This window comes from Zingiber officinale, chromosome 4B (genome assembly GCF_018446385.1).
Source record: "Zingiber officinale cultivar Zhangliang chromosome 4B, Zo_v1.1, whole genome shotgun sequence".
Taxonomy (NCBI): Eukaryota; Viridiplantae; Streptophyta; class Magnoliopsida; order Zingiberales; family Zingiberaceae; genus Zingiber; species Zingiber officinale.
In genome coordinates this window covers 99,117,844-99,236,013 of record NC_055993.1, presented here as the reverse complement: position 1 = coordinate 99,236,013, position 118,170 = coordinate 99,117,844, and the positions used below count along the sequence as shown (strand labels likewise).

General features: G+C 39.4%; 5 protein-coding genes across 7 annotated transcripts; all 5 read left to right on the top strand.

The window, feature by feature from the left end:
* Window positions 1–27,568: 27,568 nt before the first annotated feature.
* On the top strand, window positions 27,569–36,342 carry LOC121975672 (nucleolar MIF4G domain-containing protein 1-like). Of its 3 annotated transcripts, none has more exons than XM_042527456.1 (14): window positions 27,569–27,786; window positions 29,959–30,017; window positions 30,116–30,195; window positions 30,293–31,148; window positions 31,248–31,315; window positions 31,404–31,474; window positions 32,492–32,591; window positions 33,032–33,117; window positions 33,546–33,628; window positions 33,740–33,870; window positions 33,953–34,054; window positions 35,048–35,341; window positions 35,463–35,585; window positions 35,706–36,342. In XM_042527456.1, the coding sequence occupies exons 2-14, from the start codon at window positions 30,014–30,016 to the stop codon at window positions 36,093–36,095; spliced, it is 2,388 nt and encodes a 795-aa protein (XP_042383390.1). In that variant the 5' UTR covers window positions 27,569–27,786; window positions 29,959–30,013; the 3' UTR covers window positions 36,096–36,342. The 3 variants fall into 3 exon arrangements, with proteins under 3 accessions (XP_042383390.1, XP_042383389.1, XP_042383391.1); XM_042527455.1 differs by lacking the exon at window positions 27,569–27,786 and adding an exon at window positions 29,557–29,861; XM_042527457.1 differs by lacking the exon at window positions 27,569–27,786 and adding an exon at window positions 29,557–29,885.
* A 109-nt stretch (window positions 36,343–36,451) lies between these two features.
* On the top strand, window positions 36,452–41,043 carry LOC121975671. Its single transcript, XM_042527453.1, has 10 exons — window positions 36,452–36,642; window positions 37,269–37,497; window positions 37,627–37,734; window positions 37,825–37,973; window positions 38,629–38,762; window positions 38,878–39,055; window positions 39,152–39,698; window positions 39,844–39,956; window positions 40,166–40,409; window positions 40,488–41,043. The coding sequence occupies exons 1-10, from the start codon at window positions 36,584–36,586 to the stop codon at window positions 40,701–40,703; spliced, it is 1,977 nt and encodes a 658-aa protein (XP_042383387.1). The 5' UTR covers window positions 36,452–36,583; the 3' UTR covers window positions 40,704–41,043.
* Window positions 41,044–44,582: 3,539 nt separating this feature from the next.
* Window positions 44,583–46,963, top strand: LOC121975670 (terpene synthase 10-like). The gene is made up of 7 exons (XM_042527452.1): window positions 44,583–44,846; window positions 44,924–45,197; window positions 45,273–45,657; window positions 45,723–45,941; window positions 46,018–46,156; window positions 46,243–46,488; window positions 46,579–46,963. The coding sequence occupies exons 1-7, from the start codon at window positions 44,613–44,615 to the stop codon at window positions 46,873–46,875; spliced, it is 1,794 nt and encodes a 597-aa protein (XP_042383386.1). The 5' UTR covers window positions 44,583–44,612; the 3' UTR covers window positions 46,876–46,963.
* A 10,304-nt stretch (window positions 46,964–57,267) lies between these two features.
* LOC121978447 lies at window positions 57,268–81,745 on the top strand. Its single transcript, XM_042530790.1, has 5 exons — window positions 57,268–57,447; window positions 62,547–62,695; window positions 80,991–81,124; window positions 81,240–81,417; window positions 81,514–81,745. Exons 1-5 carry the CDS (start codon window positions 57,268–57,270, stop codon window positions 81,743–81,745), a joined length of 873 nt encoding a protein of 290 aa, XP_042386724.1.
* A 2,505-nt stretch (window positions 81,746–84,250) lies between these two features.
* On the top strand, window positions 84,251–86,306 carry LOC121977769 ((-)-alpha-terpineol synthase-like). Its single transcript, XM_042530193.1, has 6 exons — window positions 84,251–84,520; window positions 84,596–84,980; window positions 85,049–85,267; window positions 85,351–85,489; window positions 85,582–85,827; window positions 85,918–86,306. The coding sequence occupies exons 2-6, from the start codon at window positions 84,727–84,729 to the stop codon at window positions 86,212–86,214; spliced, it is 1,155 nt and encodes a 384-aa protein (XP_042386127.1). The 5' UTR covers window positions 84,251–84,520; window positions 84,596–84,726; the 3' UTR covers window positions 86,215–86,306.
* The last annotated feature ends 31,864 nt before the right edge of the window (window positions 86,307–118,170 follow it).

Sequence of the window (118,170 nt, the reverse complement as noted above, 5' to 3'; positions counted from 1 at the left end):
TAGCTTCACTCACTAGGGCTTTCACCTGGCTTCACTCACCAGGATTTTCCATCTGCCTAGCTTCACTTACTAGGACTTTTCTTCTGCCTGGCTTCACTCACCAGGACTTCCATTCTACCTAATATCCCAGTTAGGACTTCCCAGTCAAGTATCCGGTCAACCTTGACCTACTTGACTCTTCTTCAATCAATTTCTTATTGTCAAACATCTAAACTCAAACCAAGACTCAGCTTGGTTAACCAGGTCAACCTTGACCTGAGGGATGTTGCACCAACAATCTCCCCCTTTTTGATGTTTGACAATACCACAATAACACTTACAATACCACATGTAAGTTAGGCTAATCCTATAGCCTCAATCTTCATGCCACTAGGTGATGAACACATAAATTAAGCTCTTCATTCTCCCCCTAAGAGGGCACACTCCCTCTAGGTAATGAAAGTCTAACTTACACTCATTCACAGGTCCTTTCATTCTCCCCCTATTGGCACACATCAACCCATCTTTGGGCACACATCAACCTTTGCCCCAATTTTGGATACACATCAACAAATCCATTTGTTGACGACTCTCCCCCTGAAGAGTTGCTCCTCGTTGTTCACAACATCGCTCGTTGTGATCAACACGATAATGAAGGTCCCATACCCTTCATTTATCCTTAACTTCTCCCTCAATGTAGACAAATACCCAACCTTGAGTATTTTCTAACCACTTGAGTTCCCATTTGAAATAATGAGGATATCCACTCCCCATTTCAAGTTCAAAAGCTCATACATGAGCATTTTCTTTAAAGAAGGTTAACCACCTTCCAAGGTTCATGAAAAATAAATTTTTCATGTCTTTAAAGAGTCCCTCCCCCTAAAGACATGGTGGTAAACTTCTGTCATTGCACCAACAATGACTTGGAATCCCTAAGCCTTTAGGAAACCCAGATTTAGAAGTTTTGAGGTTCAAATACTCAAAATTTGAAGCAAACCTCAACCTAAACTTCAATGAAGCCTTCCTTAACCAATCCATCCTTGTTTTCACATGAAAACACCCTTTGTATGTATACAAATGTATTTTGGGGGTTTGGAATGGTTACCTAGACTCAAAGAGGTTCAAAGATGCTGAAATCAGGCCTTCCCAGCCAAAATCAGCAACTTGGATCGATTGGAGTTGGGTTCCAATCGATTGAACCTTTCTGAATTGATCCACTGATCGATTCAGACTACCTGGATCGATCGGCTGATCGATCCAGCGAGCTTCTGCTCACTTGCCTTCTGAATCGATCCACGGATCGATTCAGGCACTCCAATCGATCCATGGATCGATCGAAGCTCTGATAGTCGCTGAAATTCCATTTCAGTCAACTTCAGAAACCCCTAGAAAATTCTACAAAAATCCAAAAATCATAAAATTTCGTGTAGACATTATTTAGGGCATACTTAATCATGGAAAAATAGTTTTCTATGAAAATACATCATATTTTCAAAGATTGACACAAGCTTGAAAACTTGCTAAAACTTTAGCGTTTTCTTCAAGTTTGTGTCTAACTATTCAATGGTGATTACTATCAAAAGATAGACTTCACCATGGTTTTCCAAAAGCATTTTAAAAACATTTTCAAAACCAATATCCCATCATGTTCCTTGGACATAATGCACATGACTTGTACATTAGCTTTCCCAATGATGGGAAAACACATAACTATGTGTTTTGATGAACCTAAAACTCAAAAGAATGCACTAAATCAACATCTTGAGCTTTATTCATCATCCTAACATCTCACTTGTATCTAATGTGTACTAAAAAGACATACAAGTCATCTTATAGGTCTTTGTGAGATGTAGATTTTGATTTTGCCCTTAATCTAGGGATCATGCATATCTATCTAGGCATTTTGGAGATATTAGACACCCACCTAGGATGTCACTTGTTAATAAGTGTTGTTAAATGCCTTTTATCCTTAATTACAAGGAATTAAACTTAATGCATGATAATGTTATGGCATACATCAAAAAGAAATAATTTTCAAAGCATGAGTAAAACATGCTTAAAACATGAATGTATGAGTGTCATGACATGGTATTTTTGGATTTTTCATAATAAAACATGAATGCAAAAATAGACATGATGTCATGGCATATGATGGGCAAACAATCATGGCAAGATTTAGCATAAATAAAATATACCTAGATTAACTATCTAAGTATCCTTAAAACCTTAGCTAAACTTACAATTTAAACCTAGATTGCCCTAAAGTGCTTCAAGAAAATGTCAAAGCCTAAATTGACATTTCTAATTCCCTTGATTAATTTATGCCAGTCGAAATTAAGCATATCCTCAAATGTTGGCATATTTCATTTTTCACAAAAGTAGCACTTTTAAATTAAGGCCCGGATTGCCTTAAATTTCCTAAGAACATACCAAAATCCCAACTTGGTAGTTCTTATGAATTTCCCAATATGTGCCATTTAAGATTAAAATCAATTCTTCCACCATTAGGCACATTTTACTCTTTCAAGGAGTAAATAATAATTCCATTTCATTTTCAAAGGTTAACAAAACCTTGAAAATGCTCCTTGAGTGTCAATTTCCTCAAAGTTGGGTTAACTACCCTTCTAATCGGAGTTGACACTCTCTAACCCATTTATGGGGTAGAGAAAATGCTCCTAGGAACCCAACACCTATTGGTGCTCCTTGGATGCTCTAGGTACTCACTAGGGATAACTTCCCTAGATACCTTCCTAGTGACCTTGTTGGGCTTCTTAGAAGCCTTGGTCACATTTTCTAGGTCAACTCTAGGGATAGCCTCCCTTGTGACCTTGTTAGTGACTTTCTTAGACTTCTTAGAAGTCTTAGTTTGGTTGCAAAGATACTTCTAGGGATATCTTCCCTTGTATCTTTGACTTGACCTCTAGACTTAGGGTTTGTTCCATAGCTATATGGAACCCTATGATAACTAGGCACATCCTTTTTTGCTTTGGGTTTGTATCCCAAACCTCTATGGCCATTTGATGGCTTTTGTATCCCTAAAACTAGGTTATGCTCATTTTGCCCTTTTAGGATATTTTCCATCCTTTTTAGGGTCTTTTCCATTTTATCAAGTCTTGATCTCAAGACTTGATTTTCTATCATTAAATCCTTAGATTTTGATTTTTCATTACACCCATGAGCATTTTTATTTTTGGGCTTGTATCTATTATCCTTAGTGTTCTTTCCCAAGTGTCCATCTACCTTCCTAACCTTAGGTTGGGTAGTTTTGGCATGTAGGGCCACATGCTTTTCCTTAAAGCCCTCATGCTTCCTATTCTTATGGTAAATCGCATTAAAATGATAAAAATTAGAACTATCATGCTTTTTACCATAATGTAAAGGGGTAGGCTCAATAAAAGATACCTTCTTCTTTACCTTGGAGGCTCCCCCTTGACTAGTGCCTCCTTGAGCCTTGACCACCTTCTTCCCCTTGGGGCATTGACTTCGGTAATGCCCCTTTTGATTGCAAGAGAAGCATATAATATGCTCCTTGCTCTTCTTTGTGTTGGGGATGATCTCCTTGGGCTTCACCTTGCCCTTTTGTGCCACTTGGCCCTTCTTCTTGGCCAATTTAGGGCACTTGCTCTTGTAGTGCCCATGTTCCCTACACTCAAAGCATATAATATGATTTTTATTATTAATTGAAATATTTATACCTTTGCTTGTAGGGGTGGCATCTTTTCCTTTTGATCCAGAGGTAGAAGCTTCCTCTTGATCGGACCTTGATTCTCCTCCATTTGATTTTTCTTGACTTGTGGAGGTAGAATCTTCTTCCTCCTCTTCGTCTCTTGACCCGGATGTAGAAGCTTCTCCTTCTTCTTGATCCGGTGTCACCAAGGATTGCTCCCCCTCAATCCTAGAAGTGGAGGCTTCATCATCTTGAATATGAAACAAGGAGTATGCTCCCTCCTTGTTCCCTTCGTTGCATTCCCTTGAGGATGAAGCTTCTTGGATTTCCTCTTCTTCGGAGGTTGAGCATCTCTCAACCTCGGAGTCCTCCTCTTGGTCTTGCTCCAAAGAGTCACCCTCTCTGAATACTTCTTGCTCTTGTACAGTGGAGGGGATCTCTTCATGAAGCTTGGCCAATTTGCTCCATAATTCCTTTGCATCTTCAAATTCTCCAATTTTGCAAAGGATGGTGCTTGGCAATAAATTGACCAAAAGCTTGGTCACTTTGTCATTTGCCTCGCACCTTTGGACTTGCTCCGGACTCCATTTGCTTTTCTTTAGAACTGTGCCCTTTGAATTTCTTGGAGCCTTGAAGCCTTCCATTAGAGCAAACCATTGCTCTATTTCCATCATAAGAAAATTTTCGATTCTTGATTTCCAAGAATCGAAACTTGTGGAAGTGTACGGTGGAGCCACCCTTGTGTCAAATCCAAGTCCATCTTGGAATTGCATCTTGAAGTTGAGCTTGATAAAGTCTTGAACTTGAAGAATTTGCTCCAACTTCTTCACCCTCTAGCTTTTCTTGATATGCTTGACCCTTCCGGCGATGATTCCGGTGAAGAGCGGCCTCGCTCTGATACCACTTGTTAGGACCAAAAGTAGCTAGAGGGGGGGGGTGAATAGCTCGTCGCGTTCGCTCGGTGCTCGGCGTTGCTTGTTTCTTCAAAGATATGGCAGCGGAAAATACACAAACAATCACACAACGCTAACACGGTTGGTTTACTTGGTATCCACCTCACAAGAGGTGACTAATCCAAGGATCCACACCAACACACACACCCTCCACTAATAAAACTCTCCTTTATGGTAACTACCAAGGGCGGAGAAGCCCTACAAGACTCAATACAAGAAGAGAGGGAAAGGATACAAGAAATACAAGCTTACAAGCTTACAATGAGTATAAACCCTAACCCTAGCTTCTCTTCTTGGCTTTGATCCGCCTCTTGACTTGGAGAACTTCCAAGATCCTTCAAGAACTGGCGATCTGAGCTTTGTGAGTGCTGTGGAGGAGCTGGCGAGAGATCTGGAGTGAATCGGTGAAGAGGTGCCGAAGACAACGTTCGCCTGCGGCTATAAACCCGACGCAACGGTCGGATCCCGATCGATTCGAATGTTCCCAATCGATCGGGGAGGCTTTGGATCGATCCACGGATCGATCCAGAGCGCCTCTGTGCTCTGGGAAAAACGCCTGGATCGATCCAGCGCTTATCGCGCGAAGCAGCCGCGTCCCAATCGATCCACTGATCGATTGGGACATCTGGATCGATCCACGGATCGATCCAGAGGCTCTCTGTTCGCTTAGGAAAGGCCTGGATCGATCCACTGATCGATCCAGCACTTGGTTTTTGCCCAAAACCAAGTCCCAAGCCTCTCAAACCAACATCCGGTCAACCTTGACCTGTTGGTACATCATGCCTAGCATCTGGTCACTCCTTTGACCTGCTAGGACTTCCCACCAAGTGTCTGGTCAATCCCTTTGACCCACTTGGACTTTTCTATTCATGCCAAGTATCTGGTCACTCCCTTGACCTACTTGGACTTCCATCAGATGTCTGGTCAATCCCTTTGAACATATTGAAACATACCTACATTCCACCTTGACCCAAAACACAAGTGTGAGATTTGTGTTGAAGTGAAAATGACAAGGTCATCCTTTCAACATATTGAAAGAAGTAACGAACCACTTGACCTAATCCACACTGATGTATGCGACCTAAAAGGTACGCCAACACATGGTGGTAATAAATACTTCATCACTTTTGTTGATGATAACACAAAATAATGTTATATGTATATTTTCAAAAGTAAGGATGAAGCTATAGAGAAATTTGCTCTCTATAAGAATGAGGTTGAAAATCAGCTTAATAGAAAGATTAAGGTGGTTCGAAGTGACCGAGGCGGTGAATATGTGTCACCGTTCGCTGAGTTGTGTGATGAACATGGGATCAGACATGAAACAACAACTCCTTATACTCCTCAGCAAAATGGAGTTGCTGAGCGAAATAATCGAACTCAAAAGGGATGATGAATGCTCTTCAATTGAGCTCTGGATTGCCAGATTCCATATGGGGGGAAGTTGTGTTAACAGCTAATTACCTTTTAAATAAGGTGCCCCGGAATAAAATAGATAAGATCCTTTATGAGTTGTGGAATGGAAGACAACCGTCCTACAAATATTTACGAATGTGGGAGTGTCTTGCCAAAGTGTTGGTGCTTGATCTGAAAAGGATTAAGATAGGACCAAAGACTGTTGATTGCATATTTATTGGATATGCACATAACAACAGTATTAGAGTGTATACTAAAAGTCTAGTTTTTTGTATAAACATATATTTAGAAATAAGAATCACATTAGTCAAATATCTACATTTGTTAAGTGTAGTTGTTCAATTAATTTATATTGTAAATAACATGGTGTGTGGTGTCACACACAGAAGATCATGTTATCAGTTTTTTGTAAATTATAAACAGTTGCTCACGACTAAGATAGAAAGGAACAAACCGTCGGAATAGTCGTAGTGTAATTAGGTATTAGTTTATCTTAACTAATAAATTACACTAGTACACTCTAAGTGTATTGAGTAGGACCATTTAAGGTAAGTTCTTTTTATACTGACTTAATAAAAGAACAAGACCTTAGTTATTATGGAAGTGTGTGCTCTTAATCCTAATATAATAACAAGCACATATATTTAGTATTTATTTATTTGACTTATCAAAGGGTGAGATTTAGTTCGATAAATCAATAGGTCCGATAAGTTGGGAAATTATATTACTTATAGTGTGTGTTGTTGATTATAGAAGAAAACTGTATCCTAATAATCTAAGTTGAGAATGTCCCCAAGAGGAGCTCATAAGGATTGTCATGTTAAACCCTGCAGGTGGACTTAGTCCGACATGACGATGAGGTTGAGTGGTACTACTCTTGGACTAAGATATTAATTAAGTGAGTTGTCAGTAACTCATTTAATTAGCGGACATTCGACATTTTAAACACAGGGAGACTAACACACTCATAATAAGAAGGAGCCCAAAACGTAATTTTGGATTGGTGCGGTAGTTCAATAATAATTCTTTAGTGGTATAAATTATTATTGATGAAATTAAATTGAGTGTTCGGAGCGAACACGGGAAGCTTAATTTTATCGGGAGACTAAAACCAATTCCTCCTCTCGGTCCCTATCGTAGCCTCTTATATATAGAGATTTATACCCACCCATACCCACCTTCTTACCCACCTTAAGGTGGTTGGCCAAGCCTACCTTGGAGCCCAAGCTAGGGCCGGCCAAACTAAAGTGTGAGGTGGCCGGCCCTAGCTTGAGTCCAAGCTTGGTGTGGCTAACCATAATTAATTAAAAGGATTTTATTTTTTTTAAATTTTCTTATGTGGATTCCATGGTTTTAAAATAGAGTTTAAAATTTAAATCTTTCCTTTTATAGCTTTCTACAAAGGATTAAGAAAAGATTTGATATATTTCCTTATTTGTAGATTAATAGGAAGATTTTAATTTTGATAAAACTTTCCTTTTTTGTAACCATGTTCATGATTTTAAAAGAGAGTTTTAAAATTAAATATTTCCTTTTATAAGTTTCTACAAAAGATTAAAAAAAGATTTGATATCTTTCTTTATTTATAGATTGAAAGGAGATTTTAATTTTAGAGAAAACTTTCCTTCTTGGAAATCATCCACATGTTTAAAAGAAAGATTTTAATTTATAAAATTTTCTTTTATAACCCACCATGAAGGGAAAAATTATTGGAGAAATTTTTTATAAATTTCTGGAAACAAATTAGGAAGTTTTAATTCTTGTGTTAATTAAAACTTTCCTTGTTTGGAGCTTATAGGTGACCGGCCATGTTAATAATGAAAAGGAAATTGTTTTTTTAATTAAATAAATTTTCCTTTTCATGGCAAAGGAATTAAGGAAGTTTTTATTTAAATTTTCTTATTTGCCAAGACCAAGGATTATAAAAGAGGGGGTAGAGGTGCCTTCATGGGTAACGACTCTATTATATTTCTTCCTCTATTTTCCTCCTTGGTGTGGCCGGCCCTAGAGGTTCTCCCTCTCCTCTTCTCTTCTTCTTTAGTGGACGGTTTCATCCTTCTCTTGGAGCTTTTGATAGTGGCCGGTTCTAGCTAGGAGAAAAAGGAGAGAAAGGAGGCTTTGTTTCTTGCATCCCTTGGAGCTTGATGGTGGTGGCCGAAATTCTACATCCTTGGAGGATTCTTGGTTTGGCCAAAACTTGCAAGGAGGAAGGAGAAGGGCTTGGGTGGTTCTCATCTCGGTAGATCGTTGCCCACACAACGTCCGGGATAAGAAGAGAAATACGGTAGAAGATCAAGAGGTCGTTGTATACAAAGGAAGGTATAACTAGTAATTATTTTCCGCAACATACTAGTTTTTCTTTTGTATGAATTCCAAACACAAGAGGCATTAGATTCTAGTTTTTCGAATTGTAATTCAAGTTTGTGTTTTTCTTTGTTTTTCAAATTTGTGATTCGATTGTTCTTTTTGGTTAAACCTAGAGTTATATAAGGAAATTAAATATTAGTTTTCCTTAAAAGGCTTTGTCTAGGCGGTGGTGGTTGCTCCCATACCCAAGAAGGTCATGTGCCTCGCCATACAGTCCTGGAAGCCAATTTTAGAAATTAATATTTAATTGAATTTATAACATAGGTTGATTTGGATCAATAGTGTTAAGTTCCACTTGCGATTCAAGTCTAAACCATTAAGAACAGATAAGTTAAATTTAGAATCAATAATGTTAAGTTCCGTTTGAGATTCCTAATTTAACTTTTAAAGAACACAATAGGTTGTTTAGGAAAAGGTTCGACACTTGTATAAAATTTTTGTGCAGTGGAACCGGTACGATCCTCCTAGGACCAACCAACAATTGGTATCAGAGCTAGGGCTTGCCTCTATGTGTTTGGTTTTCAAATAGATTATGCACATGCCATACATAATTTAGGCAGGATAATAGTAGGATGTGCTAACTTTGTGGTTGCAGGCTCCAACTATTATGACATATAGATATTGTGTGTGATTGGACCCTTGGACATGTTAAGGGCATTTTATTGTGTGTGCATAATTGTAATATTAAATACAGCAGGAGCTGTATTAGCTATTAGGATTTTACATTTTTGTTTCAATCTAGATTACATGTATATTCCTTTGTGGAATATAGGATCGATATATGTAAAATTCTATTTTTGTTACAGATCGTATCCTTGTGAAGCGTGGTGCTATTGGAGGACCAGAGGCGCAGCAGAAAAGGAAGCTCGATGGACCCGACGACATGGACCCGATGGCGGTGGCTAAAGGTGGCAGCAGACAGGGTTGGAACACACGAAGAACAGTAATGGAAAAAGCCATAATAGTTGGAAAATTAATTTCCATATTTAATGCTTTTATTTACTATGATGTGCATGTGATGTATGCTAGCATTAGTTAAAATTTCTCACCTTAAATAACCAAGTGGGAGAGGGATTTTTAAATAAATTTCACGGTCTCCATTACAAGTTTGTAAGTGATGCAACAAGCTTGCGTGTTAGCTCTGAGTGCCTCCCTCCACAACGGATGGGTTTGTTGCGGATCACTAGATCAAACTTCCTTTATGAATGGTTATAGGAAATTATTTAAGAGCGTGTGATTTTCTCCAACTGAAGGGGCACAATCCTATTTAATGGACTAAGTATCAAGTAATGGTATACACTTAGACACATTCAATAGTATCCTACCCAACGGAGTCACTGCTATTGTTTTACGTGACTAAAGGAAAACCAACTATTAATTTTATTTGTCATAAAGTTAGGATGACAAGATAATAAAATTAATGGGTAAGACCCTCCTCTTACAAATGTTGAATTTGTATACGTCCACACTAACGTGACATGCATAATTCCCGGTGTTTGAGGTGTTGGTGAATTTAAATAATATTGTTTGAGGAATCAATGTTATTTTAAATTCAAAGTTTTGACCACATAATTGACTAAAGACAAGACCAACTATTAATTTTATTCGTCATAAAATAAGGTTGACGAGATAATAAAATTAATGAATAAAATCTTCTTTTTGAATTTGTATACGTCCACACTAACGTGGCATACAAAATTCTTAGGGATTTTTAAGGAGTTGGTCTTGACCAAATATTTTTGTGATTCTTAGGATTTAAAATGTTGGTCAATCCCCTAGCTGTTATACTATAGGATAGACTTAGTGGTTCCAATTATAATGATCGAAAATAAGACTTGGACATTAAGGTGGATTGTCTTCTTAGAACTAAGAATGATAAAGGTGTATTTTATTCATTAGCTATTACATGTCTAGTGGAGTTATCTACCGGTACCTGGTGTGTAGATACGGGAACCACTGATCATATCTGCAATTTATTGCAGGGGTTCCAGAAAACCCGATAACTATATGAAAGGAAAATCACTGTCTACATGGACACTGCCGCAAAAGTAGCAGTTGTTGCAGTGAGAGATGTTTATCCTTTGAAAGGAATAAAACATTGATTGTCTTGACGTACTAAGTTTTAGAAAGAACTTGATTTCAGTTTCTAAAACTATTTAAATATTGATATACTGTCTCTTTTGATAGCAAAGTTATTATCAAGATAAAGAGAGAAGTTATCTGTTCTGGTATGTTGGTTGACAATTTATAATCCAATAACTCCCACGATACAATAAATGGAAATTAATGACACATTTTCTAACTTTAATAAGAGAAAGCAACCTTCGGAAATAAACCAATCATATCTTTGGCATCTAAGGCTAGGTTATATTAACTTGAGTAGGATTCAAAGGATAATAATCAATGAACTCTTGAGTTCATTGGTAGTGGAAATTTTTCCAACCTGCGAGTCTTATTTGGAAGGAAAAATAACCAAGAAGTTTTTAAGTATAAGGGGTATAGAACCAAAGATATGTTGAAATTGGTTCATTCAGATTTGTGTGGTCCTATGACTATCCAGACAAGAGGTGGTTTTGAATATTTCATCTCTTTTATAGACGACTATTCGAGATAAGGATACATTTACTTGATGCGCCGCAAGTCTAAGTACTTTGATTAGTTCAAAAAGTATGAGGCTGATGCAGTGAAACGTCAAAAGTAAAAGTATCAAGACACTACGGTGAGATCGTAGTAACGAGTACCTCTTAGAAGAGTTTAGGAGTCACTTATCAGAAATCGGGATTCAATCCCAACTAACTGCACCTGGTACACCCCCAACAGAATGGTGTAGTAGAAAGAAGGTATAGGGCTCTTATGGAAATGATTATATTGATGATGAGTTATTCAGAAAATTACCAAATTCGTTTTAAGGATATACTCTGGAAACGGAAGTGAACATAGTATCTTCTAAGTTAGAACTCTCTATTCACATAGAATTGCAGAATAGGCGTAAGCCTATTTTGAAGCATATTCGGATTTGGGTAGTTCAGCACATGTGCTAAAGAGAGACACTGATAAGTTGGACAAGAGTTTACTTGTTTGTGGGTTATCCTAGAGAAACTAAAGTAGGTTTATAGTCCTAAAAAAAAAAGAAGGTCATTGTAAGCACCAATGCTCGTTTTTAGAAGAGGACTATGTAATGAACCACAAGCCATAAGTAAATTTGTTCTTAAGGAAATAATAAAGGACACGTCTAATCTAGTACCAACTGTACAAGATGAAATATCACAAGAAACTACAACATGTATCACAAATGATACACAATTACAAAAAGTGTCTCATCGTAGTGGGAGGGTTGTTAGGCAACCTGAAAGATTCATGTTTTTGGACTTGATCCCTGGTGAACATGAACCTGATCACAGGAGATATGATGAAGCGCTCCAAGATAAAGATATAACATCTTGGCCAAAAGCAATAAATAAAGAATTAGAATATATGTATTCTAATAAAGTCTGGGAGCTTGAAAAATCACCAAATGGTGTAAAAGCAATTAGGTCTACAATAGGAAAAGAAGGATAAACGGGAAGGTGGAAACTTTCAAAGCAAGACTTGTTGAAAAAAGAAATTTTTTTACTGGTAGTCATGCTTAAGTCTATTTGGATTTTTTACTATTCATATGGACTATAAGATTTGGCAAGTGAATGTCAAGACAACTTTCTTTTATGGAAGTCTTGAAGAAAACATCCATATAAAGCAACCAGAATGGTTCATTGCAAAGAGCAAAGAGCATATTGTGTGCAAGCTCAATCAGTCTATGGACTGAAGCAAAGCTTCAAGGTCTTGGAACATCCGGTTTAATGAATTAATTCAGTTGTATGGATTTATTCAGTGTTCGAATGAGTCTTGTGTATATAAGAAGTGTGATGGAAACGTGGTGGTATTTCTTGTACTATACATAGATAACATTTTTTGATAGTTGGAAACAATATCAAAGTGTTGTCGGAAGTAAGGGTATGGAGATAGATGGAAACATTTTTTGACATGGAGTAGCTTTATCTAAAGAGATGTCTCTGAAGACATCAAAGGAGATAGAGGATATGAAGGCAGTTCCTTATACTTCGACTGTCAGAAGCCTAATGTATGCTATGAACGAGATCGGATATCTATTTTACCGTGGGCATGGTTAGCAGATATCAAAGTAACTTAGGACCGGGACACTAGACTGTCGTAAAGCATATATTAAAATACCTTAGAGGAACTAGAGATTATATGCTTGGCAGATAATCTGATCCCTGTGGGTTACACGGATATTTGACTTCCAATCAGATAGGGACAATAGTAAGTCAACCTCGGGGTTTTGTGTTTACTTTAGGAGGTAAAGCCATAACTATGGAGGAGTGTTAAGCATAGGTGCTTTTCCGGACTCCACCATAGAAGCTGAGTATGTGACAGCCTCTGAGGTAGCTATAAAAGTTATATGGCTCAGAAACTTCATAATGGACTTAGATGTGATTCCCGGTTTGCCCAAAATTATTACAATAAATTATGATAATAAGTGGTGCAGTAGCAAACTCGAAGGAACCATGAACCCATAAGGCAAGTAAACACAATAGAGCACAAGTACCACCCAATACGAGACATCGTATAACGGGGAGAAGTTGTTGCCGCCCAGATTGTATCAGATGATAACCCGAGAGATCCTTTTACAAGGTCTTTAAGGCAAGAGCTTTTGATGGACATGTTAAAGGGTTGGGAATCAAATGTATGGCAAGATATATGGCAACATAGTCTTTTAGTATAAGTGGGAGATTGTTAGAGTGTATACTAAAAGCTTAACTTTTTGTATAAACATATATTTAGAAATAAGAATCACATTAGTCAAATGTCTACATTTGTTAAGTGTAGTTGTTCAATTAATTTATATTGTAAATAACATGGTGTATGGTGTCACACACAGAAGATCATGTTATCAGTTCTTTATAAATTATAAACAGTTGCTCACGACTAAGATAGAAAGGAACAAACCGTCGGAATAGTCGTAGTGTAATTAGGTATTAGTTTATCTTGACTAATAAGTTACACTAGTACACTCTAAGTGTATTGAGTAGGACCATTTAAGGTAAGTTCTTTTTATACCGACTTAATAAAAAAACAAGACCTTAGTTATTATAGAAGTGTGTGCTCTTAATCCTAATATAATAACAAGCACATATATTTAGTATTTATTTCTTTGACTTATCAAAGGGTGAGATTTAGTTCGATAAATCAATAGGCCCGATAAGTTGAGAAATGATATTACTTATAGTGTGTGTTGTTGATTATAGAAGAAAACTGTGTCCTAGTAATCTAGGTTGAGAATGTCCCCAAGAGGAGCTCATAAGGATTGTCATGTTAAACCCTGCAGATGGACTTGTCTGACATGACGATGAGGTTGAGTGGTACTACTCTTGGACTAAGATATTAATTAAGTGAGTTGTCAGTAACTCATTTAATTAGTGGACATTCGACATTTTAAACACAGGGAGACTAACACACTCATAATAAGAAGGAGCCCAAAATGTAATTTGGGATTGGTACGGTAGTTCAATAATAATTCTTTAGTGGTATGAATTATTATTGATGAAATTAAATTGAGTGTTCGGGGCGAACACGGGAACCTTAATTTCATCGGGAGACCAAAACCAATTCCTCCTCTCGGTCCCTATCGTAGCCTCTTATATATAGAGATTTATACCCACCCATACCCACCTTCTTACCCACCTTAAGGTGGCTGGCCAAGCCTAGCTTGGAGCCCAAGCTAGGGCCGACCAAACCAAAGTGTGAGGTGGCCGACCCTAGCTTGAGTCCAAGCTTGGTGTGGCCGACCATAATTAATTAAAAGGATTTTATTTTTTAAAATTTTTCTTATGTGGATTCCATAGTTTTAAAATAGAGTTTAAAATTTAAATCTTTCCTTTTATAGCTTTCTACAAAGGATTAAGAAAAGATTTGATATATTTCCTTATTTGTAGATTGATAGGAAGATTTTAATTTTGATAAAACTTTCCTTTTTTGTAACCATGTTCATGATTTTAAAAGAGAGTTTTAAAATTAAATATTTCCTTTTATAAGTTTTTACAAAAGATTTAGAAAAGATTTGATATCTTTCCTTATTTATAGATTGAAAGAAGATTTTAATTTTAGAGAAAACTTCCTTTTTGGAAATCATCCACATGTTTAAAAGAAAGATTTTAATTTATAAAATTTTCTTTTATAACCCACCATGAAGGAAAAAATTATTGGAGAAATTTTTTATAAATTTTCGGAAATAAATTAGGAAGTTTTAATTCTTGTGTTAATTAAAACTTTCCTTGTTTGGAGCTTATAGGTGGCCGACCATGTTAATAATAAAAAGGAAATTGTTTTTTTAATTAAATAAATTTTCCTTTTCATGGCAAAGGAATTAAGGAAGTTTTTATTTAAATTTCCTTATTTGCCAAGACCAAGGATTATAAAAGGGATAACAAGAGTACCGAGGTACTTGAGGTATACTCGTGAATATGGACTGCACTATACAAGATATCCTATTGTGATCGAAGGATACAATGATGCAAGTTAGATATCTGATATAAAAGACTCTAAGTCTACGAGTGGATATGTCTTCACTCTAACAGGTGCAGTCATTTCTTGGAAATCTTCTAAGCAAACCGTAATAACCATATCCACGATGGAATCTGAGTTTGTAGCTCTTGACAAATATGGTGAAGAGGCTGAATAGCTACGACAATTCTTAGAAAATATTCCACGATGGTCGAAACCTGTGCCGATAATTTACATACATTGCGATAGTCAATCAGCAATCAGTCGGGCACAGAGCTATCTGTATAATGGTAAGTCTAGACATATACACCATAGATTAGGGGTGTCAATTCGGGTGGGTCGGGTCGGGTTGGGTCGGGTTGAGTTTTTTTTTTTTTAACCCAACCCGAACCCGACCCGAACCCGAGTTCAACCCAAAACACCTCAACCCGAACCCGAACCCGACCAACCCGATCAACCCGAACCCGACCCATATAACCCGAAAATCCGATTCAAAATGACTTTTTTGGGTTATTTTCCCTATAATTCTTCACTTTTATCTCAATACTCCATCATTATCATACAAATATGATATTAATGTACATAAAAACATCTAAATTTTTAAAATAAAATTTGATTTAACCCCAAAAAGACCCACAAAACCCTATATTTAAGCCAACCCGGGTCAACCCGGGTCAACCCGAACCCAACCCGACCCAACCCGAAATTTTTTTACTCTTCAACCCTCCAACCCGAACCCGACCCGAACCCGAAAATGCCCAACCCGAACCTAATTTTTTTCGGGTCGACTCGGGTTGGGTCGTCGGGTCGGGTTCATTTTTGACACCCCTACCATAGATATAATACCATTAGACAACTACTCTCAATGGGAGTTATCACTGTTGACTATGTGAAGTCAAAGGATAACCTAGCGGATTCGCTAACCAAAGGGTTAAATCAAGAGTTAGTTCCAAGCTCCTCACGAGGAATGAGCTTGATGCCATTGTCAGCAATCAGGTTAGAGGACATCCAACCTATGCTGACTGGAGATCCTAAGAACTAGGTTCAAAGGGACAACTAATCTGCACTGACTAGACACACTGTGGGGAATAGCCCAATGAAACAATGACTAGACCAGGGTAAGGCGATGGGCTTTTAATGATCAAGAAGAGTAGATGACAACTCTTGAGGGATCACCTATGCAAGAAAGAAGTGGGGCCGCTTCGAAGAGAATTGAAGGCACAATTCTTAGAGTTTCTCACAGAATCAGGCGTGTTCATGGCCAAGAACGAACATACTCATAAGAACTGAGTTGTATGAGGGAAAGTCATGGGTGAGATTTGTCACTGCTTACACAGACGACAGTATAGTTCAAGGACATTGTGTCTACTATCAGCCAGTAAGCAACCAAATCTTCACAAGGGAAGGTTCGAAGGGTAAAACATGCTTATCCTATACTTGACTCAACTGCTGAATGCTATCATTTACCTTATCTCCATTCATGTGGAGGATTGTTGAATAAGTGAATGGATAAGAAATGGAAGAGGAAAGAGGCTCCATTGTGAATGGGACTTTAGTCCCACATTGGAAGTTTCAAGGTATTTTTGAACCAAGGTGCAAATCCAGGGCCCGGATTGCACTGAACCAAGTTGACTCGTGTGCGAGCGCGACCTACGCACACGAATGTCGGACCGATCGGGATAAAATTTATCGAAGTGGAACAACCAACATTTTGCTAAGTAAATCTTTTGCTGCTGTGAAACGGATGCATTAAATTCGAGATTAATGCATAATAAAATCGGCCGAGTAACAATGAGTGAAACAGGGGTCGTTTCACTGCTCGACTAATAATGACCATTAAGATCATTAACTCTAGCCATTGATCCGAGCTTCTATATAAGGAGGCTCCGACCATAGGCAGAGAACACACAGCAAGCAAAGCAAAGACTCTCTATTTTTCTTCCTCCTCCTCTGTCGTGCATCTCCTACTCGGCGGAGTGCCCATGGTAGCATTCGGGTACCACTCAGCTCGCCGTGACCGCCAGTGCTTGGTCAGATTCACGGTCGGTCGTTGTATCCTGGGAAACAGACGACCCTTGTAAGCCTTGAAGCACAGCCGGAGGTGGGCAAATCTGTTTCAAGGAAACCGCGACTCGCAGACCTCAGTCAGCTCGCCCGGTCAGTCTCTTTGTCAGGCAGACAGACTTCTTTGTCCGCTCGAGATCTTCTCTCGGCCTATCAGCTTGCCCGGTCGGCCAGTCTCTTTGACAGCCCGACCTGTCTACTTTGACCGGTCTATCTGCTCGACCCGACCGACCTCTCTGACAACTCGACTTGTCTGCTTCGACCGGTCTGCCTGCTTGACTCAGCCAACCTCTCTGACAACCTGACCTGTCTACTGACCGACCTCTTTGCTCAGACACTCTGCTCACTCAGTCACTCTGAGATTGACACTTGGATAAAAACCAGCCTCTGTTGACAGCCTGAGATCATCTGCTCAGGTCAACTCAACTGTAAGTTGAATTTAAATTCTGTGTAATTTTTAAATTCAACTAAGTCCCCTAAAAAATCTCCGGCAACAGATTGTTTGTATTCCAATACGTTATACTTAAAATGAAGTAAAAATATTAATAGAGAGAGTAAAATAATCAGGTCCCCAAACTGCCTTGAAATGACTTTGAAGATGATTGGGGATTGAAGTGTTGGCCTAACCCACTTGATGTGGGATAACCACCAAAACTTATCAGGGTGGGTGTGAATGAAGATGAGCCAGCTTGCATTGACAGATCTCTTCAGACTGGCGGTTTAGAAATAGTATCACATCTCATATGAGGATTGACATACCTTTTCCTTGGTTGACGGGTTCTTGGACCTCTACTTGATGGTGCATTAGTGGTAGGAGTGAATCTATAATCAGAAATATGTATATCGTCCTGAATGATATATTAACTTGGGTAGTATCTTCGCTGCTCTCCGAAAGTACCAAGAATAGCCCTAGCCATACAGTTATGTCGTCGTCCGATCAGAGCATTATTTGAGCATGAAGAGATCCATGCTCTCTTGTGAGTATCAATCTAGTAGAAGAAGAAAAAAGAAATATAATGGTTGTTAAAGTGTAATTGAATATTAATTTGTGAAATAATTAGAAAGTTTGGTGATATCTTACACTTCTTACATGAGTGGCCCCCTCGACTATCATAAATCTTCGTGTTACTCGCCTGTACCAGTCTTCATACTGACTATGATAGCGTTGGATCAATAAACTGGTGTTACTGTGAACCATAAATTATTGGTGGTTATTGTAGATGTTAATCTCCTTTGCCCATTCAACCCTCCAATTAGTCTTGTGCTTTCCCTTTTGACTGGTTGAATGATAACCACAATGATGAAAAGGAGGAATAGGGATAAACTGGAGCCAGTCAAATTATCGTCATACCCTATCTAGATAATACCATTCGACAACATTGAAGCATATAAAAGGTACCCGAACTAAACCCAAATATCCTGCCCTGGTAGATAAATCGGATCTAACTGGTGGATAAATTATGCATATGACTCCCAAGAGATCTACATAAGGTCATAACAATTAGTCTTTTCATTAATATAGCTAATGTTGTAAATGACAAAGGTTAAAATAACAATGATCTTACTTGTTGGTGTGTTTGAACATCGAATTCAAAACTCCATCTCTGCAAAGTGAATCACGGTGATTGTCGCACTTCTTTCTTACCTGCCCACTTGAAATGATAATTTTACCAAGTCAATGAGTATATAATACTTTAATCTGAAATGATATGAATAAATAATCATTGTACCTAGTCCCGAGCGGAAGTAGGGGCGTATGTTCTATCCCACCCCTAATAATAGGACAACATTGAGTGAATCGCTCTCATGCCCAAACCTATATAAACAATAAGGGACCCAATATCTGACTAATATATATTAGGATCGATGCAGCCTGCAAGAGGGGGTTAATCTGACAATAAAAACAAATAAACTTTTCTCGATCTTTTGAAATAGTAGGATACTTGTATAAAAGGAATTGATAAACTAAAAAAAAAGAGGCTACCGATTTTTTACTTGGTTACAACCGGGAAGGTTGTTAATCCAAGACTCTGAAGCACTACTCAAATTCTCCTTTCGTCGTAGACAGAGAAGCCTCTTACAAGCGTTGGAAGCACACAAAGTTGTAGAACACTTAAAGAAACTCGTATACAAGTTGTTAGACTACTGGGATCAGGGCTATATTTATAGCCCTGTTTGAGGCGCCTGGAAGAGTTTCAGGCGCCTAGAGGGGGATAAAATTATATCCCTATCGTGATGGTTCGCGCCATGTTGAGTTTAGATAAAAGTCCTGGTCCGGACGCCCGGAAGGATTCTAGGCACCCGGAGTCCAGGTGCTCGGACCAAGAAAGTCAACATCCTATTGACTTTTGATCCCAGTTTTCTGCTCCGGTTCCGCTTGCCTTGGTTCGGGTCTTCCGTTCCAGCTCCGCTTGCTTGGATGATCTCGGCCATCCAGAATAGGGCTCACCCGAACCCAACTTCAGGCCTCGAGCAATCTTCTGCCCCGACTTCTCGTCCCTCGGAAATGTGGCACGCCTCCTTCTCGTCCGCCCGTGTACTCTTCCGCAGCATCTCGTCTCTCAGACGCACCGAGCCCGTCAGCTCTATTTCGTGCCATCCTTCTTGCTAGCTACATCTTTCGCTCGATTTCCTGTGCTCCTAAGTTCCTGTACACTTAGACACAAGAGTTAAATACCATCAAGACCTAACCTGACTTGGTTGATCACATCAAAACCACCTTGGAGTATTTACAATCTCCTCATTTTTGATGTAAGCAAACCCAAATTAAGTTAGGGTAAACCATAAACAAATAACAGTTATAAAAAAAATTAATTTGTGTTAACTACCCTCCCTCTAGACTTAATCTTTAGTACTTCCCCCTTTTGGTCATATTAAAAATGGGGTACTTTTAAAATGACTTTGGAAAAATTAACTTTAAAGTTTAAGGGAAAAAATAAAAAAATATGAAAGGTTAAGTTTAAAAACTTTGATTAAAATTTTTTTTCAACAGATTGTTTAAATTAAAATTTAACAAAAAGTTAAATTTAGGCAAAAATAAAAAGTTTACTGATACGGTGCATAATGGTAGGGCCTGATTGTCAGAAGTTAAGGGGATGAGGCAGTCAGAAGTTAAGGGGATGTGGTCGTTAGAAGTCTAGGGGACGTGGCAGTCAGAAGTCAAGAGGACGTGGCAGTTAACATATGGGGTGGGACCACCTGGGGGTCATTCGGTGTAAAAGGCCAGGGTGGGATCTAACGGCCAGGAAACCAGGTCGACGGCAGGACGCGTGATCAGGGCAAAGCCCAACCTGGCTTTACTGGTCGGGGTTTTCTCAAGCTAACTTGCGTAAATAGACCTGTCACTCTCGATCGGTCCTGAATCACAAAAGTTGGCAGAGAGGGACTCCGATTACATCCCCTCCCATCCACCTACCCGGTTCATCAGCATGTAGCGAATCGGCCAGAGCGTCCTCGAATACACTCGGGCAGGATAATAAGCACTGCGTGACAACAGGTTAGGGAATCGTAACTACCTGTCAGAGAATACCTGCTGCATGTCAGGGAATATTCTAACGGTTAGAGTCACATAGAAGTAGAACCTTCCTCCAGTGTTCAGGAGAAGGCCACGTGTCCTCCACCACCCGACAAGTCCTGATACCCGACACCCTCCGATAGAGGTCAGTCTCCAGAAGGTACGCACTATCAGATAAAAAGGGGCGTCCTCTCCCTTGCGCAGGTACGCTCACTCGCACACTTGTCTACTTTTCTTCTTCCTTCGTACACTGTTCTTCTGGGGGAAAAGTACCTGACTTGAGTATCGGAGGGCCTGCTCCGGGGACTTTTTTTCCTAGTTCTTGATCTCTAACATTTCGGGTGCTTGTCTAAGTGTGCGCAGGGTTCTTGTACCCCCGGCTAAGGTCCAGTAGTCCTAGAAGACCATGTGGGAGTCCGTTCGCCGAAGCCCGCATGACCGTAACATCATAGCCTCTCCCCCGTCAACACCAACAACACCTCATCCGACCTTCATCTTACTCAGATTCTGGACAGGATTAATTTAGCGCCGTCTATAGGAACTTTCTTCACCTGTTCTAGAGCATGAAGATGGAGGATACTAGAAAAATCAACGTAACTATGAAGACAGGAGAGTACAAACTGTTTAGGGAAGCCAAGAGGCGGGCGACCTCCGAAAAATAGACTATTGCTTCTCAAGCATACAAGATGTCGACAGTTTCTAAAGATTTAACTCACGCCTCTGACAGAGGGTCCAAAAGAAAACAACCCGAGGAGTTTCCCTCGGCCTTCTATCGGGAGCCGGGCCTCGATTACCATCATAAGGGCCCGGGTGACTATAACAAGAAAGAGTAGCCGCAAGCTTCTATGGCAGAAAGCTCCCCGCCCAGGGATCCGAAGAAGGGTAAAGCTATAGTCCTCAGGGAGGAGCCTATAGTGGAACCTGAGGAGCAAGTGCCCTTCTCTGCAAGGGTACTCGATGAAAAGTTACCCAAGGGGTACAAGCCTCCTGCTATAGGAGAATATGATGGTAGGAAGGACCCAGAAGATCATCTCCGTAAGTTTAGGAATGTTGCCCTGTTGCATCAGTACAACGATGCTATTAAGTGCCAAGTGTTCTTGAACACTTTATCATGCTCGGCACAAAAATGATTTGACGGATTGCCGAACGGGTCCATCACTTGTTTCCACGATTTCAAAACTACCTTCCTGCGTCATTTTGTTGGTTGTTACTCGGAATATCGTACTGGTTCCCCTATACAAAAATTTTGTACAAGTCCCGAACCTTTCCTAACAACTTATTGTGTTCTTTAGAAATTAAATTTGGAATCACAAACAGAACTTAACATTATTGATTCCAAATTCAGCTTATCTGTTCTTAGAGGTTTAGATTTGGATTGCAAACGATGCTTAACATTATTAATCCAAATCCACCCATGTTACAAATTTGATTAAATATTTATTTCAGAGATCGACTTCCAGGTTAAAAATGGCGAGGCACTAGACCTTCTTGGGTATGAGATCATCCACCACTTCCTAGACAAAACTTTTCAATGAAATTCAATATTTAATCTCCTTACAGTAACCCTAGGTTTAACAATTAAAAATAATCGAATCACAAGATTGAAAACCAAAAGAAACACAAAATCGAATCATAAATCCGAAACCCAGAATCGTTAGCCTCTTGTGTTTGGTATTTCAAAATCCATACAAAAGATGAACTAGTTATGATGCGGAAACAAAGCTAGTTATACCTTTTGTAGCTTATAGACCTCACAATCTTCTGTCGTATTTCTCTTCTTATCTTGGACGTCGTGTGGGCGATGATCTATCAAGATGAGAATCCACCCAAGCCTCCTTCTTCTCCTTGCATGTTTCGGCCACCAACTATTCTTCAAGGGAAGCTTTCTTTCTCTTCTGCTTCTCCACAAGCAACCGACCACCAAGATGAAACAAGACCTCCAAGTGTCGCTGGCCTTAACAAAAGGAGAAGAGAGAAAGAAGATAGGAGAGGGCCGGCCACTAAGGAATTAGAAGAGAGAAATAATAGAGTGTGTTGTGAGGTGAGACACCTCTACCCTCTCTTTTATATTCCTTGGTCTTGGCAAATAAGGAAAGTTGTAAACATAATTAAAACTTCCTTATTTTCCATGCCAATGTCTAAAAGGAAAATTTAATTAAAACTTCTTTTTAATCTTTCAATGGCCGGCCACCCCTTTAATTCCAAACAAGGAAAGTTTTAAACATGAAAATAAAACTTCCTTATTTGTTTCTGGTAAAAAATTTTAATTAAAAAATTTCTTCCTTTAAATCCCTTCATGGTTGGTTATAAAAGGAAACTTTTATAAATTAAAATATCTCTTTTTAAACATGTGGATGGTTACAAAAAAGGAAAGTTTTCTCCAAAATTAAAATCTTCCTTTTCAACTACAAATAAGTAAAGATATCAAATCTTTCTTTTAATCTTTTGTAGAAAGTTATAAGAGGAAAGATTTAAATTTTAAACTCTCTTTTAAAACCATGGCTTCCACATAAGGAAAAATTTTAAAAATTAAAATCCCCTTTTAATTTATTGTGGTCGACCACCTAAGCTTGGGCTCCAAGCTAGGGCCGGCCACCACTTGAACCTATCTAGCCTTGGTTTGGCCGGCCCTAGCTTGGGCTCCAAGCTAGGCTTGGCCGACCACCTTAAGGTGGGTAAGAAGTTGGGTTTGGGTGGGTATAAGACTTTATAAATAAGAGACTACGATAGGGACCGAGAGGAGGAATTGGTTTTGGTCTCCCGCTGAACTTGAGCTTCCTGTGTTCACCCCGAACAACCATCTCGAGTTCATCAATAATAACTCATACCACTAAAGAGTTATTATTGAACTAACGCACCAATCTCATATTACTATATGAGCTCCTTTTTATCATGAGTGTGTTAATCTCCCTGTGTTTAAGATATCGAATGTCCACTAATTAAATGAGTTACTGACAACTCACTTAATTAATATCTAACTCTAAGAGTAATACCACTCAACCTTATTGTCATGTCGAACTAAGTCCACCTACAGGGTTTGCATAACAATCCTTATGAGCTTCTCTTGGGGACATTATCAACCTAGATTGCTAAAACATAGTTTCCTTCTATAATCAACAACACACACTATAAATAAAATTATTTCTCAACTTATCGGGTCTATTGATTTATCGAACTAAATCTCACCCACTGATAAATTAAAGAAATAGATAATAAATATATGTGATTGTTATTATATTGGGATTAAGAGCACACACTTCCATAATAACAGATGTCTTGTTCTTTTATGCAGTCAGTATAAAAAGAAACTGGCTCAAATAGTCCTGCTCAATACACTCAGAGTGTACTAGTGTAATTTTATAGTCAAGATAAACTAATATCAAATTACACTATGACTATTTCAATGGTTTGTTCCTATCCATCTTAGTCGTGAGCTACTATTTATAACTTATAAGGAACCGATAACATGATCTTCTGTGTGTGACACCACACACTATGTTATCTACAATATAAATTAATTGAACAACTACACTTAGCACATAAATGTAGACATTTCACTAATGTGATTCTTTATTTCAAAATAAATGTTTACAAAAAGCTAGGCTTTTAGTATACACTATAACAATTTTACCAATAGCAGGAAGTACCAGAAAACTGACCATTACCTCTTCGCTCTTAAGCAAGGGCCAGCCAAGCCCTTGCGAAGTTATATCAAGCGTTTCAATTAGGTAGCTCAGGACGTTCCCTCGGCCACTCCTGAAATACTGATAAGCGTCTTCTCTCATGGACTAGTAGAGGGGGAGTTCTTCCGAGACCTCATTCGGGATCCCGTGAAGAACTTCGACGAGATGCTGGAGAAGGCCGTCAGTTATATCAATGTGGAAGAGGCTCAGGCTGCTCGATGCAAAGCAGACAAGGCGCCTGCTTCCACCAACAAACTAGAAAAGAGGCCACCTCAATCGCCAACCCAACCTCTCCTGTGTACTCGGGACGCCCGACCACCCTTCGATCCCAATCTGGATACCCACAGAGGGTAGTTGACTGATGGTTTTATCAATCGACTAGTAGGCGGAGCTTTCCAACCCGCGACCTATATAACCAAGACTTGGGAGCTTGGTTATAGTTGATGAAATTGGGCTTGGTTAAAGTCTAATTAGTAGTCTACTAGTTCTCAAGTGCTTGTGAGTGTTGTGGTGAGGTTTCTTCACCCAGAAGGAGGTTTGAGATAATCGGAGTTTGCTGGAGGCTAATCCACCGACGGATAAGAATCGCCCACCTTATGAACAACCGTGGAGTAGGAGCTCTAATCTCTGAACCATGTTAAACAACATGTTAGTGGTTTGCATTTCCTTTCTTAGTCTTAGTCTTTAGCTTTCATATTTTTATTTGTATTGTTTGTATTCCACTATGTTAACAAATATGTAGGAAGTAAGTATTTGGGGGCGCAGTCTATCCAACCCCCCTTCTAGCCGGCCACCGATCCCCTACAGTTTCTTCCTCCTCGCTACAACTTTCTTCTGAGGAGCCTCCCCCTTCATCTATGCTCTCCTCCTGGTGGCTTGCCATTAGTGCAAGTCTAGCGTACTCCTCTAGATATGATTCTGATGACGACTCGTCCCACGTCACCTTCAGGGTTTTGTGCTTTGTTGTGGTTGGTCCCTTTTTGTTTCCTTCTTCTTCAGCTTTGGGCAATCATCCTTGATGTGCCCATCTTCATTGTAGTTATAGCATCTTACCTTCCTTGCTCTTCTTTTCTTTGCCTGCACTTGATTAAGCTTATTAGTTTTAAAAAATTTCTTGAATTTCCTTACCATGTATATGCTGTCTCATCATCGTCGAAGGAGTTGTCGGCGTCTGATTCATCCTTCTTGGCTTTTAGAGCAATATTATTTGATTTTTCTATCTCTTGAGAATCTATACAGCGAGACTTGTGAAGTTCAAAAGTTGAAAATAAGCTTTCAAGAGTGCATACCTCAAGGTCCTAATTAGAGATGTAGTAAGCATCTACTAAAGCTAACCACTCTTGAGTTCTCTGAAAAGAGTTAAGTGCGTACCTTAAGGAGTTACGATTTATTACCTTTTCTTTGAGGTTGTTGAGCTGGGTGATCATGCTTTTGATTCTTGCATGGAGTTGAGCTACCTTCTCTCCTTTGTTCATTCGGAGGTTCGTCAGTTGACTTCAAAGGATGTCCTGATTTGTCAGTTCAGCTTCCGCAGTACCTTCGTGGAGCTCCAGGAATTTCTCCTAAAGATCTTTGGCGGAGTCGTAGCTTCCGATCCGACTAACCTTCTGGGGTGGAAAAATGCTGAGTAGATGGAACTATATTCTTCCATTAGCTACGAAGTCAGCTTGCTCCTTCTTCATCTATGTGTACTCTTCTTTCTCGGCTCTGTGTTGATCCATAGGTGGTACAAAATCATATTTTATAATTAAGAGAATTTCGAAGTCAGTTTTGAAGAATACCTCCATGAGTTTTTTCCACGTTGCGAAATCTCCCTCAAATTTTGGTGGGTAGATGCTAGATCCGACCATTTCTTTTACTTCAGATGATTATTAGTCCTTTTGAAGCGGGTCTGGCTCTGATACCACTTATTAGGATCCGTGTGACCGACAAGAAGGGGTGAATTACCCTTCAAAAAGAAAACAAAATCTTTCTCAATCTTTTGAAATAATAAGACACTTGTATAAAAAGAATTGATAAACTAATAAAAAGAAAGAGACTATCGATTTTTACTTGGTTATAACTGGGAAGATTGTTAATCTAAGACTTTGAAGCAATACTCAAATTCTCCTTTCGTTGTACGCAAAGAAACCTCTTACAAGCGTTGGAAGCACACAAAGTAGTAAAACACTTAAAGAAACTCGTATACAAGTGATTCTAGACTACTAGGATCATGGCTATATTTATAGCCTTGATCGGAGCGCTTGGAAGAGTTCTAGGTGCCTGGAGGGGGATAAAATTTTATCCCTATCGTGACGGCTCGCGCCACATCGCGTTTGGCTAAGTTTTCAACTCCAACCGCCTAGAGGGGTTCCGGGCGCTAGGAACTAAAAAGTCAGCATCTTGTTGAGTTTTTGGTCCTGGTCTTCCGCTCCAGTTCTGCTTGCTTAGGTTTGAGTCTTCCACTCCGGTTCCGTTCACTTGGGTGATTTCGGCCATCCGAAATAGGACTCACCCGAACCCATCTTTCGGCCTTCTCGAGCAACCTTCCGCTTTGACTTTTTGTCCCTCGGAAACGCCGCACGCCTCCTTCTCGTCCTCCAGCGTACTCTTCCGCAGTATCTTGTCCCTTGGATGCACCGAGCCCATCGACTCTCTCCCATGTTGTCCTTCTTACTAGCTACGTCTTTCGCTCGACTTTCTGTGCTCCTAATTCCTGCACACTTAGACACACAACATCAAAACACAACAGAACCTAATTTGACTTGGTTTAATCACATCAAAACTTACAATTACAGTATTGTTTATCTGTTTTATATACTTTGTCAAATACTGACTTGAGCATTGGAGTGGAAGACCGGGGCAGTCTGGTCTCCGTCTAACACTCCATCTATAGTTTCCTGTCTTCTAACAGCCTTATAGGCACCATTGTTGACGAGAGACTTTTTGACACATCGGTCTCCTCTTCTTGGTCTTTTTTAGGATCCAACGACTCAGTCAACCTAGAAGATAACTCATTGCCCTCCTCCCCCTCCGGATTATGGTTCCTCAATCCTATTCCAACCACATCATTAGTTATTTATCTACTTAGTTTTCGGACGAGATTAGTTGATAATTAGGATAAAAAAAAATAGATGACTAAGTTTAATATTAAATAATTTGATAAGATTTCGAAGAGAATATATATATATATATATATATATATATATATATATATATATTCTAATTTTTAAAAATTTATTTTTTAAAAAATTAAATTTTAGGATATTTTACTTTTTTGTTTTTTGCTAAAATTTTGGAAGCATGTAGTTGTAATATGTTAAGCATAGTGGATGTTTTCAAAAAAGCGCGATTAAAACGGGCACGGCCAAACTTTGAGAAAAAAATCCCTAAAATCCGCCGTCGTTTCTCCTCACGCTGCCGTCTCCAGTGTTGCTGCCGGCGCCGTTTCACGCCGGCGCCACTTCCGCTGCTCCCACTGCCGTCGCCTCTGCCGCTGCTGCCGCTTCCAGCGCAACTGCCTCCCACTGCCGACGCCGCTGGTTGCAGTTGAGATCGTCGCTGTCGTCGCTCCGTCGACAATCACAGCAAAACCCTTCGATTTAGGTGGAGTTTTCTTGCTTAATCTTTTGATTATCTTGTGCATGATTAAACATGTATCATAATTAATATAAAAAAGGGGAAAAATGATTTAGATTGCTTGATTACGAAGTGATTAAAGTTATATTTCATAAGCTCGACTATTGCTAAAAATCATCTTGGTGATAATAAATAAATAATAATTTCATTGAGAATCAATTAGATTTTTATTAGGGGAACATTAGAGGTAAATTCTTTAGGGTTTATACTACGTCTCGTTGAAGAAAAATTAATTGCATAGTCCTATTTACGTCATTTACCTCTATTGCTTGATCACCGGGTTCTAAAAGGCGCCGCTTAGGTGGTGGGTGGCCTCCCGCCTTTTGCAAAGGCATGGCCGCCTAGAGCCGCTCAGGTCGATTAATTTTCATAAAAAACAAGAGAAGAAAAGAAAAGGAAAAAAACAGTTGATATACTACTTGATAGTGAAATAACTATGACACAGGATAGAAGAGAACTTGATTACGAAGGAGAGACGATGCTATCAATTTTGAGTTCGAATCCTTCAGAAAAAGTAGCAGTGATATGGATATAAAATTATGAGTTATTTGGTATACTTTTACTATTTATATTGTATGGTGTACTAATTTTATGTATATATTTATTAATTTTAAATATTATAAAATGTTTTATATATTTTTATAATTATTTTAAATATTTAAAAAATTCTGACCACATTAATTAGCTTATTCATCTCTCTTATTTTTTTAATCCTGTTATTTTTTTAATCCTGTAGTCCGTAATCCTTAATTTTTTCTTGATCTTTTCCGTAATTTATAATCATGATCATAATTTGATTAACCTTAATTGTGATCTTTTTGTTTACGTTTCTATTTAGATTATAGTTTGAATTGAATTAGGTTGTCGAAAACCACTAACAAATTGGATGGACTATATGACATCGATAAATGAGTAGTTTTCCGTTTATCGTTGATAATTTTTAACCGTCTGACTTAAATTATAAGTTAGGTGGAAAGATAAATTAAAAAAATCACAACTAATTGAACTTTGTCCCTATCCCAGGCTCCCAGCTCACTCATGGCTAGCTTCCCACTGATGGTAGATAAAGAGTCTTCTTTATTTTTCATTTTAGCTAGATAAACAAACAATAATTTTTAAAACTATAATCTTCTTCTATTTCATTTTCTCTTTTCCACCATAAATGAACAATAAATACAAGATTATATGAATGAAAGATAATTAGGATAAAAAATTGAGCAGGGATCTCCTGATCCGCAAATTGCAGACCAGGAGATGGTCCACTGATCTGGACCTTTGATTTGAATAGACCCCATCTTTAAATAAATGGGGTTCATTTAAATCAAAGGTCCACATGTAGTGGACCATCCCCTGGTCCACAAATTGCGGACCAGGAGATCTGCTCCCTAAAAAATTAGGAGACTAAACTTAGGATTAAATAATATATTAAGGTTTTAAAGAATATACATTTGATAATTTTTAAAGTTTTAGATATTTTTTAAAATAAAAAATTTAGAACATTTTAGTCTTTTTAATTGATATGTAAATGACTCTTTTAATTGACATATAAACTTATATTAATAGTTTGAAATTCTTAAAATTTTAAATAGTGTTTTTAATATTAATATTTTAGATTTTAGGGCATTGTGATGATTGTTTCTTGTTTTCGACCGAACGTTCTTCTGAACCGAGTTGGTCGCTGACCCCTTAATTCTATTCCTTGGAATCGAACCGAGCCCAGTTCCTTCGCAAGCGGGTTGGTTTAATGGTTCCATGGCAGTAGCCTCTTATTTCCCGAGAGCGGCGCAGCCTTTCACCATCTCCCCTTCTCGATCGCTCTGTTCTTCTCTCCTCGTCGTTCTAGCGCCCGGATAAAGCCTTCGGTGGCCGTCTGCTGCGTTCTACTGATTCGCTTGGAAGACAGAGAACTCCCACGTTGGTATTTTTTGTTACTGTCATCTTGGAGCAGCAAAGTTCTTCCGTCTTCTGGTTTTTTGTGGTGACGACAACGGCAAGGTCTCAAATCGAGGCCGATCCCTAGTTTCACGATTGAAGTAAAAGAGGTTTCTGATTGCATCTGCTATTAGGTTTGAGAAGATAGCTTGATACTAAAGCCGGAATCTATCTTTCTCTTACGTGCATAAGTTTATTATTTCGTAGGTTTGTGGTCAGCTCTACGTATTCATCTTGGAAGAATAGCGGAAGAAAATCTACAATGGGTATATGATAATCATTGGACCTTATTGATTGTTTTTCTGCATGATTCGCTCACAAAAGCTCTTTTTTAACATCGTTTCGCGTCTGTTTCACATTGCAGATAAATCTCGGCGTGAGAAGAGGAAAGAAGCCCGATTGGCGAAGCGACAGAGCCGACACATTTCCTGGATTGAGCATCAGGTTATTTATCCTTTTTCGCTAACATATTTCCTTTGTTTTCTTTTTTCTATTTGGTAATCCCTCTGATATATATGTTCCTTTATGTGTTCGTGTTTAGAGGGGTAAGAAGGATCAGAACAAGAAGAATGCCCTAACAGATTCAAAACAGAATTCGGAACTGGCCAAGATGAAGATTAAGGAAAAGAAGTCGGACTCTTTGAAGAAGCCTGATTTTTTGGTTAAGGGCAAATCCAAGTCTAAGTTCCAGGAGTTCCTTGAATTGGACATGGGAATGAATGTATTAGCTGGTGAGGAGGATCTGGGGTTGGAGAAGAAACTTGCAAAGAAGCTCAAAGTGAAAGAGGGAAAATTGAGAGGCCCTGATGATGGTATAAACTTTCTATTAGGTGGGAGCTCATTGGAGTCAGATGATGACATTGTTGGAGAAGATGACATCAATGCGGACAGTGGGAAGATAGAGGAGAGTGAATTGCTAACAAAGAAAAAGCACAAGAAGAACAAGTCATCTAATGCTTCAAAGGAATCATTCAATCATGAAGTTTATGACACTCATAGTGAGACTCTTGAAAAGGTTGATACCATGAATGCAGATGGGGGTCGGAAGAAGCATAAGAAGCGGAAGAACTTATCTGATGCTTCAACAGAGCAATTAGATAATGAAATAACTACAACTGAGGGTGGGAGGCACGAGAAGGTTGATACCATTAATTCAGATGGTGGTCAAAAGAGGCGCAAGATGAAGAGTTTGTCTACCACTTCAGAGGAGCATCTGGAGGAGGAACCAACTGAAGGAAAGATTTCTAATGCTGAGGAGCTTGATACGTTATCCACAAAAGAACCTCATACAGTTGAACCTGCTGCAGCTTCAAGTATGAAATACATGCCTCCTCAGGTGCGGGCTCGTTTGGGTATTGAGTTTGATGAGCTCCTTGAGGTTCGTCGAAGAGTTAAAAGTATGAACTTTTGTTAGTTACTGAAAATCTGACTGCAGTTCTATGTGAGGTTATGTTTAATAATGACAATAGTTTTGCTTGATATCTTGTTTATTTCAGGACTTCTGAACCAGCTTAATGAATCCAATGTAGAGTCAATTACAAAAGAAGTGGCTACAATTTATAAAGTACTACCCTACACCATGAACAATTTTTTGTTTCATATTTGTGAACATGTTTATGTTTGCAATTTACTAGAGACCACACCTTTCGCAGTCTCTCACTCGCAGTGATGGCTGTCAAATAGTTTCTCAAGCATTTCTGGAAGCATCTACCAAGAATGAAAGGTTTATCTCCTTTCTTGTTTTTGTTTATGCAAGTATAGTCATATCATGTATTAAGATGTTTGTTATGTTAGTGTGAAACAATTTAACTTCACTGATGTATGTAGGACCTAGAAGGATAGAATTGAACATTGTATTTGATTCTGCAAACTCAGTCCATCTTAGAGTCACGTTCACAATTTTTCTCTTGGTTATCAGTTCCTGTAGTGGTTATCATTTGTTCTTCAGAAAATAATCAAAATGACATATATTGGTGCATGAAAATGTTATGTTGTTTTGAATATCAAACTATAAGAATAGTGCCAGTTAATAAAGAACCCAAATCAACTCCTATCTTTGTTATTTTCTTAAGGAAACACCTTGGTGTACACATCTGCATCCTAGCATTTTAGTGAATATGAGCAGAGGTCCAATTATGATAACTAAGTTAAATTCTAGATATTGATTAATTTTTTAATTATGCCATGGCTCATAAATGGACATTAGTGGTCCTCAAATGACTTAGGATGCCCTTTGTTGTTGTTGTTGCAAGATTTCTGCCATCTACAACAATATGAATGAAGCAACCCTGATCATCATTCATTAATTGTTGTTGATATTTCCTTGGTATTGAGGGTTGCCATATATGTATATCCTTATTCACTTATAAGATATGGATGCACTATGTAGATGTGCAAACAGTTTTGACTAAAACAATTTAGTCTCTTGCATTTAGAGGACAAATTGATTATCTACAGTTGTGGTTGTTTTTATTTTCTGTTTCTTTACTTCTTTATTTATTTCATCTATTTTCTCTTTGTTTAGTTGCTTCTGAATTTTATTAACATCCTAAATTGGCATAAGAAAGAACATTACTCTTCTTTCTCTGTTTTTTCCTGGAAAGTTGATTTTTGTTGAAAATCATGCCACCGGGTTAGAGTTCATCATTATGTTTCTTTTTTCCTTGTATCTTGGATCTTACATCAAATTGTAAAAAACTTTTCAGTAAGGTCCTAATTCTGTTTGCCTGTTCTTTTTCAGCTTTTCTGCTGCTTTTGCAGCCTTTGTTGCTGGCATGGCTTGCATGGTCGGTATCGACTTCAGCGCAAAGCTAATTTCTTCCCTCGCTGAATCATTTGAGGTATGATGAACAATCAGAGCTACTTGATCATTATGATAATTATAAAATGGGAGCAGCAAAGGTTAAGAGAGAAGATCTATAGATTTTATATTGTACAGGTTGAATCAGTAGGATTATTTGTCTAAGATAGGGCATATTAAATTAGAATTTACAAGGAATTTAAATGGAACTGATGTTAATGAAAACAGCTTTTACACAGACAATGCTAGTAGAATAAAAAACCAATCAATTACTCACGACTAAATGCTTGTAGGTGTTCTTACCACTGTTCTAGACTACATTGATAAATAATTACACTGATCATTGTGGAAATGTCACTCTTCTTTATCTTTAGTGCCTTGAATGAATTAGTTTAACATTTTTTTCGGATAACTTATGCCATTTCCTTTGTTAGGCTTGTTGCTTCAATATTGTACTTAACTATTTTATTTTCATTTTAGGATGAGTATTCAAAGGAGAATGCAATGTTTTTGAAGAATTTTTCCAAGATTCTTTGCAACATGTGCATTTTTGGTGTCTGTTCCAGGTTTGTGGACTGAAATAATGGACATAAATTGATAAGAATTCATCATTTTTTATGCTGGAAATGCCATTTTTTTTAATTGTCTTTACAAATAAGTTTCTTTTGGTGGAAATTTGTTGGTTAATTCCACCTATGTTTTACAATACTCGAGATTTTTAATGTCGCTGTTAGTTACAAATTGCATTGGTAAATAGAAAGTTAAAGAATATTACTTGATACTAAGCTAGTTATACATTATTGTTGGTGAGAAGTTTTGTTTTTCTCATTGTTTTTGTTGTTTCTTTTCCGTTGTTCACTTTGTGTTTAATCAACTCCAATTTTGGAGCATATCCTACACATAGAAAATCCCACTATATCCTGTTGCTTTTATGTGAATTCAAGCAAAATATTTTCTTGGCATTTATAATAAATTCCTCTAATCCAATTCACAGCGATCTCATATACGACTTGCTTTCAGTGCTGAGCAACCGGTTGATAGAGTTGGATATGTCCGCCATTGATACAATTCTTGATAGTATGTTCTTTCCTAATCCATGTTCAACACTTTTCATTAATTTCCTAACAAGACTCTATATTGGTTCTGCATATTTATATGATGGTATATGCTGATATGATGATTGAGCAGATTGTGGAATGAAGCTCAGGGGTGATGATCCCGTTGCTATGAAGGATTTCATTTTTAATATTCAGAAGAAAGTAACTGAATTTAGATCTCTATCTGATGATAGTCAAGAAGAGAAGCGAAGTATTAGTAGAGTAAATTCTTGTCAATGTGCTCCTTTTACCATCTATATACCAATCTGTACACTATCTTACTTTTTTTGTTCTTCATTTGCAGATGGACTTCATGCTCGAGAAGATATGTAATATAAAGAACAACAAGATGAGAGTGAAAGAAGTCCCTGCGTATCATACACGGATTAGAAAATGGCTACAGAAGGTATTGTCCTGTAGCTTCAATTTATTTCATGATTTTTTGTGCAAAGTTTGTGATGAGTCTGTGATCAAACATCCAAACCTTTATCCATGCCAAGACTTGTCAGGTTATGTCCTTGTGTTTGTCTAAAGTAACCAAAAAGTCAAAGTTTCCAGTTATAATTTAAGTCCTGTCAAAGTAGTCGATGCACAAGCAGTTATGCTCTGCACATGTTGTGTTAAACTAGGTTTCTAACAATAAAGATGTATAGACATTCAATTGAAGGGGAGCCTTGACGCAACGGTAAAGTTATTGTTATGTGACCAAAAGGTCACGGGTTCGAATCCTGGAAAGTGGAAACAGCCTCTTGCAAAAAGCGGGGTAAGACTGCGTACAATGGATCCTTCTCCGGGACCCCGCATGGTGGAAGTTTCGTGCACCGGACTGTCCTTTTGTTTTTTAGACATTCAATTGGAATCGAAGATTGTGAGGGTAGAAAAATCACAACAAAGCAATTATAATCAAAGGTGTTTTGAAAGATATGGATATTGCCATTGATATAGCAAACATGGAGATCAATGGTGGATTCATGTCAGCATGTTGCAGACCCCAAATAGTTGGGACTGCCTAATTCTTTTGAGTCTATAAGATGCGAGTGAGCTTTTGTACTTTTGCATTGTGATCGTGTTTTTCTTTTTAGGATTTTAAGATTGTAGTGCATTCAACTGTAGTTTAAATCAGTCCAGTTCAACTACCCACATGGGAACAGGGCATTAAGAATATAAACACATCAACGAGTTCAATTCTTAACAGGCTGAATTTTTGGTATAAATGATCATTCAGTCATATTTATCATATTCAAGAGAAGCGGAATATCATTCATACATGAAGGTTTGCTCCGCACAATCTTTGTTTAGGCTGTGGTCAAACCTAGAGTAGATTATTTCTGCATCTTTGCTTTTGCCTTCTACTATTGTGGGTAACATTTGCTCAGGCGTTGGGTTCAATATTCTACAGCTAAGAGTGGACGATATACTTCTCCGAGGGATCAAGTGGAGCAAGTTGCTAGATCCTGAAAAGAAAGGCCAATGGTGGATTTCTGGGGATGGTATCTTGAATACTAACGATTTCGAGGATGTGGCCGCCACAATAAACAAGGAGGTTGTAGATGCACAAAAGCTAATGCAGCTTGCTGCTGCACAGCGAATGAACACCGACATTCGTAGAGCTATCTTTTGCATCATTATGAGCAGCGAAGACTACCTTGATGCTTTTGAAAAGCTTCTGAGACTTGATCTAACAGGAAAACAGGTTTGTGGTATTCTCAGAATCTCGTCTATTTTTTTCCCAGCCTTATACGTTTCTTAATAATTACCCAAATTACAGGTTTTCACCTTCATTAAATTTCCTTTTTGTCGATTATAATCCTCAGGACAGGGAGATTATGAGGGTCCTTGTTGATTGCTGTTTGCAAGAGAAGGTGTTTAACAAGTACTATACGGTCTTAGCTTCCAAGTTATGTAACTATGACAAAAATAACAAATTCAGCTTGCAGGTACATATATATTATCATCTCTAAAATTTTATTTTATTTTTTGTTTCATCTTTTTTACTTTTTGCTTCTTGCTTTCCCATGGTTTTGTAACCTTCATTTTGTTCTTCTTTGTATCGACAGTACTGCTTGTGGGATCATTTCAAGGAACTCGAATCCATGGAGCTGAACCGCGCAATGAACCTCGCAAGATTCGCCGCCGAGATGTTATGCAACTTCTCCCTCTCCCTCTCTGCTTTAAAGGCGGTTGATCTGGCGAGCCCCAGCAAGCTCACTCCCAAGAGGGTTATGCATTTCAGGATGCTCTTCGAGTTGGTTTTCAACTACAGCGATGCAGAAGTATGGAACATCTTCACCCGCATCGCTGGCATCTCTGAGTTAGAGATGCTGAGGAACAGCCTCATCTTCTTCATCAAGCAGTATGTGGTTGCGGCAAACAATCAACAAGCTCTTGCCGCCAAGTTCAAGATCGCGAAGAAAGCTCTCAGTAATGCAGCTGGTGTGCTTATGTAGGGCCACTCAACTTTCGGTCCCAAACAAGTTTTGTAATACTTATTTTCGTTGAAGAGGTAGATTATGTGCGATTCGGATGATTCGACTGGCACTAATTCTTATACTGCGTCATGTTACTGGAGTGCACTGTGTTACTTTGTAAGTAAAGCAATCGTGTTTCTGGTTAGAGATTGCCTTACTAGTTGGACAAAGAAATGATAAGAATTGGAAACTCTCTCATTACAGAGAAGATTTTAACGATTTTAAATTGATAGTTTTCTTTAAAAAACACAAACAATTTCAAGGTGCAATCACTTATTTGATGTACCCATCATTTCGAGTTGGTAAATGAAGCCTACTCATGCGCCTCTCTGATCGGGAACAGGCGACAGGTGTATTCCATACGCTACGTGGCATGCAGGTGCAATGTCATCGCGCGGGGTATTAATGGTCGCCGTTCCCGTTCTCGCCCTCGACGGGCGCTTCATTTGCCGCTGCGGAGGAGGGAGATGAGGTCGAGGAAGCATCTGTCCACCGTTGCGAACGATCTGATCGATCGATGCGCGGAGTAACTTTCTCTCACTCTTGTTTAGATCTAGTTTCATAGTTTTTGGTGGATTTTTCTCTTTACGATCACATTGATCTGCATTTTGCTATGTGGTTATTCGGATGAGAAAGGAGCGATTGCTGTCTGTCTGGTGTGGCTTGGACAATACTTTTAGGGTATCAGCGATGGCTTCTCTGTAGGAGTAGCAATTAGTTGATTTTGGTAGTGATCTAGGAATGGGGAAGAATCTTGTTAGAAGCTTTAATTGTGTTTTTGAAGCAGTTGCGTAGATAATGGAGAAGGGTGAGTGCATTTTTGTTGGTTGCTTCTTGTGAAATTTAAATTTTTGAGTGAACCTTCGCATTGTGGCTCGATGAGATTGAATTTAACAAAACAGTGTGAGTTGCCAGTCGGTAAACTAAACTCTATGTTAAGTCTAGGCAAGACTCGAGGAGTGACATCTCTCGTGTTCACATCCCAGAAGTCAATTCTTCACCACATGCTGTAATATGGAATTCAAGTACACAAATTGTCAAAGATAAATGTAACAATAACTACGAAAGCATGCATTCAAGTTCGTTTCTCCCTTTGAACATTTCCGTACTTCTAAAATAAATAATTGTTCAATTTGGTCTGAAATCTTTCAGGATATTGAAAACATCAGTTGAGTCCCTTGTGGAAGATTTTGAACGAGGCTTGAAGCTTGCAGTAGATAACTTCTCAAGGGGATTGGTAGAGTTCTGTTGTTCAAAGGCTATAACAGCTATTTGTCCGGAGATAGGGCAGAGAATTAGTGATGGATCAATTAGCCGACTCACTTATGATATGATGCTTGCATGGGAGAGCCCTAGCTCAACTGATTTAGATCCTTCATTGGTTTGGTCTCATTCCATCTGACATTCTAATAATTTCAGTCAGATTTTTTTTTTTAAGCTGTACAAAATCAAAATTGTTGCTTTCTATTAAAATATAGGTGCAACTTATTTTATCCCTCCTTGACTTTAGGAGAGCATTGCGAAGGGAAATCAGGACAAACGGATGCCTTCTGAAGGAGATGATGGGCAGATGCATGACGATATCCCCTTGTTTTATTCAGACATCATGCCTCTCCTTGTAAGCAGTCTTCTACTGTTATATTTCTCTTCTATTGAATAAACTGTATGTTTATTCTGGAATTGCTTGAAAATTATTTTGTTACATCAGGTTAATGAAGAGCCGAGTATTGGAGAAGATGCATTTGTGTGGGTTTCCTCCCTAATCCCTCTGGCTGCTGATGTTGTTAATGCACAATTCACTTTTGAAACTCTTACCGCACCTACTGCTAATGATAGATTCCTCAAGGAAATGAACAAGTATGCCATTCATCTTATCTCAGCATTTGCTTACTTCTTTGTGAGTAAATACTGTGGAGCAACTTTGATTGAGTGACTTGAGATTCGTTTCTGTTAAGAGTAGATTCACCTTCTTTGCTGATTTGTATTTCTGGAAAAAGACTGACATGTATAGTGAATTAAGCCATATTTCATTTGAGTATTCATATCATGTCTTTGATGGTTCTTCATGTTCCTCCTTGTGTTGCTACTAATCTGCTGAGACTTGTTCAGAGATTCGGTGTTAAGCAAGCATCAAAAAGTAATTTCTGTCACTAGCATGCTGATACTCTTTAGATTCCTCCGGAGTTTTGACACAGAAAATATTGAGAATGATGGCTTGCATCTGATATCTTGTAGTTCATAAGCTAAGCTATTCAGCAGCACATGATACTTCTGAGTTAGTGAAGACTAGTATTCTTTTCCTCTCCTCATAATTTCCTGCTACTTCCTTTCAAAAGAAACAATAAATACTATTGTTTTTTAAGCTAGAATGACTTGCTGATGGGTACGACAAGGACTGAAATTTTGCTCACCAATGCTCTATCATGTTTGCTCACATATACCTCCTTTCCTTGTGTGAACAAACTGATGAGATGTATTAATGATAATGTTTACGTTTTTCTTTAATTTTTAGTTCTATCGAGTATTTGGAGAAGCAGGAAACACCAACAGGAGTTGAGTTTTCTAAGAATGAATTCATTCTTCATGTTGAGGGCACTTCATGGACACACAGAGTGGTGAGGCACATCAGAACAACTAGTTGGCCAGGTAATTTTTTATGGTTTCTCATTAATCTTCTGATCTATTGACACTATTTAAGGTGTTATCTCTTAATCGTGATTATAAAATTTGTCATTTCTATTAATTTGATATTGTGTGCTAGGAAGACTTACCCTTACCAATCAGGCTCTCTACTTTGAGGCATCCGGAGTAATGTCATATGAAACTGCTGTAAAAATCGATCTTTCAAGAGCAGATGCTGATCAAGTTAAACCAACCTCAACTGGGCCATGGGGTGCTCCCTTGTTTGACAAAGCAATAGCATACGAGACGTCTGAATTGTAATTCATTTACTAATCTTCATTATGAACATCATCAGCTTGAATGCTATGACATATCTCTAGGACAATCGATGTAATCTTTCTATAACTTTGCAGATCAGAACCCTTGGTGATAGAGTTCCCTGAGATGACTAGTTCCACTAGACGTGACCACTGGCTTACTCTAATAAAAGAAGTCATCTTGCTCCACCGCTTCATATTGAAATTTGATATTCAAAACCCTATACAGGCATGGGAGATCCATGCTAGAAGCATTTTGGGGATCTTCAGGCTTCATGCAGCTCGGGAATTACTGAGAATATCATCACCATCTCCTGCAAACTTTTTGATTTTTTTGCTCTACGAGGAACTACCAAAGGGGGACTACGTTTTGACAGAATTAGCCAATACTATAAAGCAGAAAACTAGCCTAAGGCCATGTAGTGCAAATTCCATATTAAAGGGCTTAAACATCTACCATGTCGATTCCTTTTCCATGGAAAGAAGTCCTGAAGAAAACATGAACAATCAAACAGATTCTCTAATGTCTCTTGGGCCAACCATCAATCAAGTAAGGGAGGAAGCGAAGGAGGTTAGCGTAGCAAAAGCTACTGTCGAACAGATGAAAGGAGGAGGAATTGCAGATAGTCTTCTTGTTCTAGTTGTAAGATGTTTGAGCTCTCATTTACTTGAAATTTTTTTCTTTCAAATTTGTTTCTTGTAGCAAAACTCATGCATGACTTGCTCCAAATGTTGGTGTTATCTTGAACTGGATTGCTATGGATGTTTTTTTCCTGTTCTTTTTTCAGGTGCTTATGAGTTCAGTCAAAAATGTGCTTCCTCGGTTACAAGCGGTTCTGTCATTGGAAAGACCGATGGTCACACTATTCATACGCTCCGTGATTTTGATTGTCATATACAAGTAAGTTGTAGCCTGAAATGATACATTTGTTACCTTTGGTTATATAACCTTTTAAGCTCAAACTATTTAGTCCTCGGGTCAAAATTTAAAACAAAATCACACTATTTTATTTGGGAACAGCTACATTGAACTTATTTCAAATTACAATCTCACACTGTATTCCTCCATTGCTATCATGCTAGGGCAATAATCACTTTTTCATTCAACAGGGAAATGGTTGGATTTGCAATTGCACTGATTGCACTATTAATAGTTGCAGCGATACTTTGGGCCAGAGTGAATAGAATGGGAGAAAGATGCCGAGAGATTGTTGTGAACACCACCTCTGATCAAACAATGGTGGAAAGCTTCGTTGCAGCAGAACACAGTCTGAATAACTTGCATGAGCTCGTTAAGAAAACTAATATCATGATTTTGAGAATATTCTCGATAATAATCGGAAAGGCTCCAAAGGTACTGTTTCAAAACATCCAATTCTTCCAGGACCCTCGCCCAACACTTAACATTGCCATTGTCATATCATATCTGCAGCAAGCCAATGATGTGATGTGGGTGATGATTGCAGTAGCAGTTCTGTTGGTGGTAATCCAGTTCAAGTATATTGTTATGGGGCTAACTTTGTACTCGTTCATAGCTGATTCAAGGATCGCAAAGCACATGCTGAACGAACAGGGAAATCGTAGGTTGAAAGAGTGGTGGGAGTCGATCCCTGTCATTCCGGTTCGAACAGTGAGCAGTCGTCCTTGATAGAAGTGGTAAGACTGATTTAGGAAAAGATGAAACCGTAGTCTGTTTATGAAACTTACTGCCTCTCATCAGCTTTTGTTTTCACAGTGAAGTTTGCTTCATCATGCTTTTCTGTTCCTTCAATTCTAAGTTCTCTGTAGTGTTTTTTTTTTCTGTGCGCTCATGTAAATCGTCTCATACGTGCAAGTTACAAGTATCCTTGCATTTTGGGTCACCCTTCCAAGTAAAACTTATCTAAATCATTATGTAACTTGTTGTACTTTTAGAGTGGCCTTTTTTTTTTTTCATAATTTTAAGTAAGACTGTTCAATTCGAATCAAATGATGTACTGTAATAATACTTCACCCAACAAGCTCAAATCCACCCGATAACTCGGGGTGTTTTTGTAATTTTGTGGTTGTGGTGGTCCAATTGGACCTCATCGGGTACGATTATGACTTATGAAGGACAAGGCTTCAAAGTAGTGATTATGTATATTTATTGCAAAATGAAGGAAGAAGATTCAAGGTCGGACTTCAATTGCTGGCAAAATGGTAATTTCTCTTTACTTCTTTACTTCTCTTTCTGCATGCTCAGTCAATCACTGCAGTAAGGAAATTTATAGCTTTTGGTTACCAATGTGCTCAGTGATTGAAGTGAAACTGCAGTCATGACCCTGATTTTAATGAATGTTTAGGTATATCGAGTCAGTGGTTTGACAGTTTTCTCCTCTTCATTGATTTTACTCATGGGTGGAAGGTGTGAAATGTTTCCTTTTTTTATAAGGATTTTAATGTGTATTGGTGGCTGGGCATAAACTGTGATCGCTTGTTCCATGTATGCTGCAGATGTCTTATGCAAATAGTGCTTGTTGTGCTACCTATACGAAATCCTACCTGTAGGATTTGATGACAATGTGAGCTCTTATTTGGATTGGATGAGTACAAGAGGTTTGAGTTCATTCGAGACAGACAGTAATGTTGACATGTTTAGTTTGCCTAAATCGAGTCGAGGTGCCTTATGAGTCTGCTGAGTTTGGTTGAGGGGCGTTGCACTTTGGCCGAGTTAGGATTGGGTTAGTGCGAGATGGATGATGTTGAAGCTGACATTCAATCGATGCCGACTCGTCTAAACTTACAAAAACTGACAAAAGTCCCTGACAGTAGTAGTACTATTAACATCGACCCCTCTAGTGTCATCGTGTACTAGCGAATGCCCTTGCCTCTTGTTGGTTCCATCATTTTACTATGAATGAACTACTGTGAGGACAAAGTTTGGTATGTACATTGTCGACCATCCAGAGCAGCAAGCTAATATTAATAGGGGATATTTCCTGTTAAATATTATTATTTTTCCTACAAAGGAGATGTTAAGTCCTTGATAAAACAATATTTGTTGAAGAAGCTTGTTGTTGTTAATTATCATAGTTATTTGTTGTTATGTAGTATTTATGGAGGCTTGGTTTACTTCTTGTAATAAATAAAAGCAATTCCAATCTTCTTGTCGTTTACTTCTGGTTTATTATTAACCTGACTTATGTCTGCTTGTAACATGTAGAAGAAAATACCAGAGACAACTAGTGATTATGCTGCTAAACATGTTGATTTCCTTTTCTTCTATGCATATTTGCTATTTTTGCTAATCGAGACGATTGGAAAGAGCCATTTCAGATCCAATGCATATTTGATATCATTAAACCTTGGTATTTAAATTACTTTGAGTCATTTCACTGTATAGTATACGAGAAGCAGCCAATCGCAATCTAAAAGCACTTTTATCTTAGCTTCTCAGGAAACTTGACTTATCAGGAGGACTGCCACAAACACCGATCGGACCAATTCCTAATATACAATATCCTCACATTGCAAGGTAACATTCCGAACGGTCCAAATGGCGAGGGAGATTTTGACCCCAATGTTTTCGACGCTATCCTCACTTGAAGTTATTGCCAGTCATACATGAAGGTTATTTCCCTAGAAATCTATTTATCTATGCTACTTACTATTCAAGAGTTACTGGACTAGACAAACTCAATAATTATAGACAATACGGAATAACTTAAGAATCATATCTAATTTTTTAAGCTCATTTTTTTTTTATTTTTCATATATCGATCATCATGGAATAAATTTGATTAAACACCTCAAAGTTTGCCTTTTTAAATTGTTTGCTAGAGTTTTAGAATTGCCAAACATACCTTTAGGATATGTTTCGTTGAGAGTTATCTTTGATAATCTTGATTATCCATCTAAGGTTATCAACGAAAATCCTATTTGATTTGATAATTGATGATTTCTGAGTAATATTCTATGTCCGACACGTCAGTAAAGGGACATGCAACATGGAATCAGAAAATTTCAAAAAATTGAAATTTTTCTTAATTTCGGGATTAACGAATTTTTTTTATCCAAAATACATTCGGATAAGAGAAAAATGTGATAAAAAAGAAAAGCGTAAAAAAAATAAAAAATATAAAAAAAAAATTTAAAAAACTTAAAAAAAGAAAAAGTAAAAAAATAATAAAAAACATAAAAAATAAAAAAATAGAGAAAACGTAAAAACTAATAAAAAATAATAAAAAATTAAAAATTAAAAATAGAGAAAACAAAAAAAAATAATAATCATATAATCAATATTATATATAATAACTTGAACGAAACATATCTTAGTTAATGTATTCTCTCAAAATATCGTGGGCATTTTTTAAAAAAAATAAAATTCCCCTAAAATTTATGATCTTCATTGGTTTTTACAGTGTTGCCTTACTGTTTGTTTGTTTTCATATCTAATTTCATCTCCAGGAATCAAATGCATTAAGTACAATGGTCAATTTCTATTCCCCATTGCCTACGATGACATAAGGAAGTCAAAGCCATCAATTTGTGGTTGACCAAGTCGATTCGCACCTGGTTGGTATGTTAATTTTTTATACTTTTATTGTCCTTTTTAAAAAAAAGGTCGTGTTATTGTTTTTATTAAAAAATCACTCGTCAACAGTGAGTTTGAAAATATACATATATTTTTGCATCAGTAGCTAGGTTATGTAATAAATCAATATTGCCGTGCTATGGAACATTTTTTTTTTTGGTAAAATTTCTCTCTTTACTTAATTTACCCTCGATTTTATATTAAGAAACATAATCAAAGTTTACATTTTTAGATTTGAAGTTCTTTTATTTTTACCTTACCGTAAATCCGTAATGAAACTATTTAAAATTTACAAAGAACTAAAATTGATGAATTATACTCGAGTGCCTAGCTTAACTTTAGAGAGAGAACCTGTTAGGTTTGGAGCGAAGTGAAAGACATATACTAAATTATAAATCTTTTCGTGGTACATATAGTTTTACAAAATAATATGAAAACTTACCTTGAATCTTCGATATGCTTGAATGATGTCATAGATAGATAAGAACCCCACGTATGACTCTTCTAGTAATATTCACGTGTATTAGATCACGAACTCGATACGATCCGTTAGGTGCTAGCCTCTTAGATCGACAAAATCTTGGAAGCACTACCGATCTCTTTCGATAGAAGAAAACGAAGAAGAAATTGATGATGTAGAAATCGAGAGAAGAAATTCATCATTTGAATTTTTCCGAGAATGACTACTTAATTATAACCTCTAAAAAATACAAAGAGTTAAATTCTCAATTAATTCATCATTTATGGTATTTATTATGATAACTCTTCAAATTCTTCACAAATTATATGTTTGTACTTTTACGTCATCAATTGTTCATTTGATCTCTTAAACCGGCATTATTAATTAACTTCGACATGTTAAACAATTTATATTTTTAATGAATTTTGTACTCGACGTGAGGCACAATTGTGCGCTGCTATATAGATGCTGCACTTGTTCTTCTCCTTTCACCAAATTATTTATGATTGCAAACAAGTTTGGAAATAGCTAATAATCAAACAATGTCTATCTACTATACCAGCACTACTGTCTCTGCTCCCATGATATCCGTCCTCCCTCGTCGCCCGATGATCGTTGCTGCTGTCGAGCATCGAGGCCTACAGATGTTCCGGCGAACTCTCCAGGTCCGATCATGCAGTGGCACTAGTCATGTAGCTCCCTTGCGGCGGTCAGCGAATTATCATCCAAACATATGGACGGACGAGCATGTGCAATCCCTCTCGGGCACCTCCACGGTATGTGAGTGTGGTTGTTGGTCGACCGTCGAAATTTTTATGTGTAACCTTTGTTTTAATTTGTTTTCTGTACGTAGGCGCAACAAGAAGAGAATCGTGAGAGAATAAACGTACTGAAGGAGCAGACCAGGAATCTGATACGCGAGAAGCAGCAAGTAGCAGAGCAGCTTCAACTGATCGACCAACTGCAACAGCTCGGCGTGGCGTATCACTTCAAAGACGAGATTGCTGACGTTTTAAGTCATCTTCATGCTTCTTTAGACCATGTGAGCTCGCAGCTCAAGGACGATCTCCATGCCACATCGCTGCTCTTCAGGCTCCTCCGAGCAAATGGCTTCTCTGTTTCACAAGGTAATTAATCAATGATCACTAAGTAATCAATTGCTTCACAATTCTGACTGTTGCTGTTTGCAAAATTACACTTAGGTTTGTTCGAGACATTTAGAGACGAGAAGGGAAACTTCGAAGTTCGCTGTGAGAACCAGATCAGAGGGCTTCTGAGTCTGTACGAAGCTTCCTACCTCGAGAAGGAAGGAGAGACTTTGCTGAAGGAAGCCATGGATTTTGCAACAGAGCAGCTGAAAGGATTCATGGAGGAGGGATCTGTTCCTGAGACTGGAGGTCTCAGAGAGCAGGTGGCCCATGCGCTGCAGCTTCCACTGAATTGGCGGCTGGAGAGAGTGCAGCACAGGTGGTTCATTGAAGCATGCCGTGGCGACGACACCATCAACCCTCTCCTGCTGGAGTTTGCTAGGCTCGACTACAATCTGGTTCAGGACATGTACAAGAGTGAACTCAGAGAGCTCTCCAGGTATATCAATTGCAACCAAGCATATATACTTTCGAAGTTTTTATAAATAACAATTTCAAATGCAGATGGTGGTCGGGGCTCGGGCTTGCAGAGAAGCTGTCATTTTTCAGAGACAGATTACCTGAAAACTATCTGTGGGCACTTGGTTTCACTTATGAACCAGAAAGTTGGAGATGCAGAATGATCCAAACAAAGATCATCTGCTTTCTTACATTGATTGATGATATTTACGACGTCTATGGAACCTTGGATGAACTCCAACTCTTCACTGATGCCGTCGACAGGTGACAAGCATTCACCATCATCGACATCAAGTCATGTTTATCTCAACTATCTAAGATCGAGTGAGTTTTGTTGCAGATGGGACTTAACTGCCATGGACAAGCTTCCAGAATACATGAAATTATGTTTCTTTGCAATCTTCAACCTGGTGCACGAAGAAGGCTATCGGGTGATGAAGGAGAAGGGCTTGGACATTGTGCCTGATTTAAAGAAAGCAGTAAATTATAAACACTAATTCAATTTTCTTCATTTTCTTCTTCTTCTTTGTTATTGAATGAGTTGCTGTGGGTATTAAATTTTCAGTGGGGAGATCAATGCAAATCATACTTTGAGGAAGCAAAATGGTTCCACCATGGCCGAACCCCCAAGCTCGAGGAGTACATGGAGAATGGACTGGTATCAATAGCTGGTCCAATCATTCTATCTCACGCTTACTGTGTGGCCAAAGACTTAACTGGAGAGGCCTTGAAAATTTTTCCCAATTACCATGAGATCACACGCTCCTCTAGCATACTTTTTCGTCTTTACGATGATATGGGCACTTCCACGGTAATTTTATATACGCACACACGTTAATTGTATCTAGTTGAAGTAATCAAACTCATTGGAATCAAACAACATTTACTTTACTTACTACAGGATGAGTTAGAAAGGGGCGACGTGCCAAAATATGTTCAATGCTACATGCACGAGAAAGGTGTCTCTGAGGAAGTGGCGAGAAGGGAGATAAGAGAATTGATGAGGAAATATTGGAGAGAATTGAATGCATCTCTTAGTTGGGATTCTCCATTAGAGGAGTACTTCATGAATATACAAGTTAACATCCCTCGGACGGCGCAGTTCTTTTATGATCACGAAGGAGATGGATATGGCAAGGCATATGGAGAAACTAAGTCTCAGATCATATTGCTATTATTCGAACCTATCCAAATTTAAAATGAATTCATATAAATTGTACCCTCTAGCCAGAGGGATCTATAAAGTATTATCGAATTAAATAAATGGAAAGTTTATTCTATTGTTATATATCAACTTTAACAAATTTGGTAAACACTTATTAAAGCTGCATTCTGAAAACTCCATTGAGAACGACATTACTTTCATTACAAGCTATTCAAGTGACGGATTCGAACATTAACCTCGAGTATTAACAGCGCATTGTGAGGTTTTACAGGTTCCTCCTTAACTTTCAGATGCTATGAAAAAATAAAAGATAATCTCAGTTAGTCTCATTAATTATCTCTGGAATGATCGGTTCGGCTCACGGAAGTTTTCTATCGATCACCAAGATAAATCAGAAAGCTCACGCGAAGGCCAGCCCAGAAGTCTAGCATATTTTGATTACGCCTTCTATTTGAAATTTTTTTTTCTATAAATACACTATAACTGAGATTTGAACCACAAATATCTAGATGATAATTTAAATATTCTACCACAACACCATAATCTCAAAACAAAGTAAGTAAAGACAAGAACAAGTTGATGAGGTCCAAGTACATTCTTCCCAAGTGGAATATCACCGGCAGAAAAAAGAATTCTCATCGAAGAATGTCAAAACTGATTTGGGAAACCACCAAATTGTACGTACAAACCACCATCGCACCTCGACTAGCCTGTGGGGGCAGACTGATTTGGGAAAAGATGATATGGTAAGCTGTTTATGAAACATTTTGCCTCTCATGAGTTTTTCTTTTCACAGTTGAATTTTGCTATATCATGCTTTTCTTTTCCTTCAATTCTATGTTATATGTAGTTTTTTTTTTCTTTCTGTGTGTGCTCATGTACAATCGTCTCATACGTGCAAGTTACAGGTATCCTTGCGTTTATGGCCACTGATATAGTGCGTGATCGTGGGATCAGATAGATGATGTGGTTGGAAGTCAAGCTCACAGGCGGTCAGAGGTCAAACCCCTGTGGCGGTCCGAAGTCAAGTCCGCGTGTCGGTCAACAATCAGGCCTACGTAATAGTCAAAAGTCCACCTATGCGGCGATCAAAAGTATGGGCTATGTGGTGGTCAAAGGTTCGGATTACAGGATGTACAGGGGGAGATAGGCGGCTTCAGACTCGCCGGACAGGAGACACAGGTCAGGACATACAGGTCGGATATACAGACCGGGATGTACATATTAAGATAGGCGACTTCAGGCTCGACGGACAAAAGACACAGGTCAGGACGTACAGGTCGAGATATACGAATCAAGACGTACAGGTCGAGATATATGAATCATGACGTACATGTCCGGATATATGAATCGGAACATACAAAGTAAGAAGTACAGGTCAGTACGTACAGGTCAGGATATACGAATTGGAACGTACAAAGAAGTACAGGTCAAGACGTACAGGTCGGGATAGATGGACCGGGATGTACAGGGGGAGAGGCGGCTTCAAGCTCACGAGACAGGAGGCGCGGATCAGTACATATAGGTCAGGATATACGAATCGGAGCGTACAAAGAAATACATGTCAGGACGTACAGATCAGGAAATACGGAGCAGGACGCACATGTTAGGAAATACGGATCGGGATGCATAGGGCGGGGCAGATAGAATTGGACTAAGGTGAACAGGTCAGGACAGGTAGAAGTGGACTAAAGCTCACAGGTCAGGAATTATGGGACAGGATAGGCAGATTAGGGAAAATAGGTCGGGAATCACAGATCGAGATATGCAAGACAAAATATGTGAACCAGAACGTATGAGGCAGGCTAAGGCGTACATGTCAGGATATAAGGAATCAGGCTAAGATGTACAAGTCAGGAATTACAGGACAGGATTGGCAGATTAGGGAAAACAGGTCGGGAATCACAGGTCGAGATATGTAAGACAAAATACGTGGACCAAAACGTATGAGGCAAGATAAGGCGTACAAGTCGGGATATACTGAATCAGGCTAAGACGTAAAGGTCAAAATAAGTGGGCACGAACTAAGGCACACAGGTTAGGATATGTGAACCAGGATGTACAGTACAGGATAGGCGGACTAAGGCAAGACATACAGAGCATGACTTGCAGAGTAAGCGAAGGCCAACTAAGACAGGACAAGATTGGATGTACAGATCTGGATTTACGAAGCAGCAAATACAGGTTAGGAACTACAGGTCTATATCCCCAGATCGGGGTCGGCAGGTAGGAAGACCAAGCTTAGGGTTAAGGAACTTAAGAGGGCGCACACTACACGACAATCAAGCAAGGGAATCGTAACCACCCATTAGAGAATAATCAGGGCGTGTCAGGGAATATGCTAATGGTCCAAGGCTCGTTGCCCCTCGATCCCTCCTCCGACCTATAGGAGGATGCCACGTGTCACTCACCACCAGATAAAGTCTGGCACCCGACATTCCCTGACACTCGTCAGACTCCAGAAACACCCACAGCTGTATAAAAAGGGAGGCTTTGTCCTTACGCAGGTACGCTCACTCGTCTTCACACACTCATCCTTTACTTTTTGTCATTTTTACTATATTTCTGGAGAAAAAGTACTTGCCTTGAACGTCGAAGGGCCTGACCCGGGGACTTTTTCCCTAGTTTATAGTCTCTAACGACCTGGGTGCTTGTCTAAGTGTGTGCAGAGCCTTCGCTTGATCGTCCCCGTCATCACCCCTCGTCATCCCCCCGTGGGAACCTTTCCCGCAGGTACCAGATCGACCAGGCATCTCCGCGACTTTCCGTCAACCTCGAGGACAGCGCAGCCCGCCTCTGTCCGACTCAACTTTCGGACGGGAACAACCACCCTTCAAATAAAACTTATATAAATCATTATGTAGCTTGTTGTACTTCATAGAGTGGCCTTTTTTTTTTATAATTTAAAAGAAGACTCTGTTCAATTTGAATCAAATGTTGTACTGTAATCATACTAACACCCAGCAAGCCCATTTCCACCTGATAACTCTAGGTTTTATTGTAAGTTTTTTGGTTGTGGTGGTCCGGTTGGACCTCATTGGGAATGATTGTGAACTATGAAGGATGATGCGACATCTTCCTTCAGTCCCCACATGTCCCATATAGGTTAAAAGTCACATTGATTTATCAATCAAAGTCAATATGAAGTGGAGATATGCAAAGAGTCAGACTCATCCCAAGAGAAGCTTGCGACTAACCCACTTAGCCGCATATGTTTATCTCCAAAGACTCAAGTTTGATTAAGTAGAAGTCCAATGCACTCATCCTCAGTTCGGTTCCCGACTCCGACATACTATATGGCTCGATCTCAGTCGCCGACACCCTTCGTGGTTCTGTCTCAATCTAAGATTCTATTATCCTATCTTGGCCTCAATAACCAATATCCTTCCAACTCAGTCTCAGGTCTCGCCCTCGATATCTACACTGACTCAATCTCAGTTCCCGACCTCAATGTCTACTTGCCTCAGCTCTAGGTCCATGCACCATCTCTTAAGGCTTAGCTCCTCTTCTGACACCCCTTTTGAATCAGCTCCAGGTCCTAGCACCATCTCTCAACTTCGGATTCAATCACCAACATCATTTCTCTCTTGACCATAGTCACCAGCACACCCTCTCTCAATATCAAATCCTGACATCTTCTCGGTCTTGGTCTCAGATTGACTTTATATATTCTCAAGGTCACTCCACATCTACGTCATCTCTTTCACCCACAAGACAAGTCTATGCTCTACACAAGCTTGCTGACAATGGCTGTGGATATTCCAAGACGCATGTCATCCAAAGAATAGGGGAGCAGTTACAAGATTGGTAGATATATATGGTCACCTAGATACCCCCTACTCACTTGTGGTGTTGGCTGAATGAGAAGGCAACTAACGACTATCGGATCCTATCCCCTCACTGGTTCCCACAATGATGATATTCTGACCAATGTGGAGATTCTCTCTAGATGACTACATAGACACTTACAGAGGTAACAACAAGGAGATTCCACACTTTCTTGAACTCCACCGTGTTCTACTCTCCTTCTCCACCTTCTTCGTTTTGTATTTTCCCTTAAGTAAATCCTAACTTGAGCATCGGAGTGACCTCGGGATCCATCCCCTGACCAGTCTAACCCTCTTATGGAGTGCATTTCAAGTCCTTTCACTACAACAAAAATGTTAAAAGATAACACCACAAAGACAACGATTTTAGAAGAAACTATTGTGAATTTGATAAAAGATAACGATTTTTGATAAAATCATTGTCTTTAAGCTCCTGTAAAATACAAAAGACAACAGTTTTGTAAAAACAATTATCGCTGAGTGTTTTTTTTTAAAAAATTAACAACGCATTTTATAACGATTTTCTAAAATTGTTGTCTTTAAGCTCCTTTTTAGATGGTACAACAACAGTTTTATAAACTGTTGTGTTTTTATATTATTTTATATAGTCAAAGACATTAGTTTTAATAAATTGTTGTCTTTCTTTGATTTTATTTTTTCACCATTTTTTCCCTTCGTAGTTTTTGTTGCAGCCGTGTTTTCCTTTCCCTCTCTTAGAAAAATTTTTGGTGCTGTGTTTCCCCCCTTAGCCTTCCAAACCCTAAGCCATTTTTCTTTCCCTCTCCTCATACGATTTGTTCATGCTATCGCTGTCAAACCCTAAGCATCTTCATCCAACCCCTTTTCGACAAACCCCTCTCCATGAACCTCTCCTCCGAACTTCTCTCAGCTTAACCCTCTTCCGCTGAACATCTCCACCGAACCACCCATCTCTGCTGAACCCCTCTCTAAATGAATCCACAGTTACACTGATATACCTCAGGTATGGTTGGCAAAAGTGCTTCTAGCTAGTTCCATGTGAACATTATAAAATTTTAAAATCTCTTTATATTTGATCTAGTTGACACTTATGAATATAGCAATGTTTGTGTGTTAAAAGCTCATTTCAAATTTGTTTTAGAATGGAGACATACATTCTTTTTGTTTCATCATCTTAGAATGGTTTATAGGCTTTAGATAAATGAATTATGAAACAATAGTTTAATTGTGACAACATAATCAACCAGAATAATTGGGCTATAATATTTTATAATTACTTGTTGAGAGTTAATTAATGTTTATTTTTGTGTGCTAAGAAATGATTACATATTTATACAGGCATGAACAACAAATGTACTTTACCAAAAGTTTGCTTGTCATTGTGTTTTTCATTAACTTGACAATCCATACAAGCATGCTATGCAACTGGAAGTTTTTTTTCCTGATTAATGTTATCCTAGTCTTTTATTTTAAGATGCTTCCATCTTGTCGCTATTCAAAGTATAATCCTCTTATCTCTACGTCTATGCTAAATGTTTAAAACTATTGCAGTCATCACAATTAATATTAATTTAGCTACTTTTACCATAATAATTTAATAAAATTTAACAAATGTATTCCAACATAATTCATCAGAATAATTTTGTGTTGTTGGTAGCACTGCTAATTTAATGTGTCCTATTTATATAATTGTTTTGAAGGATTTAAGTCATTGTTGATTGCTTAGTTGTACGAGCAATGGACAAAGATTGGATGTCAAAGAATAGATTATTACATGAATATGAGATTGGAATAGAGTTTTTCTTGTATTTTGCAATGTGAAACGCTAAAGATTCGAATGCAATACCTTACCCATGTGCAAGATGTGGTAATCTAAAGAAGAAAGATGTTCACACTATTATTACTGCAAGGAGTACCAGATGATCAAACCTGAGTTTTGATAATGACAAAGGGTTCTAAGTTAAGGATTATTGTTGTTCTAATAAGTTGAACTGAATGTGCTGAAAAGTCCTATGTGATCTCAGGTAAAGGGAAAGTCCTAGCTACAGTTAGGCAATGAAGTCATAGTCTGGGGGACTGGGTAAAGTCTTGGCGGATCGAGAACATTGGGTGAAACTCTAGAGTCGAGGACTCTAGGTGAAACCCTGGGGGTCGCGGACACCAGGTAGAAGATTGGACAGGTTAGGATCGGACGTCAGCATGAAGTCTTGATGTCTCGAACGTTGAGCAAAAGTTCAAACGGTCTGGAGGACCGGTCGGGCAAATGGTAATTTCTCCTGAAAGGAGTAGGTGAGGACGTGTTCCCTAAAGAGAGAATAGTAGACATCGGTTTGACGTAAGGGTTCTGGGAAATTCAAAATCCAAAATTAGACACTTCGAAGACTATTAAGTAGTTTTATTAACCATATTTTATTGCACTAATTTTGTCTTGCAAGGTATGTTTGATATTTTGGATTAACATGTCTTACAGGAAGTGAAATGTACAAAATAAGCTCGGATGAACAGTGTTCAACGTGCCTCTAGGGCAGTTGGAGGCGCTTCGAGTGTCTTGGCGGAGGGCCCGCACAGAGAGGCACAGAGGTTCCTTCCATGCGTCTGAAGGCATCCTAGAGACTGGATGGAAGGCACCTTCCATGAGCTTGAAGGTGCCTTCAAAGAGATAAACTTCGCAGAAAGCGGACATTATCGAGACTAAAACTGTGGGGACAAGATGCACTGTTGGAAGCGCCTTCCATGGTGTTGAAGACGCCTTCAACATCCCATAAAAGGAGTGCTCGAGTAGATGCTTGAATGAGTTCATTTTTTGCAATCTTTATCCTGTGCACTGCTCCATAGACGATCTGATGAAATTGTAACGCTGCTCCGATGAAGCCATAACACTACTCTGACGACTGAAAGCACGACTCTCTGAATTCCAAAGTTGTTGGTATAATTTTGATTAGAGTACTTTAATTGTATTTTTTTTGTACTTCATCTTTGTACTTGAATTTCTGAATTGATAGTGAATTACCCAAAGTAAACACTCAATGAGTGTGGACCTTTAATTAGAAGTCATCATAGATTTTAAACCAAGTAAATGTATGATCGAGACGTACTAGGGGGGGGGTTGGGTGAATAGCACTTGTGACTTTTTTACACTTTTTGGAAAATAGTCGATCAGAATCACGCAGTGAAAATAGCCTGTGACGACTCCTATTTCAAGGCCCGCGATCGTTATCACTTTCGTTAGGAAATTCACTATCAATTTAGAAATTCTAATTACAAGGATGAGTACAATAAAAGTATAACTCAAATGCTTTACAATAATTATACAGATGACTCTTAGAATTCAGAGAGTCTTGCTTTCGATTATCAAAGTCACATCTCGGAGTCACAGGGTCGTCCTTGATGCAGCGCGCAAGAGAAGCATCATAAGAATGAGTTGTTCTCAAGCTCTTGCCCAAAGCCTTCTTTTATAGTTGTTGAAGGCGCCTTCAACCCCATTGAAGGCACCTCCAGCTCTGATCCTTATCCCCACAACTTCGGAGATGATAACTTCTGCAATCTACGAAAGTTATCCCTTCAAAGGCGCCTTCAAGCGCATGGAAGGTGCCTTCCATCCCTGCTCTAAGGTGCCTTCATGCGCCTAGAAGGCGCCTTGGCTCCTCTTCATACGAAGCTTTAGTCAAAGCAGCCGAGGCACCTCCAACAGCCCTGGAGGCACCTCAGACACTGTTCATTCAAAATTTTCTTTGTGCATTTAATTTTCTGCAAGACATATAAGTCCAAATACAAAGTATATCCTACAAGACAAAGTTAGCACAATAAAATATAAATTATAAATTATTTGATAGTATCCGGACTGTCTGATTTTGACTTTCAAATATCTCAGAAATTCTAGGTTGAACTGACGTCTACTGTTCCTTCAACAGGGAATGCATCCTCACATACTCTTCTCAAGAGAAATTACCTTTTTCTAGATCGGTCATCCAGACTGACTGAACTTTTGCTCAACGTCCGAGACGTCAGGATTTCATGCTAAACGTTTGATCCCCGACCCATCCAGTCTATTGGTGCAGGGAGCACCAGGCGATCAAACCTATGTTTTGATAATGACAAAGAATTCAAAAGTTAAGATGTCTTGTTGTTTAACAAATGTGATTGAGCTTGTAGGAAAGTCCTAGTGGATTCTAGACAGATGAAAAATCCTAGGGAGAGGTAACCCTAGGTCCTAGGGAGTGGTAACCCTAGGTTATAAAAAACCTTAGGAGAAGATAATCCTAGGTCCTAAGGGTGGTAACCCTAGGTGGAAAGTCTTGACGGGTCGAGCGCTTTAGGAGAAATCCTAGAGTCGGAAACTCTAGGTGAAAATTCTGGTGGTCGCGGACTAGGTGAAAGACTGGATGGGTCATGGAGCAGACGTCCAACATGAAGATATGAAGTCTCGGGTGCTAAGCAAAAGTTCAGTCAATTTGGAGGACCAGACTTGCAAAAGGTAATTCTCCTGAGAGGAGTAGGTGAGTACGCGTTCCCCGAAAAGGGAATAGTAGGCGTCGATTCGACCCAGAGTTTCAGCGAAACTCGAAATCAGAATCGGACAGTCTAGAGTTTGTCAAAATAATTTATTATTTTATATTTTATTGTGATAACTATATTTTGTAGGATATGTGTGGTATTTTGGACTAACATATCTTGCAGGGAGAGAAAATGACTTAAAAGGCTCGGATGAACAGCGTTCGAGGTGCCTCCGGGGCTGTTGGAGGCGCCTCGGGTGCCTTAGTCGAAGTCTCCGTATGCAGCAAGGCACGAAGACACCTTCAAGGAGCTTGAAGGCGCCTTGGATGCTGGATGGAAGGCGCCATCCATGGAGCTTGAAGGCACCTTTGGATGGATAAACAGCGTAGGCCACAGAAGTTATCGTCTTCGACGCGGAAGGGATAAGAATCCATGCTGGAGGCGCCTTCCATGGAGGCTGAAGGTGCCTTCAACAGGATATTTAAGGTGATCTCAAGAAGGTGTTGAATAACACTTGATATTTGCAATTTTTCTACTGTGTGCTGCTCAAAAGATGATCCGACGAAACCGTAACGTGACTCCAACAACCGGAAGCCCGAAATTCCTTCTTCTTAGTTGTCGGTATATTTTCAATTGTACTTTAATTATTGTATTTGTAATTTCTGAATTGATTAGTGGATTGTCCATCCAAAACACTCTCACGTACGGGGCTTGGAGTAGGATCGCCACATGCTCCGAACTAAGTAAAAGAAAAGTGTTAGCACTTGTGTTGTTTTGCTTCCGCTATATTTCTATCTTCGGCTTCGTTACTCTGTGCTTTCTGAAAAATGTGAAAAAGCCACGAGTGCTATTCACCCCCTCTAGCGCATCTTGATCCTACAAATGGTATCAGAGTGGGGCTGCTGTGAATCCGTACAACTACCGTTCGAGCTTTTTTTCGTAGCTTTTTCATTTTTTTCCCTCCAAATTTTTTGAAAAATCCATTCTCAAAGTTTCACCATTAGTTAGAATTGGTAAAATATCGCATTTAACAAAATTTGTCACAATATTTTTTTTTATTATTTTATTATTTATTATTATTTTATTATTTTTTTCTCAAAATTCATGAAACATCCTTATTTTATCTTCTCCAGCACTACTAATCCAAGATTAAATCTTGGAACAAGTTTTATCGTTTTTGTCTTTTCAAGAGACTTTTCCTAAATGGCTCGCCAAGAAGGTATAACACTACACGCCCTCCCCTCTTCTCCGGTAAAGACGTCGGCTACTGGAAGGGTCGAATGGAGTACTATCTGAAGACCGAGGTAGAAATGTGGATAATCATCCAAATCAGCCTCGCGCTTCCACTCGACGGCGCTAGCAAACTAGTATCATGTGTAAACTGGGACACAAGTCTAATGAGGAAAATCGAGGTTGATGCCAAGGCGGCTCGAGCCTTATAATGCGGCCTCACAAAAGAAGAGCCGAACTGAGTCAACCCATTTTCAAGCGCAAAGGAGTTGTGGGAGAAGCTAATTGAATTGCATGAAGGGACTTCCGATACCAAGGTAAGTAAGCATGATTTAATATTAAATAAATTATATAATATAAAAATATAGGAAGGTGAATTGGCAAGCCAACTTCACGCTCGCATCCAAGACCTCCTCAACGGTCTTCACACAATAGGACAAAAGGTGAAAAATTGCGATGTCATCAGGTATGCACTCAATGTATTTCCAAGGAACACTTTGTGGGCATCCATGGTAAATGCTTATAAAGTATCCAAGGATCTTTCAATTATTAGATTAGATGAATTATTCTCAGAATTTGAATTACACGAATAGACTAATATACCTTTGGTCGAGAAAATATTGCCTTTGTTACAGGTATAAATAGAAGGAAGGAACCAAAAGTCAAGCGCTGGACAGAACCCGAGTCCAAAAATGAATCAGACTCAAAAGAAGATGATGATGAAATCACCACCGAACTAGTCAAACTAGTTTGGAAAGCACTTAAGAAAAAGAAAGTGACTCAATCAAACACAAAAGCCAAATCTGGAGTTTCCTGTTACGACTGCAATAAGAAGGGACACTACAAATCGAAGTGTCCAAACTAGACGCAAAGAGGAAGGAAGGCCTTGAAAGTAATGTGGTCTGAATCCTCAGAAGATTCTGATGACGAAGACGAGCAAACAAACTTTCTTGCCCTACCGGTACAAGCTTACGTTGCTGAAACCAAGTCCGAGTCTGGAACTAGAGCTGAATCAGAAATAGAGTCCGAAAGAAGTCATGGATCTTTATCCATTTCTGAAGGGCCTAATAACATTGTAAATTCCCTAATCTCTGGTACTCAGATAGATGACTTACAAAATTTAGTTTCATATTTATTAAGAAAGCTGGTCAAATCCAATATCTGGGTCAAGTCACTCCAAAAGGAGGTGACAACACTTAAGGAAACAACTAACTCGAGTTCTTTGACTGAGCAAGTTCAGGAAGAGAATTACAAATTAAAAACTCAAGTCAAAGAACTCAAGAACTCATTGGAATAGTTCACTTTGGGTTCCAAGAACCTTAACATAATTCTTGGAAAACAAAGGGTCGTATACAACCGATCTGGACTTGAATATAAGGCTAAACATAAATTCAGATCTTATTTGTCTCTGGTAAAACACTCAAATAGAAACTTACTCCAAGCATGGGTCCCCAAATCTAATTTAACTAATCAATTGTTGGGCTTAGTCAATATTGAGTCCACAAGAATAAAATCCATTACCTTGATAGATCCTATCGAAGCTATGATCCAGAGGGAGCTAATAGAAAGACCATATCTATTATTAAATAAATTTGTTTGATGCTTGCTTTACCATTTTGTATTATCCATGCTTAGATTAGGATAGATAAGGACCTATGCTTGATTCACACTTGACTAGTTAAACCTACAATTTTCAGAAAGAAAATTAAATATTCAATTTTTTTAAAAGGCTTTGTCTAGAAGTGGTTGATGATCCAATACCAAAAAGGCCTAGTGCCCTCGCCACAGCCGGGAAGCCGATTATTGAAATAAATATTTAATTGATTAACTGTTAAACCTTAGTCTAATTCAAATGTAAATCAATCATTAGATTTAAATTTAAATTAAAAATTAAAATTAACCATCTCACAAAACCATTAAGGTTCTCTAATTGAAAATCTAGAAAAGGACCTTAAATATTTTTTTTGAAAAGCAAGTTCAAATATTTTTATCTGAAAAATAAGTTTTTATATACTTAACTAAGTTTTCTTTTTTACTTAACTAGCTTTTGATAAAGTTAAGTGTTTGATAAAGTTTTGATAAAAATAAAAAGGCTAAAGTCTAGATTAAAAGAAAAAAAGGCTAAGGTAAAAGCTATAAATTTTTGAAAAACTAAGTTTCAAAAACTATGTTTTTATCCTTCTAAACTTAAGTATTTTTCAAAAGATTTTCCACATCTTTTAGATTTGTTAAACCCTTACTTTGAATTTGTTCTTTTTAGGGCAAAAGTATATTTTAAAGTATTTAAAAAAAACTAAACGTACCCTTCCTCCCTAAATTATTTTTGATATATGATAAAAGGGGAGAGAATGGTCAAAAGTTAAGAGGAGTGATACTTAGTTTTATTTAAATGTTTTTTCTATAAACTACTATATATCTACTTAACTTTTGAACATGGTTACTATAATAAAAAAGGGAAAGATTGTTGGTGCAGGAAATACCAGATGATCAAACTTGTGTTTTGATAATGACAAAGGATTCAAAAGTTAAGATGTTCTGTTGACTAACAAGTGTGATTGAGCTTGTAGAAGAATCCTAGTGGATTCTAGGCAGGTGGAAAACCCTAGGGGGAGATAACCCTAGGTCCTAGAGGGTGGTAATCCTAAGTTATGGAAAACCCTAGGGAGAGGTAATCCTAAGTCCTAAGGGGTGGTAACCCTATGTGGAAAGTCTTGGCGGGTCGAGCGCTTTGGGTGAAATCCTAGAGTTAGAGACTCTAGATGAAAATCCTGATGGTCGCAGACCAGGTGAAAGACTGGACGGATCATGAAGTAGACGTCCAGCATAAAGACCTGAAGTCTCGAGCGCTGAGCAAAATTCTAGTCGGTCTGAAGGACCAGACTGGTAAAAGGTAATTTCTCCTGAAAGAAGTAGGTGAGGACGCGTTACTCGAAGAGGGAACAGTAGGCGTCGGTTCGACTTAGAGTTTCAGCGAAACACGAAGTTTGAACCGGACAATCCGGAGACTGTCAAAATAATTTATTGTTTCATATTTTATTGTGCTAAATCTATTTTACAAGGGATGTGTGGTATTTTGGACTAAAGTATCTTGTAGGGAGCGAAAAAGACTTAAATAGCTCGGATGAACAGTGCCCGAGGTGCCTTTAGGGCTGTTGGAGGCGCTTAGTCGAAGTCTCCACACAGCAAGGCATGAAGGGACCTTCTAGGAGCTTGAAGACGCCTTGGATGATGGATGGAAGGTGCCTTCCATAGAGCTTAAAGGCGCCTTCGGATGGATAAATAGTGTAGGCCATGGAAGCTATCGTCTCTAACGCGAAAGGGATAAGAATCCCTGCTGGAGGCGCCTTCCATCGAGGCTGAAGGCGCCTTCAGCAAGCTATTTAAGGCGATCTCGACTAGGTGTTGAATAACACTTGATTTTTGCAATCTTTCTACTGCGCGCTGCTCAAAAGACGATCCGACGAAGTCGTAACGTGACTCCGACAACTAGAAGCCCGAAATTCCTTGTTCTTAGTTGTCGGTATACTTTCAATTGTACTTTAATTATTATACTTGTAATTTTTGGATTGATTAGTGGATTGCCCATCGAAAGTACTCTCATGTGTGGGCTTTAGAGTAGGAGTCACAACAGGCTCCGAACCAAGTAAAAGAAAAGTGTTAGCGCTTGTGTTGTTTTGCTTCTGCTTTATTTCTATCTTTCACTTCGTTACTCTATGCTCCCCGAAAAGCATGAAAAAGCCACGAGCGCTATTCACCCCCCTCTAGCGCATCTCGATCCTACACAGTCTTCTATCCGGTGTCTGTGACCCCCGAGATTTTCACCTAGAGTCTTCGACTCTAGGATTTCACCCAACGTACCAAGACTTCGCCCAGTCCCCCGGACCATGACTTTGTTGCCTAATCGCAGCTAGGACTTTCCTTAACCTAGGGTTACCACCCCTTAGGACCTAGGATTACCTCCCCCTAAGATTTTCCACCTGCCTAAAATTCACTAAGACTTTTACCTAAGAACACATAAGACTTTCCTGTAAACTTAGTCACACTTGTTAGACCACAAGACATCTTAACTTTTAAACACCTAGGTAGTTGTTAAAAGGCAAATGAAAGGACTAAAAAAGTCTCATTCGTTAAAGGCGGAGAAACCTCTTTTATTTTTAGTTGTTCAATTTCTTTTGTTATAATTCTGATACTAATCTAAATTGGAAGATCAAGAAAAGTTAATTTTTGTTATATAGGCAATTCATCCCACTCTTGCTAGCGCCGCTGTGCTAGTTAGTGGTATCAGAGGAAAATTTTTTACAGAAAGATATTATGTAATTTAAGAGAAATGATTAATTTCTGTAATGCAACTAATTTTTGATAATAATTCTTTAAGAAATATTTTTCTACTATGAAAATTTTAATAATTTTCTAAGATGTGGAAAACACAGTTTAATGGCAGAAAAATAAAAGTTTTCAAATTTCTATTTACTTTGAATTTTTAATTTAAAAATATAATTTTCACAAAGTAATTCGTAATAATTTAGATAATATTTAAAAAAATTATAAGGATAGAGAATATCATGTTTCATCACATAAAAATAAATTTTTTTAAATTTTAAATCTAGAAAATAATTTTAATTTCAAAGTATGCTTGTCATTAATAAAAAAATTACTCAACAATCCAAAAAAAAATTTTGAAAAAAAATTTTGTTTATAGATTAATCATCAGATAGTATAGAAAAAAATTTTAATTCAAAATATGAATAGAAAAAAATATTTTTCTAATTGAAATAGTTTCTATTAAAAAATTAAAATTTATTCTAAAAAAAAATTTGGAACCCAATACAGGTTCCTATCTACTGGATTTATTAAAAATTTTAGAGATACACAATTTCTAGGGATTTTCTTGATCTATCCCTGATGATTTTTAATGTACTAATTGATTCTACCATAATTTTTAAATTTTGATTTTCGACATCTATTTGAATTCAAACATACATAATCATTTTCTAGTTTTTCTATTTATGCTTTCAATTTATCATTTTCTATTCTTAAATTATCATACATTATTATGGGGCATGAATTAACTAAGGTTAGTTTTATTTTGGTATTTTTTCTTTTTAGTTTTACTAAATCTTTGGAGAGTACCTTAATAAATTGAAATGACTTTTCAGGAAGTAAGGTACATACCTTACTTATCTTATGTTCTGATGCTCCCCCTTCATCGCAGCTTTCTTATGATGATCCTCCCACTTCATCAATGCTCATTTATGAACTGCTTTCATCTGTTGGTGCAGGGGAGCACCAGACAATCGAACCTGAGTTTTGATTATGTCAAAGGATCCAAAGTTAAGCTGTCTTGTGATCTAACAAGGTTGATTGAGTTTGCAAGAAAAGTCCTAAGTGTTTTTAGATAAAAGTCCTAGTGGATTTTAGGCAAGTGGAAAACCCTAGAGGATGGTAACCCTAGGTCCTAGGGACTGGTAACCTTAGGTGATGAAAAATCTTAGTTGCGGTTAGGTAGGTGAAAAACCCTAGGGAGCAGTAACCCTAGGTCCTAGGGGGAGGTAACCTTAAGTGGAAAGTCTTGGCGAGTAGAGCACTTTGGGCAAAATCCTAGAGTCGGGGACTCTAGGTTGAAATCCTGGTGGTCGCAGACTGGGTGGAAGTCTGGACGGGTCGTGGAGCAAACGTCCAGCATGAAGACCAAAAGCCTCGGGGGCTGAGCAAAAGTCCAGTCAGTTTGGAAGACCGATCTGGCTACAGGTAACTTCTCCTGAGAGGAGTAGGTGAGGACGCGTTCCACGTAGAGGGAACAGTAGGCGTTGGTTCGACCTAGAGTTTCGACGAAACTCAAAGTCAGAACCGGATAGTTAGAGACAATCAAATCTCATACTATATATATTGGTTTATGTCTGGACTAACTTTATTTTACATAAAATAAGGGGTAGGAAAAATTTGGTCCGGGCACCTGGAATCGGTCCAGGCATCCGGAACCCAAAAACTATCTACAAATTGATGTGGAGCGCGTTGATTGGCCAAGTCACGCGGTCCAGCGTCCGGAGGGGTTCCATGCACCCGGAACAACCTATAAAAGCTGACATAAGCAGTCTTCTACCGTTATATTTCTCTTCTATTGAATAAACTGTATGTTTATTCTGGAATTGCTTGAAAATTATTTTGTTACATCAGGTTAATGAAGAGCTGAGTATTGGAGAAGATGCATTTGTGTGGTTTTCCTCCCTAAAACCTCTGGCTGCTGATGTTGTTAATGCACAATTCACTTTTGAAACTCTTACTGCACCTACTGCTAAGGATAGATTCCTCAAGGAAATGAACAAGTATGCCATTCATCTTATCTCAGCATTTGCTTACTTCTTTGTCAGTAAATACTGTGGAGCAACTTTGATTGAGTGACTTGAGATTCGTTTCTGTTAAGAGTAGATTCACCTCCTTTGCTGATTTGTATTTCTGGAAAAAGACTGACATGTATAGTGAATTAAACCAGATTTCATTTGAGTATTCATATGTAAAATCAATCATGACTTTGATGGTTCTTCATGTTCCTCCTTGTGTTGCTACTAATCTGCTGAGACTTGTTCAGAGATTCGGTGTTAAGCAAGCATCAAAAAGTAATTTCTGTCACTAGCATGCTGATACTCTTTAGATTCCTCCGGAGTTTTGACACAGAAAATATTGAGAATGATGGCTTGCATCTGATATCTTGTAGTTCATAAACTAAGCTATTCAGCAGCACATGATACTTCTGAGTTAGTGAAGACTAGTATTCTTTTCCTCTCCTCATAATTTCCTGCTACTTCCTGTCAAAAGAAACAATAAAATACTATTGTTTTTTAAGCTAGAATGACTTGCTGATGGGTACGACAAGGACTGAAAGTTTGCTCACCAATGCTCTATCATGTTTGCTCACATTGTCATGCTCCAGAAGAGTCCCTGTCCGAGAAAACTTCTGCAGCATCTCCCCTGTACGGTGGACAATCTGAAACTTTTCTACATCTCACAAATACCTCAGCCACAGGCGGCTGGAATAACAACAGTAAATAAAATCAATCTCCACGCAGTTTATATATGTATTCAGCCTCTGGCTGTCAAAAATAAACAACATAGTAATACTCTGACTCGAAATCAACCCTACTCAACTACACTCGTAAAGCCCAAATCCGATTTTTCTTACCTCTTCTGCCGTCCAGGCAGGTATGTAGTAGAGTAAATCCAAATCATACTAAAAGTCCATCCAACGGAAAGATTCCATACAATATCCATATGTAAGTCCAAAACAAAACTAACACAAAGTCTGATAGCGAAAAGCTAGAATGAAACAACAACTCAAAAAAAAACCAGCAGAGGAGTAGCACTACGTGCAGTGGGGACTAGCGACTGGAACTCCCTCCTGACAGCATCAACCTGAAAATAACAACAATGGAGGCGGGGTGAGTCCAACACTCAGCAGGTACAATTGATATGTAAAGTAAAGAAATAACACCTAGCACTAATCATGCGTACAGTCTCCTGATAAAAGAAAGATAAAAATATGCATCTGAAGTAAACAGGAGAGAAACTGTACTAACCAGGATCTGAGTATAAGGACAAACAGTCCGAGTGGTATAAGAATCCTGTATGCATGTCAAACATAGGTATCCAAACAATATGCAGCATATAAATGCAGCAACCACAAACACAAGCAATACATGCATCATGCATATGATGCCAATGATGCGTCCTGGTCACCCCTGACGCCAGTCGATCATCTCATACAAAAGTGAGGCCGAGTGGGTAGGGCTGTGACAACCGTGCACTCTGTCGTTACTACTCCTGATGAGTGACCGAGTGGACGGGATGCTGTCGGAGTACACCTATCCTCCTACCCCAAATCATAGATGGGGGAGCACAATGCTCTCAACTCCCGGTACACGATGACGGGGAGGAATCCCTGCCGGATAACACGTTGTGTCACACTACCCATGAGCGGACCAACGGTGCCTAACAGAGTCCCTGCTGCAACACACTCTGCCTGAATCGACCACTAACCCATGAGTGGTGGTGTGTGCAGATCCATGTAACTGGCGATGTGCTCAACAATAATGGAGCGGACTATCGCACAGCATGCAATCATGCAAATGATGCATGGCAATAACCATATAAACATCCTGACCTAATCCATATATATAGAAATGTGCACCCTAGGTCAAAGAATCATATCGAATCAAAGGTACACAGAAGGTATAAAAACCTAGGTCCTGAACATGGTGAAGCATGGTATATCACTACCCCCTATAAGCATGTATAAACAAATAAAGTATACATGGGATGCAAATCAAGCAATCAATCAATCATGTATCAGATATTGGGTAGTGACTAACCGAAACAAATAAAGGACATAATTAATGCAATATGTTAATTTCATTACTAAGCATATCAAAGACAAAAAGTCAAAAGTACCCGCCTCCGATAAAATGGTCCAAATTTGACTCCGAGATACTCGTCTCGCGTCAAGGTCCTGTATACTAAACATAAGGTCTAGTTTAGCTAATTCTATCATACCACAATTAGCCAAATTAAATTCTAATCCAATTTAAGAAGTTCTAAATTGGATCCAACTAATTCATCCAACAAAATTAATGAACCCTAATTAAATAAAATCAGTGGGTCCACCAGGGTTAGTTCCTAAACCCTAATCATAACATGAGATTAAAAAAAATCTAAAGCTAATCCAAACTACCAATCTCCAACATATACCTAATCAATATACACGAAGCTCAAAAACCCTAAACCTTACCTCAAATTTTTCGATGCCTCAGTGTTGCTCAAATCCGGAAGAACTTACTGTCGAGACTGGGAAAATCCGCTGTGAGAAATCAGTGACAAATACCACTGTACATCAGCCAACAATCCAACATAAGATCCCAAATCAACAATCATACATATTACCTCTTCCCTCCTACTGCCTGTGATGACCTAGGATCCGTCAAAGTTGCTGCTAGCACTTGACGGCTGGCCGACCGATGCTAGGGAACAAGGACAGTGGCGAAAGTGCACTGCTGTGCTGATTTCGTGCGAGAGGAAGACTCGGCTGTTCCAGGAGATGTCGGACGCTAGGGCACAGAGCTAAGGTAGAAGCAAGAGACCTGCTCTGCTCGGCGATCGGAGATAGGGCTCGGCCAGCGGCACCGCAGGTGGTGACGCCGTCGGGTGGGTGTCGCGGCTGAGGCTAGAGCCCGGTGGACCTGGTGGCCGTCGCTCGAAGAAAAGGAGAAGGAAAGGCCGGCTGCTGGTGCTAGGCTGAGGAGGAGCGACGTCGGCGGGGCACTAGGGCAGAAAAAGAGAAGAGAAGGGATTTGCCACAAACCTTATGCCACGACTGAGGAGAGGGAAGAAACCTTCTCTTGGTCCCGGCCTTGTGCACGAGAGAAGAAAGGGGAACTGTCGCGGCCGGCGGTTGTTGCTCCGGCGGTTAGGGCTCGGAGGCGTCGGGCGCAAGGGGAAGAAGGTCGCGCGGGAGAGAAAGGGAACAGTGAAGAATTCGGCGAAAACAAAATAAAAAGAAAAAGAAAAGAATATAAATAAATTCAACTTTTCCTCGTTAAAACGGGGTAACCTAAACAGGCTTTTCCGGAACCTCGTTTTATCCCCGAAAACTCGTCCATACAAGCTCCGAAAAATTCCAGAAAAATTACCAAAAATTCTGGAAAAATCCCTTATTAATATTCGCCTATTTTTTTGATATTTTACATTCTCCCCCACTAATAAAAATTTGGTCCCCCAAATTTCGTTATCTACCATCAGCAAGTACTACGACAGATATAGAAAGTATAAATGCTGAACGGTATACTAAATCACATACCTCAAGTGAAAAGATGGGGATATCGAGCTCGGATCGTATCCTCAAGCTCCCAAGTAGCCTCCTCGTCCAAATGTTGCTGCCATCCGACTTTAACCAGCCGGATAGTCTTGTTCCGCAACTGACGCTCTTTCCGATCGAGAATCCGTACCGGAACCTCCTCATATGTAATGTCAGGCTGAACTGGAACTGGAATATCTGCCAGCACATGTGTCGGATCAGGCACGTATCTCCTCAGCATCGATACGTGAAATACATCGTGAACGCCTGACAGGGACGGTGGTAGTGCCAATCGGTAAGCTACCGCTCCGATCCTCTCCAAGATCTCGAAAGGACCAATGTACCGCGGAGCTAGCTTACCTCTGAGGCCAAATCTCTTCACCCCTTTCGTGGGTGAAACTCGCAGAAATACATGGTCGCCAACAGAGAACTCTAATGGTCTGCGTCTCCGATCATCGTAACTCTTCTGACGGACCTGCGCCTCTGACATCCTTCGTCTGATAGTACGGACCAACTCTGCATCCTGCTGAACTCTCTGAGGTCCCAACAACTGGGTCTCTCGGATTCTCGTCCTGATCGACGATTGAGCAACTATGGTATCAAGAATACTCTGCTCTGTCTGTCCCTGCTCCTCAATGTCTAACTCAGAGAAATCCTGAATCAAATCTGTGACCACAACTCGGTGGCAAGCTAAAGTCCCTCTGGACCTCTAGCTAAGTGCATCGGTAACCACATTAGCTTTTCCCAGGTGATAGCTAATGGTACAATCATAATACTTCAGGAACTCCATCTATCTCCTCGGTCGAAGATTAAGTTCCTTCTGAGTGAACAGATATTTGAGACTCCGATTGTCAGTGAGAATCTCAATGTAATATCATACAGGTACTGCCGCCAAATCTTCAGGGCAAAAATAACAGCGGCCAACTCCAGATCACGAACTGAGTATTTTCTTCTCAAGCTCCCTCAACTATCGAGAAGCATATAAGAATACTCTACCGTGCTGCACCAGAACAACACCCATACCCTGTAGAGACGCGTCGGTGTAGAGGACAAATTCGTCCTCTTCCGAAGGTAAAAACCAAAAATCAAAGCCGACACTAGTCTCCGCTTCAGCTCCTAGAAGCTGGTCTTGCAATCCTCAGTCCAAGTAAACTTCACGCCTTTCATTGTCACGCGTGAAAGTAGCATAGCTATGCGGAAGAAACCCTCGACGAAAGGTCTGTAATATCCTGCGAGTCACAAAAGACTGCGGATCTCCTACACTGATTTCGGCTGCTCCCAACGGTAACAACCTCTATCTCCTGTGGAACCACGGTACACTCCTACTGGTGACCGTGTGTTCCAAACATCATAACAAAAGACAATCCAAACCAGCACTACTGATAATCACATATAGATGTTCTCGTCGAATCATCTCTAGATCTATGCAAAGGTAGTGTACGTGACTCACCTCGGATCCGTAATAAATCATAACATCGTCCACAAAGATAATGGACACCTATCCAAACATCCTCGACATACCAGGATCATCGAGTCCCTGAAAACATCTAAGGCACTGTAAGCCTATATGACAAAAACCAATACACATAATGTCCGTATCACAGACATTCCTATTCATAAGATCTCCAATAATAAATCGAAAAATCTGATCATCAATAACATAAATCACAAAAAAAAAAAAAATCCTCCAGGGTGAGAGCAACACTCCATCACAGGAAACACCACATATGTGGGAGCAACGCTCTACCACAAGAAATCCTCAATATGTGGGAGCAACACTCCACCACAAATAATCTGAAATATGTATCTGCAATAAATATAGGAGCAATGCTCCGCTACCAGCAATCCGTGATATGTGGGAGCAACGCTCCACCACAAAACAATACCTAAGTACCCCAAGGCACCTAACTATCCAGCTAGAGACTGTACAAGATCTCTCTACCACAATTCGTTGTGGTTAGCCTAGGATATAACAACCTAGTAACTAATCAAATCCATCATCAACTCTATCAGCATCCTAGTGGGTCATCCACTGATAGGAAAATTAGTTGATGGGTTAATTCAACAAATGACATAATGCAGTCACTCCACATTCTGCATTCAGCATAAGTAGAATCATCATGCTGCTACCAATATATACTTGGCACACGTGCTCACACAACATATGTATGATCGACTAAATCCTCCAATTATTATACACCAAACATACTCACAACTCAGGTATATTTAGTATGATACCTCCAACAATACATACCGAACACGTGTGCAAAATCAATGTAGGTAAAATCAACAATACACCACAAACGACACTCACATGACATATCTTCACCTATGCCAAGAGTATATCCAACATATACTTCCAATAATGCATACTAAACCCAGGTGCACTCACAAATCAAACATAATCAAAAAGATACCTCAGATACCACACCAAACACATATGTACATATCACAACTTAGATTAAATCGACAAAATGCCTCCATCAAAACACCACCGATGTACTTATACTACATCTCGGATTTAATTGACAAGATATCTTCAATAACACATCCAGATACATACACCGAACTACATATCTATGATCCACAAGGAACCTTCAAACCATATCAGAACATGGATACATATACTACTTGCAAATGGACAGTCTACCATAGGACTCCCACAACACATACAAATCATAATATACATGCAACATAGTCATGCAAAATCAGCATACCAGCTCAACCAAAAAGACCAACCTTATGCTACCAACACTCATGGTTACAGGTATATCTAAACAAAATTCATGCATATGTATCAAGCATGAATACATTGTTGGTGCAACCTTAGGTCAAGGTTGACCTGGTTGACCCGACTCGAGGTGACTTGACTCGAGTTGTATTTTGATGTTTGACTTGGGAAGATTGTCGGTGCAACCTTAGGTTAAGGTTGACCTAGTTGAGTTGCATGTTGATGTTTGACACTCGTAAGAGAGTTGTATTCTTGATGTTTGACAAGAATAGGTGTTTGGGAGATTGTAGGTCCAACCCTAGGTCAAGGATTGACCTGGTTGACCTGAAAAGTCCAAGTATGGAGACTTGGCACTGGGAAAGTCCAAGAAGGGAGCTTGGCACGCAAAAAGTCCAAGTATGGAGACTTGGCACTGGAAAAGTCCAAGCAGGGAGCTTGGCACGGGAAAAGTCCAAGCAGGGACCTTGGCAAGTGGGAAAGTCCTAACTGGGATGTTAGGCAGTGTGGAAAGTCCTGGTGAGTGAAGCCAGGTGAAAATCCTAGTGAGTGAAGCTAGGTGAAAGTGGAAGTCCTGGTGAGTGAAGCCAGGCAGTGGGAAAGTCCTGGTGAGTGAAGCCAGGCAGTTAGAAAGTCCTGATGAGTGAAGCCAGGCAGTTGGAAAGTCCTGGTGAGTGAAGCCGGGCAGATTGGAAATCCTGGTGAGTGAAGCCAGGTAAAAACCCTAGTGAGTGAAGCTAGGTGAAAGTCCTGGTGAGTGAAGCCGGGCAAGGGAAAATTCAGATGGATCAAGGGTGATCGGACATCTGGTGTTGAGAAGGTCAAGTAGGTCAAGGGAGTGACCGGATACTTGACACGAAAAGAAAAGTCTAAGTGGGTCAAAGGGATTGACCGGACACTTGGTAGGGAGTCTTAGCAGGTCAAGAGAGTGACCAGATGCTAAGCATGAGATACCAATAGGTCAAGGTTGACCGGATATTGGTTTGGAAGACTTGGAACTTGGTTTGGGCAAAACCCAAGCTCTGGATCCATCAGTGGATCGATCCGCTGGGTATCTGATCGGTCTGGTGACCGATCAGATAACGATCAGTGGCTTACTGAGGTTCTTCTGATCGGTCGGCATACCGATCAGAAAGCGAACAGAAGGCAAAGAGAAAAGGAGGGGATCGGTCTGTGGATCGATCCACATGCACCCTGATCGGTCCACAGACCGATCAGGAGACGATCAGAGAACTTGGGCGAGTTCTCTGTGAAGAGTGCTGATCGGTCTGGGGACCGATCAGCACAGGTCCTGATCGGTCCCCAAGACCGATCAAAGAGGATCTGGACCGATCAGGCTGAAGCAACGGCTAGTTCTCTGCTCTTCTTCTTCGCAGGTATAAAAGAGGGCTACAGGACTTCGGTGAGACTCTCTCTGAAGCTACTTCTTCTTCCTTCTGGAAGTTCTCTCCTGCCTGAAGCTTCTGCTTCTTCTTCCTGCTGAGCTTTGTTGAGCTCGTTGGGTGCTCAAGCTTCACGTGAGCTTCTTCCTGTTGCTGGTTTTCTAGCTAGGCTTGGATCCGAGAAGCTGCTGCTTCACCAGGGTTCCTGCTGACTTCAAGAAGGCAAGCAAGTGTTGTTTACATTTCTGTTCTTGTTTTCTTGTTCCTATTTGTACTCCTATTGTTGTTGCAAAGATTGTGGTGAGGTTTCTCCACCCACAAGGAGTATCTATTAGCCGGGTTTCCGGGGACTCATCCACCGACGGATTGGTAGGCTTCGTCCACCTTACGGACACGCCGAGGAGTAGGAGTTCATCTCCGAACCTCGTTATATGGTTTGTCTTTCTTCTCCTGTTTTCTTTCTACGTTGTATTTCCGTTGCACTAACCTAATCGTAGTAAGAAACGAGAAAGATTGGGGTCGGCTATTCACACCCCCCTCTCTAGCCGTACGAAGGATCCTAACAAGTGGTATCAGAGCGAGGCCGCTCTTCGACGGATCAACACCCGGGGGAGCACGGGCTAGAGATGGATCAACTCGGAGAAGACATCATCATTCCACCCTTCTACGATCGCGACGACTTCGCATATTGGAAGGTAAGGATGAAGTATTTCCTTATGACTAACATTGAAAATTGGACTTGTGTACAATTAGGTTTCACTCTTCCGATGGATAAAGAAGGAAAACCTCTTGAGAAGAAGAAGTGGACGAAGGAGCAAATCCACCAATCCACAATCAACGACGAGGTAATGAAAATATTTGAATTCTCATTACCTAACGATATATTGTGTAGGATAGATGGATACAACAATGCCAAGGAGTTGTGGAACAACTTGGCTAAGTTCCATGAGGGGAACTCCACTTCAAGCCATGAAGAGGAGTCAAGTGAGCCAAGTAGCTCACATCATGGAGAAGAGGAATTAGAAGTTGAGGGCTACTCAACATATAAGGAAGAAGAGGAGGAGAGTTCTTCTTCAAGAATGGAGCAAGAGGAAGAAGCTTCTATCTCGGAAGGGATGAAGAAGAAAGCATACATCCCACCTCAACCCTAGGTAACTCAAGCATTTCAATTTCAAATAAATTACACATAATGTGCTTTGAGTGTAGGGAGTATGGACATTACAAGAGTAAATGTCCAAAGAGGGTTAGAAAGACTCCACCGGCACCAAAGGTCAAGGAAGCCGGAGTCCCAACACGCAAGGGCAAGGAGCACGTGGTGTGCTTCCAATGCAAGCGAAGGGGACATTATCGGAGCCAATGTCCGAGAGGGAGGCAATCTCACAAGGACAAGAGATCGAGCACATGTATAGGGGGAGCTAGGGTAAACCCTAAGGTAATCTCTAAGGCACATTCTTGCAATTCTAGTAGGATGCATGCTAGTAGCCTTATTGCTATTGTCAAGAATGATAAGCATGTTAATTATAGAAATCGATACACATGCTTAGGTGCCAAACATGTGAGCCTAGATAAGGATAACACTAGGAAAGCCAACCCTAGAATTAACTCATCTAAGGCTAAGGAAAATCTAGGTAGAAATCCCAAATCATCTAGACATATGCCTAGGAATACCTCAAAGAAAAATGACAAATTAACACTTGAGGTATTAGAGAGGGAAAATCAAGTCTTGAGGTCAAGACTTGATAATTTAGAAAAGGCTCTTAAAAACATGGAGAAGTCATCTCTAGGGTTTAAGAGTCAAAAACCCAAGTCCAAGGACAAGAAAGGTTTGAGTCACAAACCTAAGTCCCAAGTGGTCAAGCCCACTTATCATAGTGTTCCATTCGATTATGGAACAAAACCTAGGGCTAGGAAGACCACCACCAAGGTCACAAGGGGAGTCACCCCTAGAGTTGATCTTGATGAGTCCCAAATGACCAAGGCTTCAAAGCCTAGGAGGGTCATTAGGAGGGTTGCTAGGGAAGTCATCCCTAGTGAATATTTAGTGAACCCAATGAGCTCACATAGATATTGGGTTCCTAGAAGTATCTTCTCTATCCCATAAATGGGTTAGAGAGTGTCAACTCCAATTAGAAGGGTAGTTAACCCAACTTTGAGGATATTGACACTCAAGGAGCATTTTCAAGGTTTTGATAACCTTTGAAAATGAAAAAGAATTATTATTTACTCCTTGAAGAGTAAATTGTGCCATATTTGAAAAATATCGATTTTAATCTTATTTGGCACAATTTAAGAAAACCTAGAGAAATACCATAATTGGGATTTTGGTTTTCTCTTAGGGATATATGGGCAATCTAGGGTTAGATTTTAAGTTAGCTAAGGCTAAGGATATTTAGATAGGGAATTTAGGTATTTTATTTGTGCTAACTTGCCATGATTGGTTGCCATATGCCATGCCATGACATCATATTCATTTTATTATCATTTGAAATGTCATGATAATGCTTAGGCTAGTTTATATGTCATGCTTTATTTAAGTTTTCAAACTTTATGCCATGACATCATGACATTGGCACATATTTTTACTTATGATATCATTATATGCCATGTCATCATCTCTTGCATTATAATCAATGAAATTGATTTAAGGACAAACATATAATTTGATATTGAGATCAAATTGGTGTTTAGAAAATGCATGAGAACTTAGCCTAAGTTGACCTTAACCCATATCTCACATCAAATTGACTTGAATGTGGTTTGATACACCTTAGATGTGTGTGAGATATTAGGATCAAGGTGCATTGTCCTTGTACCTAGATGACCCTAATTCAAGAAATTAAGGATCATAGGGAAAGCTTGTGTACAAGTCATGTACATCTAGCCCTAAGATTATGGTCCTAAATTCAAATGGTTTTAAAAGCATTTTAAAATTGATTTGAAAAACCTTGATGAAGCTTTCCTAGTGATAGCATTCATCATTGAACATTGTGATACAAAGTTGAGTTAAACTTGAACTATTTCAAAGTTTTTGAACTTTGTATCAAGATTGAAAAATGGAAACTATATTCATAGAAAACTATTTTTCCTTGATAGTGTATGATATGAGGAATGTATCCTCAAAGTTTCGTAATTTTTGGAATTTTCTGTAATTTTCTGTGAGTTTCTGAACTTCCCGGAGAGAAAATCAGAAATCTCTGATTTCAGTGGTTGGATCGGTCCGGGACCGATCCGGAAGATCTGATCGGTCTGCGGACCGATCCAGATTGTGGATCGGTGCGCACCGATCCGATGAGTTCGATGCACGAGTGCGATCGGTGAAGGGCCGATCGGTGTGGGGACCGATCGGGCGTGTCAATTTCGATTTTTCATGTTGTCGAAATTTCAGTTATGGAAGTGGTGTTTTGGATTTCTAAAGGTTTGGAACTCTCAAAGACATTGTTGGTGCAATGGTCAAAGGGGGAGTTGACCTTTAGGGGGAGTTTTACCTAATTGTCAAGGGGGAGTTGACTTTTAGGGGGAGTTTTTACTCCTTAAGACTTTTGAGGATTAGTGATATGGGATTATCACTAAGTTGATTGTTGAGTTTAGTATCAAGGGGGAAATTAAGAGTTTCAATGAAAGGTATGGGATTTTCATTAGGAAGAAACTTTTGACCTTGATACCCTCCTTTTTCTTTTTGATGTGTGTCAAAAAGGGGAGAGTGTTCGTTGGAGAGTTATTGGAGAACCCAAGTTAGGTTATCGGGTTAACCTAAGCTAGGGGAAGAATGTCAAGGAATGTTCGAGGAAGAACATTGGAATTCTTTTTGATGTGTGTCAAAAAGGGAGAGAATTATTGGAGAACCTAAGTTAGGTTATCGGGTTAACCTAAGGGGAGAATGTCCAGAGAATGTTCAAGGAAAGAACATTGGACATTGGAAGATGAGTGGAAAACCTAAGTTAGGTTATCGGGTTAACCTAACTTGATTATGAGTTTTGTCAAACATCAAAAAGGGGGAGATTGTTGGTGCAACCTTAGGTCAAGGTTGACCTGGTTGACCCGACTCGAGGTGACTTGACTCGAGTTGTATTTTGATGTTTGACTTGGGAAGATTGTCGGTGCAACCTTAGGTCAAGGTTGACCTAGTTGAGTTACATGTTGATGTTTGACACTCGTGAGAGAGTTGTATTCTTGATGTTTGACAAGAATAGGTGTTTGGGAGATTGTAGGTCCAACCCTAGGTCAAGGATTGACCTGGTTGACCTGAAAAGTCCAAGTATGGAGACTTGGCACTGGGAAAGTCCAAGAAGGGAGCTTGGCACGCAAAAAGTCCAAGTATGGAGACTTGGGACGAAGTCAAGCAGGGAGCTTGGCACGGAAAAGTCCAAGCAGGACCTTGGCAAGTGGGAAAGTCCTAACTGGATGTTAGGCGGTGTGGAAAGTCCCAGTGAGTGAAGCGGTGAAAATCCTAGTGAGTGAAGCTAGGTGAAAGTGGAAGTCCTGGTGAGTGAAGCCGAGAAGTCCTGGTGAGTGAAGCCAGGCGGTTAGAAAGTCCCGATGAGTGAAGCCGAGCAGTTGGAAAGTCCCCGTGAGTGAAGCCGGATTGGAAAATCCGTGAGTGAAGCGGTAAAACCCTAGTGAGTGAAGCTAGGTGAAAGTCCCAGTGAGTGAAGCAAGGAAAAATCCAGATAGATCAAGGGTGATCGGACATCGGTGTTGAGAAGGTCAAGTAGGTCGAGGAGTGACCGGATACTTGACACGAAGAGAAAAGTCCAAGTGGGTCAAAGGATTGACCGGACACTTGGTAGGGAGTCTTAGCAGGTCAAGAGAGTGACCAGATGCTAAGCATGAGATACCAATAGGTCAAGGTTGACCGGATATTGGTTTGGAAGACTTGGAACTTGGTTTGGGCAAAACCCAAGCTCTAGATCGATCAGTGGATCGATCCAGCGATACGCTGGGTATCTGATCGGTCTGGTGACCGATCAGATAACGATCAGTGGCTTACTGAGGTTCTTCTGATCGGTCGGCAGACCGATCAGAAAGCGAACAGAAGGCAAAGAGAAAAGGAGGGGATCGGTCTGTGGACCGATCCACATGCACCCTGATCGGTCCACAGACCGATCAGGAGACGATCAGAGAACTTGGGCGAGTTCTCTGTGAAGAGTGCTGATCGGTCTGGGGACCGATCAGCACAGGTCCTGATCGGTCCCCAAGACCGATCAGAGAGGATCTGGACCTATCAGGCTGAAGCAACGGCTAGTTCTCTGCTCTTCTTCTTCGCAGGTATAAAAGAGGGCTACAGGACTTCGGTGAGACTCTCTCTGAAGCTACTTCTTCTTCCTTCTGGAAGTTCTCTCCTGCCTGAAGCTTCTGCTTCTTCTTCCTGCTGAGCTTTGTTGAGCTCGTTGGGTGCTCAAGCTTCGCGTGAGCTTCTTCCTGTTGCTGGTTTTCTAGCTAGGCTTGGATCCGAGAAGCTGCTGCTTCACCAGGGTTCCTGCTGACTTCAAGAAGGCAAGCAAATGTTGTTTACATTTCTGTTCTTGTTTTCTTGTTCCTATTTGTACTCCTATTGCTGTTGCAAAGATTGTGGTGAGGTTTCTCCACCCACAAGGAGTATCTATTAGCCGGGTTTCCGGGGACTCATCCACCGACGGATTGGTAGGCTTCGTCCACCTTACGGACACGCCGAGGAGTAGGAGTTCATCTCCGAACCTCGTTATATGGTTTGTCTTTCTTCTCCTATTTTCTTTCTACGTTGTATTTCCGCTGCACTAACCTAATCGTAGGAAGAAACGAGAAAGATTGGGGTCGGCTATTCACACCCCCCTCTCTAGCCATACGAAGGATCCTAACATACATCAATCAAAAGCAACCCAAAATAAAGCAGTCTAATCATCCAGTAACAACCCTGCTCTAGGTTCAAAGGAACTGGTATCGGACAAGAAAAATATACACACCGTGGTATAACATTGCCAGTCAATGTCATACACTACCAAGACTATATCCAATGGGAAAAATTTTTATCATCATAAATCCAAATGTACTCTCCCAGTTTACACTAGTAACGATTGTATCCCATAAGTGTTAAGCAATTAGCTCTACACTTTCTTACATCAGCGGGGTCTCATATTCCAATGCACCCTCTAAGTTATCCCACCAGGTATATATACAGTTCACGATCAAAGTCTTCATGGAATAGGATACATCGATCCTTTATAAACTATCCAAGCTGAAAATGATTTCTGACTAAATCAGTCCTTCCCACGTCAGTACAAAACATGTACTCAAAGGTGCTCTAGATACATAACTAAGCACAAATAAGCTAAAGGTTCGAACCTCTAAAAATAGAGTATGACAATCCTCTACTGATCAACCAACAAAACTAAATCATTCATCTACTAACTAATCAAGAATACCTTAATCCTCCACAAGCAACTAAGGTATATCCAATCACATAATATCATATGTATAAATGTGTACGACCCAAAAGAAAAAGTCAGAATTTAAGAACATCAAGACACTCTCATCTTCATCCTCAAAAACATCAGCCCACACTATATCAGATGAATAAATCTCTACTCCCCATGAGAGCAAGTTAGCATTCAAAACATCAATCATTATTTATCCACACAGTCCAATATCAGAGGAAGCATATATCAATTTTTATCATCCTGTTAACTAACCACAACTAACCAGATTCATTAAAATTTCATGGGCACACTCAACCGTAAACTCTCTAGCACCCAATTTATAATCTGAGCACCAACTATAATCATCAAAACTGTAAATATCATACATGACACTCATTATGTCACCATCAACGACATCCCAAATATAAATCATCAAAATAGTTATCCACTAATAGATCATCAAAACAAATATCTAGTAATTGGTCATCAGACAACCACATAACATTTATTCTCATATATCATTAGAAATCAACACATCACAATATCTGATCTCCCAATATCCCTCAACCTCAAATCATTCTCAACAATGATCAAACATGGTAACTCCCAATGAAACAATTTTCATCGTATCAGGTACCCTAATATCCAAAAGATATGAGTATAAAAACCCTACTGGTTAAGTCAACAGGAATATATAGGTATCATCCACTACCCATCAAATAACATCAGAGGTTGGTATGTGTCTCCATCTCCTACTAGTAGTAATAGAAGCTAAAACTACTACTGGTATGATATGAAAAATCACCAGAGACTATAATCCTTGATCTCTATTAGGGTCGACCAAGATCAGTGGCTAACCCATCACATGTAATATGGCTACAACAACCAGACAGGTAATAAAGATAAAGTGCTAATAGATGTTCTAACAGTTATAAAATAAACATTATACCTATTTGCCGTCTGGAGATGTTCCATCGCTGTCCAGTCCCCAACTTCTGACCTCAAAATTCCGAACGAGAAAATCGTCGGAAATCCATATAAATCCGAAACGGAAGTCCGAAACATAACCATATCGAAAATCCGAAAATGCCCAGTTTGACTTGCAAACCTGGCTAACCAAATATCCAGAATACCAACAACAGGTATCCAATAAATCTCCAGAACACCAAAAGCAGGTATCATAACCCGCTCTGATACCAATAAATTGGTATCAGATAAATCTCGAAAATCCATAATACAAAAATCCAACAAGTATCGCCAAACTTGGCGCTCTGATACCAAGTAAATAAATTGGTATCAGGTTATCCCAAACATCCAAAATACGAAAACAAAAGATCGTATAACTGTGCTCTGATACCACTAAATTGTCACGCCCCAGAGGAGTCCCTGTCCGAGAAAATTTCGGCAGCATCTCCCCTGTACGGTGGACAATCTGAAACTTTTCTACATCTCACAAATACCTCAGCCACAGGCGGCTGGAATAACAACAGTAAATAAAATCAATCTCCACGCAGTTTATATATGTATTCAGCCTCTGGCTGTCACAACCACGCAGTTAATAAAAATAAACAACATAGTAATACTCTGACTCGAAATCAACCCTACTCAACTACACTCGTAAAGCCCAAATCCGATTTTTCTTACCTCTTCTGCCGTCCAGGCAGGCATGTAGTAGAGTAAATCCAAATCATACTAAAAGTCCATCCAACGGAAAGATTCCATACAATATCCATATGTAAGTCCAAAACAAAACTAACACAAAGTCTGATAGCGAAAAGCTAGAATGAAACAACAACTAAAAAAAAAACCAGCAGAGGAGTAGCACTACGTGCAGTGGGGACTAGCGACTGGAACTCCCTCCTGACAGCATCAAGCTGAAAATAACAACAATGGAGGCGGGGTGAGTCCAACACTCAGCAGGTACAATTGATATGCAAAGTAAAGAAATAACACCTAGCACTAATCATGCGTACAGTCTCCTGATAAAAGAAAGATAAAAATATGCATCTGAAGTAAACAGGAGAGAAACTGTACTAACCAGGATCTGAGTATAAGGATAAACAGTCCGAGTGGTATAGGAATCTTGTATGCATGTCAAACATAGGTATCCAAACAATATGCAACATATAAATGCAGCAACCACAAACACAAGCAATACATGCATCATGCATATGATGCCAATGATGCGTCCTGGTCACCCCTGACGCCAGTCGATCATCTCATACAAAAGTGAGGCCGAGTGGGTAGGGCTGTGACAACCGTGCACTCTGTCGTCACTACTCCTGATGAGTGACCGAGTGGACGGGATGCTGTCGGAGTACACCTATCCTCCTACCCCAAATCATAGATGGGGGAGCACAATGCTCTCAACTCCCGGTACACGATGACGGGGAGGAATCCCTGCCGGATAACACGTTGTGTCACACTACCCATGAGCGGACCAACGGTGCCTAACAGAGTCCCTGCAACACTCTGCCTGAATCGACCACTAACCCATGAGTGGTGGTGTGTGCAGATCCATGTAACTGGCGATGTGCTCAACAATAATGGAGCGGACTATCGCACAGCATGCAATCATGCAAATGATTCATGGCAATAACCATATAAACATCCTGACCTAATCCATATATATAGAAATGTGCACCCTAGGTCAAAGAATCATATCGAATCAAAGGTACACAGAAGGTATAAAAACCTAGGTCCTGAACATGGTGAAGCATGGTATATCACTACCCCCTATAAGCATGTATAAACAAATAAAGTATACACGGGATGCAAATCAAGCAATCAATCAATCATGTATCAGATATTGGGTAGTGACTAGCCGAAACAAATAAAGGACATAATTAATGCAATATGTTAATTTCATTACTAAGCATATCAAAGACAAAAAGTCAAAAGTACCCGCCTCCGATAAAATGGTCCAAATTTGACTCCGAGATACTCGTCTCACGTCAAGGTCCTGTATATTAAACATAAGGTCTAGTTTAGCTAATTCTATCATACCACAATTAGCCAAATTAAATTCTAATCCAATTTAAGAAGTTCTAAATTGGATCCAACTAATTCATCCAACAAAATTAATGAACCCTAATTAAATAAAATCAGTGGGTCCACCAGGGTTAGTTCCTAAACCCTAATCATAACATGAGATTAAAAAAAATCTAAAGCTAATCCAAACTACCAATCTCCAACATATACCTAATCAATATACACGAAGCTCAAAAACCCTAAACCTTACCTCAAATTTTTCGATGCCTCAGTGTTGCTCAAATCCGGAAGAACTTACTGTCGAGACTGGGAAAATCCGCTATGAGAAATTAGTGACAAATACCACTGTACATCAGCCAACAATCCAACATAAGATCCCAAATCAACAATCATACATATTACCTCTTCCCTCCTACTGCCTGTGATGACCTAGGATCCGTCAAAGTTGCTGCTAGCACTTGACGGCTGGCCGACCGATGCTAGGGCACAAGGACAGTGGCGAAAGGGCACTGCTGTGCTGATTTCGTGCGAGAGGAAGACTCGGCTGTTCCAGGAGATGTCGGACGCTAGGGCACAGAGCTAAGGTAGAAGCAAGAGACCTGCTCTGCTCGGCGATCGGAGATAGGGCTCGGCCAACGGCACCGCAGGTGGTGACGCCGTCGGGTGGGTGTCGCGGCTGAGGCTAGAGCCCGGTGGACCTGGTGGCCGGCGCTCGAAGAAAAGGAGAAGGAAAGGCCGGCTGCTGGTGCTAGGCTGAGGAGGAGCGGCGTCGGCGGGGCACTAGGGCAGAAAAAGAGAAGAGAAGGGATTTGCCACAAACCTTATGCCACGGCTGAGGAGAGGGAAGAAACCTTCTCTTGGTCCCGGCCTTGTGCACGAGATAAGAAAGGGGAACCGTCGCGGCCGGCGGTTGTTGCTCCGGCGGTTAGGGCTCGGAGGCGTCGGGCGCAAGGGGAAGAAGGTCGCGCGGGAGAGAAAGGGAACAGTGAAGAATTCGGCGAAAACAAAATAAAAAGAAAAAGAAAAGAATATAAATAAATTCAACTTTTCCTCGTTAAAACGGGGTAACCTAAACAGGCTTTTCCGGAACCTCGTTTTATCCCCGAAAACTCGTCCATACAAGCTCCGAAAAATTCCAGAAAAATTACCAAAAATTCTGGAAAAATCCCTTATTAATATTCGCCTATTTTTTCGGTATTTTACACACATATACCTCCTTTCCTTGTGTGAACAAACTGATGAGATGTATTAATGATAATGTTTACGTTTTTCTTTAATTTTTAGTTCTATCGAGTACTTGGAGAAGCAGGAAACACCAACAGGAGTTGAGTTTTCTAAGAATGAATTCATTCTTCATGTTGAGGGCACTTCATGGACATACAGAGTGGTGAGGCACATCAGAACAACTAGTTGGCCAGGTAATTTTTTATGGTTTCTCATTAATCTTCTGATCTATTGACACTATTTAAGGTGTTATCTCTTAATCGTGATTATAAAATTTGTCATTTCTATTAATTTGATATTGTGTGCTAGGAAGACTTACCCTTACCAATCAGGCTCTCTACTTTGAGGCATCCGGAGTAATGTCATATGAAACTGCTGTAAAAATCGATCTTTCAAGAGCAGATGCTGATCAAGTTAAACCAACCTCAACTGGGCCATGGGGTGCTCCCTTGTTTGACAAAGCAATAGCATACGAGACGTCTGAATTGTAATTCATTTACTAATCTTCATTATGAACATCATCAGCTTGAATGCTATGACATATCTCTAGGACAATCGATGTAATCTTTCTATAACTTTGCAGATCAGAACCCTTGGTGATAGAGTTCCCTGAGATGACTAGTTCCACTAGACGTGACCACTGGCTTACTCTAATAAAAGAAGTCATCTTGCTCCACCGCTTCATATTGAAATTTGATATTCAAAACCCTATACAGGCATGGGAGATCCATGCTAGAAGCATTTTGGGGATCTTCAGGCTTCATGCAGCTCGGGAATTGCTGAGAATATCATCACCGTCTCCTCAAACTTTTTGATTTTTTTGCTCTACGAGGAACTACCAAAGGGGGACTACGTTTTGACAGAATTAGCCAATACTATAAAGCAGAAAACTAGCCTAAGGCCATGTAGTGCAAATTCCATATTAAAGGGCTGAAACATCTACCATGTCGATTCCTTTTCCATGGAAAGAAGTCCTGAAGAAAACATGAACAATCAAACAGATTCTCTAATGTCTCTTGGGCCAACCATCAATCAAGTAAGGGAGGAAGCGAAGGAGGTTAGCGTAGCAAAAGCTACTGTCGAACAGCTGAAAGGAGGAGGAATTGCGGATAGTCTTCTTGTTCTAGTTGTAAGATGTTTGAGCTCTCATTTACTTGAAATTTTTTCTTTCAAATTTATTTCTTGTAGCAAAACTCATGCATGACTTGCTCCAAATGCTGGTGTTATCTTGAACTGGATTGCAATGGATGTTTTTTTCCTGTTCTTTTTTCAGGTGCTTATGAGTTCAGTCAAAAATGTGCTTCCTCAGTTACAGGCGGTTCTGTCATTGGAAAGACCGATGGTCACACTATTCATACGCACCGTGATTTTGATTGTCATATACAAGTAAGTTGTACCCTGAAATGATACATTTGTTACCTTTGGTTATATAACCTTTTATGCTCAAACTATTTAGTACTCGGGTCAAAATTTAAAACAAAATCACACTATTTTATTTGGGAACAGCTACATTGAACTTATTTCAAATTACAATCACACTGTATTCCTCCATTGCTATAATGCTAGGGCAATAATCACTTTTTCATTCAACAGGGAAATGGTTGGATTTGCAATTGCACTGATTGAACTATTAATAGTTGCAGCGATACTTTGGGCCAGAGTGAATAGAATTGGAGAAAGATGCCGAGAGATTGTTGTGAACACCACCTCTGATCAAACAATGATGGAAAGCATCGTTGCAGCAGAACACAGTCTGAATAACTTGCATGAGCTCGTTAAGAAAACTAATATCATGATTTTGAGAATATTCTCAATAATAATCGGAAAGGCTCCAAAGGTACTGTTTCAAAACATCCAATTCTTCAGGACCCTCTCCCAACACTTAACATTGCCATTGTCATATCATATCTGCAGCAAGCCAATGATGTGATGTGGGCGATGATTGCAGTAGCAGTTCTGTTGGTGGTAATCCAGTTCAAGTATATTGTTATGGGGCTAACTTTGTACTCGTTCATAGCTGATTCAAGGATCGCAAAGCACATGCTGAACGAACAGGGAAATTGTAGGTTGAAAGAGTGGTGGGAGTCGATCCCTGTCATTCCGGTTCGAACAGTGAGCAGTCGTCCTTGATAGAAGTGGTAAGACTGATTTAGGAAAAGATGAAACGGTAGTCTGTTTATGAAACTTACTGCCTCTCATCAGCTTTTGTTTTCACAGTGAGCAGTCGTCCTTGATAGTCGTCCGTATGAAACTATTTAAAAATTACAAAGAACTAAAATTGATGAATCATCCTCAAGTGCCTAGCTTAACTTTAGAGAGAGAACCTATAGGTTTGGAGCAAAACGAAAAGACATATACTAAATTATAAATTTTTTGATGGTACATATAATTTTACAAAATAATATAAAAATTTATCTCGAATCCTCGATAGGTTTGAATGATATCACAGACAGATAAGAACCTCATGTGTGACTCCTCTAGCGATATCCACGTGTACTAGATCACGAACTCGATACGATCCGTTAGATGCTAGCCTCTTAGATCGACAAAACCTTGGAAATACTACCGATCTCTTTCGATGAAAGAAAACGAAGAAGAAATTGACGAGGGAGAAATCGAGAGAAGAAATTCGTCATTTGAATCTTTTCAAAAATGACTATTTATAATCTTTGAAAAATACAAAGAATTAAATTCTCAATTAATTCATCATTTATGATATTTATTATGATAATATTTTAAATTCTTCATTAATCATTATTATGATGATTTTTGAAATTACAAACTATATGTTTGTACTTTTGCGTCATCAATTGTTGTTCATTTGATCTCTTAAACCGGCATTATTAATTAACTTCGACATGTTGAACAATTTATATTTTTAATGAATTTTTGTATTCGACGTGAGGCACAATTGTGCGCTGCTATATATATGCTGCACTTGTTCTTCTCCTTTCACCAAATTATTTTTGATTGCAATCAAGTTTGGAAATAGCTAATAATCAAACAATGTCTATCTACTATACCAGCACTACTGTCTCTGCTCCCATGATATCCGTCCTCCCTCGTCGCCCAATGATCGTTGCTGCTGTCGAGCATCGAGGCCTACAGATGTTCCGGCGAACACTGCAGGTCCGATCATGCAGTGGCACTAGTCATGTAGCTCCCTTGCGGCGGTCGGCGAATTATCATCAAAACATATGGACGGACGAGCATGTGCAATCCCTCTCGAGCACCTCCACGGTATGTGAGTGTGGTTGTTGGTCGATCGTCGAAATTTTTGTGTGTAACCTTTGTTTTAATTGTTTTCAGTACGTAGGCGCAACAAGAAGAGAATCGTGAGAGAATAAACGTACTGAAGGAGCAGACCAGGAATCTGATACGCGAGAAGCAGCAAGTAGCAGAGCAGCTTCAACTGATCGACCAACTGCAACAGCTCGGCGTGGCGTATCACTTCAAAGACGAGATTGCTGACGTTTTAAGTCATCTTCATGCTTCTTTAGACCATGTGAGCTAGCAGCTCAAGGACGATCTCCATGCCACATCGCTGCTCTTCAGGCTCCTCAGAGCAAATGGCTTCTCTGTTTCACAAGGTTATTAATCAATGATCACTAATTAATCAATTGCTTCACAATTCTGACTGTTGCTGTTTGCAAAATTACACTTAGGTTTGTTCGAGACATTTAGAGACGAGAAGGGAAACTTCGAAGTTCGCTGTGAGAACCAGATCAGAGGGCTTCTGAGTCTGTACGAAGCTTCCTACCTCGAGAAGGAAGGAGAGACTTTGCTGAAGGAAGCCATGGATTTTGCAACAGAGCAGCTGAAAGGATTCATGGAGGAGGGATCTGTTCCTGAGGCTGGCGGTCTCAGAGAACAGGTGGCCCATGCGCTGCAGCTTCCACTGAATTGGCAGTTGGAGAGAGCGCAACACAGGTGGTTCATTGAAGCATGCCGTGGCGACGACACCATCAACCCTCTCCTGCTGGAGTTTGCTAAGCTCGACTACAATCTGGTTCAGGACATGTACAAGAGTGAACTCAGAGAGCTCTCCAGGTATATCAATTACAACGACCAAGCATATATACTTTCGAAGTTTTTATAAATAACAATTTCAAATGCAGATGGTGGTCGGGGCTCGGGCTTGCAGAGAAGCTGCCATTTTTCAGAGACCGATTACTTGAAAACTATCTGTGGGCACTTGGTTTCACTTATGAACCAGAAAGTTGGAGATGCAGAATGATCCAAGCAAAGTCCATCTGCTTGATTACATTGATTGATGATATTTACGATGTCTATGGAACCTTGGATGAACTCCAACTCTTCACTGATGCCATCGACAGGTGACAGGCATTTACCATCATCGACATCAAGTCATGTTTATCTCAACTATCTAAAATCTAAAATCGAGTGAGTTTTGTTGCAGATGGGACTTAACTGCCATGGACAAGCTTCCAGAATACATGAAATTATGTTTCTTTGCAATTTTCAACCTGGTGCACGAAGAAGGCTATCGGGTGATGAAGGAGAAGGGCTTGGACATTGTGCCTGACTTAAAGAAAGCAGTAAATTATAAACACTAATTCAATTTTCTTCATTTTCTTCTTCTTCTTCTTCTTTGTTCTTGAATGAGTTGCTGTGGGTATTACATTTTCAGTGGGGAGATCAAAGCAAATCATACTTTGAGGAAGCAAAATGGTTCCACCATGGCCAAACCCCCAAGCTCAAGGAGTACATGGAGAATGGATTGGTATCAATAGCTGGTCCAATCATTCTGTCTCATGCTTACTGCGTTGCCAAAGATTTAACTGGAGAGGCCTTGAAATTTTTTCCCAGTTACTATGAGATCACACGCTCTTCCAGCATACTTTTTCGTCTTTACGATGATATGGGCACTTCCACGGTAATTATATATACACACACTCGTTAATTGTATCTAGTTGAAGTAATCTAACTCATTGGAATCAAACAACATTTACTTTACTTACTACAGGACGAGCTAGAAAGAGGCGACGTGCCAAAATCTGTTCAATGCTACATGCACGAGAAAGGTGTCTCAGAGGAAGTGGCGAGAAGGGAGATAAGAGAATTGATGAGGAAATATTGGAGAGAATTGAATGCATCTCTTAGTTGGGATTCTCCATTAGAGGAGTACTTCATGAATATACAAGTTAACATCCCTCGGACGGCTGATCAGTTCTTTTATCAGGATGGGGATGGATATGGCAAGGCGTATGGAGAAACTAAGTCTCAAATCATTTTGCTGCTCCTCAAACCTATCCAAATTTAGAATGAATTCATATAAAATTGTACCCTCTATAAGGATCTATAACGTATCATCGAATTAAATAAATGAAAAGTTTTCTATTGTTCTATTGTTTCTTATATCAACTTCAACAAATTTGGCAAATACTTAAAGCTCCATTTTGAAAACTCCATCGAGAACAACATTTTCATTACAAGCTATTCATGTTATAGATTTGAACATTAACCTCGAGTATTAACAGCGCATTTGATGCAGAGGATTTGAATTTAAATACTTGTTTGGTTAATGTTCGGAGAAGTTTTTGTATTAATAATATTTTTTGCAGTGTCGTCGTCTATTTTCATGTTTTCTGGTATTCTTCTAAAACAATAGGTTTTAGAGGATAATCACTATCCTCCTTGAGGTCAATTGGTATTACTGTAAAAAGAAAAAATAGGGAGAGAACAAGAAATAATATAAGAACAATAAAATCTATTATTGATTGATATTTGCCCTAAGGACAATACAATATATAATGTTCAAAAAATACTTGGTCATTTGACCAATTAATAAATAACAGAATTATAATTATTCTAATGATTATAACAAAATTATTAGAATAATTCAAATACTAATTTGATTTGATTTGATGATTTAACCCGGTCAATTCTGGTGATTCTCTTTTATCTCTTTTACTCCCGACAAACTTAACGGGATATCTTTGACATTGAGTTTGCTTGCTAACTTGTTGAAACGTTGTCTGGATAATGGCTTAGTAAAGATATAAGTGATTTGATCTTCAGCAGAAATATAAGAGACAAATAACTGCTGAGTTGCCACACGTTCATGAACAAAATGAAAATCAATTTCCATATGTTTTGTACGAGCATGAAAGATTGGATTTGCTGTGAGATATGTCGGTCCAATATTGTCGCACCAAATTTTTGGTGCAATATTTGATGCAAGATGAAGTTCAGAGAGAAGTGATTGAAGCCAAATAATTTCTGACGTTGTATTTGCTATAGCTTTATATTCTGCCTTAGTGTTTGAACGAGATATTGTAAGTTGCTTTTTTGAATTCCATGAGATAAGATTTCGTCCAAAAAATATTGCATATCCACTAGTAGAGCATCTATCTTCAGAAGAACTTCCCCAATCCGCATCACTATATGCATACAAATCTCGAGATGATTAGCGATATAAAAGAAGATAATATAGAATAGTACCTTTGAGATATCGAAGTATTGTTTTTTACATTATCCCAATTTTGTTCAGTTGGAGCATGAATGAATTGACAAGCACAATTTACCGCAAAAGTAATATTAGGGCGTGTGATAGTGACATATTATAAGACTCCAACAATACTTCGATAAATCTGTGGATTAAACAGAGCAGGAGAGGATGAAGTTGGAGAGTTGTTTATAGCAATTGGTGTAGAGACCGGATGTGCTCCATCCATTTTGGCTCTTTGAAGAAGTCCAATAATGTATTTGCTCCGAGAAAGACGATAGCCATCCTCATATGGAATAACCTCAATACTAAGAAAAAAATGAGCAATACCCAAATATCGAGTAGTAAATTCTTGATTGAGAAGACTTAATAAAATTTTGATACCCTTGTGAATGTCGTCCACATAAATAAGAAAAAAATATCATAGATCCATCATTATATTTTTGAAATAGAGACGAGTGAGTTTTTGATCCAGAAAATCCTTGAGTTTGTAACCAATTAGATAGTCGATGAAACCATGCACGAGGAGCTTGTCGAAGACCATATAAGGATTTCTTAAGTTGGCAAACATGAGATGGAAATTATGGATGAATGAACCCAGGTGGTTGCTCCATAAATACAGTTTTCTCAAGATGACCATGGAGAAATGCATTTGAAATGTCCAATTATCGTACAGGCCAATTAGAACTAACAGCTATTAATAATAATAGTCTGACAGATATCATTTTGATGACTGGGCTAAAAGTGTCATTAAAGTCAATACCTGGTTATTAACTAAATCCTTTAGCTACAAGTCGAGCTTTATGTCATTCAAGAGAACCATCAGCTCGATGCTTAAGACGGAATATCCATTTAGAGCCCACAACATTTATTAAGGGAGTGCACGGAACTAGACTCCATATTCCATTTCAAAGAAGTGCATCAAATTCTGTAGCCATTGTACTATGCCAATTTGGATCCTTGCTTGCTTGTGTAAAACAAGTTGGTTCAATAAATTTTGAAGAGACCACTAGAGCTCGTGGAAGGGGATATCGAGTTGCATTTGGTAGGCAACGCTTATAAATGTTGGTTGGTCCTAGGAATATCGTACCGGTTCTCCTGTACAAAATTTTATACAAGTCCTGAACCTTTCCTAACAATCTATTGTATTCTTTAGAAATTAAATATAGAATCGCAAATAGAACTTAACATTATTGATTCCAAATTTAACTTATCTGTTCTTAGAGGTTTAGACTTGGATCGCAAACGATACTTAACATTATAGATCCAAATCCATCTATGTTACAAATTTAATTAAATATTTATTTCAAAAATCAACTCCCAGGTCAAACATGGTGAGACACTTGACCTTCTTGGGTATGGGAACATCCACCACTGCCTCGACAAAGCCTCTTAACGAAATTCAATATTTAATTTCCTTATATAACTCTAGGTTTAACCAAAAAGAACAATCGAATCACAAGATCGAAAAAGAAAAGAAACGCAAATTCGAAACCTAGAATCTCTAGCCTCTTGTGTTTGGTATTTCAAATCTATACAAAGAAAACTAGTATGATGCGGAATAAAATTACTAGTTATACCTTTCTTTGTAAGCAACAACCTCTTGGTCTTCTATCGTATTACTCTTCTTATCTCGGACGTCGTGTGGGCGACGATCTACCAAGATGAGAACCACCCAAGCCCTTCTTCTTCCTTCTTCCAAGTTCCGGCCAAGCAAATTTCTCCAAGAGATAGCAAGTCTCGACCACCACCACCAAGCTCCAAGGGATGCTAGAAATAAAGCCTCCTTTTCCTCCTTCTTCTCCTAGCAAGATCCGACCACCTTCCAAGCTCCAAGAGATGATGAGGTTCGGCCAAGGAGAAGAAAGAAAAAGGAAAAGAGAGAATAAGAGGACCGGCCACACCAAGGAAGAGAGGAGAGAAATAGAATAGAGTTCTCTCTCATGAAGGCACCCCTCCCTCTCTTTTATAATCCTTGGTCTTGGGAAATAAGGAAAGTTTAATAAAAACTTCCTTATTTTCTTGCCATGGAAAGGAAAAATTTAAAAAATAATTTCCTTTTCTCTTATTAAAGTGGTCGACCACCTCTAATTCTCCAAGCAAGGAAAGTTTTAATCACAAGAATTAAAACTTCCTAATTTGTTTCCGAAAATTTTTAAAATAAAAATTTCTCTATTAATTTTCCCTTCATGGTTGGTTATAAAAGGAATCTTTTAAAAATTCAAATCTCTTTTATTAAAACATGTGGATGATTTCCAAAAAGGAAAGTTATCTTTAAAATTAAAATCTTTCTCTCAATCTATAAATAAGGAAAGATATCAAATCTTTTCTTAATCTTTTGTAGAATTTATAAAAGGAAAGATTTAAATTTTAAAACTCTCTTTTAAAATCATGAACATGGTTTCATAAAAGGAAAGTTTTATCAAAAATAAAATCTTCCTTTGAATCTACAAATAAGGAAAGATATTAAATCTTTTCTTAATCTTTTGTAGAAACTATAAATGGAAAGATTTAAATTTTAAATTCTCTTTTAAAACCATGACTTCCATATAAGAAAGATTAAAAAATAAAATCCTTTTTAATTTAATGTGGCCGGCCACACCAAGCTTGGATTCAAGCTAGGGCCGCCCACACAACTTGGCTCATCCTATTTGCTTGGCCGGCCACCTTATGATGGGTATAAAGGTGGGTATAGGTGGGTATAATACTTTATAAATAAGAGGCTACGATAGAGACCAAGAGGAGGAATTGGTTTTGGTCTCCGGATGAAATTAAGCTTCCTGTGTTCACCTGAACACCCAACTTAATTTCATCAATAATAATTCATTCCACTAAAGAATTATTATTGAACTACCGCATGAATCCCAAATTATATTTTGGGCTCCTTCTTATTATGAGTGTGTTAATCTCTCTGTGTTTAAGATGTCGGATGCCCACTAATTAATTGAGTTACTAACAACTCATTTTAATTAATATCTTAGTCCAAGAGTAGTACCACTCAACCTTATTGTCGTGTTGGACTAAGTCCACCTGCGGGGTTTAACATGACAATCCTTATGAGCTCCTTTTGGGACATTATCAACCTAGATTACTAAGACACAGTTTTCTTCTATAATCAATAATCCTGTCTCAGAAGCTGGACAAAACGGAGAGCCGGGAGAAAAAACCCACCGTTGATGGAGAATAATACCTGTAGAACAACGACCCGAGAAACCCAAAGCGGATCGGAAAAAATGGAGTCACCGAATGCCCTCCTTGCACGAAGACCCGATGATGAGAGAGCGATCCAATCACAAAGAAAACCGAATCCGGAGCTTCCGAGACCTCCTGCGCACAAGAGACCAGCCAACACTATTGTCAGTGACCTAAGACCGGGGTGGGAATCCCTAGCTAGGCCCTCCGACGCTCAAGTTAGTGATCTCTCTTAGTGTGGAAGGAGGAAGAAGATGAACAGTAGTTGAAAATTAGGGTTACAAATGTGCGTGATGATGTGAACTTACCTAGCCAACGGAGAGGATTCCCCTTTTTATACCACTTCATATAACCTCCGTAGTCATGAAGTGGACCCCGATTTGTTAGAGTTTGTTATGAGATGACGTCAGCTATGTACTTGTGGTGAATGACTTTTAAGGAATTTTTCTTGTACCCTAGATGTACCTTCTTTGTGTTTAGCACCTGTAAAACAATCTAAAAACACATTTTCCGCCAAAATGTATAATACCTGTCATAGAGTCACATATTGCAGATATCTTTATTAATTATCTTATTCGAAATATTTACCTCTATCCTATCTCATGAGTTCCTTTAAAGTGTTTCTAGCGTTTCTTCCCGCCCCTCCTGCTTCTATTATATCATGGATAGCTCAATGTACCAATGTTCCTTGTATCGGTCGAAGTTAATCATGACTAGGTTTAGTTAAATGATTATTATTCCTCATGAGACTTCTATCGGCAACCTTCTATGTTATTTATCTTAACTAGCTCTAGGCTATATTTTATCAAGTATCTTTCCAAGGTATTGATCAACCGACTGGTCTTGGCTTTCCTCCTGGGAAACATATTTCAGTCGATACAAACCTACCTCCTTTGGAGGTATATCCCGGCCGATATTAGCCTACCTCCTTTGAGGCATATGCCAATGGATATGGGTCTCCCTCCTGGGAAGTATATTTCGGTCGATACAAACCTACCTCCTTTGGAGGTATATCCCGGCCGATATTAGCCTACCTCCTTTGAGGTATATGCCAATGGATATGGGTCTCCCTCCTGAGAAACATATTTCGGTCGATACAAACCTACCTCCTTTGAGGGTATATCCCGGCCGATATTAGCCTACCTCCTTTGAGGTATATGCCAATGGATATGGGTCTCCCTTCTGGGAAGCATATTTCGGTCGATACAAATCTACCTCCTTTGGAGGTATATCCCGGCCGATATTAGCCTACCTCCTTTGAGGTATATGCCAATGGATATGGGTCTCCCTCCTGGGAAGCATATTTCGGTTGATACAAACCTACCTCCTTTGGAGGTATATCCCGGTCGATATTAGCCTACCTCCTTTGAGGTATATGCCAATGGATGTGGGTCTCCCTCCTGGGAAGTATATTTCGGTCGATACAAACCTACCTCCTTTGGAGGTATATCCCGGCCGATATTAGCCTACCTCCTTTGAGGTATATGCCAATGGATATGGGTCTCCCTCCTGGGAAGTATATTTCGGTCGATACAAACCTACCTCCTTTGGAGGTATATCCTGACCGATATTAGCCTACCTCCTTTGAGGTATATGCCAATGGATGTGGGTCTCCCTCCTAGGAAGCATATTTCGGTCGATACAAACCTACATCCTTTGGAGGTATATCCCGACCGATATTAGCCTACTTCCTTTGATTATCTCCTTTCCCTTCCTTATCGGGGACCCATGAAACCTAACCCATATCACTAGCCTTCCCTTCAAGTTTAGTCGAAGGAGGTGTAGACGACTGACTAGACACAAGTCTGGTTTTGTCTTTTCCTACCCATGACTCTGCCCCAGATATTGAAATGACCTCATAGATTTTGCGTACAACTATCTGACGAAACCAAGTATAGTGATCCCATGAGCCTTAGTACAGTGATTCCTTGAGTCTTTTGATCCTTTAAATAGGGTTACAACCTTCTCTTCGTTCACCACCCATCTTAGTTCTTTTCCTTCCTTGCTAACTCTCATCGCTAAGGTTATGGTCTTGGATCCTCCCCTTTAGAGGCGACTTTTGTCGGACAAGGCGAGATCTATATATGAGTTTATTCAAATTTTTCCTCCGGCTAACTCTAGGGTTCAAGGGATTATCTTAAGAGATGAAGCTTCACAGTCCAGACTTTTCATCCAAAGATGCCAATGCTCTGAAGGACTCAAGAAACTTTAGAGAGATTTTCACTACTCATGGAGGGGCAACCCAATAGCCCATGGATGTTGTGAGAAGGGCACAACACATCTAGCTGACGGGCTAAGCTGGGTGGCTCTAGTTGCAGAACTCCAAGGCTTGAGGGGGGAAGTGACTTTTTCATTTACTTTTCCATTATGGTCTGAATAGATCCTTCCCCTTCCCCTTGCCCTTGAGTCTTTCTGCTTTGTTGCTTTCTTCGTCCCAGACAAAATATTGCCACTTATGCGCCTTGACAAGCCTGGGCGAAGTAAAATATTTCCATCTCTGCTCCATGGTAAGTTTGAATCCAGTGGGACTGAAATTTTTCAAGAGCTTATGTTTGTAATTTTTGTTATCTATCTGAGGTTTACTGTTCTGAGGGGAAATGTAATGTTATGTACTTGATCAGATTCTAAGTGTAAAAATAAACTTTTGTATTGAATTAAGTGATTCTATTGAATCCTTCTTTAATTTATAAGAATAAATGTGATGTTGTATTCATTACCCCTTCATATATCCTATGTGTAATTTATCATGGCTGAGGCTATCTTAATTGTTGGAATACTTCTATATTATAGCTAATGTTGTACCAACCAATATTGTTTCGTTGATTATAAACAATGTTATTTAAATCAATATTATACTTATCTAGCATAACCAAAGTTATATCGGCCAATATAAAATTATTTTGATCAATACTAGTTTGCATCTTATAAGGATGTTAATTTAAAATCTGTTATTCGCTTAAATCTCCATCCGTAAATATTTTTGTCCTTAGCTTGGTCTTAGTCAAAATTCAGTCCTTTTCACTTTATTATGTCCAGTTAATTACGTCTCCTTTCGAAACTTCCTGTTTGGTGATTGGCTTTTCTTCGGGTAAGAGAATGTTATAAGCGTACAACGAGGCGTTACCAACCCCAGCGTGATCCGATCTATCACATCCAGTATAAATGTTTTTTATGATGATAGGACACATATTTTCTCTGGCCGCCACGTCACGTAAGCCTTTGCCTTTTTCCTGTGATCCTCAGTGTTTGCTGAGATAAAAATGTTTTGATCTGACGACGGTTGTGTGTTTTTCAAACCCTAAACCCTTCGTCTCCTTTTCAACTTTGTCCCTTCTTTTCTCTTCCTTAGAGTTCTTTTCTTGCTGCAGTCTTCGACCAAACCCCGTGCTCACCGTTTCTCGACAATCTTCCTTCTAGTTTTCAGTAAGTAATCTGTTGTTTTGCTAGCCGATATTCTTGTCCATGGCTGAGGAAGCAATTGCCCCTTGGTACGTCCACATGTCTTCTTCTTTTGATAAAAATGCTAGGTTAACCATCCGTCATCAGTATGAAATTCCCCGGGAGTACAACATCATAATCCTAAAACCGAATGATCGTCCTCACCATTCCCCGGGAGTACAACTACAAGGCCTATTGGCCGAATCTTGGCTACAAGGCAAGAACAGCTAAGAGGCCTTAGCCTTCCACATCGGGACGACCGCCATAGTCGTCAGACAGTAACTGTAAGTATTTCTAGTTATATGTTGTCAACTTTGTATCCTCATATTTAACTATATCATCCTTTTGTTTAGTTCCTTGCCTCAAGTCTATATATCGACCATCTACTTATGGCTAAGGACCAGGAGAACAACAAATTAAAAGCTCAGCTGGAGACATTGAAGGCTACTTTACCTTCTTCTAATAGCGACCTGGTTCAGTTGGAAGAGAAAGTGGCCTTACAAAATCAACAATTGGGGACCTTGAAACAGGAATTGGAGGAGTCCCAGCAATTATTGAAAGATAAAGAGCTTGCAAGAAGAACTTTAGAATTACAGGTGGATCGACTACATTCTGGTCTTCGACTGGAGATTACTTTAAAGGAGAAAGCTCTATTAGATGCTTCTCAAAAAAGTCTTATTTTAGAGAAAGTAGAGAAGCTTCATAATGCCTGTCTTTCTGACCAAGCTCAAGACCTAGCCTCTCATGATTTCATTATCCTACAGGAACAAGAGCAAAGGAAAGCTCAAGATGTTGAATTGTCACTGCTCCAGAAGGAATTGGAACAGTTTAAATCAAAAAAGGATGCTTTAAAAGATCAAAACACAAAACTACAAGCTGATTTTCAAAGCTATAAGGAGCAAGAAAAGAGTCGATGGGAAGAGTGGCGTCTGGCTTATTTAAAGTCTTCAGCATTTGCTCAAGAATTTGTCCGTAGGATAGTGGGTGCTTTAAATCATTCTGTATCGGGAGTTGTTCGACAATAAAGAGAGGGTGACTATCTACCCAAGGAACCTCCCCCTTCTTTCATAAGTCGTCGCAGGCTTAATGAAGAACTACCCGCCGATTTAAAAGGTCCTTTTTTAGATGTCTAAAAAGATTATTCATAAAAGACTTGTAATGGAAAAAACTGGTAATGAAAAGAAGTGTAATCAAAGCTTGGTAATTAAGTGCTTGCGATGTATAGGAAATTTTTGATACTTACCTGTTTCTCTATTGTGCTGATTTGAGAATGCCCCTTTTGAAATGCTTCCGAACATTAAGTATAAACTTTATTTGAGAATTCCTTGCTCATCTTTTGAAGTTAAGCCTTGTCTTGATGAATCCTTCTGCAGATAATATCTAGTGTGCTCCATATTTCAAAAGAATGAACAATCCTGAGTAATTTTAGATAAGGAACTGTATAAAACTCCTGAGTTCCGAGCTGAGTATAATACCCCAGGCGATTTTCAAATAAAGATTTTCATATGAATGGACCTCCAGGTAGAAAATGTGCCATATGTATAGAATTCCCCTTGAATCCTGGCTTCTGATCCAATGTAAAATGTCAACCGATTTCATGTATAAATCCATATAACTTTGTATTTACCATGCCAATGTAATTCCGGTTGATTACGCTTTGAAGTTTCCGGTTCCTCCCATGAAGACCCGTCCGAGTTACTTCATGAGATTTCCCGATCGACCATGTTCTGTGATGGTTTAAAGTCTCCGGTTCCTCCCATGAAGACCCGTCCGAGTTACTTCATGAGATTTCCCGATCGACCATGTTCTGTGATGATTTAAAGTCTCCGGTTCCTCCCATGAAGACCCATCCGAGTTACTTCATGAGATTTCCCGATCGACTATGTTCTGTGATGGTTTAAAGTCTCCGGTTCCTCCCATGAAGACCCGTCCGAGTTACTTCATGAGATTTCCCGATCGACTGTGTTCTGTGATGGTTTAAAGTCTCCGGTTCCTCCCATGAAGATCCGTCCGAGTTACCTCATGAGATTTCCCGATCGACTGTATTCTGTGATGGTTTAAAGTCTCCGGTTCCTCCCATGAAGACTCGTCCGAGTTACTTCATGAGATTTCCCGATCGATTATGTTCTGTGATGATTTAAAGTCTCCGGTTCCTCCCATGAAGACCCGTCCTAGTTAATTCATGAGATTTCCCAATCGACTATGTTCTGTGATGGTTTAAAGTCTCCGGTTCCTCCCATGAAGACCCGTCCGAGTTACTTCTTGAGATTTCCCGATTGACTATGTTTTGTGATGGTTTAAAATCTCCGGTTCCTCCCATGAAGACCCGTCCGAATTACCTCATGAGATTTCCCGATCGACTGTGTTCTGTGATGGTTTAAAGTCTCCGGTTCCTCCCATGAAGACCCGTCCGAGTTACCTCATGAGATTTCCCGATCGACTGTATTCTGTGATAGTTTAAAGTCTCCGGTTCCTCCCATGAAGACTCGTCCGAATTACTTCATGAGATTTCCCGATCGACTATGTTCTATGATGGTTTAAAGTCTTCGGTTCCTCCCATGAAGACCCGTCCGAGTTAGTTCATGAGATTTCCCAATCGACTATGTTCTGTGATGGTTTAAAGTCTTCGGTTCCTCCCATGAAGACCCGTTCCAGTTACTTCTTGAGATTTCCCAATCGACTATGTTCTGTGATGGTTTAAAATCTCCGGTTCCTCCCATGAAGACCCATTCGAGTTACTTCATGAGATTTCTCGATCGACTATGTTCTGTGATGGTTTAAAGTCTCCGGTTCCTCCCATGAAGACCCGTCCGAGTTACTTCATGAGATTTCCCGATCGACAATGTTCTGTGTTGGTTTAAAGTCTCCGGTTCCTCCCATGAAGACCCGTTCAAGTTACTTCATGAGATTTCCCGATCGACTATGCCTTACTATAAAATTATGACTGCACTGACCTTATGATGATTTTTTTTTAAAATTTCTGGATTTCTCATATAAGGGGGGAGGGGCCAAATAGGTCTTTAAAATTCCCCTCTGTTGATTGCTCGAACATAAATTATAAAAGTTCTGCCAATACTTGTCAATCTGTATGAGCCACATTTAGCTCCGTGACGATATTTGTCTTGCATTGCTTTTATTGAAAGAAAGGGAATACATGAACTATGAGAATACTCGTCTTCTTTTCATCGGGAACTTACTTCAGATATTTATGATTTGTTCCTTCTGATATATTCTTAAGTGTCTCACTCTGGTTAAGTCCGGTAAGGTTGTAAATGATTTGCACTCCAGGGACGTTCTAGCATTCTTCCTTCAGTATCTTGGAGATAATAGGAACCTGATGCAAGCTTTTCCACCACTTTGTAGGGTCCTCCCCATTGCGGTGCCAACTTACTGACATCTCCGACAGGTTTAACACGCTTCCATACTAAATCTCCTACTTGGAAAAATCTGGGGATGACCCTTTTGTTGTAATTTTGTCTCATTCGTTGTCGGTATGATACTAGACGAGCAGCAGCTTTATCTCTAATTTCCTCTATCAAATCCAGCTCCATGAGTCGCCGACCCTCATTGTCTGCATCATATAATTGTCTTCTATCCGATTCTATCCCCACCTCAATGGGAACTATTGCCTCTCCCCCATAGACTAATTGAAAGGGTGTGATTCCTGTAGCTTCTCGAGGTGTAGTACGATATGCCCAAAGAACGCTGGGTAATTCATCTACCCAGCTTCCTCCAACATGATCCAGTTTAGTTTTTAAGCCCCTTATAATTTCTTTATTGGTTACTTCCGCTTGACCATTACTTTACGGATAAGCCATAGAGGTAAAAACTTGAGTAATACCATAACTTTTGCACCAAGCTAGAATTCTATCCCCTTGAAATTGCCTTCCATTATCAGAGACTAATTTATGAGAAATGCCAAATCTGCATATGATATTTTTCCACAGAAATTTAATAACCGCATCTTCAGTAATCCGGGCAAGTGGTTCTGCTTCTACCCATTTGAAAAAATAATCTACTGCCACCAATAAAAACCTTCTTTGTGCAATCGCCATAGGAAATGGGCCTACTATGTCCATGCCCCATTGATCAAAGGGACATGAGACTATAGAGGTTTTCAACAACTGTGTGGGACGATGCGAAATATTTTGATGTTTTTGGCAGGACATACAAGTTCTTACCAATTTGTTGGCGTCTTCGTGTAGAGTAGGCCAGAAATATCCTGCTAATAAGATTTTACGGGCCAAGGATCTCCCTCCTATATGACTACCACATGAACCTTGATGAACTTCCTGTAAAATAAATTGTATATCTTCTGTACCAATACACTTGAGCAAAGGTCTAGAAAAAGCTCTTTTATATAGCTGCTCTCCTATCATAGTGTACTGAGCAACTCTCTTCTTAAATACTCTTGCCTGTTCTGTATTACTTGGAAGAATACCTTGCTGTAAATACAATATGATTTGAGCCCTCCGGTCACCTTGAATTTCTGCTTCAGGCTGTCTTTCGATACAAGATATTAGCAGAGTTTGTTCTACGGGCTGATCTAGATTTCATGGTACTATAGCAGAGGCCAACTTAGCCAATTCATCTGCTACCTGATTCTCAGATCGAGGAACCTTTCGTATATTTACTTCTTGAAACTGAGACTTCAACTTATCAAACGCCTTAGCATATAACCTGAGTCTGTCATTATTAATTTCAAAATTACCTGATAGTTGTTGGGCTGCCAATTGAGAATCAGAATAGATGAGGACTCGAGCGACCCCTATATGCCGAGCAGCCTGCAATCCTGCTATCAAGGCTTCATATTCTGCTTCATTGTTAGTAGCTCTATAATTCAATCTGATAGAGAGTTGAAGTTTGTCCTCCCTTGGAGATATAAGAAGAACACCAATTCTGCTACCTTGTCTGGTTGAGGAGCCATCTACATAAACTTTCCAAATGTTTTCTTCCTCAGGGCCTTGAACTTCTATAATGAAGTCTGCTAGAGCTTGTGCTTTGATGGCCGAGCGAGGTTGATATTGAATGTCATATTCTCCAAGTTCAGTTGTCCATTTGATCAGCCGACCTGATGCCTCTGGGTTGAGTAACACCCGTCCAAGAGTACTGTTGGTTAATACAATAATTTCATGCGCTAAGAAATATGGGCGCAACCTCCGAGCGGTCAAGACTAGTGCATAAGCCAATTTCTCTAGTGTAGTATATCTACACTCAGCTCCTTTTAATAAATGGCTAGAAAAATATACAGGTTGTTACTCTTTTCCTTCTTGTCTGACTAATACAGAGCCTACAACATTTTCATTAGCCGACAAATATACCCAAAGAGTCTCTCCTACTATAGGCTTAGCTAATACAGGGAGAGTAGACAAATAATCTTTCTACTCTTGGAAAGCCTTATCACATTCCTCATTCCACTGAAATTTATTGGCCTTTTTGAGTATTTTAAAGAAATGAAAACTACGATCGACCGACCTGGAAATAAACCTAGACAAGCCTGTAATCCGGCCGGTCAATCTTTGAGCTTCTCTCATGTTGCGCGGTGGCTCCATGTTCTGAAGTGCCTTGACTTTGCTCGGGTTGACTTCTATTCCCCGTTCGGACACCATATATCCCAGGAATTTTCCCCCTTTCGCGCTGAATAAACATTTGCTCGGATTTAACTTGAGCCCATATTGTCTCAATGTCTTGCAGGTCTCCTTTACGTCCCTGCACAGATCAGTAGCTTGAAGAGACTTAATTAAGATATCATCAACATATACTTCCATATTTCTACCAATCTGCTTCTGGAAGACCTTATTCATAAGCCTTTGATAAGTTGCTCCTGCATTTTTTAGTCCGAAGGGCATAACATTATAACAATAAGTACCTTCAGATGTTATAAAACTGACCTTTTCTTGATCTTCTTTAGCTAAGGGAACTTGATGATAGCCTTGATAAGCGTCTAGCATAGAGATGTACTCGCATCCAGCAGTGGAGTCTGCCAATTGATCGATCGTGGGTAATGGATAATAATCTTTTGGGCAAGCCTTGTTGAGATCTCGGAAATCAATACACACTCGCCATTTGTTTCCCGGCTTAGAGACTAACACCACATTAGCTAACCAGCTAGGGAATTGTACTTCCCTGATGTAACCAGCCTCCATAAGTTTAGTTATTTCTTCTTTGATGATTTGGTTCTGTTCCGAGCTAAAATTCCTCTTTCTTTGCATGACCGGGCGGGCATCTGGGAAGACATGTAAGACATGCTCCATGACTGCAGGAGAAACGCCCGAGACTTCTTTGGGCGTCCAGGCAAACACATCATTATTCTTCCTTAAGCACTGTACCAGTTCAGCTTTCAAAGTGGGATCAAGATCAGCCGCAATATATGTAATAGCTTGAGGCCGACCGGTCTGGATATGAACTTCTTCCTTTTCTTCATAAACCAGAACAGGCTGCTTCTCCTGAATGGCATTAACTTCCATTCTTTGAATCTTTCGGGCAGCGTTATCTGCAGCCCGAATTATTTCTACGTAACATTTTCGGACTGTCTTCTGATCCCCGCGCACCTCCCCGACTTGGTCATCCACAGGAAATTTAATTTTCTGACAAAAAGTTGAAACGACCGCCCTAAACTCGTTTAGGGCAAGTCGACCCAGTATCACATTATAAGAGGATGGGGCGTCTACCATCATGAAATAAGATCTCCTTGTTCTCATCAGAGGCTCCTCTCCTAGAGATATGACTAACTTTATTTGTCCCAGCGGTTGCACTTCATTGCCTATGAATCCATATAGAGGAGTGACCATCTGTTGAAGTTCACTCGAGTTAATCTGTAATTGATCGAAAGCCTTCTTGAATATAATATTAACATAACTGCCCGTGTCTATGAAGGTACGAGAAATAGCATAGTTGGCTATTACTGCTTTAATGATTAGGGCATCATCATGAGGTATCTCTACCCCTTCGAGATCCCTAGGCCCAAAACTTATCTCAGGACCGGCCGCTCATCCATGCTACATCCCACGACATGAATTTCCAATATTCGGGCATGTGCTTTCCTGGCCCTATTAGAATCCCCATTTGTGGGTCCGCCCGCAATCATATTGATATTGTCCCTAGCAGCATTACTCCTGTTTTCTTCCTGTCGAGTCGTCATGGCTTCAGAAGGAGCTTTTTCCGACACTTAGCTTGTACCTGCCGGGGTCGGCAATGTGTCCTGACGAGGCTCAACCGGGCGATATTCCAATTTGAGCGAGCTTTGTTGCCTGGGGTACTGTTGTCGATAATAATTCTGCCTCTGATAACGCTCCCTATTAGCTCGTTTATTTCTTAAAACAAAACAGTCTTCAGTATGATGACTGCTAGTTTTATGATAAGTGCACCATCTCCTTGGTGCTTCTGGCTGTATCTCCACGTGTTGTATGGCTTGTGGACAATATTCTGGTTGTCGGTGAGGTGTATGAGTTGCTCTAGGCCCTTTGGGCGGAGGAACAGGGGCCGGAGCTTTCTCCTTAACCTGGATAGGAGAAGAGATAACACCCTCCTTCCTATGAGCAGCTTGAGCTTCTTCCACATTAATGAATTCGGTAGCACACTCAATCAATGAATCAAAATTAGCAGGAGGATTTCTTACTAAATCTTTAAAGAAATCGTTATTATTTAAACCTTGAGAGAAAGCACTTACTAATATTTTAGTGGTAGCATTAGGTACATCAATAGCTACCTGATTGAACCTTTTGATGTACGCTCGGATGAACTCTTTGGATGCTTGCTTAATTGAAAATAGACTCCAAGGAGTCTTATGATACCTCTTGTTGCTGGAAAAATGATGTAGAAAAACTTTCTTGAAGTCTTTAAATTTTCGAATAGACTTCTCTGGCAATCTTTTGAACCAGCGCTGTGCGGCTCCTCCGAGGGTAGTAAGAAACATCCGACACTTCACCTCGTCAGAGAATTGTTGTAATAATGCTACGTTCTCGAATTTCAATAGATGATCTTCTGGATCTGTTGTTCTAGTGTACTCACCGATCTGAAGATTTTGATACCGCTTAGGAAGCGGATCATCCAATACACTCTAAGAGAATGGGGAGATGACTTTCTCTGGTGAGCTATCGCTAGTTATCATTTTGACCTTACACTTTTCTTTGTCTGGTGCCTCGCCAGAGGATTCTTGGAACACGGACCTCCTACCCCCCTGCTCCATGGGAGTGCAAAGGAAGGCTCGTGGACGTCTTGTCGGAGAAACAGTAGCTGGAGGAAAATACGCATGTTCCTCCTCTTCCAGTTCCTTTCCTTTTCGATGCTCAGTAGTTGAAATCGCCGGATTATGAGCCGTTGGTAGAGTAGCTCCAGTGTGAGCTTGAAGTTGTTGTTGTAAGGCTTTTTGTATGTGAGAATTGATGAGGAAATCCAGATCCTCTCGACTAATGGTGAGTAGGTTTGATTTTCCGGCTTATTCCATCTTGTAGTCTCAGATCCAGGTGAAGTTCCCACAGACGGCGCCAAATTTGATCCTGTCTGAGAAGCTGGACAAAACGGAGAGCCGGGAGAAAAAACCCACTGTTGATGGAGAATAATACCTGTAGAACAACGACCCGAGAAACCCAAAGCAGATCGAAAAAAATAGAGTTACCGAATGCCCTCCTTGCACGAAGACTCGATGACGAGAGAGCGATCCAATCACAAAGAAAACCTAATCCGGAGCTTTCGAGACCTCCTGCGCACAAGAGACCAGCCAACACTATTGTCAGTAACCTAAGACCGGGGTGGGAATCCCTGGCTAGGCCCTCCGACGCTCAAGTTAGTGATCTCTCTTAGTGTGGAAGGGGGAAGAAGATGAACAGTAGTTGAAAATTAGGGTTACAAATGTGCGTGATGATGTAACTTACCTAGCCAACGGAGAGGATTCCCCTTTTTATATCACTTCATATAATCTCCGTAGTCATGAAGTGGACCCCGGTTTGTTAGAGTTTGTTATGAGATGATGCCAGCTACGTACTTGTGGTGAATGACTTTTAAGGAATCTTTCTTGTACCCCAGATGTACCTTCTTTGTCGTTTAGCACCTGTAAAACAATCTAAAAACACATTTTCCACCAAAATGTATAATACCTGTCATAGAGTCACATATTGCAGATATCTTTATTAATTATCTTATTTGAAATATTTACCTCTATCCTATCTCATGAGTTCCTTTAAAGTGTTTCTAGCATTTCTTCCTGCCCCTCCTGCTTCTATTATATCATGGATAGCTCAATGTACCAATGTTCCTTGTATCGGTCGAAGTTAATCATGACTAGGTTTAGTTAAATGATTATTATTCCTCATGAGGATTCTATCGGCAACCTTCTATGTTATTTATCTTAACTAGCTCTAGGCTATTATTTATCAAGTATCTTTCCAAGGTATTGGTCAACCGACCGGTCTTGGCTTTCCTCCTGGGAAATATATTTCGGTCGATACAAACCTACCTCCTTTGGAGGTATATCCCGACCGATATTAGCCTACCTTCGTTGAGGTATATGGCAATGGATATGGGTCTCCCTCCCGGGAAGCATATTTCGGTCGATACAAACCTACCTCCTTTGGGGGTATATCCCGGCCGATATTAGCCTACCTCATTTGAGGTATATGCCAATTGATATGGATCTTCCTCCTAGGAAGCATATTTCGGTCGATGCAAACCTACCTCCTTTAGAGGTATATCCCGGCCGATATTAGCCTACATCCTTTGAGGTATATGGCAATGGATATGTGTCTCCCTCCTGAGAAGCATATTTCGATCGATACAAACCTACCTCCTTTGGGGGTATATCCCGGCTGATATTAACCTACCTCCTTTGAGGCATATGCCAATGGATATGGGTCTCCCTCCTGGGAAGTATATTTCGGTCGATACAAACCTACCTCCTTTGGAGGTATATCCCGGCCGATATTAGCCTACCTCCTTTGAGGTATATGCCAATGGATATGGGTCTCCCTCCTGAGAAACATATTTCGGTCGATACAAACCTACCTCCTTTGAGGGTATATCCCGGCCGATATTAGCCTACCTCCTTTGAGGTATATGCCAATGGATATGGGTCTCCCTTCTGGGAAGCATATTTCGGTCGATACAAATCTACCTCCTTTGGAGGTATATCCCGGCCGATATTAGCCTACCTCCTTTGAGGTATATGCCAATGGATATGGGTCTCCCTCCTGGGAAGCATATTTCGGTTGATACAAACCTACCTCCTTTGGAGGTATATCCCGGTCGATATAGCCTACCTCCTTTGAGGTATATGCCAATGGATGTGGGTCTCCCTCCTGGGAAGTATATTTCGGTCGATACAAACCTACCTCCTTTGGAGGTATATCCCGACCGATATTAGCCTACTTCCTTTGATTATCTCCTTTCCCTTCCTTATCGGGGACCCATGAAAACTAACCCATATCATCTACCTTCTGGGCTTGTATTAGAATTAGGTGAATGTTGTTATGTGTCTGCTTTAACTAAGAACATAATTTCAGTTTCTTGTTTGGACAAGAAAGGTTTTTCATTTATAATAAAGAACAAATGTTGTTCAGTTTATTTAAATGATATGTTCTATTGTAGTGCACCTCTGATGAATGGACTCTACATTCTAGATCTTGAAAACCCTATCTATAACATAAGTACCAAGAGGTTCAAGTCAAAAGACATGAACCAAACCTATATCTGGCACTGTCGCCTAGGTCATATAAATGACAAACGCTTATCCCAGCTCCATAAAGATGGTTTGCTGGACTCATTTGATTTCGAATCATATGAGACATGCGAGTCATGCCTACTGGGCAAGATGACCAAGACTCCCTTTAGTGGACACAGCGAGAGAGCGACTGACTTGTTAGGACTTATACATAGTGATGTATGTGGCCCTTTCAATATCGCTGCTAGAGGTGGTTATAGGTACTTCATTGCATTTACTGATGACTTTAGTAGATATGGTTATGTGTATATGATGACACATAAGTCAGAATCCTATGAAAAGTTCAAGGAATTCAAGAATGAAGTACAAAACCAGCTTGGTAAGAGTATTAAGATACTTCGATCAGATCGAGGTGGTGAATACCTTAGCCATGAGTTTCGTGACTATCTAGCTGAGTGTGAGATTCTATCTCAACTCACTCCTCTTGGAACACCATAGTGGAATGGTGTATCCAAAAGGAGGAATCGGACCTTATTAGATATGGTACGATCTATGATGAGTCACACAGATCTTCCCATGTATCTTTGGGGCTATACTCTAGACACAGCAGCCTTCATTCTCAACCGAGTTCCATCTAAGGATGTAATAAAGACACCATATAGGATATAGAATGAGAGAGATGTCCAGGTGTCTTTTATGAGGATTTGGGGTTGTGAGGCTTACGTTCGACGTCAAGTCTCAGACAAATTGGGACCCAAATCCGACAAGTGCTATTTCATTGGATATCCCAAGGAAATGAAAGGATATTACTTCTACATTCCCAGTCAACACAAGGTAGTTGTGGCTAAGACTCGGGTATTTCTAGAAAGGAACTTTGTTTCTAGAAAGAATAGTGGGAGTACGTTCGATATTGAAGAAGTTCAAGATGTGGACCATAACACTAAAGCCTCGATGGAAGTTGAACTGGAACCACAAAGTGTTGTGGATGATGTTGTTCCACAAGGAGTTGAGGAACCACACCAGTTCAAGTAGACCTACCTCTTCGCAGGTCTGATAGGGCGTGTCGTCAGCCTGAGAGATAGTCATTTCTCTTGTCTGACCATGATGACGTTGTGCTCATTGAGGATGAACCTACCTCCTATCAGGAAGCTATGATGAGACCAGATTCCGAGAAATGGCTAGAGGCCATGAGATCCGAGATGGAATCCATGTACACTAACCAAGTATGGACTTTGGTTGATCCACCTGAAGGGGTCAAACCCATTGGGTGTAAGTGGGTCTTTAAGAGAAAGACTGACATGGATGGACTTATTTATAAGGGTTGCTTGGTAGCTAAAGGTTTCAAGCAAATTCATGGTATTGACTATGATGAAACCTTTTCTCCAGTAGCGATGTTTAAGTCCATTCGGATCATTCTTGCTATTGCAGCGTACCACGATTATGAGATCTGGCAGATGGATATCAAAACCACATTTCTGAATGGAAACCTGCTCGAGGATGTGTACATGACACAACCTGAGGGTTTTGTAGATCCACAGCATACTAGCAGAGTATGCAAGCTGCATAGGTCCATTTATGGACTAAAGCAAGCTTCTCGGAGCTGGAATCTTCGATTCGATGATGCAATCAAACAGTTTGGTTTCATCAAGAATGAAGATGAATCTTGTGTCTACAAGAAGGTTGTTGAGAGCACATTTGTCTTCCTTATATTGTATGTGGATGACATACTACTCATTGGGAAAGACATCTCTTTGCTGTAGTCTGTCAAGACTTGGCTAGGGACTTGTTTCTCAATGAAGGACTTAGGTGAAGCATCCCGCATTCTAGGCATACAGATCTATAGAGATAGATCTAAGAGATTGCTTGGCCTAAGTCAGAGTACATACATTGACAAGGTACTACTTCGGTTTGCCATGCAGAACTCCAAGAAGGGATTTCTGCCAATGTCACATGGTGTGAGTCTTTCGAAGACTCAAGGTCCCTCTTCTAGAGAGGAGAGAGACCACATGGATTAGATCCCTTATGCTTCAGCCGTAGGATCTATCATGTACGCCATGCTATGTACTCATTCTGATGTCTCGTATGCTTTGAGCATGACAAGCAGATACCAGTCAGATCCAGGTGAAAGTCACTGGATAGCAATCAAGAATATTCTTAAGTACTTGAGAAGGACTAAAGAATATTTCTTGATATATGGAGGCGATGATGAGCTAGCTGTAAAGGGTTACAGTGATGCCAGCTTCCAGATCGACCAGGATGATTATTGATTGCAGTCAGGGTTCGTGTTTTGCATAAATGGTGGTGCTGTGAGCTAGAAGAGTTCGAAGCAGGATACAGTTGCTGATTCTACAATAGAGGCTGAGTATATTGCTGCATCAGAAGCAGCAAAGGAGGTAGTTTGGATCCGTAAGTTCATTACTGAGCTTGGGGTGGTTCCTAGCATAACTGATCCCATAGAGCTCTATTGTGACAACAATGGAGCAATAGCACAGGCTAAGGAACCTCACTCACACCAGCGGACCAAACACATACTACGGCGCTTCCATCTCATTCGAGAGATTATCGAGAGAGGAGATGTGGAGATTTTCAGAGTACCCACAGAGGCTAACATCGCTTCCACGTCCAAATGAGTCAATATGAGATATTGAGTTCATTTGATTGAGTGAGTCTACTTGGAGTTCAAGATTTAGATTGATTAGAGGATGACATGGTCTATGCCTCATATTGATCAATCTAGATGTCTAGGATAGAAGGAAAATGTCATATATTTTGAGGAGTCACAATTAGTAGTCACAAGGTGATGTTGGATCTCAACATTATTGTAAGTTGGGTAGTAATGATGTGTTGTTAGATACCGCTCATTACTTATGCTTCTAAATGGGTTTTGGAGCATTGCCAATGTTACAAGAACCTATAGGGTCACACACAAAGGGAAATTAGATGGAGATTAGGTTCATTTGATGAACCTAAAGGATTAGATTCATGTGATGAACCAAATTGGATTAAGAGTAATCTAAATTGAGCTAATTGAGTTGGACTCAATTTGGTTCATGTGTTAAGTGAGTCTAATTTGGACTTAGACTCATTTAATTAATTTTATTCAATGAATAGAGATTCATTAAATTAAAATTGACTTGAACCAATGGTTAGATTAGATCAACCATGGGAGAGAAGTGGTCAAGTTTGACTTGACTTGAGAGGAAGATGAAGGGTCAAGTTTGACTTGACCATTTGCCACCTCATTGGTGAGTTGGCAAAGAGTGGGCCAATGATGATGCTCCACATCATCATGATTGCTTAAGTGGGATGCCACCTCATGGGAGTTACCAAGAGTTGTGACTCTTGGTATCCCATGGAGATAAAACTCCCTCTTAATGTGGTCGGCCACACTAATTCATTAGTGAGTTTCATTTTCTTTTGTGTAACTCTCATCTTCTTCCTCAAGCTCTTTCTTCTCTCCCTCTCCTCCTCTTTGGCCGAACCATTCAAAGGTGCTAGCACACCTTTTTGTTTGGTTTCTCCATCTCTTGCTTGTGTGGATACACATAGAGGAGTATCTACTTTGATACTCTCGAAATCTAGCGAACCTTGGACGAGCGGGATTAAGCGAAGGGCTTCGCATCAAGGGTAAATTCTTATCTTGTAGATCTAAAGTAGATCTAGGCTTAGAAAACTCGTACGTGAAAGTTTTTACGGAATTTTATTTCTTCGCACGGATCCGGTGGCGGGGTTTCGGGGTTTCCGCAATGCAAAAAGCGGTTTTTGCGGCCCGAAAAACCCAACAATATCATACTTGCATTATTGCTTTGTTTGATTATTTCCCTTGTTCCTGTTTTGAAATTGCTTTGTTTGGTCGTTATTCAAATAGTTTGTTACCTATGTTGAAATTTTTAACGACCCACCTTCTACTAACTGAGCTGTAAGGCCGGGGGTTACATTATCTTATCTAACTATGGTGTGCGGGAAGCTGAACTAATTTAAAATTTCTACTAATTGCTATCAAATCTGGAATTTATATTCCAGATACACTTTTATTATTGTACATATGCTAAAGAAAGGAACCTAAACTTTCTATTTGATCAAGGAGCTGAAATCAGACTTTCCAATCGATCGGCTGATCGATTGGAGCTCCTTGATCGATCCACTGATCGATTCAACGTGCTACTGTGCACGGAAGTCAATTCTGAATCAATCGGCTGATCGATCCAGCCTGGCCAATCGATCCGATAATCGATTCAGAGGCTCTCTGTTCGCGGAAATTAAATTCCCGATCGATCGGCTGATCGATCCATGGCCGATCGGCTGATCGATCCATGGCCGATCGATCAGCTGATCGATTCTTCAGCTCTCTGTACGCGGCAGATCACTTCCCAATCGATCGGCTAATCGATTGGGGACCCTCCAATCGATCGGCCGATCGATTGGAGCTCTGATTTCTGCTGCATTTCAGTCATTTCGTGTAAAACACGAATGTATCAACCAATAACCATTGTAACATTACTAAGCATGACATGATTTATAACTTATCGACTAACATCAAGGTAGCTAGAAGTCTAGGCATAATATAGTGCATACTTTCACGATTCATAACATTTGGATATTCAAAATGTGCGTAAATAAAATATAAGGAGTTCTAATCCTTTAAACTTGCTATTCTCCAAAGGTCTTTATTCCAAGTTCCTTCTCACACACATCTTATCGCATTTCCCTCCAGCCTCCGCTAATCCATCTTCCCTTTACCTTTATCTGCAGTATAAGGAAAATGAAACTATAAGCTTGGGAGCTTAGTAAGAACCATCTACCTCACAAAACATGCATTCCAGGAAATCATGCTTTTTAAAAGATGCTGTTTGAAATACATGCTGATGATCATACTGAAAGTGCTAAGAGCATGGTATATGGACATGTAAGTCATGGCAATCAAATACTGAACATAAACTAATTACTGTATCATCAAGGAAACTAAACTGATACATGAGCTAAGCTAAAACTTGTGTTAGGTTAATGCTGTCGCTGAACGGTATTCATATATCTGATTTGTAATGTTTTGAAAACTATTTTCATAATAGATAAAAATACTAATCATGTTGCTGATGGGCCCGACAATTGTACTTGCTATGCGCGCATCCCTAACTAGACCAGAGGTAGCTAGTCCCGAATCCAGTAGGGTTTACTAAGTTATCTAAACCTAGGGACGACTATGGGAGCCCAACCCAAGGACAACTGAGAGTCCAGTACAGTGCCACTGATAAAGTAAAATACCCTTCATAACTGTTTTATCTTATCTTGCTCTTACTAGGTTATCTGAACCTAGAGCTAGGTTATCTGAACCTAGAGACGACTATGGGAGCCCACCCATTGGACTGTAGTCCCATATAAACTGAAGCAGGACTATGTATGCTATTTAAAAATGCATCTATGGTATTTAACTGAGTTATTAAAATGCTTAATGTAGCAGATAACTATACTAGTCATTTTATCGAGCACCTGGTGTGCTCTATCTCTGCATGTGGCTGCACTAAGAACATAAATGCGAACTAAGGACATAAAAACATACGATCAGCTACTTATACTGCAGGTGAGAGGTTACTTACATCCTGCGCTAAGTTTTCTTATAATCCGATTGCTAGGTTTCCGAAGAAGAAGATCTCTTCGGCGATCTTCTTACGTCTACGCGTTCTTCTCGCGGAGAGGAGCGTCCTCGTATCAGAGACGTCGTCGGAAGGTGCTCCTACGACCCTAGAGATGGAACTCTAGGTTTTCTTGGGCTTGTGCGCTGAGAGGGTGAGGAGGAGAGGGGGAGGCGTCGGGTGAGGGTGAGGAATAAGAGAAATTGTCGATCAAAAATAATAATCTCCCACTTAAATTCCCTATTTATATTAAGTGATAAATACAACCCAACTCGACCATAAATATAATTTCTCTCCTCTTCTTTCAGCACACCCTTGCTGGGGCCCCTTGGTTACTAAAGTCATCTATAAATCGTAGGGTCTAATAGGTCTTGGGTTCAATTCCCGCTTAGGCTATTTTACGTTTTTATTTAATTTTGCTACTTCTGCTACTCCAAAAATTCCATAAAATATTCTAAAATTCCATAAAAATAATAGAATATTTCTAAAATTTATTTTAAAAATTTTCGGGCGTTACAAAATTTAACAATTAGATGTACATAGCTACCCTCGTTCTTGTTTTGAAATTGCTTTGTTCGGTAGTTATTCAAATAGTTCGTTAACTATGTTGAAATTTAACAATTAAATAAGATAAAAGTTCTTGTGACACTATGATTTCCAGTTATTTATGTTGTCAAATGGACAAGAAAGCAATTGCAATTTTGGAAGTATCTCTTTGAGTATCAACAAAGTGCTTCATTTTGGGGTTGATTCGTCATGTCAAATCTTAAGCTGAATTGCCTTTTTGTATCAAACATTTTTATACAAACTTTAGATGCAAACTGAGTTGGTAGAATTTGATCCAATCACAAATTGATTTAAAAATTTTGATGTTACTTTCTTATAAATTAGTTCTTGTTATCATTTTATATGACGATTAAATCTTGATGTTGCCTTCTTATAAATTATCATTTTTTTTACAGAAAGAAATACAAGAATGTCTATCCAAATCTATACTTGTTCTTCCCTGAAGCTAGTTAGAGAGTCTTAATTAGCTTCTTAATGTTATGTTATGATACTTCTTCTACAATACTGAAGGTAGAGAATTTTACTGTATTTTTTTCTACAATTTGTTCATTAATTGTTAGAATTTTGTTGAAAAGTATATTCAGGTTGACAATCATGAATTCTGGTTCATGGGGTTTCTGAACTACGACATTGCTATGCTCCATATGTACGAAGCTTTGCACCATATGAAAAAGGAAGCATCTCCGCGACGATAGATCCAGATGTTTCAACCATGTAACTTTGGTACTCAGCAATAGACTTAGGGTCTTTCTTTAGTTCATGTTAATATTTACATTGTTGTTTAGAGAAATTGATGAGCTTTGTAAAAGGATTATTAGATGAATAAAAATTATGTATTCACATTTTGATTTTATTTTATAATTTTTATTCTATTTTAAGTGGTGTATGAATTGGGATAATGTCTAAATTTTAAATTTGTATTATATATTTTAAATAAATATTAATGATAATTATATGTAGTTTAACCGCGGTGCGCAATGCATGCTGCGGATATTATTTTCCGTGAAGTGCGTTGCGTGCTGCGGATATTATTATCTGCAGCGCGCAACACACGCTACGGAAAATAATATTCACGGCGTGCGTTGCACACCGTAGATAATAATATCCGCGGCATGCAAGGCACGCTGGCAATAACCTAAAACTTTCAACAGCTTTCAATTGTGCAGCATGCAATGCGCACTGCGGAAAGCGAATTTGCGCGCTGCGAAAAGTCATTTTTGTTGTAGTGCCTAGGCGTAATTTACACTTGATCAGTTAGACCTAGGGGTTTCTAAAGGAAAATTAAATATCTAATTTCTTTGAAAGGCTTTGTCTAGAAGTGGTGGATGATCCCATACCCAAGAAGGCCTAGTGCCTCGCCATAGTCTGGAAGTCAATCCTTGAAATATATATTTAATTGACTAATTGTAAAATCTAAGTCTAACTCAAATATAAATTAATCCTTAGATGATAACTTAAATTAAAGATAAAATTAAACCATCTCACAAAAATCCAAAAGGTTCCCTGATTGATAACTTAGAAAAGGGGTAAGATAGACTTAGTTAATCAATTAGAATAATTTAATTTAATCAATTAATTTAATTTAATTTAATAAATTAATTTAATTTAATCAATTAATTTAATCTAATCAATTAATTTAATCTAATCAATTAATTTAATTTAATTTAATTTAATTTAATTTAATCTAATCAATTAATCTAATTTAATTTAATCAATGTAATTAATCTAATTAATAAAACTAATTAAATTAATCTCATTTCATTTAACCTAATTAATTATTTTAATTTATTTCAATAAATTAATTAAATCTTAATTAATTAATACTACTTATCTCTAAATTAACCTAACATAATTTAACTTAAACAAAACAAAACAAAACAAAAAAAAATAATAAAATAAAATTGTTGACCGTAGGGTGCCTCTCAAAGGCACCTCCATATGAATAGAGGCACCCTCGGGAGCGACGGGAAAAACTCCTGCCAAAACTAAGGTGGGCGCCTCCCAACAGGTCAGAGGCGCCCCCCATAACGCATTGAGGGCGCCCTCAATGCGATTGAGGGTGCCCTCAACGCTGATTTTTCCAGCGAGCATAACCTTTCTCTGTTCACATTTTTTCACGACTCAACTCACACCAAGGCGCCCTCTGCAACCTAATTTTCTCCCCTTCAACCCAAAATGCCTCCTAGGTATACCCTATTTCATTATATTGCTCCAATATATATTTTTTTGTGCATTTTTTTGTTACATTTTTGTGTATATAACTCTAGGAAAAGATGAAATATAGACCCTGATACTAGTAGCACCCCATAATTTTTATCCTTGTATTTATTTTTGCAATTAACTTGTTTAATTCATTGGTTTACTATATTATTACATTTTTAACTCTAACTTGAACTTGAGTTGATGTACATCAAAAAGGAGATTATTAGTACGCGGGGTAGTTATGATGTGGTTAACTAAGTTCAGTTAGGTCCTGTTGTGTTTGATCCTTGTGTCTAAGTGTGCAGGAGCTTAGGAATACAAGAAGTCGATCAGAAGACGCAACTAGCGAGAAGGATGGCATGGGAAGGGAGTCAACGGGCTCGGTGCATCTGAAAGACAAGATGCTACGGAAGAGTACACCAGCAGACGCGAAGGACGTGCACGGTGGTCCAAGGGAAGAGAATCTGGGGAGGAAGGCTTCTCGAAGAGAAGGTCGGAGTTGGGTTTAGTGAGCTCAACTTCGGTTAGTCGAAGAATCACCTACACGATGAATTACGCGAAGAGATCTGTGTTGAGCTGAGTTGCCCTATGGAAGGCACCTTCAATGAATAGTACAAAGGCGCCTTCTAGTACCTTCTGATAGCCGTTAGCCACAGATAGAGTTTTATCCACAGCAGATAAAACTTATCCGATGGAAGGCGCCTTGGACCTCATTATAGGCGCCTTCAAGCTGCGGATAGAGTTTCCTAGGGGCTATAAAAAGACCCTTTGACCTATAAAATAATCAACAACTCCTGTATTCATTTCCTGACTTATTTCTGAGCGTTCAAAGATTGTAAGAGTCTTCTCCACCTTCAATGTGTAACACCCATAGGGTTCCTAGCAATTTCATATATTTTTACCATGGTTTAAAAAATAAAATAGGCCTTATAAGAGTAATGTATAGTGTAACCAATAGACCAAGAGGAGATATTATTAGAAAGGGAAGGGACAATATAATTAAGAGTAAGAAAAGGTTTTCTTCCACTTAGAAGGAGAAGTTAGAGTTGCCTTCTTCCTCTCAAATGAAGAGATGATTCTTGCTTCTCTTTTCATTAATGAATGAGTAAAAGAAAGGAGAAGGAAAAACTCATTTTCCCTTCTTCCTTTCATTAGGAATAAAAGAGGAAAGAATGAAAATTTTCATTTGGTTGCTCTCTTTCTCCTTCCTCCTTCTCTCCACTGAAACCACTCTCCTCTCCCTCACCATTGCCGAACCAAGCAAGAAGGGTGCTCTCTATGAAAAGCTTCACAACCAAGGATTTCTTCTTTTAGAGAATTAAGCGAGAGGATGTGAGTATCCCCTCACTGCAGTACAAGTAGTTATCGAATGTTTGTATGTAAATGTTATTTGAAACCGTAAAGATTTTCTTGCATGTTTCGGGCAAGATAAAGACTTGTGGTCACTTAGGGTTAGCAAGTTTACAAGTTATGTTTGATGTTGTAACCAAAAATTCTAGAATCTCACCTTGGAAGTTTCGGCCAAGATAGGAAATGGGGTCTAGGGCAAAACTTTGAAAGGGAAACATGTTTGTTATGCTCCATCATGATGTATGATCTCTTATATGCTAATAGCTTAGATTTTTCATGCTCCATGTTGTATAAAAATATGAGAATCCTAACTTAATGTTTTTGGCCAAGATTCATTATAGAGTCTAGGGCATAGTTTTGAAAAGGAAACATGTTTGTTTATGCTCCTTCATGATGAAAGATCTCTTATATGTGATAGCTTAGGTTCATGCTCCATGTTGTATAAAAAAATATAGGAGAACCCTAGTTTCAAGTTTCAGCCAAGAATAGAAATGAGGTTTAGAGCAAAGTTTTCAAATGATAACATGCTTGTGTATGCTCCTTTATGATGTATGACCTCTCATGTGTTGATTGCCTAGGTTTCCATGCTTTATGTTGAAAAAAAAATATAAGAACACTAGTCTAAAGTTTCGGCCAAGATGAGATGTGAAGCTTAGGGCAAGAAGAAAACTTAAAACCTAATCATGCTTGTTTGTGCTTATTCATGAGGTATGATATCTTGTATGTGGTTAGGTTAAGTCTTTATGCTACATGTTGTATTAGAGGGATTAGAACCCTACTAGTAGGTTTCAGCCAAGATAGAATGTAAAGCCTAGAGTAAAGTTTTTGAAACCTAATTATGTTTAGTTATGTTTTTACATGATGTATGATCTTTTGGTATGTTGTTAGATAAGTTATCATGCTACATGTTGTACAAATGAACCTTAGAACTTCACCCTAGGGTTCGGCCAAGCAAGTATATGAGGCTTAGAGCAAAGTCTTGAAATCTAACCATGCTTGTTTATGCTTCTTTGTGATGTATGATTATTTATCTAGGATTAGATTAAGTTTCATGCTTCTTATAGTAGTCAAAGTTTAAAAAGTTCTACTATAGGGATTCGGCCAAGATTGAATGAATAGGTTTAGGGAAAAGTTTTGAACCTAACTATGCATGCTTATGTTCTCCCATGATGTATGATTCTTGATATATGGTTAGTTTAAGTCTCCATGCTTCATGATATGATATATGCTATGCTTCATGGTATGATATGCTATGCTTTATGATATGATATATGCTATGTTTCATGATATGATATGCTATGCTTCATGATATAATATATGCTATGTTTCATGATATGATATACTATGCTTCAAGATATGATATGCTATGCTTCATGATATGATATATGCTATGCTTCATGGTATGATGTGCTAAGCTTCATGATATGATATGCCATACTTCATGATATGATACATGCCATGCTTGATGATATGATAATAACATGTTATGCTCTATGCTATGATAAGAACATGTTATGCTTCATGATATATGTTTATGAAAGGCTTATGCAAGAGGAAAAGCCTAAGAGATGCTTCCCTTGAGATGGGATCAAGAGCACTCTTCATGATATGACAAGAACATGATATGTATGATGATATGATAAGAAACATAATATGTATGACATGCTATTTTACTTTGTATGGCTTGTACCAAGGGTGGGCTCCATAAGCGCCCCTAGGCCGACGGACTATGAACGGGTCTAGTAAAGGGATGGACTCCTTAGTACACCCCTAGGTTGACGGTCGTAGTACGGACCTAGTTCCCTAGTAGGTTCGGGGCTTGCTACCCTGTCCTAGGGATTTGCGCGCATTCATGTTATGTGGTACATAGCCGGGCCCTCATGTTGAGATTATATTCAAGTATGTATACGATATGTTTAAAAAAAAAAAAAGAAGAAGACATGCTGCATATGTTCATTTCATTATGCATGTTTTCAAAGGAACATCTTGCATCTACATGTTTATGCCATATGTTTTCCTTTACACTTATTAAAGATGCCCTTGAGAATATGGTTATGATCATGTTATATGTTATGTTATGTTCTCACATGCTATGATATGTTTATGTTATGTTCTCACATGCCATGATATGTTTTATATTTATGTTCTCACATTCTATGATATGTTTATGTTATGTTCTCACATGCCATGATATGTTTTATATTTATGTTCTCACATGCTATGATATGTTTTATGTTATATTCTCACATGCTATGACATGTTTTATGTGTATGTATGATTCATGGTTTTATGAGTAGGAAAGGAACTCACTAAGCCTATGGGCTTATAGATTATTTTTTCCTTGTACTGCAGAAAAAGGAAAGGAATGGATGAACTAAGGGGAGCAGCAGGAAGGGCAAGATTGTGTGTGGAAGTGACATGGTGGATAGATCTAATTATATTTCTAAAACTTATATTTGGTTAAGTTGTGCATGTGAACTAAGTTTGGATTTTATACACGTGATGATAACTTGAACTAGTATGTGGTGCACTTATGATATCTTATTCATGTTAGTATATTCATGACATTATGAATCATGTTCAAGTAGCAGATATGAATCAAGTATGTTGTTCACATGCCATGTTAAGGTTAAGATGCATATGACAATAAATAAATAAATAAATAAATAAATAAATTCTAAATATGTCTTCCGCTGCCATGAGTCCATATGCATGTATATGTCAAGTAAGTCTAAGTAACCCCGTCCCTTTAGGGTAGTCTAAGTATCCATGAGGGGTGGGCGTTACAGTTTGGTATCAGAGCCAAGTTTGCCTTTCCACTACACACACATCAAGCCTACATCCTGCCGCTCCAAGTAAGAATTTCTATGCCTACTCTAGTTCTTTTATGCATGATAAGAAATGTTTAAATTAAGTATACATGTCTACTCCGTTTTATTATTTGATAAGTTACAGTTCTAGTTTAATTATGTATGATGGTAGATTAGGAATAATAATAACTTATGCTAGCCTTGTTGTCATTCATGAAGATAAGCATGGCTAGAAGACGCAATACTAGAACCGATGAGACAATACCTCCACCTAATCTGATGCATGTAGTCACTGAGCTCCAGCGTCAGGTTACGGAACAGCAACAGATGATCACTACTCTGATGAATCAGCAGGGGAATCCTGCTACCCCACCAGGGAATCAAAACGCGATACCAGTCATACCGGTAGCTACACCAGTACCCCCGGTACCTGTACCACCAGTAGGCCCAGCTCCAGTGGTTCGTCAGGAGGCATATCTGATTCAGTGACAAAGATTGAAACCGGAAGCTTTCTCTGGCAACTGTGAACCATGGGATGCCCAAGCCTGGTTCAAAACGGTTGAAAGCATAGTGGAGCTATTGGATTGGCCCGAACACGAGAAGGTCAAGTGTGCATCATTCTGCCTTACGGGCGATGCAAGAATGTGGTGGGACCGAGTCAAAGCAAAAAGATAAATAAATCAGATGAGATGGACAGACTTCGAGACGGAATTTTTCGAAGAATTCTTCCATATGAGGGTGACAAACAAGCACTATGACGAGTTTACCGAGTTCCGGCAAGGTGACCTGTCGGTTAACGAAGCTGTTAAGAAATTCAATCGTCTTGCACGCTTATGCCCAGAGTTGGTTAGCACTGAAAGAGAAAGGGTCAGACTTATGCTAAAGATGCTCAGACCTGATGTTAGTTAGAGCCCTAGAGCCAATCATT

What these genes read in the sequence shown, in the direction of transcription:
- LOC121978447 (XM_042530790.1), top strand. Translation starts at nt 57,268, where the DNA reads ATGTGGTCTGAATCCTCAGAAGATTCTGATGACGAAGACGAGCAAACA. An exon ending in CTGAAGGGCCTAATAACATT is followed by an intron (nt 57,448 to 62,546) that starts GTAAATTCCCTA and finishes TTGTTACATCAG; the next exon opens with GTTAATGAAGAGCTGAGTAT. An exon ending in GCATACGAGACGTCTGAATT is followed by an intron (nt 81,418 to 81,513) that starts GTAATTCATTTA and finishes ATAACTTTGCAG; the next exon opens with ATCAGAACCCTTGGTGATAG.
- LOC121977769 (XM_042530193.1), top strand. Translation starts at nt 84,727, where the DNA reads ATGGATTTTGCAACAGAGCAGCTGAAAGGATTCATGGAGGAGGGATCT. An exon ending in TTCACTGATGCCATCGACAG is followed by an intron (nt 85,268 to 85,350) that starts GTGACAGGCATT and finishes GTTTTGTTGCAG; the next exon opens with ATGGGACTTAACTGCCATGG. An exon ending in ATGATATGGGCACTTCCACG is followed by an intron (nt 85,828 to 85,917) that starts GTAATTATATAT and finishes TACTTACTACAG; the next exon opens with GACGAGCTAGAAAGAGGCGA.
- LOC121975671 (XM_042527453.1), top strand. Translation starts at nt 36,584, where the DNA reads ATGAGGTCGAGGAAGCATCTGTCCACCGTTGCGAACGATCTGATCGAT. An exon ending in CTGATCGATCGATGCGCGGA is followed by an intron (nt 36,643 to 37,268) that starts GTAACTTTCTCT and finishes GAAATCTTTCAG; the next exon opens with GATATTGAAAACATCAGTTG. An exon ending in CTGATTTAGATCCTTCATTG is followed by an intron (nt 37,498 to 37,626) that starts GTTTGGTCTCAT and finishes CCTTGACTTTAG; the next exon opens with GAGAGCATTGCGAAGGGAAA.
- LOC121975670 (XM_042527452.1), top strand. Translation starts at nt 44,613, where the DNA reads ATGTCTATCTACTATACCAGCACTACTGTCTCTGCTCCCATGATATCC. An exon ending in GAACTCAGAGAGCTCTCCAG is followed by an intron (nt 45,658 to 45,722) that starts GTATATCAATTG and finishes TTTCAAATGCAG; the next exon opens with ATGGTGGTCGGGGCTCGGGC. An exon ending in ATGATATGGGCACTTCCACG is followed by an intron (nt 46,489 to 46,578) that starts GTAATTTTATAT and finishes TACTTACTACAG; the next exon opens with GATGAGTTAGAAAGGGGCGA.
- LOC121975672 (XM_042527456.1), top strand. An exon ending in CCCTCGCTGAATCATTTGAG is followed by an intron (nt 32,592 to 33,031) that starts GTATGATGAACA and finishes TTTTCATTTTAG; the next exon opens with GATGAGTATTCAAAGGAGAA. An exon ending in CATTGATACAATTCTTGATA is followed by an intron (nt 33,629 to 33,739) that starts GTATGTTCTTTC and finishes ATGATTGAGCAG; the next exon opens with ATTGTGGAATGAAGCTCAGG.